Source organism: Rhododendron vialii, chromosome 6a (assembly GCF_030253575.1).
Source record: "Rhododendron vialii isolate Sample 1 chromosome 6a, ASM3025357v1".
Classification (NCBI taxonomy): Eukaryota; Viridiplantae; Streptophyta; class Magnoliopsida; order Ericales; family Ericaceae; genus Rhododendron; species Rhododendron vialii.
This window is the reverse complement of record NC_080562.1, coordinates 32,598,983-32,728,872: the sequence shown is the minus strand read 5'-3', so window position 1 is coordinate 32,728,872 and position 129,890 is coordinate 32,598,983. Positions and strand designations below refer to the sequence as shown.

General features: G+C 37.5%; 11 protein-coding genes and 1 long non-coding RNA gene across 18 annotated transcripts; 7 read left to right on the top strand and 5 right to left on the bottom strand.

Moving 5' to 3' along the window:
- Positions 1–20,551: 20,551 nt before the first annotated feature.
- LOC131330627 (UPF0481 protein At3g47200-like) lies at positions 20,552–24,743 on the top strand. Its single transcript, XM_058364263.1, has 2 exons — positions 20,552–20,703; positions 23,035–24,743. Exon 2 carries the CDS (start codon positions 23,035–23,037, stop codon positions 24,415–24,417), a length of 1,383 nt encoding a protein of 460 aa, XP_058220246.1. The 5' UTR covers positions 20,552–20,703; the 3' UTR covers positions 24,418–24,743.
- A 4,567-nt stretch (positions 24,744–29,310) lies between these two features.
- On the top strand, positions 29,311–30,703 carry LOC131330625 (uclacyanin 1-like). The gene is made up of 2 exons (XM_058364262.1): positions 29,311–29,741; positions 30,115–30,703. The coding sequence occupies exons 1-2, from the start codon at positions 29,576–29,578 to the stop codon at positions 30,525–30,527; spliced, it is 579 nt and encodes a 192-aa protein (XP_058220245.1). The 5' UTR covers positions 29,311–29,575; the 3' UTR covers positions 30,528–30,703.
- Positions 30,704–30,931: 228 nt separating this feature from the next.
- On the bottom strand, positions 30,932–35,468 carry LOC131330624 (transcription factor ILR3-like). The gene is made up of 5 exons (XM_058364261.1): positions 35,153–35,468; positions 33,321–33,383; positions 32,320–32,397; positions 32,071–32,233; positions 30,932–31,422 (listed from the first exon to the last, which is right to left on the bottom strand). Exons 1-5 carry the CDS (start codon positions 35,326–35,328, stop codon positions 31,156–31,158), a joined length of 747 nt encoding a protein of 248 aa, XP_058220244.1. The 5' UTR covers positions 35,329–35,468; the 3' UTR covers positions 30,932–31,155.
- Positions 35,469–42,467: 6,999 nt separating this feature from the next.
- LOC131328641 (uncharacterized protein Os04g0629400-like) lies at positions 42,468–44,196 on the bottom strand. Its single transcript, XM_058361557.1, has 3 exons — positions 43,495–44,196; positions 42,606–42,695; positions 42,468–42,502 (listed from the first exon to the last, which is right to left on the bottom strand). The coding sequence occupies exons 1-3, from the start codon at positions 43,907–43,909 to the stop codon at positions 42,468–42,470; spliced, it is 540 nt and encodes a 179-aa protein (XP_058217540.1). The 5' UTR covers positions 43,910–44,196.
- Positions 44,197–49,278: 5,082 nt separating this feature from the next.
- Positions 49,279–50,614, bottom strand: LOC131330623 (probable WRKY transcription factor 27). Its single transcript, XM_058364260.1, has one exon. It carries the CDS (start codon positions 50,062–50,064, stop codon positions 49,474–49,476), a length of 591 nt encoding a protein of 196 aa, XP_058220243.1. The 5' UTR covers positions 50,065–50,614; the 3' UTR covers positions 49,279–49,473.
- A 2,857-nt stretch (positions 50,615–53,471) lies between these two features.
- Positions 53,472–57,164, bottom strand: LOC131330622 (pentatricopeptide repeat-containing protein At3g26782, mitochondrial-like). The gene has a single exon (XM_058364259.1). The coding sequence runs from the start codon at positions 57,031–57,033 to the stop codon at positions 54,853–54,855; it is 2,181 nt and encodes a 726-aa protein (XP_058220242.1). The 5' UTR covers positions 57,034–57,164; the 3' UTR covers positions 53,472–54,852.
- Positions 57,165–58,229: 1,065 nt separating this feature from the next.
- LOC131330621 (agamous-like MADS-box protein AGL104) lies at positions 58,230–61,612 on the top strand. 5 transcript variants are annotated; one of them, XR_009201157.1, is made up of 4 exons: positions 58,230–60,903; positions 61,001–61,054; positions 61,386–61,411; positions 61,500–61,612. XR_009201157.1 is itself a non-coding variant. In XM_058364255.1 (3 exons), exons 1-3 carry the CDS (start codon positions 60,719–60,721, stop codon positions 61,472–61,474), a joined length of 321 nt encoding a protein of 106 aa, XP_058220238.1. In that variant the 5' UTR covers positions 58,238–60,718; the 3' UTR covers positions 61,475–61,612. The 5 variants fall into 5 exon arrangements, 3 of the variants coding, with proteins under 3 accessions (XP_058220238.1, XP_058220239.1, XP_058220240.1); XR_009201158.1 differs by having other exon boundaries at positions 58,230–61,054; positions 61,393–61,411; XM_058364255.1 differs by having other exon boundaries at positions 58,238–60,903; positions 61,393–61,612.
- Positions 61,613–67,333: 5,721 nt separating this feature from the next.
- On the top strand, positions 67,334–77,759 carry LOC131330619 (STOREKEEPER protein-like). 2 transcript variants are annotated; one of them, XM_058364254.1, is made up of 2 exons: positions 67,334–67,748; positions 76,619–77,759. In XM_058364254.1, exons 1-2 carry the CDS (start codon positions 67,435–67,437, stop codon positions 77,523–77,525), a joined length of 1,221 nt encoding a protein of 406 aa, XP_058220237.1. In that variant the 5' UTR covers positions 67,334–67,434; the 3' UTR covers positions 77,526–77,759. The 2 variants fall into 2 exon arrangements, with proteins under 2 accessions (XP_058220237.1, XP_058220236.1); XM_058364253.1 differs by lacking the exon at positions 76,619–77,759 and having other exon boundaries at positions 67,334–69,811.
- On the top strand, positions 72,196–74,845 carry LOC131330620 (uncharacterized). The gene is made up of 5 exons (XR_009201156.1): positions 72,196–72,383; positions 72,908–72,969; positions 73,120–73,233; positions 74,023–74,090; positions 74,311–74,845. It is a non-coding gene; the product is annotated as an uncharacterized LOC131330620 (long non-coding RNA).
- A 9,172-nt stretch (positions 77,760–86,931) lies between the features above and the next one.
- On the top strand, positions 86,932–125,937 carry LOC131330617 (probable terpene synthase 9). Of its 2 annotated transcripts, XM_058364250.1 has the most exons (8): positions 86,932–87,118; positions 89,082–89,496; positions 120,108–120,366; positions 122,811–123,183; positions 123,923–124,141; positions 124,228–124,366; positions 124,846–125,094; positions 125,380–125,937. In XM_058364250.1, exons 2-8 carry the CDS (start codon positions 89,260–89,262, stop codon positions 125,743–125,745), a joined length of 1,842 nt encoding a protein of 613 aa, XP_058220233.1. In that variant the 5' UTR covers positions 86,932–87,118; positions 89,082–89,259; the 3' UTR covers positions 125,746–125,937. The 2 variants fall into 2 exon arrangements, with proteins under 2 accessions (XP_058220233.1, XP_058220234.1); XM_058364251.1 differs by lacking the exons at positions 86,932–87,118; positions 89,082–89,496 and adding an exon at positions 119,727–120,001.
- Positions 89,717–109,940, top strand: LOC131330618 (probable terpene synthase 9). The gene is made up of 6 exons (XM_058364252.1): positions 89,717–89,969; positions 91,724–92,099; positions 107,865–108,083; positions 108,169–108,307; positions 108,665–108,913; positions 109,202–109,940. Exons 1-6 carry the CDS (start codon positions 89,822–89,824, stop codon positions 109,313–109,315), a joined length of 1,245 nt encoding a protein of 414 aa, XP_058220235.1. The 5' UTR covers positions 89,717–89,821; the 3' UTR covers positions 109,316–109,940.
- Positions 125,938–126,613: 676 nt separating the features above from the next.
- LOC131330616 (protein VASCULATURE COMPLEXITY AND CONNECTIVITY-like) lies at positions 126,614–129,147 on the bottom strand. The gene is made up of 3 exons (XM_058364249.1): positions 128,925–129,147; positions 128,434–128,636; positions 126,614–127,200 (listed from the first exon to the last, which is right to left on the bottom strand). The coding sequence occupies exons 1-3, from the start codon at positions 129,021–129,023 to the stop codon at positions 127,032–127,034; spliced, it is 471 nt and encodes a 156-aa protein (XP_058220232.1). The 5' UTR covers positions 129,024–129,147; the 3' UTR covers positions 126,614–127,031.
- Between the last annotated feature and the right edge of the window lie 743 nt (positions 129,148–129,890).

Genomic DNA, 129,890 nt, shown 5'->3' with positions numbered 1-129,890 from the left:
GTGGTGGCCCAATTAAACCAAAATTAATTCCACTATATAATTATGGCTGAACTCTAGGCCTCAAGAATATTAATATATTGTTCCCGATAAATGCCAATACCGTAATGTCGAACCCCTTCACTATGTAATGTCCATAAGTAGCAATTGGTCATAATAAACAACTGTCACACCAAAGCATACTTATATTTTAATTCCATTGAATACTAGTTCACTCACTTTTAGTCTAGAAAAACATTTTAATGAACACTTCATTAAAATGACTAGTACTAGGTTTAAAGACTAATCCAGTGAACTAACTCAAGGGGACATTATACTCTATAATTAAATAGAGAGTGAATTCCATCTTGAAAATAATGTTCTCACAGTCCTAACATAAATCACCCAACCCACCGAGGTGTTGATCGAGTTAGACCTCACTCATTGGTGACTCAAAGTGACATAGGCTAGAACCTTAAGTTCATTAACTTTCTCAGGATTAAGAGTGAATTACAATTAGCATTATAAGATTCACACTTAAGTGGACAGTGGTTAAAATAGTGTGAGTCTTATGATGGTCCTTCAGTGTATACCAAATACACCAACATATTAACTTGAAGTCTTTCACTTCAATAATTGAGATGGATCATTCTATCTAATAGAAGTTAATCATGTTGCAATCGACCTGATAGATAGTCCATTCTTATCAGCAATTGTGAATAGTCAAATTACAAACATTGGTGATTTATATCTCCCGTAAGTAAATCACATTTACATGCATAAATCATATTCAATGTAATTTGGGACTTTTATATTCATCTCATGAACATTCATCTCATGAATTATATCCAATGTATGAAACAAAGCATTTCAGAATAATAAAACAAAACTCTAATTGATAATGTAAATAAATAAATATTGGTTCTGAGGGCATAAACCAACAATCTCCCACTTGCACTCATAACCAATCCGGTCTACTTTTGACTCCCATGTTATCAACATGACGGTCAAACAGATTAGAAGGTAAAGCCTTTGTAAAAGGATCTGCCAGGTTTTCTGCAGATGCAATCTTGTTTACTATGATATCTCCTCGCTGAACAATATCTCTGATGAGGTGATATTTTCTCTCAATGTGTTTCCCACTTTTGTGATTTCTAGGCTCCTTGGATTGCGCAACAGCCCCACTATTATCACAATAAAGAATCATGGGCTGTTTTGCCAATGGTACCACTCCAAGCTCCAATAGAAACTTTTTGAGCCATACACCCTCCTTAGCTGCTTCAGAAGCGGCAACATATTCAGCTTCAGTGGTGGAGTCTGCAACACATTGCTGTTTAATACTCCTCCAACTTATGGCTCCTCCTCCAAGTGTGAACACATAACCAGAAGTTGATTTGCGCGAATCTTTATCTGACATGAAGTCAGAGTCTGTATATCCAATTGGCACCAAATCCTCTCCACCATAGACTAGCACATAATCTCGAGTTCTTCTCAAGTACTTGAGAATATGCTTTACAGCTATCCAATGTTCAGGTCCAGGATTTGATTGATATCTGCTGACTAGTCCTACTGCATAACAAATGTCTGGTCTAGTACATAACATAGCATACATAAGACTACCCACAGCAGAAGCATAAGGTACTGTCTTCATTTTCTCTTTCTCATCCAATGTATTGGGACATTGATCCTTAGAAAGAGCGATTCCATGCCTGAAAGGTAGGAGACCTTTCTTGGAATTATGCATGCTAAACCTTACCAGAATTTTATCTATATATGCAGCTTGGGATAAACCTATCATCCTATTTTTACGATCTCGTAAAAGCTTAATCCCAAGGATGTAATTTGCTTCTCCCAAGTCCTTCATATCAAATGTATTTGCCAACCAAACTTTGACAGAAGACAATGCTCCTACATCATTCCCAATGAGTAGTATGTCATCCACATATAGTACCAGAAACACTGCTATTCTACCTTCACCCCTTTTATACACACAAGGCTCATCCGGATTTTGATCAAAACCAAGAGATTTAATTGCTTGATCAAATCGGATATTCCAACTTCGGGACGCTTGCTTAAGTCCATAAATAGACCTAAGCAACTTGCAAACCTTTTGCTCTTGACCATTAGCTACAAAACCGTCTGGCTGGACCATGTAAATGTCCTCTTCAAGATGGCCATTCAAAAATGCCGTCTTGACGTCCATTTGCCAAATTTCATAATCATAAAACGCAGCAATGGACAAGAGAATTCGAATGGATTTAAGCATAGCAACAGGCGAGAAGGTTTCCTCATAATCGATACCCTCTTTTTGAGTAAACCCTTTCGCCACTAACCTTGCTTTATAAGTCTCAACTTTTCCATCGGCTCCTCTTTTTCTCTTGTAAATCCACTTGCACCCAATTGGTTTAATATTGAGTGGAGGATCCACTAGCTCCCAGACATGATTGGAGTACATAGACTCCATTTCACTTTTCATAGCTTGTTGCCAAAGTCCCGAATCTATATCACATATAGCTTCATCATAGTTGGAAGGATCAGACTCATGTGGAGAAGGTTCAGAACCTTCTTCAATAAGTAAGAATTTACTAGGCATCCTAGTCATCCTCCCACTACGACGAGGTGGCGATGTGCTATTAGGCAAAGTATCATCAGAAATATTAGGTGGTTCTTCTATAGTGGTAGGAATTTGTTGAGGAATTACAACTTCATTTGTTAGTTCTTGAAAAACAAATTTTTCTTTGGGTTTCCGGTCCATCATATAATCATCCTCTAGAAAAACAGCATTTGTACTTACAAATACTTTCTGTTCTGTAGGATTATAGAAAAGCCAACCCTTAGTCCCTTTAGGATACCCCACAAAGTAACATTTTTCTGATCTAGATTCCAGTTTACTCATCTTTCCTTTAAGCACGTATGCAGGGCACCCCCAAATATGAAAATGTTGCAGACTAGGCTTTCGCTTGGACCACAACTCCCGAGGTGTCTTAGGAACAGATTTAGTTGGAACATGATTTAATATGTACAAGGCAGTATCTAAAGCATAGCCCCAAAAAGAAATAGGCAAGTCCGAATAGCTCATCATAGATCGAACCATGTCAAGCAAAGTCCTGTTCCTTCTCTCAGCAACACCATTTTGTTGAGGAGTTCCTGGTGCAGTCAACTGAGAAATAATTCCATGCTTAACTAAGTGACCTAAGAAGTCACCAGAGAGATACTCACCACCTCGATCTGATCGAAGGGTTTTAAGGTTCTTACCCAGTTGTTTCTCAACTTCTGCTTGAAACTCTTTGAACTTTTCAAAAGCTTCAGACTTATGATGCAACAAATAGGTATAACCATATCTCGAGTAATCATCTGTGAAGGTAATGAAATACTCATATCCACCTCGAGCCTTGACATTCAACGGCCCACATACATCCGTATGTACAAGTTCCAATGGCTCTTCAACTCTATTGCCCTTTGCTGAAAAGGACCTCTTAGTCATTTTCCCTTCCAAGCAAGATTCACAAGTTGGTATTGGTTCAACAACCAAAGAAGATAAAATACCATCTTTTACCAACCTATTTATCCTGTTTAAATTAATATGACCCAACCTCAGATGCCATAGGAGCGTGGTGTTAGACATGGGGACTTTTCTTTTCAATGGTAAAGATTGTGAGCTAGTAGCTTCTGTATCATGTATCTCATACATGTGAGGAGTAACAAGGTAAAGACCATTAACCATTTTACCAGAGCATATAAAAGAACCATTCTTCTTAATAATAACTTCTGAATTAAAATTCATAGAATAACCATGTCTTGCTAAAGAAGAAACAGAAATCAAATTTCGTCTAACAGAAGGAACATAAAGACACTCTGATAAAACTAACTCTCTACCACTCTCAAAAGAAAGTTTTATTACTCCTACTGCTACGGCTGCAACACTTGCATCCGATCCCATGCATAGCTTGATCTCTCCATCACTTAGCTTCCTGGTTACTTGAAACCCCTGCAACGAATTACAAACGTGATCAGTTGCTCCGGAGTCAACACACCAAGTATTAGAAGTACTATCAGTATAGTAAACTTCCATGACAAGAGATTCAATCATACCTGCACTTTTCTTACTTGCCAAAAAATCTGGGCAGTTCCTCTTCCAGTGACCAACTACACCACAATGGAAACATTTTCCTTTGGGTTTTGCATTTGCCCCTTTATTTTTCCCTTTCTTGATCCCTTTATTAGGACCAATCTTATTCCCATTATTGTTCGGAGCATTGGCAGGTTGCTTATTTTTCTTTTGCCATTTACCCTTAGGCTTATTAGCCATCTCATGAATCAGCACACTATGATTAGGCTTGATAATACCTTCAGCTGCTTGGAGAGAGTTCATTAACTCTGAAAGTGATAAATCCATTTTATTCATATTATAATTCAATTTGAACTCTTTGAATGACCCATGCAGCGACTCAAGGATAATATCAACTTGAGATTGACCATCAATCTCGGCTCCAAGGACCTGAAGTACATTTAAAAAATCAATCATTTTTAAAACATGGTCCCTTACAGGAGTCCCCTCACCCATCTTAGTGTTCATGAGTTGTCTCATGGCGTGCTGCCTAGCAGCCCTACCTTGCTCACCAAACATCTCCTTGAGATTAAGCATAATGTCTGAAGCACTACCAAAAGATTGGTGCTGATGTTGCAGCACATTAGACATAGATGCCAAAATATAACATTTAGCCATCTCATCAGCCTTCTTCCAATCTTTAAACTTTTTCCTCTCCTCATCTGTACTCTCATCAGTGGGAAGTGGGGGGCAATTTTCAGTAAGTACATAAGTGTACCCCTCTGCAGTTAGCACTATATTCAAATTCCGTTTCCAGTCAACATAATTTGGTCCAACCAATTTGTTCTGGCTCAAAATGACGCTAAGTGGATTAAAAGAGCTTGACATCTGAAATAAAAACATTCATACATAAATAATGGATATATAAAAAAAATATTTGCATTCACTTATGATAAATAGTGTAATCCTCCCACCACTATTTAGTGACAGCATCGGAATCCTAATCCCATAATGACATCTCTCCTAGGGGAAAGGATGTTATTAATGATTAGCAGATCATACTTTTTATCTAGACATCTCATGGCAAATAAAATATGACTCCCGATTTTTGGTCTCTAAAATATGTCAATAAAATTTCTAGGGAAATCTCTTATCACTTATTTAGTCAAGTGTATACCATCGTCTAGGGCTAAGTGACAACCGTAATGAGCAGCCTCTCCGAGGGGAAATGACTTACATTACGTCTCACCCAATCCTATCCATGAGAAATCCAATCTTGTAGCCAGTTAGATGAGCACCCTCCGAAGGAATGACCGCACGTAGACGGTTCAAGATGCTCACTTTCACCTTACTATGGATCTAACAATGGAAAGACCGCGGGTTTTTCTCAAAAACCCTCTCCCACTTGAGTTTTAGAATTAGAGGATTATTTTTAGAACATACATACATTAACCAAGTATCTCATATTCTTAATGAATGCATGCAACTGTTGAAAATCTCCTACTTTAATAAAAGAATTTTAACATATCAAATGTTGCTATCCATGGTCATTTATGTCCTTACAATTTGATCATATCAATTTAAGAAAGAACAACAAATAAATGCCATACGAAAAAAAAACAGAACGAGCAACATGCGATTTAATCAAATTAAATAGGAGCAGTAGAAAAAACTAATAGGACTCTCCTATATACAAGTTTCTCCACAAAATGATAAACCTAATACGATCCAAATTTATCCATTAGTGATGGCCCTAAACATGTAACTTGCAACACTTATCAACTCTTGATATATATGAACATGTACTTGAAAATTATCTAAACACTTTAGATTACAATAGAGTAAAATAGATCACATGGTTTCAAGTTTCCAGTTTAATGATCGAACACTTTGACCATTTTAATTTTGATCATCCTGCACGATTGAACCATTCAAAAACATGATTAAACTCTTTAATCATAAAACTGTTGCTGTTTGATTTTAACAAATTAAAAAAAAAAAACGTTGCTGTGAATTTGTCCATGGCAGAAACATAATAAACTCCCACTGAGGCAAAATTGATGTCTCATATATAAAACAATAAAGAACCCGTGATTCCGGAGAAAAAACCGAAATCGGTTTCGATAAATATTCTGAAAACACTTTCATATAATATGAGAAAACTAAAACACGACTAATTTCCGCACCGAGGTTTACTAATTCACATGCAGGTTCAATCCAAGTCAGATTAGGAAATTATTGTTTTCTAATGGAAACTCTTTCCGAGGAAAAATTTCTGTTCCCAACCAAACTGTCGTGTATGATTGATGACCAAAAAAAAATAGATCTGGAAACAAGAAAACTTATGACAGAAACTCCATTGCCAACCTTTTGTTGAAATAAATAATAGATTAAGTATCATGTCCAATATTGCAACATACATACACATACATCAACATGTATCTCATATGTACAAACATATTCATCACATGAATAATATAACACAGTCGTATGGTTCGACCGAAACATGTACAGCATTAACATGGGCCGAACAAATCTGTGTATTAGGTTTCATCTTCAAAACACGAAACAATACGCATACGTAAGATGGCTCTGATACCACTTGTTAGGTTTTTCTCAAAAACCATTGCGGAAAATATATAGTTTCAAAAAAAAAATTGTTTCGGATCTACTTCTTACATGTGCGTAAAGTTTCATGAGGAAGGGTTAGGGTTTTACCTTTTCGGAGTTCAAAAACAAAACCCTACTTCTGGTTATGAAAAGATTGATTCCTTCTTGCTCCTTGCACCCCAAAAATCTTCAACCCTATGACCCAAGAGAAATCAGCCAATAGGGTTTGTGGGAACCCTAGAAAATTTCTCCCTTCTTTTAATCTCTCAATTCTCTCTCAATATCTTGTAGGAGGAAAAATTGCCGTATACTACATGAGAGAATTAGAGATATATTTATAGGGATAAATTTACTTGGCCAATAAGTCTAACTCTTGTTGGGCTAGGGTTGGGACCTATGGGCTTTTTAAGGCTTAGCTAAAATTGGACTCACGCTCTCTCATCTCCATGAGTGGTGGCCCAATTAAACCAAAATTAATTCCACTATATAATTATGGCTGAACTCTAGGCCTCAAGAATATTAATATATTGTTCCCGATAAATGCCAATACCGTAATGTCGAACCCCTTCACTATGTAATGTCCATAAGTAGCAATTGGTCATAATAAACAACTGTCACACCAAAGCATACTTATATTTTAATTCCATTGAATACTAGTTCACTCACTTTTAGTCTAGAAAAACATTTTAATGAACACTTCATTAAAATGACTAGTACTAGGTTTAAAGACTAATCCAGTGAACTAACTCAAGGGGACATTATACTCTATAATTAAATAGAGAGTGAATTCCATCTTGAAAATAATGTTCTCACAGTCCTAACATAAATCACCCAACCCACCGAGGTGTTGATCGAGTTAGACCTCACTCATTGGTGACTCAAAGTGACATAGGCTAGAACCTTAAGTTCATTAACTTTCTCAGGATTAAGAGTGAATTACAATTAGCATTATAAGATTCACACTTAAGTGGACAGTGGTTAAAATAGTGTGAGTCTTATGATGGTCCTTCAGTGTATACCAAATACACCAACATATTAACTTGAAGTCTTTCACTTCAATAATTGAGATGGATCATTCTATCTAATAGAAGTTAATCATGTTGCAATCGACCTGATAGATAGTCCATTCTTATCAGCAATTGTGAATAGTCAAATTACAAACATTGGTGATTTATATCTCCCGTAAGTAAATCACATTTACATGCATAAATCATATTCAATGTAATTTGGGACTTTTATATTCATCTCATGAACATTCATCTCATGAATTATATCCAATGTATGAAACAAAGCATTTCAGAATAATAAAACAAAACTCTAATTGATAATGTAAATAAATAAATATTGGTTCTGAGGGCATAAACCAACAGTTGTTTCCGAGCAAAGTTATCAAATATAACTGCTGAAGAAGTCCACGAAGTGCGGCACCAACTTCCCCGCATTATCTTAAAGAAGAAAAAGTCACCCTTTGACCTTTGCTTCTGACCTTTGCTTTTGACCTTTGCCTCTCATGATCGTCTCTCAACTCGTACCAATCTGTTTCTCCATCATATCACTCCAACTCCATCTGCGAATGGTCTCCCTCTATCCCGGAATCCGCTAGCCATGTTCTTCGTGATTGTGCTCGGGCCTCTGCCATTCGGAACTGCCTTCTTTTTCCATTTCGGTCCCAATCAAATGATCCTTTTGAATGGATTTTTTGCGAATTCCAAAATTACGGGCATGCACAGCTCGGGTGCCCCTTTAAAGGTTATCTTCCTTTTTTGCTATGTGGCACATTTGGCTTGATAGAAATCAACGTCTTTTTTAGCACAACCCGAACTCCAACTTGAGTATTACAGACCATGCTAGAACTGCTTCTACTCTTACAAGTAAAGCCGTGGAGTGGTTCTTCCTTGTTCAGCAAAGTCCACCCAACCAAGGAGCAACATTCTTGTGGGATGGGTTCCACCTAGGTTGGACTTTTTGAAATTGAATACCGATGGAGCTTTCAATCGTGATACGGGGAATGCTTCCACTGGTGGAATTATTAGGGATCACATTGTGGGAATTGGATAGCTGGTTTTCATAGGAAAATCACCGCTGATTCTAGTATTAAGGCTGAGATTTGGGTCTTAAAAGATGGTTTGGTTCTTGCTAAGGATCAGGATGTTCAGAGGTTGGAAGTTGAGGTGGATGCGTTGGGGGTTATTCAACTGATTAATGATGACAATTCATGTTAGCCCAAAGGTTTTTATGAATGCCTTGTTGATTTTGATGATAACAAATATGCTTTATTGAAGAAGAAATATAAATTAATATTGCGATATTTGGTACTCGTTTGAGTTAATGTTTATTTTGTAAGATTTGATTGAAGTACACATGGACACATTGCTACACCAAATCACTATCTCAATAGTCAAGATAAATTGAGAGGAAGATTAAGGATAAATCTTCGCCTAACTTAATTGGCTAGAGAATGATTCAAATGAAAGAAATTATTGATTGCATAATTTTTTGAGATTAAATTTCCGACGGCTAGTGGAAATTCCCATTCAAAGGGCTTGCACATGCATTTCAGTGGAAACATGGAAACTAGATAATTGATTGATTGGAGAATATTGAGGATGGGAAAAGTAGAAGATATATTTCTAGAAACAAGAAAGGAGCTGATTACTTGATTTGTGGAAGGAGCCTATTCTTTCCAACGGATACTAATCTTCAACAGTCAAATGGGGCTTCATTCTTGAAGGATATATATACACGTGTGTCGAAGGAAGAAATGTGAGATGATCTCTTGAAGAAAAACTGCAGTGAGCTACTCTTGAATATCCATTAAGAGAAGTGCTACAATACACCCCTTATTTGAGTGTGTATCATATGCACTCTCATTGATTACCATTGGATGTTTGAAAATGATCTGGACCCTTTAAAATGTTACGATAGGTTACTAACAAATAACCTGTTACCAGTGCAACAGGTAAACCCTATGAATTAACCAAAATGGAAAGAAAATCCCCTCAAGCCTCTCACTCTCTTCCCAACCATCGAATATCTTTCTTTTCCTTTGAAAAATTAGGCCCAATTTTATTTTTTGATAATTAATATATGTTAAAAATAATAATTTTATTTTTTAAAAACTTTGAAGCTAAAATTATTTCAAGTGAAAATAATTTACTTCTTTAAAATACATTGTTCTCGACAATTATTAAAGAAAAAAGATACTATCATTATCATAATGTAATAAAAAGTCTAGTTAAGGCATTTTTTTTACAGAATTTTTAAAGGCCAATGATTTTGGCACTCCCTATTTTGTTAATAACACTCTCAAGGGGAGTGCCAAAATCAATCCATATATGGCACTCCCCATTTTGTCAATTCCATTTTGTTAACAAAATAGGGAGTGCCAAAATCAGCACCATTTTTAAAGTGTTTCATATATGTAGCCAATTTTTTTTTTTGGAATTTTTTGAAATATTATGATGTTTAACATTTTTTACAATACCTTTAATTCCATTGTGAACTTTCACATGCAGATCAAAAAGAAAATATTTCACACAAATAATCCAATTAAAAGGAATAGCAAAGTCGATCATCCGTATTAATCAAGTAGGAAACACTAACAAAGTTAATGGGTGATCAAGAGAGTGATGGTGATGAGATAAATTTACCAATACATTTTAGAATTATGTGTAAAAGACAACAATATTTAGGATGTGCTATTTATTTTTTGGTCAATAGACATACTACTAGAGTTTTGTAAATTAGTGCTCGCATCCGAATTACAAATAACTAATACTCATATTTGATAATGTAATCGATTACAAGTGTTATCGATACCAATCAATTACGCAATTGAAACCGCAGAGAAATATAATCTATCATGTAATCAATTATTTGTGTTATTCTGAACAATTGATTTTGAAATCTATTGCAATGTTGTTTTTAACTTATTTTGCAATTGATTAGAGGACTTGCTGAGACCCATCAATTAGCAAATCGATTGAGTAATCAACTTCACATTGTTTCCCAATCGTACTCAATTCAATTACAAAATCGATTATATTGTCTAATCAATTACATAATTGAACATACAAAATTAATTACATATTCGATTATGATGTCTAATTTATTATAATTTCTATTTACAAAATTACAAAATCAATTATATATTTGATTATGATGTCTAATCAATTATAAAGTCTAATCGATAATGGAATTGAACATTGACATAATAGATTACATATTTGATTAACTACCGTTAAAAAAATTGATTAAGTAATTGATTGCACAATTGATTATACGTTATTAAAAAGTTATGAAATGGACTAAAATGTTACGAACTGAAAATGTTACGATTTTTTTTAAAAAAAGTTATGAAACACACAAAAATGTTATGATTCCAAAAATGTTATTAATCTGTTGCTATAAAGTTACGATTGATTAGTGTAAAAGTTATGATATGCACTAAAAAGTTATGATTTATAAGAAAAATATTATGAATGAAAAGTTACGAATTTTTAGTATAAAAGTTACAATAGACCTAAAATGTTATGAATGACCGGTTCAGCATATAATTTTTTATGAGGTGGCACAATATGGACCACAAAATAAGTGCATATGATACACACCTTAAAGGGGTGTATATTGAAGATTTTTCCATATGTTAATCATCTCTAAAGCCTTATCTTGAACATCTTATTACACTAGTTTGAGTGTTGTTCTTGAGCATCAATTGTAAAGGGGATTGTACACCTTTGTTCGTATTCTTGAGAGAATTATCTTTTTGTGAATGGTTTTGGAGAGAAAATCACTTGAGGGTTAGGTGTTACTAGCTAGCATCGGAATCAAAACTACTTAGGTTATGTGTGATTAGCACTGGAGTCAAAATTAGTCGGAGTAATTGGGGATAATTGCTCGTTGTAATGGTTGTCTAGCACCCGCGAAGCTAGAAGATTGTAACTACTGGAGATAGTGTAGCAAATTCCAAATTGGACACTTGGGGAGTGGATTAGGCCGTGAAGTTGCGGGCCGAACCACTATAAATTCTTGCATTCGATTCTCTCTTCCCTACTTTCTTTACTTTCCGTTTTGCATATCAATATTGCATGAGTAGAATAGTAAATCATTGAAATTTGAATTGTAGTTGAATAGATTGCAATTAGTTTTTAAAATTCCGCGTTATATTTGAGATATCCAATTCACCCCCTCTCTTGGGTTGCTATTTGGACCAACAATTCAGCAAATCATCCTATTGGTAACGTTATTCTTGACTGCAGGTGTCTGATGCAAGGCTTTGAGGCCATTTCCATCAAGCATATCTATCGCGAAGCAAATCGTTGTACAGATGCATTGGCAAATGATGCTCCGGTATTGGTGGTAGATCGATTTACATATCTACCCGTTTATTCCTAGTTGTATTACTAATGTTTTCTATGCGGATTTGAATGGGATGAAATATCCGAGGTTTGTAAGCACTTAATTATGTTTTTCTTCTAATGCATCGTTGGTTTACCAAAAAAATACGCCCAGGGATTTAATTACCCATCTCTCACATCATCGAACTCTTCCACATGCACCATGTCCTCCTCAAGACTTCAATGAAAAGACGAAAGAGTTATTGGGCAAGTTGGCTGAAGAAGTTTATGCTAGCTCAAAAATGTTTGCTACCAGAGAGATGGAGATAGAGGAATCAAAGAAGCTTTATGGGTTAGTTCAGTGTACCAGAGATCTTTCTAGCGTTGATTGTAAGAATTATATTGATGGGGCTATTAGTGAGCTTCCAAGCTATTGTGATGGGAAAGGAGGGAGGGTTGTGGGTGGGAGTTGTAACGTGCGTTACGAGATTTACCCTTTTTTCAATGCGTAGAGAAAATGTATCGTTGTTCTTAGATAGTATGTATGAATGAGTGTGTTATAGAACACCGAAAACTTGAGGTTGGGTATATCCCATCCTCTTTGTATGTTGGAATATTGCATTTTTTTTCTTTACATTTTGTGTTTGTTTTTAATAGCTAGGTAGAACTTAGCAAGAACCGAATAGGTAGAAGATTAGCACCTGAGCAGTTTGCATATGGTCCCAGAGTTGTGATCAGAGTACTGTTCATATATAAGTAGCGTGAATATTCTACATCACAATTCACTTCCCGGGAGTTTTTCCTAATTCCGTGACAATAGAAAATATTGACGCTGACATTTTTCTCATTGTCCCATGCACTGGATGCTGACATTGTGACAGTTCAATACACGGGACAATAGAAAAATATTAACTTCGACTTTTTTTCGTTGTCTTGTGCATCGGAAGCTAGCATTGTGTTCGTTTGATAAACGAGACAACAAAAAAAATGCCTTTTCGTTAAATACATTGACATATTTATGTTATCCTTTTTTTTTTCTTTTTTGTTTGATTTAACTCTGCTGAAGAAGAGTTGAAAACCTGGGCCTAGTGTGTAGATAATATAGTATTTAAAAATAGTAAAAATAGGAGTGGTGGAGAGAGAGATAGAGAGCCGGCACCAGAATTTCTCGGGAGGGTGTTCAAAAAAATACTTACAATATACTATCTACTCTCTCCGTCCCTTTTTAAATGTCCTGCTTCGTGACTCCAACTTATTAAAAAGACATCATCATTACACCTTTCACATCAACTTTTTCCTCCACTTTCTCTACTTACCCATCATCATTACACTTTTACTCACTAACTTTTCAAAATAAAATCTACTTTTAGGGACAAAATAGACAATACACCAACTTTTACCCCCCTAACTTTACAAAATGGACACTTATTAAGGAACAGCCCAAAATAGAATACTGGACACAAAAAAAAGGGACGGAGGGAGTAGTATTTTAAATGGCGCTTGCCATTAGTTGGGTGGCGACCTACCACCAAGCCCGCCTAGGCACCTCCAAGCAATTTGGCATTTTTTTTAAAAAAAATCAGGAGATTATGTTTAAGACAATATGGACCGGAGAGAGAGAGAGAGAGAGAGAGAGAGAGAGAGAGAGAGAGAGAGAGAGGGAGAGAGAGAGAGAGAGAGAGAGAGAGAGAGAGAGAGAGAGAGAGAGAGAGAGTGTTTATATATTAAAAACTATGGTTTAAAAATTATGTGTTCCAATTTTCAATTCGTTTCAACCAGTGCGAAGATCTTATTTGTAGGATCATTTTATCTTAATATGTCATAATTAATATTTGTCTCTAAGGCTCTCATAATTAAGTATCTACTTTTCATTTGGTTCTACGGCTCTCATATGAAAGCCCAAGAGCCAAAAATTAATTATGACCTTTTAGGATAAAATAATTAGAAAAATACTATCTTCGCACGGGTTCAAACGGATAAAAAATTGAAAAACTTAATTTTTTTAGGCTGTTTATATTTTAAGAAATATGATGGAAAAATATATAAACAATCTCAAATAAGGAGAATAAAGAGCCGTAATTTTACCACTGATCAATGGGTCATTGATGTATGGACTGGATGTTCAAAATTTTGTGAATTGGGTGTTCATTAATATATGGACTAAGTGTTCAAATTACTTCGAAGCTTGGGCTATCCTAAAATTTCTACATGTATTATAGCAAAATTTTTTTTTTAGGTGGTCATGTGACCATGGTGCTCTCTATGTGGAGCCGCCACCGGGCAATAGTTCTAAGCTGAAATAATTTCCTAACAGTCCAGGAGGCATTGCTAGGAATCTTTTTCCAGAGCAAGATTGATGGAGTACTCCATTGATCTCACGATTCTCACCGTTCTAAGCTTTGCAACCACACGTACTCCTAAAACCACGCATTACCTGCAGCTTCATTTGCTTTGATAGTTAAAACAGAGCTAGCTCCCCTTCACAGCTTTTCCACAAAAGATTTCTCTCCCCTTGACCCAATTGTACTGCTCCAATGTTTGCTAAAGTTATGCCCCATGCACCTTGAATGGAACTTGAACCTGATCATCTTTCCTCCTCTCATTCAGAAGACTTGTCCAACATACCTGGCATATTGCATCGACATCCTGTGACTTCTTATGGTTATTCCATGATCAAGTGATTGAATTGCCGTATCCGCTTCGCCTTTTGGAAAACACTTTCTTGCCTCAGAGAGAATTTAGAAAGGGGATGCTCAAAATCCAAAAGGCAGTATTTGAAGAATCAACTCCTCCTCTCTTCTCCAACCTCTTGGTTTGGAATTGCGTTCTAGAAATTCCTTAAAGGTCTCTTCACATCTTAATATCCTATCCTATGTCAAATTCATGGATAGTCCCATTAGTGGCCACAAGGAACTTGCAAACTTGGACTAGTGACGTCGGTGGAATATTAATGGAGTCCATCTCATTCAACAGCCTCTCAACGAATTTGATTACAAAGGGCCGTAGGGTCAAAAACAGAAACCAGTAACGGTATAGTGTCAAAAAGCAACTGCAGTAACAAGAATGTGATGCAGCGCAGTCTCCTTTTAGGAAATTAAGGGCAAGAAGAAAACACGAGCTAGCAATGTTTGAGCCAGCGGTACTTCCTCTTTGAACAAATGTATTTGAGAAAATAATCACGATTTTCTTTAATTCATAAACGACTTTCTTGCCCTAAGGCTTACAACTCAATTTAATAATATTGAAGAAATACTAAAAAGAAAAAAAATATTACCAAGCGATCTAATTCTTGAAGAATAATAAACTAATGAAAATAGGAAAAAGCAAATCAAGGAACTAATTATTCTTTGCTACCTATCCTAAATTATAAGATTCCTAACAAAACAATAAACTCAAAATAATGCGTAATTAATATATATTCTTCATATTCCGGCTGCGTCATTCTTGTCGGGCCGTTTTTTCATCATCTTTCCTAAAATCAATTGGTGTTACGTATACGAAGGGTTTCAATTAAATCATTTATGGCATTCGACATCGCACCCTCAAATATGTTTTTAGAGCGGTCGCAGGGAGTGACATTGTAAAACCAAATTCATGGAGGCATTCCGGGCCCAACAATTCTCCCCCGCTTGAGAAAACTCATTCTCAAGTTTATATAATTGAATTCGACGAAACAAATCAGCATCAATCTTGTACTTCAAATTAATTTTTTCGAACCCAAATTTTAAAAAAGAGTCTTGAAAAATAAAAATAACATTCCCAATTTTCTCTAAGTATGCAATCCAAATATTCTTCTTCATAGCAGCTTCAATTTGTTCTAAAAAAGGATCCACGAATTGATTACCCCAACCAATTTCACCACCTTCGGCCGTTTTACCATCTTGGAAAGAAAATTCACTTGTCAAAGTAAAATGGGTGCACCTTATGCAGGACCGGCCCAAGGGTTTTTAGTGTAATGCCTAATAAAAAAATGTGTCCTTAAAGAGTTAATACTTAACAATTTTTACAGTAACAATCACAATACGAGAAAACCAAACCAATATAAAGTTCTACTAATCATTACATATGAACAAAAAATACGAGATTGTCAAGTTTTTGAGGTGGGTTTGGGGGGAAACGATTTTTGAGAGGTATTATTAGCTGATTTGGGGGAAATGATTTTGGAGATTTTGTGGGTTGGGTATTTAGGCTTATGAGATGGTGGGTTGGACTAACTTATTACTTCTAATTGGGCATTTTTCATTCTATTGGGCCTAAAAAGAGTTCTACTCAAACTCAAATAGTAAAAATATTGGAGTGCCTCTAAAAATTGGACTTTTTTTCATGTCCAAGACCCAGACCTCTCGGGCCTTGGGATTGGGCCGACCTTGACCCTATGATAGATGAGATATCACTGCCAAGAATAGTACATGAGCCGTCGACAAGAATAGGGGTTATTATCTTTGGTGCCGATGATATATATGCCGTATGCCCATTGGGTTGCATTTAAATGCACAATTTCCATCCACTTGATCTTGATTCCATTTAATGTTGAAAATAATATCATCACAATTCGACAATGTTCCAGCCGACCCTATCTCTCTCTTTCCCTCTCTCTTAATTCTAGCCACCATAACTCATCTTCTCCCTTCCCCTCCTCCTGTGGGTTTCATACCCGTGTGTGACGGCGGGAGTAGAAGGTCATGGTACTATTCCGACTCTTTTTCTTTATTTTTTTCCTTTTTTTCTTCCGTCTCTCCAAATCAATGACTTGTCGTCTAATCTGGGAGAGTTTTGTCTCCCATTTTATGAGACTTGTTAGTTTCATCTTTGGACGAATTTTGTCTACAGATCGAGTTCTCTCAATCGAGGTTACTTCATAACGATATATGTGCTTCAACATTCTATCCCTACCCGATGTCTTTGGCGGAGAAACCTGAGGCAACTTGGCAGATCTGTTGTTCTTAGAAGTTCATTGGTGCGTTCATACTTGGTTGGAGTGCATCTGATCGTCTGTGTATTTGGCGTCTTTTGTTCTTAACTTTGCACTTTGTCTCGTTTGACACTCCTAATTAGATGTAGGCAATTTAAAAATATTATTGTTGCGTCATGTCATGCCTGGGTTAGAACGAAAGACATCAATTGTCTTGTAATTTACTTGTTTTGTATTTGTTGCAGGAGGAATTGTTGGTCACAGACAAAGGAATTAGATTAGAGCTGCCGACAGAAAATATAGTTGTGAAGGGTCGCGTATCGGAAGTCTACGTGGATGATCTTGGGCATATAACAAACCTTGTGAGCTACTACTAGTACCTTGGGCTTAAACTTTTGGTTCATATGGTGTGACTTGTGTTTGGAGCATTCATTTTCAATTAAAAAACAAAATTCGTAAGAAATTTTGGATAAATTTGGGATTCTGTTAATTCACCGATCATCATTATCATATCTGATGACGTGTCAATTTAAATAGCCATTACTCAAGGAAAGCGTGCAGGGCATGCGCTTTGGACCCCCAAAAATTTATTGAAAAGTATTCTAGGTATAAAAATTAGTCCATTACACCTAAGCGCAATTAATACTTCCGGCACTAAAAATGTAAGAAAAATGATATGTAGGTGATACGTTTGCTTTCTTGTAATGATCAGTACGTACTACTTTCGAAAACTTTATCTAACTCATGTTTTTCGAAGTTTACTTTAATCTTCAGTTTATTTTTCTTGTAAAAGCAACAAAAAAAATGAGCTATAGCGACAAAACAATTGTCACTGGGCTATCACTAAAAATGTGTTACTAAAAATTTATAGTGACAGCTTTTCACCTATAGCGACAGATAGCTATCACTACAGGTGAAAAACTGTCACTATAAATTTTTAGCAACGCATTTTTAGTGACAGCTCAGTGACAACTTTTTTGTCACTATCGCTCATTTTTTTTGTACTGACTGCGTATGAGATAATAACAGGCCGGTCCTATTTTTTAGTTTTATGGCCGACCAAGTTCTATATGCGTTTTGTGTGTTTCCATATAGATCCTGTTGGTGTAATTTTACAAATTTACCCCGATCCTCATCTCTATAAATACCAAAACCTAACCTAAATATTTTTCTCCCCTTTTCCCAAAGCTCCCCCCTCCCCCAGTCACCGCCGCCCTTCCCTCCTGCCCCTCCCACTTGCACCAACAATGGCAGCACCACCATCCTCGCCTCTTCCCCCGTTACCCCATTCTCCTCTCTCCCCCGCCGCCGGATCTCTCTCGCCGCTTGTCACCAATGACGGCCAAGATCTCATTCTCACCAATGACGAACGGTGAAAACGGCCCCGCCACCATTCGCCCAATCTCCTCCCTCCCGCCCTCCCTCCCCCCCCCCCCCCCCCCCACACCATCTTCGTCCGCTGCCGCTTGTCGGACTGTTTGATGGACAGTGAAAGCAGCTGCCTCCGCCGGATCTCTTATTCGTCGCGATGAGTTTGTTATGGTTTATTTCGAGTTTTGATGGCAAAGAACCGATTTAGATCTGTTTATTTTTTGTTTTGGTAGATCTAGGAGTCGGTGTAATATGTATGTTTTTTTGTATTGTTAGTTGTGTTTTTGGCATATGGAGCACTGAGTTTTTGTGTTTTGAGCATGTGAATTAACGGTTAATTGTATTTTTTGTGTATTGAGCATGTGAATTAACATTGCTAATTAACAGTTAAAATTAGGGTTTGGGACTAAAAACACTTTTAATTAACTGTTAAAATTAGGGTTTGGGAATGAAAATACTGCTAATTAACAATTAAAAATTATCAGTGTTTTTAAAGAAGTAAATATATAAATTTTTCAAAAAAAATAAAAGGGAGGAAAAATGAGGAGAGAGAGGACAGAGATAGATGAAAGGGTATTCTCGAAAAAAATATATGGTCAGGACCTAGTAAGATATGCATACTAATTTGATTTGTGCGCTAAAATTTTGAGGGAAGAAATCTACTCCCATAGTACCAGCCGGAAAGAACCCTATTACGTAAAGGGCTCCATCCTTGAACTTTGCTTTGGGCCAAAGAAATGTCTAGAACGGCCCGAGTTGGAGATGTGGGAATCGGAGAAGCTACTACTCCTATTACTAGTATAGAAGGTTGGTTGGTCAGTGCGCCACAAATCTTTCTACTTTTCAAGTGCTCAGTGTAAGAAGTGTATTGATGAGGCCAGCTTTAACGTTGAATCTCATTTAGGACGACAAGATCGAATGTTTACTCTCTTGAGTCCTTTTTTCTAAAAAACTGCACTACCATAATAATCTTTAAAAAATAAATCCAAGGAATTTTACTCTCGCCTTCAAAAAATTTCAAAGTTTCAGCCAAAATTTACTTTGTCTCCAAATTTACTATTGGGTTTGCAAATATAGAGACTACACTTTCATTTTAGAGACTAAATATTTAAAAAGGACAACGGGTCACTCCAAGATTCTCTTAAAAAATTAAAAAAAATGGGATAAATATCAAATCTCCTCTCAAAAAGTCACATCCATTTTCTGTTTTGAAAAAATAGAGATGAGTTTGAAATGCTCACGTGCAGTAATTTTGGATATCTTGTACCCAAGGTACTCTTTTTAACTTTATAAATAAATAGAATTTCGTTATTTGCTTACAAGATAGGAATAAAGAACAAAAAATTATTATTAAGTTAAATAAGAAGCAATAAGGATTAAAAAAAATTCAAAAGAGAAACCTGAAAGTTTTGGCTTTCTCTTTTTAGTTATTTTATGTTTTATTCAACAAGTAAAATAACATAAAAATATATATGCAGCAGGGGAGCCTGGGAGGTAAAATCCTATTTTTACATTGAAATTTTTTTATCATTAAATTTTTTGTTCGATTGTGTATATTCGCCCGCCTTACACAAAAGTTCTGGCTCCGTCTCTGCTCATAGTTGACGACAAAAGGCTTCATGCATGTGACGTCGCTTCATTCACGTAGTAATTATTCGCATGAACCCTTTAACCACTTTGACAACAAGAAGTCCTTTACGTGTGGATCTCATTAAGAATTGGAGCCTTTCCTTCACATATAGATATTATATTTTTCGCTTTATTCGGTTCTTCCAACTTTTTTTTGTAATGAGGATGTTCCGAGTTACTTTTTTTTTCCAGCAAACGAAACTCTTTTATATAGCTCGAAATGGTACATCGAGAAAGGAGCATCAAGCATAAAGAGCATAAAAACTCCAGAAAAGAAAAGCATCGAACAAACAATTGGACAATCACACCTTAGATTACATTACAATTTTAATTTTCGGATACCGTCTAAAAAAACCTTAAAATCCTCCACGCACCTCGGACTAATTCTTACAGCCCCTTCCATGGTCAGTTCATACGTTTACCTGTAGAATGAGATGGTTCCAAGAAATATTGTTGACAATAAAAATTGAAACTGAGACCTTAAAATGTAGCAAACTCCTAAGTTCACAGGCCACCAACCGAACGCCTTAGAGTTTCCTTCTTCCAACTTTTTGTCACTACCTTTTTTTAATTTTTCATACTCCCTTGCTTGAGAGTTGAGACAAGTAGCTATGTTTTACTTTCAGTTTCTTCACGTCTATATATTGACAAGGAAATTGTCTCCAAGAGCTCACTCCAAAGTACAAACAATAGTTCAATATTTATCCCATTCGATGCACTTAAGCAGGCTGAGATGACTCACGTATGCAGTTGATTCCTTCTCTCTTCAATATTCTTCCTCAACAATAAACCATCCGTTAAACTTACACAAAATCTTTGAGGTATTTTCCCTTTCATTTTTCGAATTGATACGACAACGCATATATTTGGGTGTGTACAACATGTACCCATTTGAGACGGGGCACTTGGCCCAACGACGGTTGATTGTACAACTTGTACTTATGTATAAGAATAATTAAATGCTTCTTATACGTATTTCCGAAAAAAAAACAGGTACCGATTTGAATTCACTTGAAGTTCATATCATTTGTATAGAATCACATGCAAAATTAAAAATAAAAAAATTTTATCAGCAAACATTCACGTAAAAGTTCAAAGCGTTAAGATAAAACGCCATAACATACGAATGTTATGAATTCAAGATACTGTTTTTGTCATACTTTATAGATACGTTTATACTTTCCGAATACATTTTCGTAATCCATTAACAAGGGTGTCAACTTTTACCCCATTAGAGTGGAACCCACAACCTCACTTCACCTAAGTGCAGCTTAGCTACACAATCGTTACACCAATTGCCGTGTTATTATGACTTTATATGCAAATGTTATTAATTTCTGTGTAAATGTAATGCTAATAATATATACTCCGATAATTCAAGAATATCGTATACACACAAATATAGGGCATGCATTGTAGTGTTTTGAACCCTGCTACGCTGAATATTGTAGTGTTTTTCCCATTAAACATAGTAGAATTTTTTCTTACTCCCATGCATATATAGCATGGGTAGGACGATTGTAAGAGTATTGTTGGTGAAAATGGACCAATAAGGTCGTGGTAGTGTTCACCAACTTTTTACTGGGGCTAGCTCAATTTGCAGGACTCTTATCTCACTAAGAGATCAGGAGTACGAATACTCCATATGCGTGTGGCTATTCTACTACCCTTAGATGAACGTTTTCTTTCTTTCTTTATTTATTCACCATGATGGGGTTATTTCTTGTATTGATTAAATTATTGAGCTTGATTATCTCATGGACTCTCACAATTAATATAGTTTACTAGGTTTGTACTTTGTGACTCATACATGATGTAACTCTCATGTCGATTGATGAAAACAAAAAAAAAAAATGGGACTCGAATCTTGAGTGTTACTTAGGGTATATTCAATCCGAACCCTTGACAGTAGTAAAAATCAATGGTGGGCATTGATTTACATCTAAGGGCCCAAAATACAGGATATTCAAAAAACTGAGATGTATTATGTATATTGAAGAATACCGTATACATACTAAAAAGCAAAGGCTAGCTCGGTTTTTCCCTTTAATTTTTATTTTTGTTTCTGATATTTTTTGAAACAGACATTATAAACATATATGTGTTACTATTTCTGTTTACAAAATACATAATCAATTCCACTAGTTTATGAAAATTCTAGAAATACAAAAATTGTGTTTTTATTTGTTTTGAAAACACATTCGGCAAACCCAAAAAAAAAATAGAGAAGTAAAAATTATTTTGGTCACCAAACATGTTTTTTGTCTTTATTTTTTAATAAATAAATGAAAATGCATTTCTTATTTTTCATAATCAAAAAAAAAAAAAACTAGCAACTTTACCAAACAGAGCCTGAGCATTGCAACATTTTTCTTTCATGCCATGGCAATCAGAGGAGCATTGTTTCAAATTTTAGTTTCTATTTAAACATAGTCTCAAAATTTTATTACATGTGTTCATAACTATCACTACGTGAGTTTGGACTAGCTTTATATTTTTTTTTATTGTAAATCAATTGTACTTATTTTTAGTGACTTTTTCTTTAGCTTAGAACAAAATATTGACCTTTTTTCATTCCTCTTGAAAGTGAAACTAATGACGTAAGAAAACATGTACCAAACCTTTAAGAAAAAATAAAGTTCAGAAAAACTATAGTGAGCCGAAAATTAAGTCTTTTTTTTATTTTTCGTAACGATATTTTACTTTTTTATTTCTCGTAAAGATGAATCAGAGCAATAAAAGAATTTGGGCGACCACAAACAAAAGTAAAGGGGAAAATGCCAACAAGCCAAAGTCGTACAAAAATGTTTGCAAAACATTAGTAATCGAGTTTGGAAAAGAATGAATTGCTAGTTTAATTTCTTGATGAAGTAAGAAATAATTTCATAATTCACTGTTGGTGGCAATATTCTTGTGCTTTTTACGCAATTTAACGTATAATGAAAAGTTAATTTGTTCATAGTATGTTACTTGTAATAGACTATCATCAATTTTTGCTAATTATATCCCTTGTAAGGTTTTTTTTTTTTTAAATCAATAAAAGTAACATTTTATTAAGGGGAGGAAAAATGGATTCCAACCTCAGTTGTATAGTTAGAAATCCACTTGATCTGATATTAATTTACGTATGCATGTATATGATGGCTTCAAAGATGGCAAAGACTACTTCGGTGAAACCCGAAGGCAACCTACAACAGCTTATACGAGAAGCTGATGAATTGGCAGCTAAGCTGTATTCAAGGACATCTGATATCGCAATCTATAGATTTCCCCGAACTCTCCGCGAGGGCAACGAAAAGTACTCCAAACCAAGGACAATGGCTATAGGCCCCTTTCATGCTCATGCTCATGCTCATGCTACAGATCTGGATCGCGTACAAAGTAAAATGTTTAACTTCTCCCACGTTACGCGTGAAATTGGAGGTATGGGAGTTATGAAAACGCTTATCAATGAATTGGAGAAGTTAGAACTGACGGCTCGGGCGTGCTACGATTCAGATAAAGTGGTAACTGATATGAAACACTACGAGTTCTCGAAGATTATGATACTTGATGGCTGCTTTGTTTTTCGGGTAATTGTTCAATTAACCTACAAAAAACTTCCGCTAGTTACGCCCACATTAGGGAGCTCTCATGGGTCGATATATGATCTCCTTCTAGACTTTGTTAAACTTGAAAACCAGATTCCGTTCTTCATCCTGGAATCCATCTTTGAGAAATACAAGCAGCTCAATCCAGACGCGGCCTCTAGCTTATCCGAGTATGCTCTTAGTTTTCTTGGGATGACCATACTAAAAGAGCATAACCTTTGTACTCCGAAACCCGAGCAGAGAATCAATCATCTGCTTCACTTGGCGAAGATGGCGTTATTCCCTCTTCCTCGTCCAGATAGTGCTTCAACAATGACAACCGTAGTGAGCATGGGCCCCGACAAGCCATCATCATCGTCGTCGTCGTCATCCTTATTGACTGAAACAAGAACTGCATCAGAGCTGAAAGCATACGGAGTCAACTTCCGGACGCCAAAGGTCGGTAATAATGCTTACCTGCAAGATATACGCTTCAAGAATGGCGTCCTTGAAATCCCAAAACTCATGTACAACGAAATAACCGCTCCACTCTTCCTGAACTTCTTGGCTTACGAAGTTTCGTATCACAGGAACGACATGGAGGAACTTGCTGTAATGTCCTACATCTGGTTCATGGATAGCCTCATCAGGGACGTCGAGGACGTTGAGGTGCTTGTTCAATCCGGTGTCCTGCAAGCTCGGATCACCGACGCCAAGGATATAGTCTCTTTGTTTAACAGCCTCGCCGGGAGCCAGTTTATCGAGCCAGAGAGATACCACTTCGAGCATATACATCGACAGTTGAAGAGATACTGTGAGTCCGGCCTCCGCCCGCTTCGCGCGAAATTGGTTTATTTCTACAATCATGGGAGGTGGGATTTCCTTAATACCATCCTCCTCTCTTTCTTCACCGTCACCCAAACCCTGTTTTCCATCCTTGCCTACCTCATTCCCCTGAAAAATTGAAATAGCTACTGCTGTAGACCCTCTTCGCATTCCCTTCGATCCAAGGTGGTGCATGCATGTTTCGTTGCAAGGTTTTGTTTTGGATGCTTATTTTGGCGCTCCACTTTTATACGCAGATCCTTCACAATTTTCTTTTGCTTTTTGCTTGGTGAGTGAGTGATATGAAAGTTTTTTTTTGTTTTTTTTATTTTTATCATTAATGATATGAAAGTAGTTCTGATACACTAATAAACGTTGGTTTCGAGAGCTGTTTGAGTGAATAATCGTTGTTCTATTATAATGTAAAAGTTTATACCAATAATATTGTTGCTTGGACTTGCCTATGACAGTAATAAGCATGAATTATGTGTGTAGGGTGCAAGTGTTGGACAGTTGGACAGCGATTGAGAGGATACATATTAAAAATGGAAAAATCTTTATTTACGGAGGTTCGTAAATAAAGTTTACGGAGATCAATTTTGATCATCAAAAAGTGTTTTCGACGAAGGCATGCAAACTATTAACGGTAAGAGTATTTATTACTGGTCAAAGATTAAAAACATATCTTAACCGTTAATTGCCGAAACAAACGAGTGAGATTACGCATTTTCTGTGAACAACTTATTCACGGCTCTTCCGTGAATAATTTTCTCTCATTTAAAAGTGGTTGTGGGTTAATTGGGGATTGAAAAAATAAGCAACCGATTGTTATTGAGCAGGTGGAATTGTTGTTTAGTTGTGTGGTTATGATTTGTGTCTAACTGTACAAATCATAACCACACAACTAAACAAATCATAATCTTTAAATAAATATCCAGTGCGTAAACCTAGATCTTTAAAAGATGCATTTTTTTTATAAAAAGAATTAATTATTTTTCACAAATTAATAGATATCAATTTTGAAGTTGTAAAAAAAAATTGATGCTTTTAATAAAAACATGTATCTTTTTAAAGATATAAATTTGCACGCCGAGCATTTATTTAGAGACGAAGAGAGTATATGATTGTATCCATGTGTACTGCGTAATTAAAAGCACATAAATAACAGAGTTTAAATAAGGCTGTTTAAAGAGTTACGACGTGCCAAAAGCATCATTGTCTAGTCTTTTCTTTTCTTTTTCCATATTTTATAGTCAATAAGATTAGTGGAAAGTTAGTCAAAGCGGGACTTAAAAGTTATTCATAGTCTATAGTTTGATACCCTAAACTCCGCCCCTCATAGACAATATCATTTCTGTTTTTTTTGGTTGATCCGGTGGCGATGGGACTTGGGAGATAGAGATTAAATGATTGGATCTAATGGGATGATGAGAACCAAAGACTAAAATAATCTTTTTTAGGTCCCTAAGTTTGGAAAGGTGTTTAATTAGGTCTTCATAAGTTGTAGGTCTTTCATTTTAGGCACCAATAAGTTATGATGGAGACGAAGAGTTGTTCCAACTATATATTTTGATCATTCTGAACGCATCGGTGTGGTCAAAATTTGCAAAAGTGAGGATAAGCCACTACCAAAGTCTACCAAATTATATTTGGCTGAAAAAATTAAGTGCCTTCGAAATTCAATTTCGACTTGTTCATCACTGATCTCAAACTATGTTATTTTTTTCTTACTATAAAGCCCATCATAATTGAATCTCGAGCAGCTTGAATTTTTTAAATCATCACAAGCTGAACAAGCCAAGCACCACTCATCTTGTTTAAGCTTGATTTAAGAACTTAATTTGTATAATAGATATTCAACAGATCTTTAATTTATAATCAAGTTTTGCATTGATTGTTCATATGAGCTTTTACCATTTTAACAAGACAGACACAATTAAGTTCGAATACAATCTAGTAGTAATTATTTTCTTACATTTCATTTCAGATCTATTAATTACATGAAGGCAAACGCAATACTAGGACAGGGACTAATGAAGGAGCCTTGTGCCATCAATTTGCTCGTTGTCCATAGCTTTAAAATGTGATCCAAATCGTACACCGTTTAGAACTCGATGGGTACAATAGCCTTGTCAAAAATCAAGTCAATTGCATATCGGCAACCAAGTAAGCAAATCTCTTTTGATTAGTAAGCTACCGATTCCCGATCGACTTGATTTCCTGCTATACATTTCAAGCTCTAAACAGTGAACGATTTTGATCACATCTTAAAACTCAAGACGGTGAGAGAATCGATCCCGCAGCAGTCTACTGCGCCGGTGCCCCCGGGTTCAAGGGTTATACTACTTGTTTGGGAACACTGAATTGATACAATGAAAATATTACTAGTACCAAACATATATTGAAGTTCGTACTGCAGTTGATAGTACAAAGGGATACATACACAATGTACTTCCCCCATCGCTCATGGCAGCTGTGACTCCAGCTACAAAGGAAACTGCACCTCCTCTTCTCATAAGCTATAAATATGTGGCCAGCGATTCATCATTCTACAACATAATCCCGCATCCCCCGATTGTTCGTACTACTACTATAATGTCATCTATCTAGACCATCCCCTTTTTTTTTCCCTCGCCAATCCGGGTGTTCAAGTCGATCAGTTTACACGCACCTCGACTAATCATCTTCCCAATTTGGTCGAAGGCAGACTATCCACGCTGGGGCTAGGAAATTCTCAAAAAATTACTTTCTTGCGGCCCGACTTTCCGACTCGAACTCTGGTTAACTGTGTAGGTCTAAACCATCCTTTATGAATCATTTCTCATTCAACTTCTTCTTCTTTTTTTCTATTTAAATGTAATTAATTCAGGATGTCCAAATCAAATTATGCTCCCCGTTTTACTTTTAATTTATCAATACCTTGTAAAAATGTCTTGCTTAGTCTTTAGCCCCATCTACTTTTGTGGCAACAGAATTTCAATCAAACAAGTGATTTGCCACAGGATTCAGCAACATTATGTTGAGGGCGCATGAAAATATTCGCGGCCTTTCTACTAACGTGATAATCGATTTTTTTTTTTTTTACACAAAACGCGTTAATTGATTTGGCGTACTGATAATAAAGTAACTTTTCAGTACACTTGTTATATTTGTTGTTTTCCCTTTTTATCTTTCAAATATTTTAAGAACATTAATTATCATCGTCATGTTCTTGTTGCAAGTAAATAATTTTAAAAGAAATACTGATAAAAGAGTAAATTAAAAGTGCCAAAAAAGACATGACAAATGGGCAAGGAGGGAGTAGTTCAGATGCCTTTGAAGATATATTTGACTCGATCGGTTGTGGCCAAGGGAGTAAGTTAGATCTTTTCTTCCATCATATGGAGTCGCCAGGTTGGTTTCCCAACCACATCAATCTTCAAAATGTTTCCAATTTGTGCTGATTTTTTAGTACCAAATTGGCTACCGACTAGCCGATCTGACTGCTCATTTTAGTACAGTCGGCTTGAATTGAATCTGAGCACATACAAATCTGAATCGTCGTTTATCACTCAATTAAGATCAGAGTCATCGATTGCTGAGATAAACAGCCGATCGGCTGCTTTGCAGGATGCTACAGCATCTCCGATTCCATCCATTGCTCGGTTAACTCTCTCTCTCTCTCTCTCTCTCTCTCTCTCTCTCTCTTCGTCAAAATCTTTCTACTTGACACATTTAAATTAGGCTGTCACCAAAGATAAATAGGATATAGAAGTTGCTCAAATAATGAATCGCTCTCTCTCTCTCACACACACACAACACACGATAACGTCGGGTTCTCAGACCAGCTTCAGCAAGTCATCAACTAATTCGAAAGAGTCCAATCCTCATCGTCCATTAACAAAAGGCTATATTTCTATTACATTAAGAATGGGGCAAACTTCTATAGAATGCTTCCGCAAGAATTGGTAACACTTACAAATTTTGAATTTAAGACTTTGGAGGAAGCAAATCCGCAAGCTTGGAGGTCTCTCTTGGCCAATTAGCAGATTGAAGGTACAAACATGTGAAGTATTAATTAGGAAAATGGTACTTCATGATTTCCTGGCAGCTTGAGAGATACTACTTCATTTGGAGTTAGATCTTGGAGATGGTGAGTTGGGTGATCACTTGGATTAGTTGAACCCCTCTCATAGAAAAATGTCAGATAGTATCATTTTCCCCACATCACATGGATGCCACAACCACTCCATAAACTACTAGAAACTTTTTCTGACATTATATACTAGATAATATCTACACAATTATAGGGTGATTATTATTAATCGTGGGGAAAATAAAATCGAAAAATGAAAAGAGAAAAATAAAAAGGATGTGAAAGTCAGTTTTTCGTCAGAAAAAGTGAGTAATCTAACGTGTAGCAGGTCAAAGAACATAAACTACTCTCCATCAATCCAAGCCGGGGGTGTGTGCTGTGCACGATCCGAGCCGTCGGATCATGCATCCGACGGCTTGGATCTTATCTCAATAATGAATGGCTCTGAATTGTTCATTACCGAGATGAGATCGGAACCGTTGGATGCACAATCCGACGGCTCGAATCGTACGATCCCCCAATTCCAATCAATTAGTGATGGGGCAAGTGGGGCGCCGGTTTAATTGGCACAAGCTCTTTGTCCTGTGGATGAGGTGTGGAGTTCAAATCCCCCCTCCCCCTAATACTCTAACAACTTCTCCTAACGTATGGCTAAAGGAAAAAGAAAAATTAGCAAAGGGACAAACTGTCATGTTAGTACACAGCAATAAGTCACCAGAAAGTCCAACAAGTCTTTGATTTGGAATTTGACCTCCGCCCGCGTGCTATTCATTTTATTTTTTCAGTTAATTTTTATGGCATTTTGTCCAGTTTTTTTTTTTTTTTTTGTGAGTCAGTCTGTAAGGACTATTTTGCGGGTTTAATTGGTCCGCATTAGTGGATGGTGAGAATTTTGATTGGTCACCAAATTAATCCGTCTCGATACAAAGTCTTAAAAGAAATTAGAAATACACAAGAAAAAGTAGCGTAAAATCAGAGGCATAGATTTCCTTTTAAGGAAATCAAATTGCTGAAAAACAACCTGTCACAGTGACCAACGACATAAAGTAATACTAACCGCATTGAAAAAATATTCTGCCCTTTGCACCTTTCTGTCTATTTAAATGGATTGATTTCCGAACTTCTTCGTAAACCAAAACCACTACAGTTTCCTCTGGAATAAGCTTCTGCTTTCAGAATTTGAGCTCTTTCCGACCGCTGAATTCCACGTTAATTGTGACTAAAATGGCGATGCTGCGAATAGTAGCTAGTTTGGCTGTAATGGCCATGATCATCAATGTAGCCATGGCAGCAACTTACAATGTTGGCAGTCCCAGCGGCAGCTGGGATACCAGCACTGACCTCGCGTCATGGTCATCTTCGAAAACATTTTTGGTGGGAGACCGTTTGGGTAAGTAAACAAAATCTTTTCAAGAGGTCCGTCAGTTTGGTACTCTTTTCGTTTTCCTAGTTTTTGTCTTCCATTTTTTGTTTTCTTGTTTTTGGAAACAAAAAAACCAAAAAATTATTTTTTTTTGACAATGCTCATTGGTTTTATGTCACTTTCATATTTATGGGAAAGAGTTCCCAATTTATGAAAAAATGTTCTTTGGTGCTTCATGAGACCTGGGTTGTTTTAAGAAATTCCATGCTAAAGTTTTTCTGAGTTCCAGAACCTGAGAACAGAAAACAAAAATAGCAGACATCAAAACTTCATTAATTTCCTGCTGATATGCGATCATCTCAAGCTACCAAATTGCTAAAATAAAGTTCTTAAACTGCAGCTTTCACCTATCCGTCGAACCACGACGTGGTTGAAGTGCCTAAGACAGATTACGATTCCTGCCAGACCACTAACTCAATTCAGACTTACAACGGCGGCAACACCGTCATCCCTCTCTCTTCTCCGGGCAAGAGATACTTCATATGTGGAACATTTGGGCATTGTAGCCAAGGAATGAAGGTTGAAATCGACACACTTGCCACCTCAACATCACCAACAAGGGCACCAACGCCTGAAACTGGAATTGAATTACCTCACAGTCCTGCTCCATCCCATGTGGTTTCTCCGACCGAATCTCCTTCTCTAAGCCGCTCCGCCAACCCATCTTCCTCATCAGCAGCTACACTAGCTAATACTCTAATTGGGTCTATTGTAGGATTCGGCTTCGCCATGGTGATGCTACTGAGTCTCTGAGCATTTGATCATAACCTAAGAAGGGAGGAACAATCTCACAATATTTTAGTACTGCTGTTGATTTATTTCTTGGAGTTTTATTTTATTTTTCCCTTCTTGTTTCTTTCCGAGATAATTGCTTGTGTATCTCTCAATTTAAAGAAGATTATTTTTCCAGAACAGTGCGATTTAACCTATGTTGATTGACTCTATATTGTTAATTACTGCAATTTTTGCCCATGTTGATTGACTATATATTGTTTAGGACAGTGGAAAATAATAACTACAAACTAAGTTGTAGCTTTGATGAAATGTTTCGTATATTTGCTCATTAAAGGGAAAGGAATTAAATAGCATTTTACCTTTGTAGATTTCTCCAAGTTCTGAAATAATCAGACAGAAAAGATGAAAAAATAAACTACTGCTAGAAAGAGAAAAATATTGTACTACGTATTATGTATGTTACAGACAATCAGCATAGACATCTTAGAGTATTCAGTTCCTAAACATTATCATCCACCTAATAAGGTTCTAACATATCAAGAAACCAACATCAACATGGTTGATAACAACAATAGGATGTATAACTACAAATGAAAAATCTTTGGAAAGGAGGAAATGTACATAGACCGACCGTCAATCGACAAACTTAAGCAACCGGAGGATGGAGGACGTGGTCATGCGACGTGTCACGCACAGCGGGCGGTATTAATTGCCACATGGCAATGCTAGGAAAAGTGATGAAAGGCATTAACTTGTGATCAGGGGTTTGCCCATGAGCACCATATGCAACAGGCATTGCAAATGGATGAGGCAGGAAGCCTGGATGTGAAGTCAAGGCTTTGACTTGGTGCTCCAGCTTCTCCTTTTCTTCCTTCATAGTCTGCTTCTCAATGCGGAGCTCGTTCTTCTCAGCCTGCTCATATAGAGAAATTCAGCACACATTACCGAAATAAACTAATCAACCACATATTTCACCCCATGTCGTTAATTCTGAAACAAACATTTAAATCTATGAACATTTGAGTGACATGTTGAGTTTGGACACCCCAAACTATACATTTGTACTGAATATGCTCACTCTTATTCCATTTGAAATTATGCAAGTACACTCAAACACAAGACACGCTTACACTCACTCTTGAGTTTCCAGAATATGCTGAATATTCTATAGAAATCCGGAATATTCCGAAAATATAAAGAGATTTTCAGAGAGTCGGTGATGACTCAACATGACATGTTGATGTATGCGTGATCTCGAACTACACCCTCTGTCCCTATACACCTCTATTCCATGTCATGATGATATCCCAAATTATGAGTACGTTGAAAAGTTTAGAAAAAAAAAGTATTAAGATTTCTAAAGCTCACTGTCATTAGTGTTAAAAACATACTTTCAAATGGCACCTGGACTAATGCTTTGAAATTCAGTTCAATCATTTAAGAAAGCATGTTCCCTAAAAATCATGGAACACCCAAAAAGGACTAACAAAATGGGACAAAGGGGTGTCTTATCCTTTACCAGGCGCAGAAAGAGTAATGTTCGATTGAAACCCAAACTCACCTTCAGTTCTTTAATCTTCTCTTGCAAATCCTCATTTGACTCCCTTAGCTTCTGGGCTTTGCTTCGTAGCTGTCTCACCATGCGGACAGCATCACCTAAAATAGCAGCCTTGTCTGTATTGGGGGGCCTTCCAGGCTCCAGAACAGAACCCAATTCCACGAACCTTCAAATCACGCACAAATGAATTTGAACGGTTGAGAATTGATGAATAGAAAGCACTAATGAGTGAAAAAGAAACATAGAGCATGCCTCTCATTCAGCCTATCTCTTCGTGATTTCTCCCGACATGCTTTGGTGCCCAATGCATTGCATGATTCAGACTTCAACCTGCAAAAGCAATACTCATAATCGAAAGAGAAATTCTCGAAAAAATAGGTGCGACATAGCAGTAAGTGCTAAAATTACCTACTACCAACAGGATACAATAACATCTGCTAACTAGTGCTAAACGTCTGGAAGATGGATTGGACCAAATTCGATGGAGCAGTTTTTGTTTATGTCTTCCATCCCTTTTCATTTCATAAAATGTTTCAAAGGCTTGACGAGGCCAATGATGATACAGATAATTGGATAAACAGACCTGTCGTTTGGTTACACAAATTCCCTTTGAACCATTGAAATTGAACATAATTATATAATGGAGTTAAAAGGAATCTGCAGGAAATCCATGCAAGGATCCTGTTGCCAACAATAATGCTTATTGTTGTCAATCCTAGAAAATTCTGCAGCAGTGCTACAGTTTAGACAACCAATCCAATTACGTACACAACCATTGAGCAACACTTTGTAAAGTTCAGCCCGTTGGTGGTATGTCTAGAAGAAGATCTATGAGAAAAACTAAAGAAGTTCTGAAGAACCTCATAACAATCTTTAAATTCTCGCCTTTTCAGCACCCAGAGATTTCAATTCAAAGATAGATGCGTGAAAGTCCCACAGGTATACGCAAAGCATGTGGTTTATCAATGGAGTAAAGGAATAGTATTCATAAAATACTCAGAGTGTGGGTGGATATACATACATCGATCAACTTGGAGCTAAACAATGTAAACAAAAATAAGAAAGAGAGGATGGATATAAGTACATCTCCACGTCTGCATTTTAAGGCAGCTAACATTGTAATTAACCAAACTTACAGCTGTTCGTAAAACCCCATGCTAGCAAGTAGAGACATCCATGTGCATATACAGTATTTGAATGTTCAAATGGAGTGTCTTTTCCCAACGATATGAACCAACGGAACAAACTTTTACCTTTTCCGCAAGCCAGTTTCCTCAACGGCTTCTGAATCCCCAAATGAGCTGTCAATATCCACACTGGAAACAGAGAACCGTCAAGACACTACAAACGGAAATAAAAAGAAAAAAACCCTTAACTACAGATTCCTCATATATGAAGCCTGCCACAAGGCAGTTGATCAATTCCAACATTGAAACAATTAATGAGAGAGTACTCTTTTTTGTTGGCAGGATGGGGACTAATCTCTTGCACTAGATGTTTTGGCATTTTGAACAAAATGTTCACATCTCATCCTTAAAACAATACTCAATAGAAACAGATTCCGTGACAGGAAGACAGCTTGAATGCTAAAACAAATGACGATGTGATGCAGCCCAGGCAGCTAATAACTTGTCACAGTTGCTGGGGCAAATTAAACAGAATCAAGACCTACCAGCTGTGAGATTTCTAACTGAACTCTAGGTTTCATACCACTGATTTGAACCGTTCATCTGAGAATCTTCAGTTGGGGGAATGGAAATGAATCAACTCTAAAAATGCGAAAAAGTGAACCCGTTCGAAATTTTTCATAGCTAAGGGGAATGATTCTCCCAATACCTCCCCACCGTTTACAAGAATTACGAAAATTCTCATTTATCCATATACTCATAGAATATCAGTGATTGGTATAGGAGGAGAGATCCATTTATCTAGATTTGCAAAATAAGCGAATAAATATTGATTAATTTCTTAATATCCAAGAATGGGAAGAATCTAGAAAGATCCTTGCAATATTTATGCTCTAATAGAAGATATGGCCTATAAACATTCGAAACAAACTTATCTCAGTACTCGGATTAGGCATTAGTCAGGTGGGCTCGCACTTTGCTCAATAAGTGCTGGGGCATATGCTCCCACATCAAAAGGAGTTCAACCTCAAAATCAAGTGGTGTTTGTCCCGCATATCACTAGGAGGATCGGGATCTCTCTCTCTCTTTTTATAGGCAAAAGTAACATTTTATTAAGGGGGGGAAGGGAATCCAAACAAAAGTTGGAATACATCCAATGGGGACAAGCCCATATACCTTAAAGCCTAAAAGCCCAAATAATACAATGAAGCCCAAAAACACCTCAAAAGGGAACAAAGCCCTAGAAAAAGGCCAAAAAACCCAGATGTTACAAAAGGATCGGGATCTTTACAAAAGGCTTTCTAAAGCTTTCCTCTCAATTCATATTTGGACGCGAGCAATCTACGTGTGTGATCTCTTATACTATTTATCTTCTCCGACATCTTACTGAGTTTACCCCTGGCCCTCATCCTTTTGCAAAAAGCCGATCCACAGTGGTAAGGTGAGGCCATTACTAATATGATGTCTTGTCTATTATCTATTCTAATCTTCAGCACTTGCTCATCTTTGGATCTTGAGGCGACTAGGAACTGTCCAAATACACCAAGTCAAAGTAAAGTGATCAATAAGGGGAACAAAAAGCACCTCAAAATCTTCACCCCTCTACTCAAAGCCATGTCAAAATCGATATCACTCATTTTTTCAGCTCAATAGAGACTCTATTTTCTTACTCAAATCTTGCAAGACTACTTTGTTGTTTCCACCCATATTACTCAAATTTAAGCTTATATACGAGTTGTGTCATTAGAGTGGTTTTACTGATTTTCACCCCTTTTTTTATAAATCACTGTGCTTTCCAGCTTACGCGCTCAAGTATTCGGGGCCAACTTACGCCTACCATTTTTATCATCCACTAGCGGGCGGGCGCAATTGAAGTCAGAGCATACTGATTTTCACTACTTTATTTTTTTATCAAGCCAAATAGAGTATTAGAGCAAGAAGGGGAATTAGGGGCACACCTTACGTTAGAGCAATTATTGATCTCCTGCGACGGCCAGCTGAAGCAGGTGGTCACCGGTGGCGCAGCCGGTAAGTCTCCGTCTGGGATGGCGGAGATGTCTTCCATTAAGCCATAGTCGAATAGCCAAATCGAGTTCTCTGAAGTACTGTCAATTTCCATTGAATTCCCAAACATTTTTTGTGAAAATGTTTATGGTCAGAGAGTGGGTATTGATGATAATTGAGCAGAGAAGGGAATGGAAGAGACGAAAGCGTTGAGAGTGACAGCGTCCATATCATGCTGTCACAGTGTCAACTTGTCCGCAAAAGTAAACGCTATTGCGTCTAAATAAGCCCTGCTTCTATTAATTGAACAATGTCCGATCATTTTTTTAGACCCAGAATGAGTCCAAAAAGGAAGTTTGTACTTTTTGTTTCTGTTAATTGAACAACAATTATTCACTCTCAGTGGCAGAGCTATGTTGGGCTTGGGCCCAGGCCTCTCGGCCCTGGTTTCCGAGCTCTCAAGTTTAAAAATCTTATTTTGTATAACTTGATTTTAAGTACTATAATTATCGATAATTATTTGTGTATACCTACTTATAATCTTAATAATTTTGGTCTAGATTTATAAGAAACCTATTATTTTAAATTCTAATTTTCCAATTTCTTTTATAGATAAAAAATAAGCATGTGACAGGTATTTAAGCAGTAACTGAAGCTACTCAAGCAATATATGGCAGGTAATTCTCCATCAATCCCAGATTCAGAGGACTCTGGAAGTAAGGAATCGTGAACTTATGCCGGCCATCGATCATTGCAAAGGTAAAAGTTTTAGATCCTTCTTGTTAAAATTGGTCCTGGCAGCTGGGGTTTACCATCTCTGGTTGGAAAGGAATTCTCGAGTTTTTTGGAGGGAAACATAAAGGAGTTGACTCTGTGATGACAAGTATTGAAGATAGTGTGAGGCCTCGTTTTTGCACTTGGAAGCATTTTCCAACTCTCTTGAAAATCAAAGACTTTGCCAATGCTGGAATATTTCAGGAAGAGTTCTTGGGACGTCAAATTTGTAGATTTGGTAGAATGTTTGACAAAAAAACTAAGAGCAGAGACAATCCGCAGGGACAAACGCGTTTGGCCCCATTTGGATCCCGAAAAAATTTAAAAAGATATCCATAAATTTTTGAATATTATTTTATGGGGCCTTGTAAAAAATCAGCTCTAGTGGATATCGGTAAGTATTACTTTTGGATAAGTAGATATCCACTGGAGTTGATTTTTTACAGGGCCCCATAAAATAATATTCAAAAATTTATGGATATCTTTTTAAATTTTTTCGGGATCCAAATGGGGCCAAACGCGTTTGTCCCTACGGATTGTCCCTGCTCGTAGCAGGATTGTTTGTATATTTGAGGATTTCCTTTGTATAGGTTCTTGTATATGGGTTTAACTCCCCTTGGTTTTTGAGTTGGTTGGTTATAAAATGCGCAAGTTATCCAAAAAAAAAAAACACGTGACAGTTGGAGTAGCATAAAGAAAAAAACAAAATTATTGGTATACTTTAACTGCATTAGGCTAGAATTATTTCAATGTACAAATGTAATATATCGCAAAACAAAAAATTTATACTATACAATAAGCATACGTTCCGATAAAAAATATATCTACGAAACCAGTCCCCCAAAGTAAAAATCTTGGCTCTGCCACTGTTCTGCCCCTGGACCGCAATATTGTGGTGGGGTTCGAGACAAAATGCATAACTCCACCACTGTGGTTGGAAAGAGGCTGGGGCTCCTAGAGCATTGAATAATCGCTCGTTTCGACGTGAGTTTGGATTGTCTCCGTTTCCTATCTCCCTAATTAAAAGGGCACTGAACTGTCCAATTTAAGTGCTTTTGAAGCCTTATTTAAGTTTACTTCTATGATGAAAATTATTTATTCTTTGGAATTTACTGAGGAATTATTAAGAACATCAAACCGCCTCAAAAAGTATGTTTATCAAATATCTACAAATGTATATTTTTAAATACATTTATCTCATAAAAATAGATTGGCACAATGATTCAAAACTTATGACCTCCCGAGCTCAGATCAAACCAAGCAACCCAATACAGTCCAATGCACACAGACCAAGGACCCAATAAGTGTTAAATCTAGCCCATGAGGATTTTAGGCCCAACTAAATCTAGCCCATAACGGCAGGCCTCACCAGCCCAAGGGAGAAATCAGCTCTTAAGCGTAGCATATAGGAGTTCTGAGCTCAGCCCATGAGGTGAGCTCGGTAGACGTAACAATCAGCTCAGCTAAGAAGAACTTGGTAAGCCAAGCTAGCGATAAGATAATGGACAGGAACCAGCTGCGCAATGGAAAGAGTTTGTACGAACTAGAAGACTTCAAGAGCGGCTAAGGCCAAGGGATAGCCATGAAAGACCCATGCACAATGAGTACTCCTAAAAGCTCATAAGCAACCATAAAGTCCTAAGGTGAGGAGAACATTCTAATCCGTTCCAGAACACCTTTTTAAAAATAAGTACTTATTTTACATTTTCAAACTCAAAAATAATGTAAATGAAAAATAATTTTTCGATTTTTTTTTGCACCGTATAAAAGATCTCGATGAGATTTATCAAACAAGATCCATATTGGTAGGAAAATTATTTACGTAAACACATTATTTTTTAGCTTGAAATTGCCTTCTTAAAAAATAAGTACTTATATTGAGTACTGAAACGGAGCCTTAACACCTATCTATTCCCGTCACGAGCGGATGAGACCCAAGAGTTCTGGTCGCCTCACCAGCTTGGAGGGGACGCGGAGGGGCTGCTGCCCCAATTTTGGGGCCCACCCCGGTCTCGCTCCGATGATCTGAATCGTTCACTTTGTAGAGCTCGTCGAGTAGAACAACTATGCAAAAAATCAGCTTAATTGGATATCATTAAGTACCTGATCGGAACCCATATAACTCTTAGTCCATGGGTTACAGTGGATTTGATCCAGTATTTCGGATCCATTCTTTTTAAAATAAAAAGGTTCCGATCAAGTACTTAATGATATCCAATTAAGCTAATTTTTTGCATAGTTGTTCTACTCGACGAGCTCTACGAAGTGAACGTTTCCGATCATCGGATCGAAACCGGAGTGGGCCCCGAATTCGGGGACAGCAGCGCGCTGCTGCCCCTAAGAGGACAGCAGCCCCCCTCCCTCCGCTTGGAGGGCCTGGTGGACGGACGGAAAACCTCATCTGGTGCCCGAAACCGCTTCATAACTTATTATCTCCACATATATGCGGTCACAGCATGTGTGGATTCATATTGATCGACATGATCTTTAACAAAAGTGATGTTAAGGAGCTCTAAAAATTCAACGATATATTCGGCTTCTAAAAGATATCCTTTAAATGGTCCACAAAACCCTCAATTGGATCGTCTATTCGGTACGTAAAAGAAACTTAAGAATCATCTTTTGAAAATATTTCTTCCTTTGTCCCAAATTATTGGTTTTGTTTCACTTTTTGTGTCACTCAAACAATTTTTTTTGATCGGCGTGTCACTCAACCAATTGTCTATATATCACAACCAATAATGTTTTTTTATGATTTCAAAACTTTGTTTGATAAAATTATTTGAAATCTATCAAATAAGATCTATAGTTGATATAAAATAAATTATAAATTAAAAGATGTAGCCATTTTTTTGAGAGATCTGATAAGCCCTCGATAGTGTATATAAATGGGCTTATCGATACCAATTTTGTCCCTCTTTCGTGCATAATTTACTTTAATTAGTTGATATTGCGCGGAGTTGGTGTTTTTGGCCTTTACAGGTTAAAGTAGAAAATAAGGCGTTTTGAACGCCAAGGAAATCAACCCGGGATCATCCAAAGAGCCGAGACCATGTGCACCCCGCTACCAAGTCCCAAGAATTGTTTAAAGAAGTGTCGAAGAGTGTTCGGGATGTCAAAGAGGCTGTTGGAGGCAAGAAACCAATTCGGAAGCTTTCTGCCAGCGATGTACCTGTACCGATAAAAGCTGTACCTGTACATCGCGGACAGATTTGGTTCAAAATGCTGTGAAACAAGCGATGTACCGGTACTAGGTTTGCACGATACCGGTACATCCTGGAAAAAAATCTACTTTTTGTGCCCGACTTTTGTAACTTTTTAGGGGCATTTAGGACCTTTGTAGCTCGTTTTTAAGGGGCTTTAAATACCCCCAGACCTGGGGGGAGTAGGTAATCTTTCATTTTTGGACTTTCTCTCTCTACCTCCATTAATGGAGCTCCAACCTCTCTCCTCATTCAAGTCTTGAGCAAGGTTTTTAGGTGCGATCCATTTACTTTCGGAGCTTTTGGTCTTCATTAAAGTTGTAAGAAATTTCATTCTCTTCGAGGATCTTGTATTTATTTCGAATTTACTCAATGTTTGGTATTTTCCTTATGTTTCCCCTTGCTCAATTCGTTGCCCCTTTCAATATGAGTGAGTAGTGTAGTAAGGTTAGGTTGTGGGATGGTTAACATCCCGTAACCAAGGATGTAGCTTGTTCTTCTCTTGTAAAATCTCATTTTCTAGCTTAAACATGGCTTAGGACTAATTTTATGTACCAAAACTTAGAGGTGTTAATCTTTTTGATCAAATGTAGGCAAGGGCTAAGCTATTTGCCACATTTGATGCTTGGAGCTATGTCCCTCTTTGTGTTTGTTAAAATGAATCAAAAGAGCCCTAGTTATGTTTAACACCGTTGTTAAGAAGAGAAGAATCGAGTTTATCCTTACGTTATGGGTGTTAATTATCCCTAAACCTAGCCTTTAGTTTAATCTCCAATCAAAAAGCCGTAGTTAGGTTAAGTAGCCACTTTCTAAATCGCTCAGTTGGCCGTCTCAACGCCGAACTTTGGTTGGCGGTCCTAACGCTAAAATCTCTACGCAAGCTAATCTCCGAACCGAGTTATGGATGCGCTCCCTGTGGATTCGACCCCGGACTTCCGGGTTTTATTATGCTTTCAACCGACCTAGCCCTACGCTTGAGGCATTCTTATTACAACACACTCTAAGGTCGCAAGCAAGATCTCAAATAATAAATACTAATGTTTTAAAAACCGAACTGGCCGGTTCAGCCGGTTCAACCGTGGACTGGCCTAGACTCCGGTCCGGGCCAACCCTAAAACCGCCATTATTTCAAAACGGGTCTAAATTTTGAAAACAAGTAAAACCAAACGGTTGAACAGGAGACCCGTTTGAACGAGTCTGGGTTGGAGCGAACCGGCCCGTCCAGAGTGAGACTTTAACTGCGTTTTACAGCCGCATTAAATGCTCCGTTTAATGCAGGCCAGCCTCCCCCGTTGCCATTGGCTCGAGCAGCTCACCCCTAACGGAAAAATTGTGTAGCTTCGGAAATTATTTATAAGGGCAATGGTTGCTTCGAATTTTTCTCCAATGCCCCAGTGTGATATTGGGGTATTCAGCTAATTTTTTTTTTTTTCTGAGCTTTAAAGGTCTTCTAGGTGTTGGATTTGTTCCTTTGTTGGCAAGTAGCCAAATTAGGGATTGAATCTCGGGCTGGGCACTTTGTTGGCTTGCTCCTGTTAGTCCTTGTGTCTTTCTCAAAGATTAATAAAAAAAATTCACCATTCAAAAAAATGAATGATAAAAACAAATTTTATTTTTTCAAAATCATATATTAGCTACGCACTTTTGTTCATTGGCAGACACACATAGAAGCAAGCGGGGTCACCTCCTTACCCCACTCGATAGTCGATTGACATTATAGCATCTCTATATCTTATCCCAAATAGTATTGAAAAATTATAACCTTGCTTAACTTGTTTCACCTATTGTTTGATATTTTTTATTGTTCTTTTGGTCCCATCTACTTTTTAACTCAAGTAACTCTCTCTCTATCTCAAATATAGAAAAAAAAAATAGAGAACAAAGACTTCATTATATGCATGAAGTGTTGATCCATCTAATACCCCCTCCATCTTTTTATAAGTGTCAACTATTCTATTTTGGTTTGTCCCAAAAAAAAAGTGCCCATATTAAAATGTCAATGAGTAAATAGCATATTAGTTTAAAGTCCAAATGAAACAACTCCATAGGAGCTTTAATTCAGCCTAAGTTTCTGTAATGTGTAGAATTCATTAATAAACATATTTTAGAGTCTAGAGTTTGTAAAGAAAAAATTGCTTTTAATGAGACAAGGGTTTTGTTTGGCTAACACAAAAAATATCTTTTTTCATTTAAATTGTCTTAAATGAGACAAGGGCTTGTTTTGGCTAACACAAAATGTCTTTTTTCTTTTTTTTCATCTTGTTGTACTTTTATAAGGTACCCTAAGTTTTAGGCACTTTCATAGAGTTTTATGGTGCACTTTCTTATTATAGAGTTTAGCGGTTTAGGCACTTTCATAGGGTACCCTAAGGTTTTAGGCACTTTCAACACCAATCAACCTTAGTCAACGCTGGTTAACATTGGTCAATGCAGGTCAACCTTGGGAGGGTTTTTTTTTTGTAAATACTGGATAGAATGTCCTTTAGACTTTAGGGAAAAATATTTATGTCCTTATTATAGCAAAAACCCTTATAGTATGTCATCTTACTCAATTTGCCCATGAGTAAATAGAAAGAGAGATTTTTTTTTTTTTTATCACAAATGAGGTTATTGTGCATCGGTTAAAAATATGAAAAATTGTTGTCATGAGTTGTAAATTAAATGTTATCAATGGATATCTCTTTTTTGTTTATGTATTACTCCCTCCGTCCCTATTTAATTGTCCATTATGGTTTTGAGTGCATTTTCAACGACTTATATCTCTCGACATATATTATGTTTAATGTTTTTGAAATCATTGTCTTATAGAAAAAATTGAAATCTATCAAACAAGATCTATATTGCATATTTTTAGCAATATATGTCAAGAAATATAAACTGTTGAAAATGTACGTAAAACCGTAGTGGATAATTAAATAGGGACGGAGGGAGTATGAATATTTGTTTCCGTTCATCATCAACTCTGAATACAAAATTATTTTCTTTAACAGCAAAAGAGAGTTTATTAATTTTTGAATAAAAGTACAAAGATTAAAAGGATTAAGACATGACAATATCACAACGAGAAACACATCTTCCAATGAATTCCAACTAAGTTGGCATCCATTATTACCTACAATCATATACCACTAAGACCCAAACAAGTTGGCAAGAAACTAACCGTAATTTTCCGAATACAAAATTATATTTGTTATGAATATTTGACCCCAGTGCTAAAAAAATCTTAGGTCGGCCCATACCAAAAAAAATCTTAGGTCCGCCCACACCCAAAAAACTTTTCATTTTATGTTTTTCAAACGTAAGCTATGTGAAGAGAAAATGCACATTCTGTGACCAAGTATGGCAACCAACAAAATTAGCTAATTTTCCGCGGATCCATTCAGTTTTGTTTTTTAAAATTATTAAATAGCTCAAATTATCCGTGCAAAACCTATAGTGGGCCACACAATGCCGTCGATACCCATCGGTATTATAGCTGTCGGTACCCGTAGGATTATCGGCCCCTCAAAAGTGTCCTCGCCTACAGTTTTATGCTTTTTCCGTTTGATTCCTCCAACGTATGAGTGATTTTTAAATTTTTAAGTATTGCGCGGATATATCTTACGTGATATCTACTTTGTGCATCAGAGCCGTTTGATACACTTTTGAACAACTCGGATTAAAACTCTCTCTATCCTCTCACCCCAACACTTTCTCTTTCTTTTTTTTCTCTCCAAAATCTGAGCCGTTCAAACACGTAATGGACAGCTCGGATGCGCAAAACAGGTACCACGTGATACTTGGCACTGAAAAATTTTCCCCAATGCATCACAGCTGTCAGACTTGTTTGTTTCGAAGAAAAAAATACGTGGGAAATGCACTGCTATTTTAACCAAAAAAAAAAAATTTATCACAGGCAAACCCATCATCCTCCTCTGCTGCATAAAAAGAGAGAATATTAACTCGATGGCACATTCACCGGGAATCGCTCTGTTCTTTTCAGGAGACAATTTGGTCAAATAAATTGACTCTTTGGTCCGACATAAAAAGTAACGAAAACACTTTTAGGGTCAATTTTGGATTACAAAATCCCCAATCGATGAACATGAACAACCGCATCCAAACTGATTATTCACAATCCATCAAAGAATTTATTCCAAAGTTTCAAAGAGACGGAGTAAAAAATAAAAGATTACAAAAGAACTACAAAAAATTCAGACTTCAGAGGGGCCGGAAAGATTAGTTATAGGTGCGCACAAAGTGATCCGATGCATCCTATCAAGATTTTAAATAAAGAGCCACAAAAAATTGGAAGAACATTTGAGTAGCACGCTAGCTACCTGTCAAAGCAACTGAGCTTTGCACTGGACCTGGAGTCACCACTGGGCTTGGAGGACCGAAATTGGGCGGCGGAGCTGCCGCGACAACCACCGGCTGCGGAGGCGGAGGCATAACTTCAGGCGGAGGAGGCGGCGGAGTCGGGGTTGAGCCGGGATTTGGGGCTGGCGGAGGTGGGTAGGGGTTGGAACTGGGATTTGGGGTGGGGGTAAGAGTACTGGCGGAGGTAGGGGTAGAAGGGGTGGTGGGATTTGGGAAAACCGCCGGTGATGCCTGGTCGTTGCAGGAGTCGCCGGAGCATTTGTGAGACTTGTGAAGGGCGGACCGAAAGAGCCCGAATCCCAAGACGAGCCCAGTAACCACCAGTGCCGCCACTATGAAGATGAAGATCTTGGTGGCTTTGCCCACATAGCACATTGTTTTTGTTTTTCCTTTTTGTTGTTTTTGTTTTGTTTGTGGGTTTTGACGCTTAGGACGAGGTGGGGGTAATGGGGAAGTAAAGAGGGTACTCTGGAATGAGGGATACGAGGTGGGTTTGTTTGTTTGGTTTTGGTAGTTGGATGATTTTAAGGAGAGGGGGGTACTGCCAGTAGTGGGATCAACTTCTTCTTCCTCTTTCCTGTTTTTCTCATCCTTTTCTGAGGGAGGGAGGAGCAACTTGAAGTGGGGGTGACTACCCTGGGCGCTAGTGGGTAGTTAATAGTTTTTGGACCACAAAGTTATTTCCAAGAAATTTATCAAGATGCGTGAGTTAACCCCAATCTGAGAATTATCCAAAAAAAAAAGTGGTCTGACTCTACTACACATCTTTTGGAGTTGAGCAAGTGTTTGTCCCCACCTCCGACCTATCTGTTCCGGTCCGAGCGGGTATTCCTAGGTCAGATAAGGAAACGGGAGTGGGGATGATATTCCATATTTATGTTATCCGCCATGTTTTACCCAAAATTGTCCCGATTATAGTAATAAATAATTTTGTACTCGTATATCAATTCTCCCTACCTCAATCCAAGCGGGTATTCCCGATCCCATAGGAAATGAACTCGGGATGATATTTGTGCTCCCCGCCCCGTTTTACCCGAATCTGCCCCGATCATAGCAATAAATACTACAGTAATTGGTTATTTAAACAATGGTCCTCAGCTCCCCCTAGTCTAACTTAAGCTTCCATCCAAATCACTTTTTATGGTTATGTGTTTTCATCCTAACTAATTTTGAATAAACTTGATATTGCCCTTATTTCATGTTCAACTAATATCCCAAAATTTTTGGTACCACACGATATTTGGGGATTCCAAATATCAAGTTCCAAGATGCGGTATCCCGAAGAGTCTGCTCTGTGTCCATATCTTACCACTCCAACTCCTCTTCACAAGTATGATTGACGAATCCGACTCCGGCGTCTTGGTTTTAGGTGACTTTTGGTTTGGTTTGTTTTTGTTTGGTTTTTTGTTTTCTCTATAATTTTGGACCGGTAGTATCCCCTTTTGTTATAATGTTTTCATATATATATTATCTGCATTTTCTGGTTGATAAAAAAAAATTCTTTTTTCCGGCTCCATTCCTAGCCAGAACCCTAACGAAGCAGGGAGATTCGGGAGGCGATGACGGGAGCATATTTTTCAAACAAAGATGGTGGTGTTTTAGTATGGCGATCTCTGACCAAATTTTTTTTTTGCTGAACCCGTAATCCATCTCAATCCTCATCGCCGAACATCGTTAGTTCTCAACATTTCGCCCACCACAACATTAGTCAGAGATCCTAGCATGCAATATTTGATTCCGGAGGAAATCATCTCTCGTCTTTGAAATTGTAACCCATTGCATTCATCTTTTGTTGCTGAAACCTTAACAAAGTAGGCGGGTTTTTTTTTTGTCAAACGATAAAAGAGATCATTTACATCTAAAGTACGAACCAGGAACACTATATCAATTGTGAGAGTTCACGAGATAACTAAGCCAAACAACTCAATCAATACAAGAAATTATAATCCTATTTGATAGGATAGAGACAAAGAAATAAAAAGTCCCTCACATGTCAATTGTGAGAGAATGACATGTCTCGTAAAACGAAAAATAAGTACTTACAGTAAAAAATAAAAATCTTAGCAGAACGGGCTATAACATAACTATTCGGTTTGTGGGGGTTTATACTTGAGACTTGAAAGTCTTACTCCGTATCTCTTTTCCTTTTTCTTTTGCTATTCTACTAGTCTAATGCCGAACACAACATTTGACAGTTAAAGAAAGGAAACTGATCGTGTCAAAAAAAAAAAAAAAGAAAGGAAACTGATTTTTACTCTTCACTTTTTACTGATGGCGCTCCACTTTTAACGTGAAGTTACTAGTAACTTCATGAACAAAGTGGAACACCATCAATAAAAAGTGAAGCGTGAAAATCAAAATCTTAAAGAAAATGAGGCTATTGTTTTTATTTGGTTGAAGAGTTAGTATAATTTGGTTGAAAAGAGCCCTGAAATTAAATAAGGAGTCTTCGGGTGCTCGTTGAAAAGCATTAGAGCCAAAAATTCATTATGACCATCTAGGATAAAATGATCAAAAAAATAAGATCTTTGCACCGGTTCAACCGGATTAAAAATTGGAGCACTTAATTTTTTAATCATATTTTTCCGTTAGTTTCATTAACGGTGTTAACGATTTTACCAATTTGGAATGTAAAACAAACTATGGGGACGAAATTGAGACAATTGAAACTAGAGGGACGAAATTGAGACAACCGTAAAACTAGAGGGACGACTACGAAAATTTACCCTATTATTTTATGCCTTTGTTCTTATTTTCTTTTGTTAAGTTTGTTTTATGTAATATACTCTTTTTCAGGGCTGCCAATGGCGATATTTTTGTGTATTTACCTCTATTAAAAGTATTAATCACTGATTTTGGTAAAAAAAATCGAATCAAACCGAACTGATAACTGTGATTTTGATTATTTTTTTGATTTTTGATATATATTTTATTTTTAAGATTTTATCAATAACTGAACCGAATCGCACCGTTGTGATATCTACTTTATACTGACTGTAGTGATCCAATTTTGAAATGAGAAACATACATGGGATGTGATAATTAATTAGGAAAATTCTAAAATCAGCTCAATGAGCTGACAATAATAAATGTGTGAATGTGTATTAAATAGTATAAAAAATATACAAAAATATGTATTTTTTTTGTCTTCTAGTGTACTTATCGTCAATTCACTGAGCTGACAATAGCAATACCGAATTAATTAACGCCAAGGAGGCCTACTACCAAGCCGGGGTAAATTTGGAAAAGCATAGGAAGGTCAGAGTTAATGGTCAAATCTGGGTAGTTAACTGGCGCAGGAGTAAAAAGGCGAAGGTATAAATGGGGAGTCGAGCCCGACAGGTAATTCAGCTTGCAATCTGGCACTTTGTTAGGATGTGGCCGCCTCGTGCTCTTTCGTCCTCAATCAATTATTGGGTCCCGCTTTGGTCTCTTCACAATTTTAAAAATATTTTTTAAAAAATTCCCTTAAATTCTTTTTACTTTCATCACTTCTCGTTCTATTCCTTTCCACTTATTATTTCTATTATTTTAAAAAAAAAATTTCAAATCTTAATCCAAACATAGCATTGAGTTGCTCAAGTTAATAAATCATTGTTTTATTAGTTATAAAAAAAAGTACACTAGACACAAAAATATAATTAAAACATACCGACTTTTTCATTTGTTTTTCTGTTGTTTAATTTTCAATTTGGTTCATACTTTTTTTTTATAATATTTTTTTGCTTCTTTTGCCGCCAAGATTAACACAAACCTGATAAATGCGGATAAAAATTTAAATATAAACAAAATAATAATCCGAATATAAACAAAATAATAATCCGAATAGATTGTTGTGCCAAAACACCCCTAAGAATATAATTAACAATAATTACATTACGGGCAATTTAATACATTGAAGTAATGGCTTTGGATTATTGATTGAATAGATTTGTCCACGAAACATTTATGGAGTAGTATAAAAATTTGTTGGCGTCAGAATTTCATTTTCTTATCGAAAAGTCAATAAGTACATACACATAGATATCTATATACATTGCGTACATATGAGTTTTGGACTCATATCGTGTCCTAAAAAAATGATCCAAATTGTTCATTTTATTCAAAATGGTTTATTTAGAGTCCCAATAAAAAATAAACTCAATCTAATAATAGTAAAAAAGTTTACAAAACATGTAACTTTGTTCTATAATCCAGACCTAGTTTATGAAGAAACGTTGGATGCTTTGTATATGCCTTTTTATTTTTAATAGGGGCCCTAAACAATTCATTTTGAACAAAATGAGTAGCTTGGTTCAATTTTCTGGGACCCAAGATGGGTCAAAAACATGTATGTACACAATGTATGTACCTATGTGAATGTACCTCCTGCAAAGTTGTTTTCTTATAAATTGAGACAAGAATTCAAGTTTATCATTAGGTAAGGGAGATATATATCATATGTCTACTTGGTCTGGGTATGTGATTCCAGATTAGATATGTCGTTATAAATTACATTCCTATTTTTGTAAATTTCAAACGTACTAATCATGGACATATGGCGTCACATTTATATTTCTCCTCAAAATTCTCACCATCAGAACTCAGCCCGCAGAATTATATAAAACTAAAACATAAATTTAATTAGCCAGTTGTGTAGCTGTTAAAATCATGAGGTACCATATAGTCAGGCTCCATGATCACCCAATAATTTTCATTTATCTTTCCAACTAGCTCTCCATTAGTTTTCATTGGCATCAATCTATACTATTTACAAATGTGAATGTGTTTGTGCCTCTCAAACTTTCAAATGTCTAATCCTAAGTTCTCACAATTTTGATTCTTTTATTTTATTTTTAATTGAGAGAGAGAGAGAGAGAGAGAGAGAGAGAGAGAGAGAGAGAGAGAGTGGTGAGGGGTGAGAGATTTGTGGGAAGTCGCTGGGAATTAGCTTTGGCGACCGACTGTACTAAGGGCAAAAACAAGGCCAGGTCAGGCCTACAAGGCACCCAGTATAGCGCAGAGGGGTCATCGATCTTAAGAATGAATGGTTGAGATATGATTTTTAATTATGACCGGTAAGAATCATTTATTATCGGTCATAATTGATTTTTGATCTGGATCGTTGATTGATGAGATCAACAGTTGTGCGCTGCACTACAACTCCTGTAGGGTGCCCTACAGGATCCCGGGTCCCCAGCCCAATGACTCCGTTGTTAGGAGTAATTTTCTACTAGTATAAAAATCAAAAATTTAGTTTTGGCTTATTTTCTTTGTGTATCCTATATTTTTCACAATTTTGAACTAGTGTTGTACCCATTTAATGTATGGGACGATAAAAAAAAATTCTCACTGATTTTTATTTTGTCCCCGTGCATCGAACGGGCACAAATGCTAGTATAAAGAATAAAAATGCTTACTCTCCATTGGGATGATGGTTAAGATGGTAAAAGATACTCCATATGTCAAAGAACGAAAATAAGTATGTACAAGGATTAGAAAAAAATGTGAGACATTTTTTGACACCGACACTATTCATAGTTCCCACAGAAATACGAGACTTTAAAAGATGTTGGGGGCACCACGTATATGAATCTCATAGAAATGTTCAGTGTAGCAAAAATGTTGGGACACCAAAACCTCACACTAAGTTTTCAAATAAGGCTAACAAAATTGCGGAACCACATAGGGACATTTGCATATTATATTATCTAACGGTACGGAAATAAATCGCAAATAAATCGCACATGAGTAAAACCACAAGGGGATAATCGGATTTTTTTCCTATACAAAATCCCAAACCAAAACAGGAAGAAGGAAACTAATTAAAGAATGAAATTTACTTCACTTTTCCGGTCCATCAAAAAGTGCTACCGGTGAAAGGCAGAGTAAAATGTAGACGGTGACCGTGGGAAAGTGATTAGTTTTTTTTTTTAATAACTCAGTGTGTTCGGACGAGCTTACTTACGAGGAGGAGAGTGATTATGCTCGCCACTGTAAGATACGATGACCTTCTCCGGATCAACCTTACTCTTCTCCACATATTTCTTCGCCGGACATTTGCTTCCCTCACTACTACACTTGTAGTAGTTTCTCGGATACGGCGATGTCTTGATTGGCTTCCTACCATATTTACGCCAGTTCCAAGGATCCACCTCCACGAGATTTTCCGCCTCCACTTCCACCACCGCTGTCCGGTGACTCCTCTTCCTCTCATACCCATATGAGTCTATGGGATTGCTAATATGTTTGACATGTGGCTGCAACGATGGTGGTGGTTGTTTCTGGTGATTGGATCCATCAGATAGAGAAACAGAAGAAGTGGGACTACTGGTATTTGGGTCGATGGTGGCTTGGGAGTTTGTAATGAAAGTTTTGTAAACTTCTTGTAATTCCTCAAAGCCATCGTATGATCTTCTCCCAAAAGTGTTATCATTTTGTTCGAAAGCAACTGTAACGGGTTCTTCTTGTGCGGTAATAGGCTTCGCCGCGGCAGCAGGACTGTTGCAACTTCTCACCACAGCCCACAAATCCCAATCTAGCTCCGCCATTTTGCAATGATGAAAACTGAATGTGGGGATTTTGTTGGACTTCACCAAGCATATTTAATTACCCAGTTAATTACTTGCTGTAATATCTATTCAAATTTATAAAATCTCTCAAGGGCATTGGAATCTAATAAGATCGCTTGTGTATTAATTGACCACAATTAACTCACCTAATTCATTCAGTGGATAGTTACAGTAAGAAATCTATATGGATCGCAGCAAAGAAAAGAAGAAAATCTTCATAAAAACACACTTGCCAAAGAGAGAAAAGAGGACAACAAGGCTCCAGCCATACTTTCTCTTTATAGAAAATAAGTTTAAATAACTATTGCTCTCTCATTGAGTGCGCATATGAGCTGCTTGCGTGCAATATTGCTTTAAATACATTGACATGTGTAACAAGATTTTCATTCCGTTCGAGCTCAAAGTTCGCTAAGAACTAAGTAACAAACAAATCTGAACATTCTAAAATTCGGTTTAAATTAGCTCGTTTGTAGCCTTAATCATGACAAATTATGTATTGTGAATCATAAATTGTTCCCATATGGCTTCTTTCTTTCTTTTTTATAACTTAGACTTTTGGACTAGCTTACACACACCTCAACAAATCCTGTGGGACCTATTCTATTGTCCACTAGCGGGAGCTCCAATTAAATCCAAATATGGACCGGCCCCTAAGGAGTAGTTGATAGCATCTGAGAAGTTCCAAACTTGATACCTAAAGAGGAAACAAACCTCTAAGTCACATGCCTGACAACCAAGTCAACCCCTTGAGATCTTTTTTTCTTTTATCCAAGAAAATCCTAATCTATACTATACTAGGGGAAAGGGGAGGGTGGGCTTTAAACCTTTACCAAACGAAGAGCCCTTTGAGGGTTCCTTCCCATACTCTTGACGCTGGCCAAGCTCAAGAGGGTGCCCTGGTTTTTTTATCTTATTGAGCATGACCAGGAACTTCAAAGTTTGACAAGATCCTATAGAAGTGGAGATTGGGGTTTCAGACTGTATTTTCTCTGAATCAATTGATGCTTGCTCTGTCCATCCTCCACAAATTGCTCGGACAGAACCTCTCCCTAGTGTAAGGGCCCGAGAACAAGTATCACTTGGAACAGATTTTGTTATTGTTGAGTTCTCTCCTGATGATGCTAAACACTTGCAAGAGGCTTATAGCACTCAATAAAGGTCTCTTTGCAACAAAATCAGGAGAACGATGTTAAACGTATCAGTCTCGGAGCCAACAGCAAGTTTTGCAGCCACTACCACTTCTGGCCTCACTCCAGTCCAGAAGAAACAGTAGATCCAGTGGTAGTTATTGCTACTCATATAGGCTATGGCCATTGGCGGTATGGATGCACCTGCTCCAACCTTCGCCCTCTATCTTCTTGCCATACACAAATTGATTCTAGCTAGCCAAGTTGGTTCCTCTTCTCAGGAGTTGAACATTCTGTAAATGCTCGCAAAAGGAAATCTTCAAGTGGGTTCTGCCTGGCACATCTTCTCAAGGATTTGAGCATCCTTTAGATACTCTTAAAACCAGTCAATGATGATGATATGCTGGAGAGAACTCCTAACTAAGCCCAGTATGCAATAAAGCCATTGAAATTGACAAAGGTTCAGAGGAGGAAACAATTCGTATTTCTTCAATACCTTTTACTTCCGACTCTGGTCATGATACAATAGCCTTTTCTGAGGAGGAATTGAATACTTTCAAAGCTCAATTAGAATATGTAATCCAATATGCATCACAGGCCAGAGCTTTATCTCTTGCCCCAAGTGACGATATCTTGACAGAGATCAACAAGCTTATGAGTGTGATTGAGCATCTTTCTTCTGTCCCAAACCTTCCTAACATTGACATCCAAACCGTGGGAGAGTTAATTAGGGGTTTGACAAGTTTGTGGTTGTTCAGTCTGGATGTGCCAACTTAGTTGAGATATACTTCTTTGATAATAATGCTATTTTCCATCACATTAGCTAGTTGTAATATCTACTCAAGTTAATAAAATCATTTTTCTTGTTACAAAAAAAAAAGAAGGGGTTAGCCATGGATGATCCCTCTGATGAGCTGTTGGTTTCAAGACTTGCTGCACTGTTCTTGCAAATCGAGACGTTCTAAAAACTCAATGGGAAGAAAGACTAGTTGTCTTCCGAGCAGGGACGGAACTAGAATTTTATCCCAGCAGTGGCGAAATGTATACTAAAAACATAAAAAGATACACTACAATATTAATAGTGATCGGCACCGGAAAAAATTAAAATAACATAACAAAAACATAGTAAATGATGTTTGTCATTTGCACATGGAGTACGAAAAAAGACTAACTTTAATTTTGGGCATCGATAATGCCACTCCTCAAATTTATAATGTCACTGTCCAAATCCCTATATGAATTTCCCAAATTGATAACCGCACTCCTTTTTTGGTTGGGAGTGACATTATAATTTTGGAGAGTGACACTATAATTAAATTCCCTTAATTTTTTAGGTTAAGTTGTTTTAGGGTTAGAGTGTGGAATTTTTTTTCTTAATTACACATCATCATTTATTTTATTTCACTTTGGCCATTTGAATTAAGTTTTGGAATACTTTTTTGGATCTCCTTTCTTGAAAAAAAAATTATAAGATTTATGATTAATATATAATAAAAAAAATAAGGAAAAAAACCTTGCAGTAGCGAGACTTTATAAATTGAGAATAATTTTTTTTCACATATAATAATTGCATTTCCTAAATTTTTTGTCGTGACGGCTGCCGCTACTAGACCCCTCTGGTTCCATCATTGGTTCCGAGCTTGCGATTCCAACTACATCTTCACCCATCAGCAATCAATGAAAGGGCAAAGATTTCAGTTCACAACCTCTGATTATAGAGTGTAGGTTTGGTCAAAATAATAGATTGTTGACTAAAAGAAAGACTTTGACCAACCACTCACAGAGTGACACGTGGAGATGACAATAAAAGGACTTACACGTAGTCGATGCTATGATGAGAACCTCAGCGCCAGATGGCGTGAGGAGAGTCCCGCGCGCAGACATAGCGCACGGGGGTGGACTTCAAGGAAACCAAGTAAAAGATTAGGACGATTAAAATAGCAAAAGATAGTCAGAGTCATCTCATAGAAGAGATCAGTCCGCGCAGGCCCCAGGGAGCCAAAGAGCGCGAAAGGGACTGATGCCTAAAAATCAATTAAGATAAGTAGAGTGCGCCCTGGTCAAAGGCAGGACCAAAGATATAGCGAAGATGCGATTGTCGCGGGTCGCGACCCTACTCTAGCGGGAATTGAGGTAAATCTAGTGGTTTGGTGGCCAAGGAAAGGGGGGTCCGTCGCAGGGTGGCGCGCGGTCACCCGCACTCCAAGCGCGCGCATGATGACTTCAGCTACCTAGCGCAAAACACGAACCTACACAGAGCTTAGAGCAGCAGAGTTGATCAGGTTATGCTGAACATCTAGCGGGGAATCGCAGAATCCACACACCCACAGCAGTAGGAATGGACCGCACAGGAGTTTGTTCCAACTTACCCAACATTGTACACTAAATATTCAAGCAATAATGTAAGTTCCATAGTGGTGGCAATGTAGGGTATGCTCGAAATTGGATGTTCCAGCTGGCAAAGTGGAACAAGGAGTACCTCACAAATGGTGTCAGACAACTTGCCTCTTTGCCGGGCGAACAGCAGTTGAGGTAGAATTATTATATCAAACAAATGCTTTCTTAAATGACCTGCTTCCTGCAATCATTATGTTACCAATATATCAAAAGCAGAGCATGTCGATAACACAACAGATAACTATTTTGGGGGAACGGGGAGGGATTCAGGAATTTACTATAGTGGATTTTTCAAAGAAACCGAGCAATTCTGTCATTTCAATTACAGAATTACTCACTATTACTATCATTCGTCAATGGCGGACTACCCGCTACACCAACACCTAACCCGTCCGCACCACCCCACAATTATATGTGCATGGGACAGTAAACATCTACACATGATAATGCCATTGAATGAAGTATACAAAGAGAAGGAAACCATTACTTCTATATTCTTTCGTCTGCGCAACCATAAGGCAAAAGTAAACCAATGATGCATGATAGCGAACAACTGAGTGTTTGATGTGTCACATCTCTAGGTCTTAAGTGGAGGCTGGAGGAAGAACATTTTGAAGTTGCTGGTCAAAATCCACTTTCAGGATATGATCCTCCAGCTTATAACCAAGTCATTTAAATGAAAGGCCACACGGGGTCAAAGAGAGATCCTGTCAAAATTGAGGATGTATCAGATGATCCATTGGAATGGATATTTAAGATATTCATGAAGAAAGTCCATGCTGATCAGGCAAGTGACCTTCTATAAATTCTCAAAATGGTAAATGCTGACATCCCCCCTCAGAATAATTACTCTCCAAATCCAAGAAAGTACATCACTCCTGCAGATCCCTTGGACCGACCAAAACCCAAAATTCCAATTGAGGATCTTTTTAAAGCAACTGAACAAACAGAACCTTTCCCATGCGACAAAGAAACAGACGTGAATGTTGGTGGTGCACTTGCTGATTCGTTGATAGTTTTATAGGCCAGATCACCAGCATAAATAAGCAAGACCACGTCCAGATGAGAAAGAAATGCAAGTTTCATACAGTCAAATAAAGTTGCTGAATTTATGATGCTAATGAATGACCTTCTGCAGCTTTGCCTAACCGAATTAAGGTATATGCTTCATGAGTAAAATAATCTGTCTTTCCACTTGTAGCTCATACTTACATGCAACTTCATCCAAGTCTTGACTCACCAGTCACCAATAATCACCACAAGAACATAGCCCATCTTTAAAATGGTGGAACCTACGGATATCACGCATAACAATCTCACGGCACATGAGCTTAGAAATGAGTTTCGACACAGTGTGGCAATCTGCACATATTCGAAGGTTTTTGGTGATCCTAATTACTGCCCCTGGACCCGTATTAATTAGAGCAAATGCAATGGCCAATCTCTCGCTATGATCCCAAAGCATCTTTTCCTTCACTTCCTCTTCAACATCATAGAACACTGAACTTGTGTCAGGCTTATATCCAACCTCTTTGAGCCGCTGACTCAACTCATTTAACTTGTCATAGATGGCATCTTTCTGTTCGTGTGACTTATCACCAACTAAGAACCTATGAACCACCTTATCCAACTCTGTAAAGCTGAAGCCTGGTGGTTTCCGTAGTCCCTTCCGTCTAACCAAGGCTCTCACCTTTTCCACATCATCCCATCTGTTCTCGGAAGCATATAAATTGGAAAGACATACATAGCTACCCACTCCTTTTGGGTTCATTTCAAAAACTCTCTGGGCTGAAAGCTCAGCTAGCTCGACATTTTTATGGAGCCGACATGCAGAAAGGAGAGAAGCCCACATATCACTTGTGGGTTTAATTTCCATTGCTTTGATAAACTCATAGGCTTCATCTAGATATCCTGCTCGGCCAAGAAGGTCTATTAAACAGGAAAAATGAGCAAGTCTAGGCTGCACGTTATACTTTTTCTCCATACTATGAAATATTTCTTTACCTTCATTAACTAATCCTGCATGGCTACATGCTGTCAAAACAGAGGTAAAAACACCCTCATCTGGAGTGATACCGATATCCATCATATCATGAAAAATGGAGAGGGCCTCTCTTCCCATCCCGTGGAGTCCGTATCCTGAAACCATAGCACTCCAAGAAACCAAAGTTTTTTCAGCCATCTCATCAAAAACACGACGTGAACATGCTAAATCTCCGCACTTTGAATATGAGTCTATAAGGGAAGTTCCCACCATAGAATGTGACCTAAACCCTTGCTTGATAATATACGAGTGAACAGACATGCTGAACTGCAAGGCTGTGATTTTATAACAAGCTCCAAGCACAGACACGAGAGTTACTTGATCAAGGTTCACTCCCTTCAAAACCATTTGACAAAAAAGTCTCAGGCTTTCCAAAGCATCAGCATTCTTTGAATAACCAGAAATCAGCAAATTCCACGACACTGTATCTTTCCACGTCACCTCCTTGAAACATTGCCTTGCAGACACCATAGAATTACAACTACAATACAGTTCAATCAGAGAGTTGATCAGAAAGCCGTTAACGCGTGCTAAATCATTACGTACAACATAAGCATGGATTGCTTTGCCCAGTTTCAATGATGACATATCAACGCAGGCAGAGAGTAAACCAAGCAAAGTAGCACAATCTGCAACTAACCCAGTTCTCCCCATCATTTGAAACACCAAAAATGACTCTTTCGGCTCCCCATTCCTCACGTAACCCGAAATCATCGTGTTCCAAGAAGTCAAATCTCTGTCAGGCATTCTATCAAACACCATCTTCACCATGTCCATTTCCCCGAACTTTGAGTACATAGCTAAAAGACAATTACCCACGTAAACATCTGTCTCAAACCCACAAACAACCACCTCACAGTGAACTCTCCTCCCAATTTCAACAACACCCAAATCACCACAAGCCTTCAGAACAAAGGGGTACGTAAAATTATCTGGCTTTTGCCCAAAACTCATCATTTCGCGGTACAAAACAAGGGACTTCGTACACTGGCCATTGCAAGCGTAGCCCCTAATCATGGAGTTCCACAAGAACACATTTTTCAACACAATTCGGTCGAATATCACCCGGGCTTCGCCCAGGCGGCCACAATTCGCATAGAAGGCAGCGAGTTTGGTGTAGAGATAGGTGTTGTTTTGGAGGGTGTTGGAAGAGATCGTGTGGGCGTGGAGTTGTTGGCCGAGCTGGAGGGATTTTTTGTTGGTGAGGGATTGTAATAGGGTTCCACATTGTAGGGAGGTGAGAGGTTGGTTGATGGTGGTGAGTGTGACCTGGGTGGGGGAGGGAGTGGTGGTGTATGAAGGTGATAGTAGAATTGGGAGTTTGTTGAGGTGGTTTATGGTGGGGTGTTTGAGGAAATTGGGAGAGAGAATGGCATTCATGAAGGGGAGAGTCAAAGAATGGGTTGTTGAGAAGTTGGACCGTAGCAGAGGATTGAGAGCTTGGCAGTTTAGGAAATGGTGGGAGGTTCAGAGGTTTACCTGCCGCCACTCCAACAAATTTAAGATTAAGGTTGTGTTACACATCAGAAAGTTAAGGCTGTGTTTAAAAAATAAAAAAGTTTGGTATTATCATTTTCCTTTACTTTGGTTTCTCGCCCAAAAAAAATTAGTTTACTTTTTCAATAATTTTAAGGCTTATTTCACTAAATAAAAAATAAAAATTTTAAGGCTTTTTCAGTCTAGACAAACCTAGCTTGAGATTGTGAGAAACCTCCGATGGAGCTAGGAGCACGAGTAACAGAGTAGGAAGGCGGCGTCAGGGGAGGGGTGGCTGGGCTGCCTTTTCGATATATCTCTGGCCGTTCAGTGCCGCTATTAATTGGTGCGAGTTGTGAGGAGTCTTGGTCTCTAATCTGGCTAGGGCATCAATTTCATTCTCGTAACGGAAATGAGTGCACCGTAAGGCCAGACAAGTCGCTCCCCACAGTGGCGGCATCTGTCTTTTAAGTGCTGTCATTTCCTAAGACGGCTCCTCTTATTCTACAATAATCCAAGCTGTAACACCATGAGTCTGCTCGAAATTGGTTGATCCCTGAGCCATTCGTTCTTCCCTCTTGGTTGGCATTTGCTAGCTGCGGGAACAAGTAAGAAAATCTACAGTAAATGAATAGAATCATAGATTTTGACTGGATTGTACAAACTAGCAATGACAGTTTCTTCCTCTCCATCCATGCCTCTGACCTCTCTGTCTCGATTCATACGGATATTTCACGATTCAAAGAGAAAATGGGGTGGGATAGAATTTGCTTCCGCCGTCCTATTTTAACTTTCAACTTAATCTGACCCGGTTATAGGAATATTTTTATATTAATATATCTACCTAGATTTCGTCTATTTATGCATAAATAAGGGTAAAAAACCAATTACAAATAAATTAATATTTCATTTATTTGTTTTTATTTTTTCAATCTCATCACTCATTAATATTTTATTTTCTTATCAAAACCCTCTCAAGAATTAGTGGAGATAATTAAGGGTGGATGAGGATCCGATTATTTTCAACCCCGACAACCCGATTTTCTTGCTGTGCTTGTAACTTATCGCCCTTGTTTATTCATATGCTGCGATATGCTCCCGAGATGAATCAAGTTTTAAGATAAAACCCCCGTAACTTGTGAAAGTCTATTTATCTGTTTAATAGTACGTAGTAAGGAATATTTGTTGTGGTGCACACCATCTTCTCTCTTCTTCCACAAGAACAGAAAAAATGATGACCTTACCACAGCCTTAGCGCATCAGTTGTTCACCTCTAAATGGAATTTTCTGAATGCCCCCCTACTTCAGTTCAAAGCCAAAATTACTTCATCTGATTGTTTGGTGGTATATCTTCTATCTTTGATGGATCATGAACTTATTCAAATAAAGTAAGATTTTCTGCCGGAAAGAAGCACCTTTCTCTCTTTTTTCTGCTTTTGATAGTGAGATAAGTGATAAATTTAAGGGACGCTTTTAACCCCGTTTTTAGTGTCTTCTTATTGCAATAAAAATCCAAGATAACCATGTAACAGTCGTCAAGCAAATTCAGCCGAGGAGCCACTTGAATCCATACTTAAGTGACCTTCTGTGATGCTGAACTGTCCATTCTAACAACTGCAAGGAAATTCCTTCATATGGCTGTATAGAGAACAATCTCCTGGCTCCCTTTTCATTCCCAGTGTTCAAACAGGAGAAGCATGCTAAAAGGCAACTTGGTGATTAAGTTGTATTGAAACGGTTGCTTCCTGCTGTTGTGTAGATAAAACAGGAAGAAAAGGAATGGCCTTAGTTTTTGAGAGTTTCCGGAAAATGCTCTTGGCTACTGGATTGGAAAATCTGGACACGTTTGCTGGTAAATTTTGTCAATTCATGGATGCGATTTCTTCTTGGACATGTTAGATTCTGGTAGCTTTGAGTAATAGTTATTGGCAAATACTAGCCATGCATTGTTGTATTGCTTGTATACTAGTGGATTTTGTTAGATTCAGGTATTTTGGAAATTTGTTCATGGAATTACTTGCTCTACGACTGTTGTCTGACCGTTATTGAGGTAACATTTTGATCTTAGGAGGACGACCGTTATTCGAGTCTGTTGGAAAACTTCCACTGTGTTACAATCTGCATGTCATCTCTTACCGAAGAAAAAGATTAAGAAAGCAAAAACTTTCACAATATTTCAAACAAAGAACTAGTAATTGCTTATTTCCACGAGGTCTTTAACTTTTAAAATTTGTCTTTCACTTAATTTCAAATCATGCCTGAATTAGCAGAACTTAGGTTCTCAAAGCAACGATATTGGTTCATGCAGGACATACTTGCAGCTGCTGTCCTCTAACTGCAGTGTAGGAGGGAAAACATTTACACAAGGGAGCTATCAGCGACTTGCGTGTTGCCCCAAAAAGTCATCCAGTGTCGTACACAGCCTGAAAATAGAAGCCTAAGACAAGAAGAACGGATTTTAGTCTTACAGCTTTTGCTTAAAGAGTTCGGTAATGACCACTGATCCCATGGGCCATAGATTGTAAGAGCATCCAGGGGCGGACATACGTTGGGGCACACACTCAAATTCAAACAATTCTAATAATGATCTTAAATGTTTTTCATAGAGATACAAGTGTCCTACTATATTTTAGCATACCGCACTTGTATACATCTCGAAAACTCGCATACCTCTGATTCTATATCTCAACTTTCATCCTAGAGTTGATTTACAGGTATTAGTTTGTATTATATCTCTCTATTTTGGGCATCAAATTCTTGGTACTATTTGTTTCTAACAGTCTTAGAGAAACATATTAGCAGGCATTCAGTGATAGAACCATCTCAATCTCGATTACAATTAACAAGGAGCCACCACAAAGTTAGATTTTTAGGTTCGCCACTGCAAGCGTCTGAACTTAGATTTCAGATGAATTCGTCCTAGTTGTTAGAAAGACATCTATGCATGTTTCTCATAAGCTAGATAGTCTTAATCTAATATCCCAACAGTGGTGAAAGGGGGGATATTTTCCAAAATATTTGGGTAAAAGTAAAAAAAAAAATTACTCTTCCGAGACGAATCCATAATCCACAAAAGTTCGGCGTAAAACCAACAAATGCAGAAAAAATTGAACAAGGACAAAAAGTGCTTTGCTTAGCGGAACACCATCTAAGTCTTTGTTACAGTAGTTTCTTTGTTTGTGGAATTAATGCAGCTGTTAATATACACCTGCCAGGAACTCCATAATCCCATGTCAGGATGTAAAAAGTGTATTAAATGAGTACTCTCCACAATCAGAAAAAGCTGGACTGAGATCTTATCATAACTTTTACGTATCTGCTCTAGGATTATGCACTAATTCTCCTGAAGATTGAGCAGATTTTCTGACAAGATCTTATACTAACTGGCCTAAGCAAATCTTTCATAATTATGCCCTTTAGGAATGTTGGACAAGTGGTGATTAGAGATAAGGATGTTCCCTTAATGTGTGGTCAGAGCAGATAATAATGCATTGACTTTTCCTGCTAACTTGAGATATGTTCTCTTCCTAGTCACGGGCCAGAAGTCTTCTTTATAACCTTCCTCCTCGATTTCCCATTTACCACATCCATGGGTTGGAACAAGCTCTCCGCGAGGAAAATCGATAATCAAACCTCTCGACAAGTAATGTATTCGAAGCGCAAAGATGCCATTGTCAAAAAAGCAAGTGAACTGTCAGTTTTATGCGATACAGATGTTGGTCTTCTAATGTTTTCTCCTACTGGTCGATTTACTAGCTTCGCAAGCAATGGAAGGTTGATTTGGAAGGGACACTTATTTTACGTTTCTTTTTCATACTCGCTTTTGTTTTTCTTTCGTATATGTTCTCACCATTTTTCTATCTTTTGGCAGGGTCGAGGATATCTTCTTGCGATTTATTAGCCGGCCTGACGAGCTGAAAGGGGGGTATGTTTTGTTGCGACATCTCACTTTTCTGTTTATATAGATACTCCCTCCATCCCATAATCTTTGTCCGGTCTGCAAAACGAGGACGTAAAAATGATACAATTTTTGTAAGAAAAAATCAAAATTTTTTCAACAATTCACTAGATATCGATGAGTTCTTTTAATTTATGAAAAAAGTTTGAATTTTTTCTTGAAAGAAGTGTATTATTTTTGAGTCCTTGTTTTGCGGACTAGACAAACAATTTGGGATGGAGAGAGTATATCTTAAGTTGTGTGCTCACCTAAGTCATATTTGACTCTCTCTTTTTCCCAACCCTGATACCACTCCAAGGATGCAGGCCTATAGCGGATGAAGAGGTAATCTTAACACACTTTCCCTGGGAGTATGTGCATGAGGTTCATGGAGGTGTATGTAGGTAACCATATATCAATTTTGTAATTGCAGTATTTATCCGGAAGGCTCAAGCAGTTGAAGCAAGAAGGAGAAATGCTGGAAAAGATAGCCAAGTCTCTCTCTCTCTCTCTCTCTCTCTCTCTCTCTCTCTCTCTCTCTCTCTCTCTCTCTCTCAATACATCAATGAATAAGCGGGGAAATGAATGGGCACAAAAACTTGTTTTTACATATCTATGTATCTTTCTGCTGATGAAAATTTTGCTTTTCCTCCTGTCAACGATTCTGTTGCTCGTGATTGGATGACAAGGACAGAATAGAGGTAAGATAAGATCTGTTTGTTTAGAAAGCCTTTTTTGAGCATGTTTTTGTTTTACTGGACTGGAGCTCAGATCAGAAAGGTGGCCGTTTCAACTACTAAACTTGATCAGATTTCTTGTATCGCACAAGGGGTTAAAATGAACTACGATGATAAAGACATTATTTAGTATTTTGTAAAACAAAAATCAGAAATTGGAGACAAGTTTCATGAATAGATATCATAAAACCAGGTCAGACTTTCTCAAAAGTGGCACTGCCAAACCTCATGAGAAGTCTTACCTTGTGGTCGAAACCATTCCATTATCTGATTCAGTTAGGTCCAGGTTTGAAAACGCTGCTACTACTCCCGCGATGGAGAAAACAAAACCCAAGGCAGCCTTTGAAGTTAGCTCATTACTTACCACCTATTTCATCTATGTATGACACCACCTAGGCTTTGGAGAAAACACTTTACAAACTCAATAGGCAGCAACGGGAGACGCAGGAAAAGATGAGGTAATTGTTGTCCTGGGTATTTATTTCCTTTTAACCTGTTACAAACTTGTATGTGCAACGTGATAATGTCTCTGAAGTTCCGAATTCCTGACAATATAGTGGTAGATGTGTTTTAATCTATTGTCCTTCTTCTTGTTTTTCTTATGACAGATATTACAATCCAAATGTGGAGAATATTGACTCTCTCTTTGAAGCTGGAGTGTACCAACAGTTCCTTGAGAATGCAATAGAATGCGTTGAACAGTCGAAAGTGAGTGCAAAATAGTCCTCCCCCCTCCCTCTATGAAAAGAAACTCCTCACTGATCAAGAGGGTGTAGTAGGCATGCCCACCGAATCTTGTGCTTTTCCTTGTCAAAAAATTATTACCTTTCTTTTATGTACCAAATCTTGCGATTTTTATTGTAAGAGATTAATCTTTTGCTTAGCAGGCCAAATTGGTAGGTAGGTAACCAGATTGTGCAGATACAAACTGAAGATATGGAGGGAACATGAGGGTATTGGAGAAAAAATTTGGGATTATTCAACTGAACCAAGTATAAAATTTTTTACCCATTTTCCACAAACCATCTGAGACTAGAATATTTGCCAGGAAATCAGTACATGACAATATTGAAAAAGGAAAATCTAATGTTTTTACTAGAAAAAAGTTGGAAGTTGAAAGTTACTTAAAACATACCAAGATGAACCAATGGAAGCCGAAACGTTATAAGTCTAATCTTATTCAGCAAACTTGAATAAAAGTTTTAACAACTCTTATCAGGGTATTGCGGTTTTAGACTTTTGAAGTTAACCAAAACGTATGCTAGACTTTAAGTTTCGAAGCTAACCAAAATGAGGCACCGATATGAGCTTTGATCATAGTACTCAGCAAAGATCTGCATTCCTTTTAGTCGGTTTTAGCTAGGGAAAGGAAATCAAATCGAGGAACAATTAAGCAGTTTGCCTCTTATCTCTTTTTTTCGTGGCTTTCCAGTATTTGTTTTGTACTTTTTGTGGACTTATTATATTTCTTAAGATTACCGTCCATCCTTTTGCCTTAAAATACTTCTATTGCTTGGTAATATCTTGCAGATAGCTTCATTTAATGTGCGGGAAGAAGATCCAAACACCGATGAGTCTGCAAATTTGAACATAAAAAGGTATTGAATCAGTATACTTGTAGGAAAAACTTTCAACTTCCAAATCGATTACGTTACTTTAATTGGATTGTACTCTGTGCAAGCTCCATTTGATGTTTTTCCAACCTCAAGCAGTCAAAAGTCATGACATCGCTTGAGGTCTATCACTTGCTTCCTTTTGCAGAAAGAAGGATTTTCTCAAACATTTCAGTTCATGTGATCAAGTTCGATTGTTCTATGTTTTACAGGAATCTATCAAGTAATGAACAATATCCTGAGGAAGGATACTCCCCGGGACCTCACCTAAGCCTTCAGTTCCTGAAAGCACAGAAGAACTGGAACTTGGCATGAGGTGCCCATGCTCCAAAGTTGGGCATCAAGTGACTTTTTAAAGAAGCTTGAAGTTTGGGTCACTGGAACTAGAATTAAACCTCATTAAAGCTTAGAAGTTTGTAGTTGTAATCAGTAATGCCTACTTTTCCTGGGGCCATCTGTCGATCATGGTTTTGATTTAGCTGCTCTGTTTAACTCCAAGAATACTGTTTGCTGAAAGAAGTTGGAAACATGGTTCGCTGAATTTTTCCAAGATTGGCAGTTCTAATTGTTGATCAGTTGGATGGATTACACCAGTTCCCCCACATATATGCTTGCACATTGGAATTTTGTAAGCCTTGAGAATGAAGCATGAAGGCGGACGCCAAAGGATATCCAACATCCATATCATGGTTTCCTCCCACCCCCTTACAAGTTGTATGCCTGCAGATCGAGTTTTGATAACCTAAAATCTATGGTTCTTAAACTAGGTTATTCTTGTTTCATGACATATCAAAAACACCAGAAGAGATAATTAAGTGATCATGATGACACATCCCTCTCTCTTTCTCCTCTAGCTAAGATACCAAAAATGAAGGAGCTGAGAAACCTAAAGATCAAAAAGGCTGTGTTTCTTTTATCATTTCAAGCACCACCTTAAAGCTTCTAAACACAACTTAGCTTCCAGCATGGCTGCTACTCATGCCATCCAAGTGAGCTGCCCTTCTGAAATTAGTTTTGCTTCAATCATCAAAGGGGATGAGGATCCCCTCCAGTTCCATTAAGGGATTGGACCGTCCGGTCTGGCCCTGATCAGAGCTTAACAAGAAACTCCAGTCCTTTTTAGGGACTAGAGTGAAGTCGAACCTCATCAAATTAAAGCCATCCATGCCCAACCAGCCGACTTGGAAACTTGATCCCAGCTTCCAAGATCCTAAATACTGGTACATAATTTTGTCATTAGTACGTAGTTGCATAAGAACTCAAATCCTTATATCAGTTATATGCATCTCCACAGAATTGCCAATGTTCCCAATCTTGTTGATGGTGAGCTAGTCTGCCTCAAAATTAGCTTTAAAACTGCACGAGGCAGGAACTCCACCAACAGGAACCCTTTCATCAACCAAGATCGATGCGAGCTTTAATCGGTTCGACTTTATAACGAACTCCGGTGGCCAATTTGGTGTTTTTATTAGTTAACACAAGTTTATCGAGTGGAATTCGCTGACTCCTCTCTTTTACTGGCAAACAGTCTAATTTGCAAATCGTACTTAAGTAACAGTGTCGCTCGCATATCACCTCATGGTTTATAGTTTATATACTTTATAGTACTTATTTATTATATAGTTTCTATAAGTATCTGTTGATAATTGTTTCATTTTGTTTTTGTTGGGCTCTAAACGTATTTTTTCAATCAATAAAAACAAAAGTTTATTCGGAGATAGAATCAAAGTTTATTGAAGGTTTTTTTTTAAAAAAAAAGTTAAACCAAAGGAATGGATTCATATTACGCCTTTCGTCAACCTTTTTTGAACCCATTTCAATCGGGATGTTTAATTTGTTAGAGCTCAATGACAATGAAAATATCAACTATATCAAAAACTATAGAGATCGAATATAGGTCATATTATGAAATAAGTATATATATTTTGAAAAGAAATAGAAACACTCGATGGAAACTCATTCTCCTCAAATATATGTAACCATAAGTTCGAGGGAAACGAGTTCCACCACTGCGTCCTAATGTGTCCCGCCCCCATAGCATCAGCTATAACAAATTCCCGACCAACCAATGGAATGCTACTGGTAACTATTAGCTCCTCATCCTGCTGAGAACCAAGCCGAGCCAAACAATCCGCGGTTTGATTTGCTTGGAGAAAGATATATATATATATATATATATATATATATATATATATATATATATATATATATGTATATATATTTTGGAGTTGGTTCTTGAAGCAATTCTTTTCGCCTCCTCAACAATGTGGCTTTGAACTAATATTTTGATCCAATAAAGAAAAGAACATTCGGAGTTATTGACGTGTGCTCTGAAAGGACTCAGGGACTCTGTAGTCTGTACTGTAGTGTAGAGGTGTACTAGAGGAGTGTAGTGTGCAATTCAAGTTGTCGAAAATTGCTCGGATTGTACTACACCTAGAGGTGTTAAACAAGCCGGGCTTGCACAACACGTTTTAATGTGGGCACGACACTATGCAGACACGGTTTTAGATGGGTCAGGCATCTCACGGTTCTAGCTATACGGGCTCAAAAGGGCACAGGGCACGACACAACAAATATCAAGTTAGTTGTTACACTAAATTTTTGTTTGACGAAACTTGATTGGAGGTGGGCTGACATGGGCACGGTATGACACAACACACGATTAAAAAACAACATGACATGAATAAAAAATAACACTACACGATTAAGTTAACCGGTCGGCAGGGCACAACCTATTTTTTTATAATTCAGGTGTCTGGTCCAGCTTGCGCGCGCCTTGACTAATCTTGGAAGACTGACTCCAAAAAAGTTGATAGAACCTACAAAGTTATGAAACTAAAATCTTAGGAAAAAGCAAATTCATAAATCTCAAACCTGATGAAGCAAATTCCGGAGGCTCGGCCTGTTTAACACCTCTAACTACACCCATGCCTTTGGGCTCATTTGGCTTTAAAACTGAAATAGTAACTTTTTTTTTCGTCTTTATTTAAAAAAAATTGTATTTGATAATTTTGTGTCAAATTTTTATGACTTATTGATTCGTCTTAGCGAGAAGAATTAGAAGAGTAAATTTTTTTTGATCAAAACTCATAATTTTTTTTCAAAAGACAAGAATAAGCAAAATAGGTTGACTTATTGACTTATTTTTGTTTTTATTCAAAAAATTATGAGTTTCGATCAAAATTTTTTATTTTTCCGATTTTTTTTGTCAAAACGAATCAATAAGTCACAAAAGTTTGACGCAAAATAAACAAAAGCAAAAAAAATTTAAATAAAGGTAAAAAAATAAGTTAGTACTTAACTTTTCAATCCAAACCCATCTAAAAGAGAATAAATTCTTTACACCGCCGGTGTAAACATTTATTTCATCTAAATCAATTGTATTGCGACACGTGTCAAACAGTGGTCCCAATTAATAAAATATGGCAACGTGGCGTAATGTAATTGATTTAGAGGACATAAATGTTTATACCGGCGATGTAAAGAATACACTGCTAAAGAATTTATACTCCACCTAAAATCCAATGAGGAGACCCGTTTCTGAACCGAACGACACCTTAGTTTAATCCAAACGACGGCAACGTGCACACTAGCCGATCAAAAAAAAAGAAAACGTGCACACTAGCCTATGTTTCAGTTTCATAAAAAAAGAATTTTTAGATAAGGAAGGTAATTTCAAATTCAAAATTATGTGTTTACACAAATAATTTTTCTATTAATATAGATCTTATTTAATAGATTTCATTGAGATATTTTTAACTGTGAAAAAAATTTTAAAAATTATTTTTTATTTTTATTATATTTAAGTTTGAAATTACTTTTTTTTTTTTTAAAAAGAATGTTTAATGAAAAAAACTGAACGGCGCCTAAACACACAACGTATCTATCGGTATGACATCGTGAGTCGAGTCGAATGGGCCATCCGCGGCAACATCTCTCGAAAACCTTCGAAACCCTCCTACTACACTGCTCTCACTCCTCAAAACACACTCTCTCTCTCTCTCTCCCCTATTCGATGGCTCCGAGGCGAGCTCCCCTGGAAGAAGATCCTCCTTCCGCTTCATCATCATCATCAACATCAACATCAACATCAGAAGATGACCAACCCACCGACAACGAACAAGAAGAAAACCATAATCAAGAACTACCCAAAGAAACAGCAGAATCTGAATCGTCTGAAGACGAAGATGAAGAAGAAGAAGAGGTAAAGAACAACAAACCCTATGTCCAAAAACCCACTCCAACAACCACCGCCACAAAAACCCCACAACCCAACTCGCCGTCGGACTCCGACTCCGAAACCCGCTCGGCCCAACCCTCTCCCACCGCCTCCGATTTCACCATCAAGCCCATCGCTTCCAAGCCCATGGAAAACCCCAAGAAACCCACCTCTAATCCCTCTGCCAAACGCCCCGTTACAGAGACTGATGAAAAGAATCCCAAGAAAAAGGCCAAGGTTGAGGAGGAGGAGGAGGAGGTGGAGGAGAAGAAGAAGTCCGGTGGCTCGGTTAATCGGTTGTGGAGCGAGGATGATGAGACTGTATTACTTAAGGGGATGGCTGGCTTCCAGTCGAAGAAAGGGGCGGACCCATATTTGCTCACGGGTGAGTTTGACGAGTTTATTAAGAAATCGCTTAGTGTCGAAGTTTCGAGGAGTCAGTTGATGGATAAGGTTAGGAGGCTGAAGAAGAAGAAGGAGATCAATGCTGGGCAGGGGGAGAAGGGGGCGGACCCGGTTTTTTCGAAGCCCCATGAGCACAAGTGCTTTGAGCTTTCGAAGAAGGTATGGGGTGGTGGAAAGGACAGTAGTAATGGAGTTGATGAGAATGGGAAGAGTTGGAATGAGAGAGCGAGGAAGACGGTTAAGCTGGAAGATTCTGTAGCTTTGCAGCCTAAAGAGAATGGGAAAGGGGTTGGTGGGTTGAAAGAGGGATTCAAAGGAGAGATGAAGGGCGTGAAGGTTGATGAGATCTTTGTACAATCGGATCTTCATCCGGGTCGACCGGAAAAACCCAAGAGAAGGACTAGAGAGGAAATGGCGGCTGATTTGAAAACCAATTGGGAAGCGAAGATGGCGGCGAGGGGCTTCAAGAGTGAGAGGCGAGTCCACGCGATGAGTTTGGGCAAGGACAGTGCTAGCATTCAGCAAATCACCAAACGAGGTTTGAATTTCTGGACTCGTTCTCTTGACGGTTATAATGCTAAGGGGGTTATTGAATTTTATCAGAAAATGAATATTGAGAATGTGTTGGCCACCGGTAAAATTACTTCGAAAGTAGCCAACAAGGTTATTGAGGTGGATGCCTGTACAATAGCTAAATATTTGAAGTATATCAGGCCCGCTCCGGAAGTCACCAACTATCCTCAACCCGAGCCGATTGACCCAGATGACATAAACCAAGCCCTTTACACTAATCCCAACGATGCAAGTCTTCCGCACAAACCGGGGAAGTTTAGAGATGTTTACCGTGTGTTGAACCAAGCTTTGCATTACAATCTCTATCCCCGTGGGACAGAGAGTAAGCCTTCGAAGAAAAGCGCGGAGTTGTTGTATGTGTTTATGCATGACAACTATGTGATGGATTGGGCGAAGTGCATTTTTGAACAATTGGTGGATTTTAAAGGCAATACTATCGGCTCGGCCCGTATGCCATTCCCGTGCATGATCACTGGAATTTTGAAAGACCAAGGAGTGCGCGGGTCACAATATGCTAAATTGGACCAACCTTCCCCGGGGGACATTACTCTTTCTGTTTTGGAGAAGAGCAAGTCCCAATCCAAAGCTTCTGGGGCAGGCCCGTCGGTTCCCGCTCCCCCCAAAGGATCCTTGTATACGATGCCCAGACCTAGAGCTCCGCTGGAAAGTTGGTTGAGGAAGATCTTTTGCCAAAATGTGGCCATCTTGAAAATGCAAAAGAGGGATTGGAAGGAGAGGAAGAAGATGATGAAGGAGATTGGGAAACTCCAAGGCGAGTTGAGCTGGCACACGTGCTACATTGCAAGCACTACGGATGAGAGGTACGAGGCACCTCCGGAAGTTGAGGTGGCCAATAGCAGTGAGGAGGGAGAAGGGAATGAGGAGGAGGAGAATGAGTGAGGAGGCCTCATGGTAGTGAAGTTAGAAAATCCTCAAACTTGGTCGGGGTATTGGGTGGTTGACATTCCACCCCCTTTCTTTCCGTTTGTCTAGTCTAACTTTAATTAGTAGTTGTTTATTGGTAGTCGTATTATGTTTTTGCTATGGCCGGCATGTGCCTTTGACTTGGTAGCTTTTGTGTCGGTGGCGGTCAAGGGGTAGTTATCCGAGCAAGTATATGGCCGTCACCCTTTTTGTTAACTTTCTTTTGAAACCATGGTCATTATATGCTTATTAAGTCCTTAGTTGATCCTTAGTGCGCGTTGATTCCGTTTTGATTCGTAGTTTGATAGTTTGCATACTTAGTTTGTGGCATGCTTTACTTTCGGTAAATAAGTTTTGAATTGTTTAGTTATAATTTCCAGTTAATGGCGCTTTCCACATATGAGGCGAGGCATTTTTTGTTCACCAGGCCTATTTTCGAGCACTTTTTGTGGGATATGGTTGCTTTTGCGTACATATTAGTTGGAAAATCCGAAGCCTCGTTTGAATGCGAATACTTGTTTTGGATGCTTGCTTAGATCATGCTTAGTACTTAGTTGTTCAAATAGTTTTCAGCTACGAGTTGTGGTTTAGAATAAAAGTTGTGGTTTTGAACTCTTGCTAGTTGGATATGGTGTCAGCATGTGCCTAAGTTGTTTTGTCGGAAGGATTGTGTAGTTTCGTTGTTTCTATGTTTTGTTTGCTAGGGACTAGCAAAGTTCAAGTTGGGGGTGTGATAAGCACCCAATAATGAATAATGTATATTATTGGTGCTTAAGCCCTCTAGTGTGTTGTGTTTGTAAATATATGTTGCCATTTTTATGCGATATTGCACGTAAGGTAGTTTTGTAAGTGTTTCAGGTAAACCGCGAGAATAAGGCGGGTTTTGATGCCGAGGATAACCCTCGAGGGTGAGTACCCAAGGCCATGTGGCATAGTGCCACCGAGTCCCAAGAACTGAGAAATGAAGCACCAGAGGGTGGTGCCCGGGATATTTGGAGGCCAAGGGAGGAAGACCAAGGGAGGAAGACCAAGTCTAGAATCTGTCACTAGCCATTTGGTATTGATACCATGTCAATGAGATATCGATACCAATTGGTCCCAATTTTGGACAGAACTAGGGGTATTAATACTATGTCAAAAGGTATCGATACCCATTGTCTATTGGGAAAATCACTAACAGCATTGGTATCGATACCATGGCAAAAATGTATCGATACCAGTGGTTTACTGAGGGTATCTATGCCTTTTTGCTTTGGTATCGATCCATGGCGTCTGCATCAATACCAATGCGTTTCGACCAAGATATTTGTTTCTTTATCAGCTTTCTATTTATGAAAAATTTTCTTTAAAAGTCTAATTTTTTTGGGTATATTTGTAGAGAGAAATGCTGATTGTATAAATAGCACACCATCTCCCTCCTTAGACATTATCTAGCTTTTTGTATCTCTCCATTCTCTCTAGGATTTTTACTCCATTGTTGCTCTAGCTTAATTTCTTCAAGAACTCAAGTAAGTTTAGTTAGTTGGTCAATTTTTTTTCTCAAGCATTAATGTTGTAGCTATGCTTTGGATCTTCTTTAATATCAAGTTTATTTTCGTTTTCATCGGTTAAATATGTTTGTCATTTTTGGCTTTATCCTTAATCTTTCAAGTATGTGTGAGCAGTCTTCTGGCTAAGGCTTGGGGTGACTCTTTCCTGATGATTTAGGTTGTTATTCGTTCTCGTAAACTCGGGCTTAAAGAATGGGTTCCAGAATATACTAAACTTGTGTTTTTTCGGTCTAAACTAGAGTTGTTAACTTCTTTGATGCCATTTAGACAATGAACCTTGGCACACGACATGCTTGAAACTCTGTCACTCATAGGTTTCAATAAATGTGCTAAAAATGAGTTTATCTCTATTCCGGAAAACTATATCATTTGATTTAAACAATATTCAACGTTAAATCTTCCAGGTGAGAGCGCATGGTCGTGACTCTCACTTGAGTTATCTTCAAGAATCGATAGCGGCCTAAGTCACGGGAAGGGTGATCTCTAGACTTGCTTCTTTTAGTTAATCAAATCCGTTTTTAGTCTTTTCAAGAGAGAGATCTCCACCTTTCAAAGCAAAACCGAAAGTTGGCCGTCTAAACGCCGCAAACCTTGAAATTTATAATCTGAACTAGCTATATTCGAAGCTCCCTAGGTACGATCCCGGTCTTTCTGGATATTATGCTGACAATGACCTAGCTCTATACTTGGGGTTTTCAACCTAGTCAACGTTTAGGTTCGAGGCTAAGCATTGAGGATATCTTCTTCTAATTATTAGCCGGGCTGACGAACTGAAAGGGGGTATGTTTGGTTACAACATCTTACTTTTCTGATTATATTGATATATCTTAAGTTGTGTGCTCGCCTAAGTAATCATATTTGATTCTTTCTTTTTCCCAACCTTGATACTTCTCCGAGGATGCAGGCATATACCGGAAGTAATCTTTAACTCTCTTTCCCTTGGAGTATGTGCATGAGGTTCATGCAGGTGTATTTAGGTAACCAGATATCAATTTTCTAATTGCAGTATTTGTCCGGAAGGCTCAAGCAGTTGAATCAGGAAGGAGAAATGCCGGAAAAGATGGCCATCTCTCTCTCTCTCTCTCTCTCTCTCTCTCTCTCTCTCTCTCTCTCTCTCTCTCTCTCTCTCTCTCTCTCTCTCTCTCTCAATACATCAATGAATAAGCGGGGAAATGAATGGGCACAAAAACTTGTTTTTACATAACTCTCTATCTTTCTGCTGATGAAAATTTTGCTTTTTCCTCCTATCAACGATTCTCTTGCTCTTGATTGGATGACAAGGACAGAATAGAGGTAAGATAAGATCTGTTTGTTTAGAAAGCCTTTTTTTAGCACGTTTGCTGTACTGGACCAGACTTCCTGTATCGCACAATGGGGTTAAAAAACTAGGGAAATGACAGCCAATGACATGTTTTGATAATTAATACCTACCAAGGACATTTTTAGCATTAACAAATGTTCTCAGTATGTCCTTGGCGGGTATTAATTATCAAAACACATCCTGGGCCGTCATTTTCCCTTAAAACTATGATGATAAAAGACATTATTTATTTGATAAAACAAAAATCAGGAATTGGAGACAAGTTTCATGAATAGATATCGTAAAACCAGGTCGAACTTTCTCAAAAGTGGCACTGCCAAACCTCATGAGAAGTTTTACCTTGTGGTTGAAACCATTCCATTATCTGATTCAGTTAGGTCCAGGCTTTGAAAACGCTGTTACTTCTCCCCCGACGGAGAAAACAAAACCCAAGGCAGCCTTCGAAGTTATAAACTCATTACTTACCACCTATTTCATCTATGATTACTTCAACTAGGCTTTGGAGACTACACTTTACAAGCTCAATAGGCAGCAACGGGAGACAGAGGAAAAGATGAGGTAATTGTTGTCCTGGGTATTTATTTCCTTTTAACCTGTTACAAACTTGTATGTGCAAAGTGATAATGCCTGTGAAGTTCTGAATTCCTGACAATATAGTGGTAGATGGGCTTTAATCTACTGTCTGTATTCTTGTTTTTCTTATGACAGATATTACAATCCAAATGTGGAGAATATTGAGTCATTGACTCTCTCTCTCTCTTTGAAGCTGGAGTGTACCAACAATTCATTGAGAATGCAATAGAACATGTAGAACAGTCAAAAGTGAGTGCAAAATAATCCTCCCCCCTCCCCTCTATGAAAAGAAAATCCTCACCGAGAGGGTGTAGTAGGCATGCCCACCAAATCTTGTGTTTTCCTTGTCAAAAAAATTATTTTGTTCCTTTTATGTACCAAATCTTGTGATTTTTCTTGTAAGAGATTAATGTTTTGCATAGCAGGCCAAAATTGTTGGTAGGTAACCAGATTGTGCAGATAGAAACTGAAGATATGACGGCAACATGAGGATATTGGAGAAAAAATTTGGGATTATTCAACTGAATTGTATCAAAAGTTTTACCCACTTTCCTAGAACCATCCGAGACTAGAATATTTGCCAGGAAATCAGTAATGTTTTTACTAGAAAAAGGATGGAAGTTGGAAGTTAAAGCGTACCAAAATGAACCAATGGAAGCCGAAACGTTTAGTTATGTCTACTCTTATTCAGCAAACTTGCATAAAAGTTTTAACAACTCTTATCAGGACATTGCGGTTTTAGACTTTTGAAGTTAACCAAAATGTATGCTAGACTTTAAGTTTCGAAGCTAACCAAAATGGGGCACTGATACGAGCTTTGATCATAGTACTCAGCAAAGATTTGCATTCCTTTTAGTCAGTTTTAGCTATGGAAAGGAAATCCAATCGAGGAACAATTAAGCAGTTTGCCTCTAATCTCCTTTTTTTCGTGGCTTTCCAGTACTTGTTTTGTACTTTTTGTGGACTTATTATCTGTCTTAAGATTACTGTCCATCTTTTTGCCTTAAAAAACTTCTATTGCTTGGTACTATCTTGCAGATAGCTTCATTTAATGTGCGGGAAGAAGATCCAAACACCAATGAGTCTGCAAATTCGAACATAAAAAGGTATTGAATCAGTATACTTGTAGGAAAAACTTTCAACTTCCAAATCGATTACGTTACTTTGGTTGGATTGTACTTTGTGCAAGCTCCTTTTGATGTTTTTTCAACCTCAAGCAGTCAAAAGTCATGACATCGCTTGAGGTCTATTCCTTTTTCAGAAAAAAGGGATTTTCTCAAACATTTCAGTTCATGTGATCAAGTTCGATTGTTCTATGTTTTACAGAAATCTATCAAGTGATGAACAATATCCTGAGGAAGCATGCTCCCCGGGACCTCACCTAAGCCTTCAGTTCCTGAAAGCACAGAAGAACTGGAACTTGGCATGATGTGGATGTGCTCCGAAGTTGGGCATCTAGTGACTTACAGATACGGGTGCACTTAAAGAAGCTTGAAGTTTAGGTCACTGGAACTAGAATTAAACCTCATTAAAGCTTAGAAGTTTGTAGTTGGGCTGTCTGTGGATCATGGTTTTTATTTAGCTGCTCTGTACAACTCCAAGAATACTGTTTGCCGAAAGTTGTTGCCAACATGGTTCGCTGAATTTTTCAAAGATTGGCAGTTCTAATTGTTGTTCAGTTGGATGGATTACACCGGTTCCCCCACATATTTGCTTGCACACTGGAATTTTAGTTAGCCTTGAGAATGAAGCATGAAGGCAGAAGCCAAAGGATATCCAACATCAATTATGGTTTCCTCCCACCCCCTTTCAAGTTGTATGCCTGCTGATCGAGCTTTGAGAACCTAAAATCTATGGTTCTTAAATTAGGTTATTCTTGTTTCGTTAACTCACAAAGGTTATTCTTGTTTCATGATATATCAAAATCTCCAGAAGAGATAAGTGATGATGATGACACATCCCTCTCTCTTTCTCCTCTAGCTAAGATACCCAAAATGAAGGAGCTGAGAAACCTAAAGATCAAAAAGGCTGTTCTTTTATCATTTCAAGCACCACCTTAAAGCTTCTAAACACAACTTAGCTTCCAACATGGCTGCTAATCATGCCATCCAAGCGAGCTGCCCTTCTTCAATTAGGTTGCTTCAATCATCAAAGGGGATGAGGATCACCTCCAGTTCCATTAAGGGATTGGACGGTCCAGTCCAGCCCTGTTCAAAGCCCAAGAGCATCTCTAGTGGGAGAATTAAAATTTGTTTCTTAGAGTGTACATCTAACCACGTATGAGACCCTATTTCACGTGTTAAAAACTTAGTTAGCTAGCAAAGAAGAATGCATTTTTAATGAGCTATATCTATGTTGGTTAACTTGAAGAGATAGAGTAGTTTTTTAAAGGAATGGAACCCACTAATTTTGTACCCGGATTTGAAATACAACGGGAATATATTTAAAATATACAACGGCTAAATGAAAGTGACATTTGAGCCTCTTGTACCTTCCTTCACTCCTCCTTTGTACTAAATTTCATTAATGACACATGCACAAATTACGGAATACTCCCTCCGTCCCATAATGTTTGTCCGGTCCGCAAAACGATGATGTAAAAATAATACAATTTTTTTAAGAAAAAATCAAATTTTTTTCAACATTTCACTAGATATCGATGAGTTCTTTTAATTTATGAAAAAAGTTTGAATTTTTTCTTGAAATAAGTGCATTATTTTTGAGTCTTCGTTTTGCGGACCGGACAAACAATTTGGGACGGAGGGAGTAGTTAGTTTTGTCTAGCAGCACGGTTTTTAGACGGGTCGGACACAACACGGTTCTAAACGGGCACGAAAAGACACGGCACAACAAATACTACATTGTTAGTTGTTACACATATTTTTTTCTCGACGAAACTCGGTTGAAGGTGGGCCGGCACGGCATGGCATGACACAACACAAATAAAAAATGACATGAAGTTAATAGGCCAGCACAACTTTTTTTTAAAAACCTAATAAGTAGCATCTAAGAAATTTTGAGCCTGAAACCTTAGTGAGCAAATCCTTAAGCTCTTGTTTGGTTGTGGGTTAGTCCAAACGACACCAACGTGCACGCTACACACAATCGTATGGTATGACCTCGTGAGTCGAATGGGCCATTCCCATCGCGGCGGCTACATCTCGCGAAACGAAAACCTTTAAAACCCTCCTGGCTCCTACTACACAAGTACTCCACTATATATACTCCCTTCTATTCTGCTCTTCTCCTCTCACTCAAAACCCTACCTTCGCAGCCCCCATATCTCTCTCTCTCCCTCCGATTCGATGGCTCCGAAGCTGGCTCAGAAGCGAGCTTCCCTGGAAGAAGATCCTCCTTCCGCTTCATCATCAACATCGGAAGATGACCAACCCACCGACAACGAACAAGAAGAAAACCATAATCAAGAACTACCCAAAGAAACAGCAGAATCTGAATCATCTGAAGATGACGAAGATGAAGATGATGATGAAGTAGAACAACAGGTACAGAACAACATACTCTCTGTCCAAAAACCCACTCCAACAACCGCCGCCGCCGCTACAAAAACCCCAGAACCCAACTCGCCGTCGGACTCCGACTCGGGATCTGACTCCGAAACCCGCTCGGCCCAAACCTCTCCCAACGCCTCCGATTTCACCATCAAGCCCATCGCTTCCAAGCCCATGGAAAACCCCAAGAAACCCACCTCTAAACCATCCGCCAAACGCCCCGTTACAGAGACCGATGAAAAGAATCCCAAGAAAAAGGCCAAGGTTGAGGAGGAGGAGAAGAAGTCCGGTGGCTCGGTTAATAGGTTGTGGAGCGAGGATGATGAGACTGTGATACTAAAGGGGATGGCTGACTTCCAGTCGAAGAAAGGGGCGGACCCTTCTTCGCTCACGGGTGAGTTTCATGAGTTTATTAGGAAATCGCTTAGTGTCGAAGTTTCGAGGAGTCAGTTGATGGATAAGGTTAGGAGGCTGAAGAAGAAGTACGAGATCAATGCTGGGAAGGGGGAGAAGGGGGCGGACCCGGTTTTTTCGAAGCCCCATGAGCACAAGTGCTTTGAGCTTTCGAAGAAAGTGTGGGGAGTTGGAAAGGATAGTATTAATGGAGTTGATGAGAATGGGAACATTGGGAAGAGTGGGAATAAGAGAGCGAGGAAGATGGTTAAGCTCGAAGATTCTGTAGCTTTGCAGCCTAAAGAGAATGGGAAAGGAGTTGTTGGGTTGAAAGAGGGATTGAAAGGAGAGATGAAGGATGTGAAGGTTGAGGATAAGGTGGGGGTTTTTTGGTCTGCTTACCCGTGCCTGAAACAGTCGATTGAGACGGAGGGGCCTTCAGATGTGTCAATGAAGGAGCCTGTGAAGAGTTTTATGGTGGAGAGTATGAGTATGATTGGGAAGGCAAAGGCGAAGGAGCTGGAGAAGAAGTGGAAGGGTTTGCGCGAGGAAGAAGTCGTGTTATATCTGAAGCGGGTGGAGTTGATGAAGGAGCAGACAAAGCTGGTGTTGGATGCAATGAAGGCTCCGAAGGATTAGGGTTTTGTAGGAGGTAAATCACTGGTGCAGTATTATGCTTTTGATAAAAATGGTTTGAGTCGTCGATTTGCAGATGGGGTTTTTTTTTGTTGGGTTAAATCCACAGGGCTTTTGCAATTTTGGTTAAAGTTGCTATTTGTGGTTCTGTGTAGCAACTGTTATATCAATAGCCTTGAAATTGTTTTGGTTGAACTTGTTTCATTTGGTTTTATCTTAATATTGCTGGTTTTGTTATGGCTCTGTTTTCCGTCTTTGGTCTATGGATGTGATGTTTGTAATTCTTGTTATCTAGATTTGTGCTTGTTACTGGAAATCACCATAGAGTTCCTCAACAGTCTTCAATACGTGCTTTGGTTGGGGAACTAAATAACTATGTTGACTTGATTTTATTTCGAATGTGATAGTGTGGCGACTGTAATGTTGCCACAATGCCTTTTTTTCGTTATTGATTCTTCCTGCCACACAAGGTGCGGTGTTACCCTCGACTATTGATGCCCGCTTGCTCTTTTACATTTGATTGAAGGGGTGATTTAAACAAAATCTAAGATGCATTGTTGCTTTGAGCTTCAGTATAATGAGCATCAAGCAGAGTTGGCTGTGTGTAAAAGTTGAAAACTGCTATTTTCCTGAAAATGGTTATCTTAATAACATGTTGTCTCAAGTGATGGTGTTATTATATTACTATATTTGATTCTGAACTACGTATTGCCTGAAATTATACTGAAATACTAGCAGTGGAAACTGATATTCCTCAGACCTTAATGTAATTGCCTCCAACATTATTTCCTATGTGTATGAAACTGCCATTTTGCTCGGGGTATGGTTTCGATGCGGTGTTGCCTTTGCCTTTGCTCTTTGTTGCTTCTATTGTAGGCAGTACAGTGTTTCCTTGAGACATATTTTGGTTAGATCCGAAACTACAAGGGCGACTTAGAACAATTTGCATTAAGTTGCTGCTCACATTATGCTGGGAGTCTTGGGAGTGGGACCTAAACGCGTCCCTTTTTCTAGATACAACCTTAGTCTTTGGGAAGATTTACTTGATGTTGATTCTGTGTTATCTTTCTTTTTGTTTTTCTTCTGGCACATCTCATCTCTATTAGTCTCACGACTTCATGGTTTACGGGGAAATAAGGAGCGCTGCTGTTTTGCTTTTAGGCTTTGTTATCTGCACCCTGTTTCTTTTGTTGAAGTTGTATTCCTACAGTTGTTGGAGCTAATCCTTATTGGTTATTGCTATTTAATCTTGACATTTACATTTCATACGAAAGCTTTGAAATTTTATGTCCAGTTCTTTCTTTACACCTCCTAGTTGCATACAGAGTTACTCACACATCCTCGTAGTCCATTGAGTGGTGCTGATGACTAGAAGGGTGTAGGGCATTAGTAGTTTCACGGGATTCGGTGTACAGATATCTGTTCCATCTTTCCGGGTCTTTTTCTTGCTTGTTTTCAAGTATCACTATGGGACATACTCATTCCCCTCAATATGGCCAAACAACTTTAGAATCTAAAACTTCAACTTTATGTGTCCAGGTCGATCAGAGGTTCGGCTTCCTCGTGTCGACCCTTTCTTGACTCAAACTTTGTTGTTCAGCGAAGTCCATCCAGTTTGTTAGTCTGCCAAATTCTCACTTGTTCTACAAAGCCTACGTTTATAGTGGGAAAAATCATGCCACAGCTGTTGTATGTTTGCCAAAAAAAAAAATCCCTCTAGCTCATAGATCTAGTGTCTTGAAGCTACTTGACTTGGGAATATAATTCTAGTAGTTTTTTTTCTGGTACCAATAACGCCATACACGGTCTACCCATTTGTCAAGCTCTGCACTCAATCTAGTTGCACAACTTGTGAAATCTTCTTGTGAAGGACGATAGCAAAACTGCTCTGGCAATGTATTCATATGAAGAACTTACTGAATTGCTGAGAGTGGTACCTCCCCTCACGAGACGGCAGCTATGATCCAGCTCAATTTGAGAATACACAGTGGCTAAACCATGACGAATATCCACTTACTGCAAAGCCATGAACTTGGAGCTTGTCCCCAAATTGCGACGCTATGGACTAGGAATGATTATTTCTCTTTTCTATCATGACAACTCTTGTTCCACACCTTTTTAACATCCCCGGCCCCTACTAATACCAGGTTTGGTTTCTTTACCTTAGCCGCACCACAAGATAGTTGCAATACACAAACATGTGTGGTCCGTACTGCTATGTTTTGGTTCAGTGACCTGATCAACGTGAGATACTTTGGTGATTAAGGGCTAGATATATACATAACGATAGCTTACTCTTGAGTGGGGTGTGAGTTTTTAAAGAAGAAAGACAGCGATTTTATGCGATAGATGAAGATAATTGTAATAAGCGTGGAATATTCTCTGGGATGCTACCGCTGATGTTGAGCCTTTTTCTTTCAGTTCTGGCAAAAAGATAAAGAAGCAAAATCCACCCGATCGAAAAGTTAACCCGAATCCCTACGTTGTGTCCTTATTAATTACGTGCCTTGTCTACTAGAAAGAAATTGGAGGGAAAAGAAAAGCATGATTTCCCTTTTTTTGCAATGGGTTGAAACAAGCTCCTCATCTATAACTCCACTTCATCCCCCAATTGCGCGAAGTCTGGGAACACAAATATGAAAACAGGGGCACAAAGGAAGATGTAGAAGTGCTAGTGTTGGACTTACATACAATAAGCTTGTAGAGGATGGATATACACCTGCTTAAAAATGGATGCATTATACCAAGAGAGTAGCGTAGAAAGAAAGCTAGAGAGAGAGAGTCTCTGGGTGAGGGCTCCCTCCCCTCGCCCCTGTCGCCCCCCATTCCCTTTCTTCTCTTCCTTCTTCCTCCCCCTCAATCTCCGTCTGCCCAGATTCCCTCTCTTCTCTCCTTTCCTTTCCTCTGCTCTACTCTCCTACCTCCATGGTTATATGATGGTTGAGACTCTCTCCTTAGGGAGTTGAGACCTCCCACTCTCCCCATCATTTTTTGGAGTCAAGAGCCAGATCTGGTTTCTTGGAACTAGTTCAACGGCGACGGTGGTGGCGTCTGCAGCGGCTTCAGCCTTTAGTCTGCAGCGGGAACGAGCTCAAGTTGGTGCAGCGGGTCCATCCAGGAGAGTTTGCTCTGTGTCCATACCTGACCACTCCAGTCTTGGCCACTCCAACCCTCCTTCACGAGTGTGATTGACGGATCCGACTTCGGCGTCTTGGCTCCAGATGGCTTTTGGTTGGTTATGTTTTGTTTTGTTTTTGTTTTTTGTTGTATTTCGTTTTTTTGTTTTCGCTATAATTTCGGACCGATAGTGTCTCATTTTGTTGCAATGTTTTCTTATATATATTATCTGTATTTTATGGTTGGTCAAAAAAATTTTAAAATGGATGCATTTACCAACACATATAGACTCTTGAAGAACAACCATCAACCTTGCATCCAAACCGCAGATGATGTTCAGACACCAACTAAATGGCGTGCCAAGGCAATGGGCACTATCTATACCTAAAGCAACCAAGGAAGCAGGCAAAATCTCGTTAAACAGAACACCAATTGAGGTGAAATGAGGCAATAACATAGTGGAGACGAATTCTTAATTACCGGAAAGGTCTTGTACACGACACAATGCAGGTAGCTAGTGACAAGCGAAGACGGTGCCGACACTTTCGTATTGAGGAAGTAGATACTAGTTAAGAGAGAACTTCCGAAAACCAGAAACCATAAACCAGGAAAAGGTTAATGTTTTTCAACTTTCCACCCAGTCATCCATCAACCATGCTTGGTGTAAGACCTATATCAAGCTTGAAAGCAACAAATCTCAAGCTTGTATGGAAAGCACTCTTCAGCTAAAGCAGAGCTGCAAAAAGAGTAATCTGGCTATACTTGTTTTTGTTTTTGGTGAAACCGAAACTAGAAAAACGAAAGGCAACAAAACAAACTAAGGTCTCTCGTAGGAAACACCGGCCAAATCAGCCGCCAGGAGATCCTTCACATCATCCGAAGGAATAGTGTAACGACTTGAATTTTTGATGAATAAAATTTTCGTTTTATATTGGAATTTCTTTTTAATTAATTAGTATTGCTTTTAAAATTTCTTTTAAAATTTCTATAATCCGTCATAATTAAAATTTAGTCTTTAAAATTTATATTTCTTGACTAAAAAGCCTACGTGACAAGTAGAATTTGATTCCAACTAAATTGGTTAACCAAACCAATTGGATTCCAAGTCTAGTTAGACTTCCCAAGCCATTTTTTTTTGAACCTGATGACCTTTGTGAATCCTCCTAATTCCTAAGTGAACCATTTCACCACCCTTGAACATTGTGAACCTTTCCAACCCTAGACTAGAAAATCATTATATCTTCCAAATGTTTTTTTTTTCCTTTTCCTTTTCCTTTACCCTTAGGTCAATAAATGTTCGGGAAAATTTTATCCCTTGGGTAATAGAAGTAAGTCACCCACCAAAGTCACTTCCATAGATTTTTCTAAGTACTTATATATAGGTATATGTATCTCATAGATTATTTTAAGCATGCCATCTTAGATTTCTTCTACCAACTCAAGTTATATATATAGGTACTTTGTACTAGTGAGAGATGGAGAGATATGGGAGAGATTTGGAGAGTACCTTGACATGATCTTCTTACATCCTTACAACCCATTCCTATGTACTTCTCCAAGTCAAATCTACCCACCATTGTCCTTATATATATACTTATTAAACCAAATCTTGAACCATCTCTTCTTTCTTCCATCAAATCTTCATAAAATCTAACCCAAAGTACAAAATCTAGTCTTTCATGCCAAGATATTAATAGTTACTTGCACTTTACCCTTCTACTTACTACCATGCCATGCCTTGAAGTGACAAAGCAAGAAAAAAATCAAAGATAGGAGAGAGAGAGAGAGAGATTTTGGGTGAGGGAGGGAGAGAGAAAACCCTTGGCCTATAAATAGCAAGCTCATCTCAAGCCATTCTCACATCTTCACTCTTTGCTCTCACTTCTCTCTAGGAATTATAAGCTTTCATAGTTCAAAAGTTCAAGTTTCTTTAAGTTTCTTGAAGTTCTTGAGAGCTACCGCCAAACCACCTCCAAAAACCACCCCTAGATCTTTAAAATAGCCTAATTTAGTTAACAAAGTTGTTTCTAGGAAGAGAAAATCCATTTCTCTTCCTTTCGAAGCAATTCGGAGCCGTTACGCCGTCGATTCACAAAACCGACAACCGATTCTCAAAACTGACCAACCGCCAAGAAGAACGGTAGAATCTTCTTATTCCCTACCTCTAGGAATGAGTAGAATGTCCTTACTCTCTAGTTCTAAGTATAATTTAGAATATCCTTAATCGCTTTCTCTAAGTATATAAGGTTATCTATTACTTATAATATTTGGAATGCATTATAGTTAACAAACTTATTTTCGCTAATGGAAGTATGAGCATGTCAGAATAATTGACTTATACTCTAATAAACATATGTTGTTATAAACTTCTCACAAAGAACGATTTTCGAAAGATAAGACTTTATTGTTTGGTAAAAGTATTCATATTTTGATTTTTAAGATGGTTATGAGCATGTATACATGAATTGCTTGCATTACTTGTCTTATTGTAAAGCATAAGTGATTTTTACTCAAAAGACGTTCATACATGTGGCGTTATGCTTTAAGTGGTTATTTGAGCATGATTACTAATATAGAGTTAGATGATTTTGCTAAGTTTAGTTTCAAGATTACAATGAATGATTTATGTTCACATTTGTGAAAAGTCCTACCGCGGAGTTTATGCATAAAAACATGACACGAAAATCGAGAAAGTAGAAACATGACACCTAGGGTGTGGTTAATGAAAAGACGTATTTTGAAAAGGTAAAATGTTTTGAAAACCGTAATGTGGCCGGACGTGGTAGCCTATTATATGGTGTATGTTTTGTGTGTCAATGGGAACCCGGTGCGACGGAACCATTGTGAGGATATTCGGGAGACCGGAACGGCGGAACCGAAGTTGGGTGTGTTGCTTGGTTATCCACGGAGATGAGCCAATACAAAGTGTGCCAATGGGAACCCGGTGCGGTGGAACCATTGTGAGGATACTCGGGAGACCGGAATGGCGGAACCAAGGTTGAGTGTGTAAAATGACGATTTTGAAAATGTTGATTGGTTAATGAAAGGTGAAACCAGTGACACGGTCTACGAAATGACGCGTAGGAGAAACTCAGAAATCATGGACATCAACAATAGTGAATAGTGAATGTGGATTGTTAATTGTTAATTGTTTGATAGATATACTATGTGGTAATCGTTAGTATTATGATCTAATGTTTGTAAGATAAGGTTAGTGAGTATGGGTTATTCTGTTGAGCTTTTGTAGCTCATGGTGTTATCTTTGGTGACCCTGACATATTATATTGGTGGTGACGCTAGTATAATGTGTCAGATCTTATAGATAAACAGAGTGAACTCTACACCTTGGAAGCTTTTGGAGCCGAGGAGCTGGCCAGGATGGAGAAACAAGCGGAACAGTAGATATAAACTCTAATTCCCCCTTCTTTGTTGAATAAAAGTACTTTTGTTAAGATTATGATGTAATACTGAGCCAAACTCAATTTAGTTTTTCAATAAGAATGTCTATTTAACGTTCTCAAAATTTGGAGCGTTACAAATAGGAAAAGGCACCATTAATTTGATCATCTCTGTGTGCACCCATTTTAGCCATCTTGTCCACAAGCTTGTTGGCCGTTGCCTGCGTGTAAGAAGATACTCCAAGACTATAAAAAGCATGAACATGGCGATTACGTACATCTAATAGCCATGAATAAACAACCCTTCCTCTTTCTTTATGTTAAGGAGAACTATACATTTTCAGAGCTATTTAATATTTACGCAATTACAATAACGGAGCACTACATCAAAGATGTGAGGTTCACAATAATTAAAACAAATCGAGAACAACAAAACCCAAGAAATAGCCTCCTATGGAAAGTAGCTAACAACAATTTTATGCAAAAGAAATAATATTGTAGCAATTATTGCGTTTAAGCCCATACAAGAGTAGTCAACTACACGCTAAACAAAATACTCCATCCGCCCCGGTTTGTTTGTTCAATTTCGACATACGTGTCTTTTAAAAAATTGTCTATATCTCACAATTTATAATATTTTACATAATTTCAAAAATATCATATTTTAGATCTAATTAAAATCTATCAAACAAGATCCATATTGCATATAAAAAACATTATAAATTGAAACATATAGACAATTTTGTAAGAGGTCCCAAATAGTGAAAATGTACAAACAAATTGGGACAGAGGGAGTATAACACAAACTACAAATAATTAGATAGCACTATTACACTCACTATGATATCATATAGTATATATTTTTACATATGTGTTTGTGGAATTTTATACCTATACCTATATTTATTTTGGAAATAATGTGGTTAGATTATATAGTAGATCAGTGGTTGAAGACAATTGGCAATTCGGAGCTACACCTAACACAACATATAATGTATGCTCTAGCTGTTTCCATCAAATGTGATTAATGGCAAGGCTCCGTTTGTTTCGATGTAAATGTAATATTCTAAAAATTTTAATAAATAAAAATTTCGTGATATTATTTTAAAAATCATTTTCTTTGTTAATAATATGTTTTATTGATTAATTAGTTAATAAGTTAATTAGTCTGATTAGATTCGAATCAGGTGTATTAATATTCACATAAAAATTAATTTTTGACCAACGAGATTTTTTTTTCGTAAACTGAGACCGCAGTTAGTCACAAAATATTTTGTTTAGTTTACGGTAACATTTTCAAAATTTTCTTAAACCGAAAACCAGACCGATCATACACCGCGAGGCACATTTTTACGACGGCGAGAAATAATTCTCTCTCTTAGTTCCTACCTGCACCAGCACATTTCCATCATCCGCCCGCCCCCCCCCCCCCCCCCCCCCCCCCCGGTTTAAAAAGAAAATGAAAAGAAAACAAACCCTTGTACACACCCAATGAAAAGAAAACAAACCCTTGTACACACCCCAATAATGTCACCTTCCCCCCCCCCCCCCCCCGGTTTAAAAAGAAAATGAAAAGAAAACAAACCCTTGTACACACCCCAATAATGTCACCTTCCCCCCCCCCCCCCCCCCCCTCCCGGTTTAAAAAGAAAATGAAAAGAAAACAAACCCTAGCACACACCCAAATACTGTCACCTTCCCCACCCCCCCCCCTCCCGGTTTAAAAAGAAAATGAAAAGAAAACAAACCCTTGTACACACCCCAATAATGTCACCTGCCCCTGTACTGTAAGTCTGTACACCATTAATTCCACCCCCACCTTCCCACTGCTCCCCATATCATTTCCAGCCAACTCTCACCCCCACCACATTATCTCTCCCTCCCTATTATATACACACACACAACGTTATACTGACACACACACAACATTATACTGACACACACACGCGGCACAGAGAGAGAGAGAGAGCATCTCTCGGCCTCCATAACCACCGAGCCCCACCTCTCAGCACCACCACCAAGACCGCCCGCCACCTCCGGCCCATAGTTTTAAATCGCGGTATCGGTCGCCGTCGCGGTATCGGTCGCGGTATATCGGTATCGGGACATATCGGTAATACGTCGCAGGAATCGGGTGTCGCGGTCGTGAATTTTTAAAAATCATCAGCAACATGTATAAAACTTGAAAAATATACTTTTGCCCTAAACATTGGCTTAAATTATCACATTTTAATTAATTTAAGACATGTAATAGTCCATTCTCTTCATGTGAAATATCCAATAATTTATCAAAACTCGCAAGTCAATAAGATTTTACAAATATGAGAAAAATGCAACATTATAAATTTCGATATAATTGACATAAATAGCAAAAATAAGATGAAGACATTAAAATAAACACACCATAGAGGTTTTACATTACATAATCGCTAGGCACAACTAGTTTCAAGCTCATAACTTTTAAGTCAAATATAATTTTGATAATACAACTTCAATGCCAGAATGAATGACGTGGGGGTACCAATACGTACATGAATGATGTGGAAGCAAATATATACATATGTGTAGAAGGAGCTCTGTTTTTTGATTTTTTCTGTTTTTTTTTTTTAGCTCTGTTTTTTGGTTTTTTCTGTTTTTTTTTTTTTTTTCCAGAACCGATACGTACCGGCCGTACCGGTCCAAAAATCGGTTACAGACCGATACGTATCGGGAACCGGCCGATACGCCTGTGAATTTCAATCTCACCGATATATCGGCCTATATCCGAACCGGGAGTCGAAAATTCCGGTACGAACCGGCCGATACGTACCGTATCGGCCGATATTTAAAACTATGCTCCGGCCCGTACCTGTACCCGTCACCTCCTTCCGCCATACTCACACCTCCCCCGCGTCGCCATCGCCACCCGTGAGCCACTTCATCCCCGGTCGTGTGTACAGTGTGTGCACAGTGGGTTTCAGTGCGCGCCACCGCCGCCGGTCCCGACGGAGTGCCGCCGGACTCCGCCTTGAATTTTCGAAGCCACCACAGTGTTCCCCGGCCCTCGTGCAACACTTCCCTGAGCCTTAATTCGCGTTTGAGGTAGTTTTCCGAAACCCGTAACTCAATCTGCGTTTTAATGGAGTTGGGACTAAAACTTAAATTCTGCTGAAGATGGTGATCTGTTTTTAATTTCTTAATTACTGTTTATTCCTGTTTTCATTAATATTTAGTCCTGCCTGTGATAGAAATTAGTGGTATGCCTGAAAATGATGTTGTTCGAAAATTGTTTGATTATTGTGAGAAATTGATGGATTAATATTATGATGTGTTGGGGGATATTAAAATTCGAGATTGGGAATTAAGGAAATTTGTTAAAAGAAAATATATTATTAACTACTTGTTTTATTTGGAAAAAGAACCCAAAGAAGGTGAATTAGTGGATAAGAAATATGTGTGTGTGTGTGTATATGTGTGTGTGTGCATATTTTAAATTACTATGTTTTTAAAATTCCGTATTTAAACTGATGTACTTTTATCACAGGAAATATTATGTACGAGAATTATATAAAATTAAAGGAAATAACATTTTTTTAAAGATATTCAATAATAGTTAGTAAAAAAAAAAAGTATAAGTTGATACTATGAGTTTTGTAAAAAAAAAAGAAAAAAGAGAAACTTTATCTTTTAAGATAATGATTTTATTCAAATCACCATATACTTATTTTGACTTATTCGTCAATTGATATGTAATAAAATTTAGAAAATTATTATTTCATGTGTTGCACATATTATGTCAGACTTAATGCATGCGATGTTCTATTTTGTGAGTTTTGTTGGATTTCTGATGCTACATGGATTATGGTGATTTGTATTGCTACGTGAATGTAGAAATTGGACAATATGTACCCTGGGATATTCATGGCCGAATTGGAATTTAATAGATGCTAATAAGGCAATTGTCACTAAAGTGATTGGGGATTATGCGCCGAGGATTGGAATGTATAACCTAAATGGAGTCCTTGTATGATGGGCAGTCGGTAGGTGTGGCCTAAACGGAGTCCTTGTATGATGGGCGGCCGACAGGTCTAGCCTAAACAGAGTCCCTAAAGGGCAGCCGGAAGGTAGAGGAAGATATTGGATGAGTAGACTATACAGAGTCCCTGATTGGAGGGCGGCCGGAAGGATTCTGGTGATTTGTACGAGGGTTTGAAAATTCTGGTAATGACAGCCATGATTAACTTCGATGGAATCTTTACCTCTTGCCAAGGTATTAAGTGAGTCCGCTAGATAAATAACTTAAATGCACTCACTTAGGACCTCGTTGCAGGACAACAAAAGGGAATTTAATTATGGGACGGTCATGGTTGGAAATATTGGGAGGAAAAGATTCTCGATGGAGAAGAATCGTAGAAACTGTTTAAATACAAGATAAATTCATAAAAGGCTACTTGTGACTGCGTATTGTAATCGCCGTGTAATTTTGTGTTATTTCATTGAAACTGCATATTGTGGTATTGGGTTTTAGGATTTCTACTTGGTGAATTATCATTCAAGATATGTTTGTATCTTGGCAAATCATTTGCTTCGGTGATCAATTTGTTAGAGCGTGCAAAATTCTACTGTGGAGCAGTTAATACAGGTGGGACCCCTGGAACGGAGACTGGGCCAATGTTGCTTGGAATCCGTGTCAAAACTAGAGTCGCTCTGGAGATGTTTTTGAATAAAATGTTGGTCTTGTTTACTATTAAAGACATCTAAACAAATTGGCTATATCTTTTAATTCATAATGTTTTTTATATCAAATATGGATCTTTTTTAATAAATCTCAATTAATTTTATTTAAAAAATTCAAAAATTATAAAAAAAAAAAATTTTGTGACATATAGACAATTATTTTAATGGCACAAAAGGTCAAATAGGACGAACAATTTGGGACGGATGGATCAATATTATCTTACTCATTATTCACCTGTTTTGTACCCCAAAACCACCTACCGTGTGGTGTATATATTTCAGCTTTTGAGTAATAATTACTATCGATTGTTTTTTCTTTTATAACCAGATGTTCGGACCAGTTTGCGCACACTTTACTCAATTTTTGGCTTTCTCATGCCTACTGGGACGAAGCCATGGGGTTCACTGCTCCACTACCGGTCGTTGATCCATAAATAAGGGCTTGTGGAGCAAGACATTATTCAACTTGTTTCATGAGCTAGATTGTAGAGCTAGCTAGCTCTTCAATGGATTTAGTTCTTTCATATCCCTACCGTTCATCATACGTACGTGTTGGCTTCATGTTTTCCCACAAAACTATTTTCGCACCAAAAATCAAACTGTTCCAATCAGTCCAAAGATTCACCACCGCAAGTACTAGTGCAAAAATCAATGAGTTCCAAGTGAAGGAACGAAGATCGGCTAATTACCATCCTAGCGTTTGGGACCCCAAGTTCATTGAATCAGTGACCACATCTTACTCGGTAAATTCTCTCTCTCCCTCTCTCTAGAACGCACGCCCACACCTAGACTTGAGTAATTATTCAGTAATTCTGATCCCGTGGACCCCATAAAAATGTGTGGCATTAGCCTATTCCGGAGAACCACGTGGCCCTGCCCTGGTAGCAATGAATGTACTAGACCCTTCACAAAACAATATCCAGTTTGAGTGATTATTGTGGCATTTGCATTTCGCATTATGAGCTCCATGGCGGCGAGTTAGGCAATTTGAAGCAAGAAGTAAGGAAGTTGGTTAAAACAACTCCTCAAGAGTACCCTTCAGTACTCTTGTTAAAGCTTATTGATTCAATGCAACGGTTTGGAGTGGCTTACCATTTTGAGGAAGAGATTAAGGACGCTCTTAATCTTGTTCAATTTCATGACTTCACTGCCGATCTTTACACAACTTCACTGCAATTTCGACTTCGAAGAGACCATGGTTATACGATCGGCTCAGGTTCAGTTATCCAGTTCAAGACATGACTATTCACCTGAATTCATTGCATTCCGTAGAGTGATTTTTAACGGATAACAAATCGAACAGTTCTGATAATTTGTCTGGGACTCCAAAACGGGTTTTAGTGTTTCACACAATTTCAGTGTCCCGGTTTCCCCCACACAAAAAAAGTTCACACATTTTGACACAAGTTTTTTCTGGGATCAATTTTGGAATTCCACGCAAATTATCGGAGTCGTTCAATTTGTTTAAAACGTATTTTTAAGGTTTCCCATAAAAAATCAACTCATTCGGATATTGGTAAGTGCCTGATCGATTCATTCAGTTGGTTCTTGTCAAAAGATAAAATTGAAGGAACTGATCAAGCCCTTACCGATATCGGAATGAGTTTATTTTTTTATGGGGACTCTTAAAAACCTATTAAAACAAATTGAACTACTCTGATCATTTGCGTGAAACTCCAATTGGTGTTGTGTATTTTTTGTGTCAACTTTTGAGTGAGGAAAACCATGTATGAAATTTTGAAAAACATTATAGAATACATATATATAATAATGTTAAATTCTCCTTGCCAGCAATTTTTGAAGCCATCTCACCACATATCTATTGGGATTAGTCTGAGGTATACGTAAGCTGGTCTGGGACACCCTCCGTTACCAAAAAAAAAATACATATATGTAATGTATTCTGGTACACTCTGTATGCATAATTAACCTTTTGTTTCGACTAAAAATGATTCTATTACGAAGAAAAGGATCATATCTCGTGTTTGGTTGCGACAATGAATTATGGGATGATGTCGGAGTTCACATCCTTCAAAAAAAAAAAAAAAATTTTTTTGTCTATTTCCTTCTAAAGTAGGAAAAGAAGAAAGTGATAGTAGTTGTCTTGAGTCCTTAAAATCTGAAAAATATCTTTCGATGGAAAACTTTTTTTTCACTGACTTTTGGCTTTTTATGCCCAATTAGTGGCGGAACCAAGATTTATAGTCGGGATGCCGTTTAACAGGAGTCTACTGCAGGTGTTGTATTTTTTTTAGTAAACATATGATGAGAAAGGTTACTCGTAAAGTCAGGCTTCTGTCGGGGCTATGTTTTTTTGTTAAAACAAAAATAAAGGCTTGATTTGTATAAGCAAACCTCACTGACGTATTTTTCTGGTGATCCGGACCATCCGACTTTCAAATTGCTTTCTTTTCATCAACCGTGGGAAAAATCAGTTTGTTTGAATACCGATAGGACTGCAAGTAAACAGAATTAGCGAGCAGCTTGTGGCTCGGCTCGGCAACTAAACGAGCCGGGTTGGAGCTCGAGGTTTATGCTAGTTTACAAAGCAAGTCGAGCTCAATACTCAAAAGCTCGGCTTGGCTTGCAAAAACTCGAGCTTGTTTTATAGGCTCAACCAATTTAAAGAGGTTCATTTAAGTAAATTAGCAGGGCTCGACTCGTTTGCAACCGAGCTCGAGTTTTGGGTTTGTTTAGTAAACGAGCTGAGCTCGAATACTATAAAGCCCGACTCCTTTGCACCCCTAAATACCTGTAAGTACCTAATCCAATAGAGTAAAGTAACACTTCGATCAAAACCGGGGATGGCACGTGCCACACCGCCCCACCAACTAGCACCGCCCCATACAGCAACACTATAATATATCTTCAACATTGTTAAAAAAATCACTTTCGCCAAAACAAAAATTGATTGAAATTTGTGATTTCCAAATGCATTTTAAGTTATCTAATGGTAGTGGAAAAATGCAGAGGTGTTCAACAAATTCAAAGACGGAGATGGGAGTTTCAAAGAGGCCTTGAGCAGAGATGTAGAAGGTCTTTTGAGTTTGTATGAAGCTTCGCACTACGGAATGCACTGCGAAATTGACTTAGAAGCCGCCAGAACTTTCAGTGTCAAGCATTTGAACAACTCATTAGCTGGGAAAATGGAGATCGAATTAGCAGAGCAAGTTCAACAGTCACTGGAATGTCCCGTTCGTTGGAGAATGCCGAGGTTAGAAGCACGAAACTTCATCGATCTCTACGAATCGGACTGCGCAAGAAACTCGCTGTTGCTGGAATTCGCTAAGTTGGATTACAACCTGGTGCAGTCTGTACACCAGCAAGAAGTACAAGAACTAGCCAAGTAAGTAATCGTATACTTAAAAGACCCGTTCCCGAAAGGGAAATAAGTACTTATTTTTTAAGAAGATAATTTTAACACTATTACAATAATAGATATGCGTCACACTAAAGAGATTCACAAAGATCACGATTTTCAGTGAAAGCGTAATAAAAAGTAGTGCTTAAATTTTTTTATCTCAGTTTAAGTCCAAAACTGAGATAAAAAGTGGGTTTTAGTGCGAAATTAAAGACCTCACTCTTGCGGTGAGATAAAAGAAAAACAATCTCACCCTTGTGGCGTGATAAAAGATTTTAGGGCGAAAAAAATGAGATAAAAGATCACGCTCTTATGGCGAGATAAAAGAGAAAAGACCTCACCTTTGTGGCGTGATAAAAAAGAGAAAAGACATCACCTTTGTGGCGTGATAAAAGATTTTAGGGCGGAAAAGAATGAGATAAAAGATCTCGGTCTTGTGGCGAGATAAAAAAGAAATGACCTCACTCTTGTAGCGTGATAAGAAACTTTAGCACGGAAAAAAGTGAGATAAATGATCTCACTCTTGCGGCGAGATAAAAAGCCTACCTATTTAGGCGCGCAATCTGAATTTTCACGTGGACGGGCTGGTACTCATTTAGGCAAACTTTGAAAAGTTTTGTAAAAAAAGCGATGTCGTTTACGAACTTTGAAAAGTTTTTTTTTTCTTTTTTACAAAAGGTAAGAAGATAAACTCTAATTACACTCATCCCAAAAAATCTTTATGTTTCATCTTCATCTTCACACCCAAAAAGATTGAGAGAGAGAGAGAGAAGGCAAATCCCACAACTGGGTTCCATCAGTGTCCAGTTGTTTCTTTGATGACGGGCAGACTGTTCCACTAGTGTTCGATTTTCACGTGGGCGAGTCGTGATCTTTATGGTTTATTGTAGTAGTGAAATTTAATTATTTCGGATGCATTCCAAGTATATGTTTGACACACTAGGTAAAAAAATAATTATATTATTACGGCTTAGCTTTATTTGAAAAAAATTAAAATCCAATTGAGAAACCACCATTGAAATTGAAATTCAATATAAACACAAAATCTATGTGAAATGGTTAGTTTATAAAAAAATTAAAAATCTAAAGTTTGCCTATAATGTTACAATTTATAGGTTGTGATAATTTTCATAAAAATATAAAGTACACACTACAATAAAAAAATATTATTGTCTACTAAATTTACTAGCTAAAACTAAATTTTTCGCCCCAATAAAATCTTTTGGTGATCAACAACTAATTTTAATTGGCAAAAGATCTATTGTCATATTTTTTAAATTTTTTAAACAATGTTTATATATGAATTTTTATATATTTTAATATCATATTAATTGCATTTCAAAAAATTCAGCAAATTTTAAGAAAAAAAAAAGTTTTCTCAATTTAGGAAGTAAGTATAAATATTTTTATTTTCCTAATATAATAGAAGTTCTTGGCTACTTTAGTAGTAAGAGCATGAGAAATCAACTAAGGGTGCATGAGTTCGAAACTTGACAATGATAAGAAAAGATGGTCTAGTGATATAAAGAAAAGATCACGCGCAATGATTTTTCATCTCAGTTTATGGTGGTGTGATCATTTCGAACTTTCAATCACGGTTATAAACCGTGATCTAAAGTGACATACAATCACACCCAGAAAAAATAAATGATCACGCCCAAGAGAAACAATCACGGTTTATAACTGTGATAAAAGAGAAACGATCACACCTTTTGGCCGTGATTGTTTATCTCTTTCAATCACGGTTTATAACCGTGATAAAAGAGAGTGACTTACAATCACACCCAAATCCATCACAGTAGCAGGAGTGTGATGGAAAACTTACAATCACGACTAATAGCTGTGATCTTTATGATTTATTGTAGTAGTGTAAGCTCAAAAATCATGTGCTTACGTAAATAATTTTTGGATAAATTGAGTAGGAGGACATACTATAAGGTTTTTTACTGTAATAAGGACATAAATATTTTCTCTTAAAGTATAAAGGACATTATGTCCAGAATTTACAAAAAAAAACCCCTACATCACGCGAGCCCTCACGCGAGCCCAAAAATTACAAAAACAAACACGTGAGCTCACTGTACTCCAAACTTCACCGTACGCCAAACGTCTGTGGAAACGAGAAGGGAGAGAGAGAATCGACAAAGAATCAGCAGATCGTTTTCATTTCGATCGATCGATCACTAATGGAACGTTCGGTGAGTTAATCGACCTTGTTTTTACTTCTCATCCTCTTGATCGAGTTCATCATTGTCTTCTTCATCTTAGGGTTTCATGTCTGTATCTGAATGCATATTGGTAAATCTGTTCGATTTGGTACATCTGTTTGTTGAGTTCATCATCGTTATTATTGAGTTCATTATGAACGAGTTGGTACATCTGTTTGTTTTGTGCTGGTATCTGTTTGCTTTTTGACATTATTTTGGTACATCTATTTTGTAGTTTGGAACAATGTAGGTCTGTTTGTAAGTCTGTATCTGTTAGTACACTTGGTACATCTGCTGTTATTGTTTGGTATACTAACTGTCTTCTATGTATATCGTTGTGCCTGTATTAGCGTATTTTGTAAGTTTTTAATTTCTTTTGAGAACCTTCTTTCAGAGTTTATGTTCACCAAGTCATGGATACTAAAGAACGAAGTGCAAACTAATATGTCTTCGATATCCTACTTATTACCCTTTTGGTAATCATTACTGCCTGTAGTTTGGAACAATGTAGGTCTGTTTGTAGGTCTGTATCTGTTTGTACACTTGGTATATTTGTGTTAAGCATGTTTTGTACATCTGTTCTGTAGTTTTTGTAGTTTGGAACAATGTAGGTCTGTTTTAGGTCTATATCTGTTAGTACAGTTGGTATATCTCTTTTTAAGCATATTTGGTATATCTGTTTGGTAGTTTGGATCCATGTAGGTCTGTTGGTATCTCTGTATCTGTTAGTATACTTTCTATATCTGTTGTTTTGTGTTGGTATATTTGTTTGGTTTTTGCAAGCAAGTTCGTACATCTAGTTGGTCTATTGGAATTATATACCAATGTTGGTATCTGTGTATATATTAATATAGATCGTATATCTGTTTTTATATTCATTTTGAATTTGTGTTTTTTATTCTGAACAGGAAGATGTAGTAGAACAGATTAGACTGTTAGAGGTAAAAAAAGGTAAGATTTAAGATGCGAGCAAGAAAGAACTCACCTTCAATTGCTGTAAAGAAAACAACAGATCAAAAGGAAGATGATGATGATGATGAAACACAGATAAAGGAAATTGAACAGAAGAAGAATGACATTGAATCGCCACAAAAAAGAAGGGCTTCACAGAAATCACTTGTTAAAGGTACTCAATCGAGGAGAATAACAAGATCTCTTACCAAAAGAGAAATAAGAACGACAAGGATGTCAAAAAAAATTGAAACGACGATTGAAATAAAAAAGAAGCATGTTCGAAAATCAAACAGAAACAAGAAGACTAGAAACGAGGAAGAAGATGATGTGGTAGTCTTAGAGGAAGATGATGAAGAAGACGAGCAGGAAGATGTTGAGGAAGACAAGGAGGAAGATGAGAAAGAAAATGAGGAAGATGTTGAGGAAGGCGAGGAGGATGACAAGTTCGTCAAGGTCAAGGGAAAAAGGAAGAAGTCTAGCCCACGTCTTCCTAAAAAAAGGGTAAAAAAACAAGAAGGAAAAAAGGAGAAACAGGAGAACGAAGATGTTGTTGAGATCAAAAAAGAGAGCTGCCAATACAGGTATCTGTTTTTATATTGGTGCATCTGTTTTATGTTAGTTTATATGTATCTGTTACATTACTGGTGTATCTGTTTTTATATTGGTTTCTCTGTATCTATTCCATTATTGGTGTATCTGTTTTTATATTGATGCATCTGTTTTATGTTGGTTTCTCTGTTACATTACTGGTGTATCTGTATAACATTATCTCATCTGTACAAATCTCCTGCAGGTCTAATCTCGTCAGCCTTGTACGGCTTCTGAAACGCAGAAAATTCACTCATCTCCAAGTTCGTGAGATCAAAAAAACCCCTTTTGCAAATCTCTTGTTTGCAATGACCAAACTAGAAATTAATGAACTTTTTGTGAAGAAAAGCGATGAAATTACATTGAAGTTGGTCGAAATGTACAAAGGGGAGGAACACTTTGATCTTGATGGTAAATTAGTTAAGATAAGTGTCAAGGATTTGACACTTATCTTTGGAATCAAATCTGGACCAATCAAAATACACCTCCAGGGGAACCCGAGAAGGCCAAATTCAGATTTTCTCGACAAAGTCTTCAAAAACCAAAAGGAAATGTTAGTTTCAAGGATGAAGATATTCTTGAGAAAAGCTTTTACAAAAGATTCTACTCAAAGTGCGCAGGACATCGCACGTGTGCTAATGATGTTAGTTCTCGCGACAATCTTTGTCCCACTCTCACAACCAAAATTAAGCTGGGCTTACCATCCATTCATTGAGGATCTCAACACATTTACAACGTATGCATGGTCAACATTCATTATAGAACACTTGGTCAAAGAGCTTGATACAAAGCATACAAATCCAACAACTGTTGGTGGATGTGTACTAGGACTACTGGTGAATATCTCTTCTATTTGTAGTTTAATTTTATGTTTGTTGCTATATCTGTATCTATTTTATATTGGTATATTCGTATATGTGTATCCGTTTTATCTGTGTATCTGTATCTGTATCTGTTTTATATCGGTATCTGTATTTGTATCTGTTTTATATGTGTATCTGTTTTCTGTACTTGTATCTGCTTTATATTAAAATTCTACGGTGATAGCTACTTTGCTTGAATGCAGTATTGGCTCTGCGAGCATACAAGCATAATGAATATGCAACAATCAAAAGACAATTGTCCAAGGATTATGAAGTGGGATATGAGTGATTTACCAGAAGCGTTGGCACGAACACCATTGGAATCCCTTAATCCAGAAATGGTAAAGGATGCAGAATTGGAGCCCATCAACGAGATCGAAAGAGAAAAAGTTGTTGCATTTTCTTGAACAAATTGAAAATAAGAGTGATGTGAAGGATGATGATGCTCGGGAGTGCAGCTTGGACGACGATGGATGGAAATCTGAGAAAGACGAGGGGGTTGAGGAGACTAACAATGATACCAACAACCTAATTTCCGACCTACTCAAAGAAATTGACAGGTTGAAGGAAGAATCGAAGGAAAAGGACAGAGTAATTCAAACTTTGCAACAAAAAATAGCTGAACTTGAAAGGGACCATGTACCGTATGAAGACGCCGCTGAGCAAATGTTTGACTATGAAACAGAAGTCGGGACGGTACATGTTGAAAAGGGTATCCTGCAGGAAGAAATTGTGCAAAAGGAGGTTGAGATAGGAGGTCTGTACGTCAGCAACGACTTATTAGAGGAAAAATTTGAAAAATCTGAAAAAGACAAAGCAAGTTTCGAAGATGGCCTAGATGACATGGTAACCCATATGGTTACACAAGAATACCACGTAAGAAAAACATCTCTTCATAAGTATGTTGCTATATCTGTTTGTATATCTGTTGGTATTTGTTTAGTTTTTCTGTATCTGTTAGTGTTTTGGTATATCTGTATGCCTTGTCATATATGTATCTGTACATTAGTTACACACATAAATCATAATCATAATTGCCTAATTCACTTTGTCAGGACAAAGAACAAGACAAAGAGAAAATGCAAGAAGAGGAGCAGAGCAAGGAAGGTGAAATTGAACAAACTATCAGCGAAAGAGTTGAGATAGCAACTGGATTGCATGATGAAATTTTGTCTGACGAAGTCATTGACAAAACAATCTCCCAAATCTTCAAAGACACACAGGAAGGAGAAAGGAAAGAACAAAAGAAAAGGAAGAGAGAAGAAGATGATATTGACCCGTCGTCAATGGTAAAAGATCTGAAGGGCAAAGATGACAGAACAGTGAAGATGGAGGAAGGGTTCATCTACTATAATAGGAACCAGAAGGAAAAAAAGAAAAGCAATTCTGCATTTGAAATGACAAAGCTGTTCAATTACATTTCGGAGGAAGATATGGATCTACTAGATACGATTTATGAATTTGAGAAAGAAGACAAAAAGTAAGTGAAATTAGCAAAGCTACATTTGTATAGAGTAAAATTCACAAATTTCATTCCATTTAATACATTTTTTCTTCTGGCAATCGCAGAGCTTTCATCTGGCACAACCCAGTCAACAATGATACAGTTACAATCGAAGACGTCCTGAATCTATTGAACGAGGGTGATATTGAAAACACGGTAACACCAAAGAAACTATTTTTACTTGTATCTGATTTTATGTGAGTGTATCTGTTAATACGTTTGTATATCGGCTGGTTTCTAAGTTGATTTTGTATATCTATATGTTGGTAAATCAGTTCGATTGTTGTAATTTGAAGCAATGCTGATCTGTTAGTATATCTGTATCTTTTAGGACACTTGGTATATCTCTTTTAAGCATGTTTGGTACATCTATTTGGTAGTTTTTGTAGTTTGGAACAATACAGGTCTGTTTGGAACAACGTATCTGTTAGTACACTTGGTATATCTGTTTTAAGCATATTTGGTACATCTGTTTAGTACTTTGGAACCATGTAGGTCTATGGGTACATCTGTTTTTTATCAACTTCAATTATAACATCAAGACATAAGTATTGCAGTGCATTGATGGGCTCACTTACATTTTGGAAAGACAGGAAGAAAAGACAGCAAAAACACAAGGGAATTGCTTCTACATTACATCCACCTGTTGGGTATGCAAACTGTTCAGTATTCCATCTTTGTCAACTGAGAACAGATATATGTTATCCCAATATCTGATAATATGTGAAATACATTCTTTTTTTACAGACACTAATCAAAGAAAAAGCTGATGCAAGAACAAACTTAATCAACGAAAAGCTGAAAGAACTGGACAAAGTTATCGACATAAATGGTGTTGTATTCTACAAATATCTCATATTCCCGATGAATTTAATGGGAGGCAAAAAAGTGAAAGCTCCTGATCATTGGACTCTTCTGGTCTACGATACTTCCAAGCAACAATGGATGCACTACAATTCTTTGACGAAGCCCAAGAAAAAGAAGGATCCTTACTTGACAGATGCCTCCATTATGGTACATAACTTTACCTTTAATTTGGTAGTCCATCCCTCAATCATAACAGTTAAAAAAATTTGCTGTTTTTTACAAATTGTAGAAAGAGTACGTGAAAGAGCAAATGAGGAAGTTGACTCTTAGTAAACCACCAAGCTTTGAACTCATTTCTACACCTAAACCAACACTGTTTCCAACCAACACACTCAGTGCTCCAATAAGCTCCATTGATGATGCGCCTCAGCAACAACCTGGATCGTAAGCTTCTGTTATTTTTATGTTAGTGTATCTGTCCCTATATCTGTCACCGTCGTCGTGTTTCTAAACTCTTCTCTTCTTCGACCTGCTTTCTATGAATTCTACAGGGTTGATTGTGGAATAATTGTGTGCTATATCATTAAACAACTTGAAGAACAGAAGCTCGTCCCAACGTATCTCACTGTGAAAAATCTGAAAAAATTCAGAGCTGAATTGGTCCATATATTCTTGAATGACAAGCCCAGAACATGGTCAATAAAAGAATGGAAAAGCAACCAGCTAATGCAAGGAATGGCAGCTTAGGCATATACTTTTGCTCAAGAATTAAAGTTTTTTTGTCCATACCAAGGGTTGTACATATTTTTTTGGTGTCCGGTGGTAAACTGTTATCCTCAAACCGGACGACAAGGGTTATGAAGTAGAATTAGTCTGTACATGTAATGACAAGCCCAGAACATGGTCAACAGAAGAATGGAAAATCAAGCAGCTAATGCATGGATTGGCAATTTAGGCATATACTCGGCTCCAAACAATTGAAATTTTTCATATCAATGGTTGTACATATTTTTTGTTGTCCAAACAATTCGACCACAATGGTTATGATCTTTATTGAAGTAGAATTAATCTTTATATCTCTCATTTTTCATTTGTAAAATTATTCTCACTAGGCATCCACCTGACCATATCTGGAATGTCTTGCCCCTATACAAGACATACCACCAACAGATATACCCAAATGAAAGTCAATTACAAAGTGCATTCTGGACAATGATGAAAATCATATGTATGGTTTGAGGGAAATCTCTCAGATACACTAACGCAGCAACAGATACAGACATACCGCCAACAGATATACCGACATACACATATAGATACACCAATATACCAACATAAAGACAAACAGATACACCAACATAAAAAAGATACACATATACCAATATACCTTTTTAAAACAGATACGGTTATACCAACATTCAATTAGATACACAAAATGACTGCAGTAAATGAACCACCTCGATTTATATCCAAATGAAAGTCAATTACGAAGTATATCTAGAAAACGTAAGAATAGCAATTAAAGAATCATCAATCAACGGCCTCTTTGCAAGTCCTTCTGTTGTGTTTGCCTAACTTCCCACACCTCCCGTACAACATTTGCCTTACTTTCTCACCCCTTGATCGGATTCTCCCAACTTTTAGCCTCCCACATGGCTTTCTCGTTTTAGGAGGAAGAATGATGGCAAATTCTTTCGTGATCACCGGAGCTCCAAGAGTGGGGACCGGGTTTATAGTACCTTCATACGACAATTGAAAAGCCTCGATGGTATAATAGGGATCAATATAATCGTACATTTGCTTTTCTGTCTTTTGAATAACTGTAACAGCATGCACACATGGAAAAAGATGAAGTTGCCAACGACAGCACGTGCATGTCCTCTTCTTAAGATCAACCACAACAGTTGGCTGAGAAAAAACCTCAAAAATATCATCGTTTGTTGCTGCCACATGCCAAGTTCGACCTTTATTAAAACGGTCAATCAACTTTTTCTCCATTACAGGACAAACATAGTTGCTCCACTTGTTTGATAGTAGTCTCCTGTTACACATCTGCTCCATGATTAGCACCCTTACCTTATCAACCAACTCACATATTGGCAAATGACGGAATTTAAGAATCTGGTTGTTAAATGACTCAGTTGCATTTGAAGTCATTTCACCATATCGTCTACCTTCAAAGTACACGTTTGCCCATCTCTCAAGCGGAAATGACTCAACAAAATTCTTTGCACTCGCTCCACCAACAGTACATAGCTCTTCAAGAGCCTTGGCAAAAGTTATCACAGTAGGAGCATGTGCGCAATCATTGAAAAGATTGACTACTTTCTCCTTAAACCCATTTGAGAGTCTACCTGAAAGCTTATCCCTAAGGTTTCCCTTCAAATGCTGCAAGCAGTAAGAGTGATAACCAGTTGGAAAAACTGTAGGCACATACTTTACAAGATCAGAGTGACGATCCGTAAAGAACGTAAGAGGCCGAGAACACGTAATAACTGTCGACAGCTTCTCCAAAAACCATTGCCAATTTGCCTCTGTCTCAGAGTCAACAACACCGATAGCAAGAGGAAATAATCCTACTCCAACAAAAGGCAACAACAAAAAATAATATCAACTGTATCAATAACAGATATACCAAACAAAAAGACAGATACACAGATATATCAACAAAACCAATATGTCAAAAGACTAAGAGATACAAAAAAATTAACAAAAGATACACGAACATGCTGATACAGAGATACCAAGAGACTAAGAGATAAACCAAGCAACAAAAAAAAAAGATTATCAACTGTTTGAACAACAGATATACCAAAACAAAGAGACAGATATACCAACAAAACCTAATCCTTCAACAAAAGCAAACAACAAAATACATTATCAACTGCATCAACAACAGATATACCAAAATAAAGAGACAGATACACAGATATACCAATAAAACCAACATATCAACAGATACACGAACATGCTGACAGAGATACCAAGAGACTAACAGATACAACAAGCAACAAAAAATAGTAACTAACCTTGATCGGCATCCTTTCTTATAGCTGAGAGAAGCGTTCCTTTGTATCTCCCCTTCAAAAAGGTACCATCAACAGCCAAATAGGACGACAATAGTTGAAGCCTTTAATGCATGCATCAAACGCCAGGAAAAACCTTATAAACCGATTAGTTTCATTGCAATATTCCACATCCATAACAGTCCCCGGGTTTTTCTCCTTTAATTCCTCAGCATACCAGCGGAATTTGTCAAAAGATAATTGAAAATCACCAAATAGCTCCTTATTTGCTTTCTCAACTGCTAACCATGCATGGTAATAACCAATCAAACAACCATATCGTCCCTCAAAATGTTTCAAACACTCTATCGATGTATAAGATGGCTTCGAACGAACCTCCTCAACAATTTCTTTGGCAATAATTTTTGAGGTCATCCGAGGATTTTTTGAACTAAAAAACGTACCAAGACAATTGTGCTCTTTGTGAAACTCCCTAATAACAAAAAAATTATTCGATCTTTCTAAAGTTGCGTGAATAAACCATGTACAACCATCCAGCTTCTTACAGCACTCGGCTGTTACTCTTGATCTGTCATTTTTCAGATATTTATACTTGAAACCAACTTCAACGGCATATTTAGACAAACAAACCTTAAAATCATCTACACCATCTCTGAACTCTTGACCAACACACTTAAGCAAATTAACCCAATCGGCTGAAAGACGCACTGTCTCATGATGAGGACAAAATTTATCAAGCGGATCTTCTTCCTCTCCTTGAAAAGTACTACACTCACCATATTCAAAACTCCTAACACATTCACCCAAACTTTTACCGCATTCAATGGTAGAAGAAGAAATAACCCCAACAGAAACATCAACACAAGTTACACCAAACGCAGCAGCTAATGCAATCATGTTACAAAAGTCTTCATCATTGTCCAGAATGCAATTATGATGGTCAGCGACAGCATAAAAAAGCTCAAAACTACCCAAATTCTGCCACTTTTTATGAATGCTTTCCACCAGATCATTGAAACCAAAACTTCTTGTAGCCATGACAACTAGAATAACTTCACCATATTTGCACATTAATATAACCGAAGAAGCCATTGAAATAGAGTAATCCTACTCTGCAAAAACAAATAGAAAACAAAAGTATAACAGGACAAATATAAATACATATACCAAACAAAACAGAGAGACAAAGGGACACAGATACACGAACATGCTGACAGATACAGAACAAAAACATGCAGAAACACAGAGAGACTAACAGATACAAACATGTCAACAAAATCACGCTGATAGATACAGATACAAATACAGCATACGAACAAAAACAACATGACAGATACACAGAAAGACTAACAGATACAAATATGCCAATACACAAATGATCATTGTGCCAGTAAATTAACAAACAGCATTACCGAACAATGACAGCTTGCAAAACTCCAAAAAATAGTACAATTACAAATCGCACAAACTCAAAACAGAGTCAAAATCGCACAAACTCGAAACTAAACCATAACTTGCAAAAAAATCAACAACGAGAGAGAGAGAGAGAGAGAGAGAGAGAGAGAGAGATCCAGAAAGAGATCCAGAGAGAGAGAGAGAGAGAGAGAGAGAGAGAGAGATACAGAGAGAGAGAGAGAGACGATCGCCAGCCCTAGCGTTCAACGCGCCATTTGAAAAACAGCGCGCGATTGGAATGTAAATTGGCCCCAGTTTTAAATACAAAAGGCTAAAATAGTAAATTCAAGGACCTTAGACTTCAAATTAAACAATATAATGGACCAAGTCCAGCACAGTAAAAGAAGCTGGGCTAGAATCCAAATGGGCTGGTCCAAAATGGACTGTAGTCCAATTTGCTGATAATTTTTCTATCAATATGAATCTTGTTTGATAAATTTCATTGAGATCTTTTATACGGTGCAAAAAAATTAAAAAATTATTTTTTATTTACATTATTTTTAAATTTAAAAATATAAAATAACTACTTATTTTTTAAAAAGGTGTTCTGGAACAAGATTTATCAACGAAACTACTTATTTCTGGAACGGAGAAATAATCAATAAAAGTACTAACTTTTGGCAGCTGGGTCGATGTTATCAACGAGATTTAAAATGCACATTGCCTATCAATTTAGAGTGGGGTCGAAAAAGGTCCACAATTTTTCCCTAGCTGCAGGATCCCCCGTCCCTTGGAGCGAGTGGATACCGTCTCTTGCATAAATATTGCATAACCCACAAGAGAAAATCACTCACGGCCATAAAATTTTAGATTCTACCACCATTCTTCCTGATGGAAACATGAGGAATATCCAGAGGAGTGTGATGAGCACCCAATATTGTTGATATTTGGTGCGACTAGTCCCGTTCTCTGTTGTTTTAACTTGCGTTTATTTAGCTTTTATAGCGATATAGTGCGTAAGGTAGGTTTTTGTGTGTTTCAGGTAATTCGTATAAATAAGGCGCGTTTGAACGCCAAGAAATGCTCCGAATGCTTCCAAGTACCCGAAGACTCTGTCGGCCCCTTAAAAATCTGTCTAAGTATGGAAAAATGACTTTCTGAAAAAGTATCGATTTTCGAGATAAAAAATGGAGGTAATTGATCCTTGAATTTTTCTAAGAGTAACTACAAAGTTGCAAGATTTTATTTGAAGAGCAATGTCATGTTTTGAGCCATTTTCTCTTGAGAAAAATATGCAGTTTTATGTTTTATACTAAAAGTGGGGGGTAAGTAGTTAGCTTAGGTTTTAAGTTCCATTGTTGTCTTGCTCCAAGTTTTTCAAGTTATTTGCTTAAGAACTCAAGTAAGTATTTGTCTATGTTAATTTCTCACTTATTAATGTTGTAGCTACTAGTTGGATCTTCATATAAATCAAGTTTATTTCTGTTTCTATCGGTTAATCGTGTTTTCATTTTCTAGCATACTTTCTAGTCTTCTTAATATGCATGAGTAGTTGATTAGGCTTGGCCACGGAGTGATTAACGTCATGTGACTTAGGTTAATCTTACCTTTCTCAACTAATTGCTTGAGGTTCGGTATGGAAAATGAGCGTGGTTCGCTTTTTAAGTAACAAAACTTGTCGATGTTAACCTCCGGTGACCATATGCTTGCACATATGGTTCCGTGAGCTATGTGTCGCCTCGTGTTTGCCAAGAGAATAAAAGAGCTCACTTGTTCTCCATACTTAATTTCTGGTCTTTAATGGTTTCATAGCAAAATCTTCCGGTTGATAGCCTATGCCGTGCGATTCAACCGTGTTTTCGTTGAGAATGGTTAGTTGGCCTAAGTTACGGGCGTTATGAACTTCTACGCCTTGCCGCTTGTTAAATTAAGTTTAACTCATTCTCTAGTCGCTTTCATAAGTGTTTATCACCATTCAAAGCAAAATCAAAAGTTGGCCGTCTAAACGCCGCAAACCCTTACATCTAAAAATCCTAGCAAGCTATAAAGACCATCTCTGTGGGAACGATTCCGGACTTCCGCATATTATGCTGACAATGACCTAGCCCTACGCTTGGGGTAATTCAACCTATTTCGACGGTTAGGTTGGACCGAAGCAGAGTGGAGCCAGAACATTCAATATCTTTTGAATGAGCATCATGAGCATTGTGGTCTATGGATGACAGAAACAGAAACCACCCAACCTACCGAGTTTTGCTCTGCCAGTATGACTCGAATGATTCTCAAAACTACTCAGATTAGTGCCAGCTGTTGCTCTACTGTTTGGAGTAGAAGTGGCAATCACACCTATATTTTAAATCCGTCCACTTACAACTCAACCCAACCCAACCCAACCCACCCATATTATATAATGGGTTGTTATTGGTTGAACCCATGTATACCCATATTTACATGTGTATATATAGATTGAAAATGAGTTCAATATAACTTGAAATTAAAAGACCCATTCCTTATACAAAAGTTACCAGAAAGTCTACACACACATACAATTTGTGCACAGATTATGTGCACACAACGAAATCTGTGCACAATTCGGTCTTAATTCATTCTGTCTAACACACACAATTCGGTCTACACACACAGCAATTTGTGCACAGATTACTGTGTGTGTAGCACAGTTCAAAAGTTAATTCCTATTGAACAAAAATCCTCGCCGTACCAGACCGAATTCGGTCTTAATTCATTCTGAACGATCAAAATATAAAAGTTGATTTTCACTATTCAATCCAATCAAATTCATCCCCTCGCTCGCTCTCTCTCTCTCTCTCTCTCTCTCTCTCTCTCTCTCTCTCTCTCTCTCTCTCCGGGGTCCCTTGAGCTCCTCTTGACTGTGATAACTCTCTCTCTTTCTCTCTCTCTGGTCCCTTGAGCTCCTCTTGACTGTGACAACTCTCTCCTCTTGACTGTGATAACTCTCTCTCTCTCTCTCTCTCTCTGGTCCCTTGAGCTCCTTTTGACTGTGACAACTCTCTCGTCTTGACTGTGACAACTCTCTCTCTCTCTCTCTGGTCCCTTGAGCTCCTCTTGACTGTGACAACTCTCTCTCTCTTTGGTCCCTTGAGCTCCTCTTGACTGTGACAACTCTCTCTCTCTCTCTCTCTCTCTCTCTCTCTCTGGTCCCTTGAGCTCCTCTTGACTGTGACAACTCTCTCTCTCTTTGGTCCTTTGAGCTCCTCTTGACTGTGACAACTCTCTCTCTCTCTCTCTCTCTCTCTCTCTCTCTCTGGTCCCTTGAGCTCCTCTTGACTGTGATAAGATAATTACAAGACCAATCCCTTAAGCTCCTCTCTCTCTTTTGGACTTTTTTTCGTTTTGTCTTTATTCAACTTTTTTCGCGTTTGTCGTTTTGTGACAAGTAATTTACGTTTTTTGATTCGCTTCAATCGGAAAAGTAAAAGATTATGACTTTTACTCAAGTAATTTTGAAAACATCCAAGATAAAGCCCAAAAAGCTGATTTTTGAAAATTGTCTTGAATATTGCAAAAAAAATATTAGGGTAAAAGTAAAGAAAAATTACTTTTTCATTCTCTCGTCGAGATGAGCTAGTAGAGGTAAAAAGTTTGTCGCAAAACAAACAAAGACAAAAAATTTGAATAGAGACAAAAAAAAAAGTCACTTGACTTTTTAATCCAAACCTAAACGGTGGCTTCGGCGTACGCAACGAAGACTAAAGTTATACAATTGGTGCAATCATCGCCTTCCAAACGATTCTCCAACGCGGCCTCTGACTTCTCGTCGAAGTTATGTTACTATTTGGAAATGGGAAAAAAAAAAGTAAAACCTGATTTGTTAAGTTTTTTTAGCCTCTAATTGCTTCATTTTTATTCAAAAAAAAATTGAGTTTCAATCATAATTTTTTGTTTTTCCGAATCTCCTTATTGAGACAAGTCAGGGGGGGGGGGGGGGGGGGGGGGGCGGCGAGGACGGGCAGATTTGAGTTTGGCTTGACCCATATTCAACCTGACCCGTTTCAACCCGTTTACATTTGATCTATATTCGACCCACGACCCATTTCAACTCACCCAGACCTACCCGTTTGCCACCTCTAGTTTGGAGTATTGTGTGCAATAAGTGTGAAGTAAAATAAAGTGGTAGAAATAATTGTTGTTTTACTTTCAGTCATTTCTCTTCTGCAAAGAATGGTAAAGATATTTGTCTATTGTAATATAGAAAATCCAGGAAAGTGTGTCCATTGTAATAATGTAATATAGTAGAGTATGGAATGCCATCATTATATGCTTTTACTTTCCAATGGGGAATATTGTACTGTTTTGAGTTAGCCCAAAGTAGTGTAGTTGGTGTGGTAATTAATTTTCTACTAGTGATTTATATGATAATTTGTTAGGTGGTGGATGGACCTGGGCTTGAAAGAAAAGCTTAGCTTTTCTAGGGACCGATTAATGGAGAATTACTTGTGGGCAATGGGAATGGTTTCCGAGTCCCATTTCTCTAATTGCTGGAAAGGCCTAACTAAGTTTGTGTGCATACTATCAGCAATAGATGATACGTACGACATCTATGGATCTATCGACGAGCTTGAACGTTTTACTGATGCAGTGAACCGGTACATGACTTTTTACAAGGGTCTTTTTTGTTCGTCAATGAACTTTCAACAATTGATTCGTGTCTTGTTTCTTGAACCATGCTAGGTGGGACGTCAGGGCCACAGATGATCTACCGGAGTACATGAAAATATGTTATTTGGCCATGTTCAACTTTGGAAATGAAATTGCTTACAATGTTCTGAGAGACCATGGCTTCAATGTGGTATCCTACATCAAGGAAGAGGTAAGAACAACAACTTAAATACTTCAGCACAATTAACCCCCAATGGATTGAGGCATCGAAAATCACTCAGCAATCAGATATCTCTGAAATTCTTCTGAGACAACGTAGTTTTAGCATCGCCAAACTTAACCCACTTAATTGAGATCCTAACACTAGTACACTGTGTCCTTGAATTACGAGACATTCGATTTCTTCCAAGTCCAAGACTGCTCGATTCCAAGCATTTTCATAGTTCAACCACCAGCGTAGCTTGGTCGCACGTATCAATTAAAAAGAGGAGAATCGTGTGCGTCGTACTTTCCAGACCATCCATTCAACTGACTAATAGAAGCTGTAAGCTGTTTGTGTGTATTGCAGTGGGCAAATCTTTGCGGAGCATATTTGGTGGAAGCGCGGAGGTTTTACAGTGGGTTTACACCGACGTTGGAAGAGTACTTGAAAAATGCATGGAAATCAGTGGGCGGTCCTGCCGCCATAGCCCATGCTTACCTCTTGCTAGGGTCTCCGATAACTAAAACTTCTCTCGATAGCTTCAAAGCCAGCTCTGAGCTAATTTATTGGTCATCTATTATAACCCGACTTAGGGATGATTTGGGCACATCCAAGGTAATTTCAACACATAAGCATAGCAAATTATTTCTTAGTTTCAAACGGGTGGCGGTCTGGCGGTCCGAAACATTAGAATCATCTGTTTAGAGTAGTCAACTCTACCTAATCTAGGCCAAATCTGGCATGGAACTTAAAATTAGGTACTCTACTATATACATTCCCACGAATGCCTGTTTTCTTGGTTACTCATTCATGAAATGCCTAGATAGAGCACTCTAGTAACTCGACATTAGAATCAATTCTTTGACAATACTGCTTTTTTCTTCTAAATTGTGTGTATTGAAGGACGAGATTACGAGAGGGGACGTGGCGAAATCAATTCAATGTTACATGAACGAGCGGAGCGTGACAGAAGAACAAGCACAAGATCACATCAAAGGTCTCGTGCGTGAATCATAGAGGAAAATTAATGAGACGATTGCACAAAATTCTCACCCTTCACCAATGATTTCGATGTCATTAAACATGGCAAGGACTGCTCAATGCATCTATCAACATGGAGATGGTATCGGTACGTCGTTCGGCATGACCAAAGATCGTTTGACCTCATGAATCGTCGATCCCATTCCAATCGAGCGGCTTACTCATGGAGAAGTACGAGGGAGAACCCATTACCCATAGGCCATAGGTATGCAGTGAAAAACACATGCTCCATTAGCAAGTGAAGAAAAGAGAGCTATGTAAGATCTCTTTCTTTCTTTTTCTAAATGATCAAAAAATAAGTTGTTTTCTTTTTTGGATAAGTACATTGTCGATGTTTGTTGCAACTGTAAAAGATGATTGTGATACTAGTCAAGTCACAAGCATCAAAATTAAGTCGAGCCAATCATCAACGTCTGATGTCAATTAATTTCGTGATAATATCGTCAATGATTGCGGGGAATAGAACATGGCCCGAAAATCTCGTGGTAAAATGTTTTGTCTTTTCATGGTCCATGTTACAAAATCTCTTGTTGAATATTATGATGAGACACTGTAAACTAATAAGTGAGTTTGTAAATTTTATGCATTTTTTTATGGTAAATGTTATATGTTAATTTATGGTATTAATGTTGCTGCACCGTTTGTGATTTCTGCTACGCCAATATTTTTTATTTTTTGTTGGGTAGACCTATGGTACACATCCTTTAATAGGACGCAGGGGGCTGCTGCCCGTGAAAGACAGCAGCTTGCTGCTGTGATTGAAACTATACCGTTTCATACAAACTTTTATTCCCCAATTGGAACCCACCCTTAGGGTGCGTTTGGTTGGATGGAATGGAATGTGAATAGGAATAGAATTAAGAATGGAATAGAATTAGAGGAATTGAGAATGAAATAATCATTCACATTCTCATGTTTGGTTGTACTTAGGAATAGTCATTCTCATCTTCAATGGAATAGTGTGACAATAGCAATTTTTTGAGTGACAATAGTAATTTTTTTGAGTGGCAATAGTAATTTTTGGTATGACAATAGCGAATGTTGGAGTGGCACTAGTAATTTTGGTGTGACAAATAAATGAAATAACAATTCCTTAGTTTTTTGGATGGAATGACAATTCCTTTACTATGGTGAATAGTGTTTCCATTTGGAATTATCATTTCATTATTCAATGGTTAACCAAACATTGGAATGACTATTTCATTTCAACCATGATTCCTTTACTAAGGTGAATAGTGATTCCATTTGGAATTGTAGAGTGTCTCAGAATTCGTAGGGCATCCTACGAATTATGAAACACCCCTTATCAATATCGTATTGAGCTAGTTTTTTTCAGGAACAACATAAATATAAATATATAAAGAATAACAAAAATGATACACACACAATAATTCAAATACAATCTCTCACATACATGTGGGACCCACAAACAGTAGTGTGTGTGAATCCCACAAGTATGTGAGACGTTGTGAAACAGTAGTGTGTGTGGGTCCCACATGTATATGAGAGGTTGTGTTTTGGATTGTTGTGTGTGTAGTATTATTGAAAGAATAACTTGCGGTTTGAATTATTTTTTCAGGACCGTAATGGACCCCACAATTAGAACACAAGTTATTTGTCTTTTTATTTTTGCGGGACGTAGAATTCGATATCGGTTGGGCACCTTACAAATTCTAAAATACTCTACAATTTTAAAACAGCTCCTACCGACATCAGATTGTGCTAATTTTTTTCACGTACCCATAAAAAATATTTTAAGAATAACTTGCGGTTTGAATCATCTGTATAGGACCCATAACAAGCCCCATAAAAATCAAAACTAAATATTTAACATAGATTTGTTTGGAATGGCAAAACAGAGGCTTAAGGGTGGGTTCAAATTGGGAAATAAGTTCTTGGCATGAAAATGGTGTAGTTTCAATCACAGCAGCTTGCTGCTGTCTTTCACGGGCAGCAAGCCCCCCGCCTCCCCCTTAATAAGTGTGTACCGTACGCACCCTCTATATATTCCCTTGGATTTGAGATAATCTAATTTTAACCGTTAATTTTTTAATTAAAAAATAGGCAACATGTCTAACCAGTCATCACCTACTCTATTGTTGAGTTTCTCTCTCTTCTATCTTTAATGGGCTTTCAAATGCAGTCAAATATCAATTTGGATAGACTAGAAATTGGGGTTTTTAGGAATATTTTTTTCTACTTTCTAAACTATTAAATTTAAAATTATAAAAATAATAAAATAATATTAAACTAATTTAATAAACCAACAAAGTTAGATTGTTTGATATGATCAATTTTTTAGTCCAATTTGATCAACATGACATTATTAAATTTTAATGTCTTCTAATACGTACTTGTCAATATCCGATAATCTTTGATTTTAGTAACAATGTTGAATATCGTAAGATTTGATATCCTGACGGTTTAGATCGATCATCCTAACAAAAAATTAAAAAATAAAACTTAAGTTAAAATTGGTCATACTTTTGACAATCATACTCAACCCATTTCACCTGAAAGGTCGAACCCAAATCATTGTCTTGAGACAGTTGAATAATTAATTTTTTTAGTGAACTCTCATTTATCCACGAAAAATTGAAGGGATTTTAATTTTTTGGATTAAATTTTTTAGAGAGAGAATTTGATTTGGAGAAATATTTTGAGAGGAAATTGCAGTTGTATTAAAAAATTTGGGTATAGTACTTACTTTTTGGTGAATTTCTTGGATGAAAATTATGAGCGAGAATTTCATTTTTAGTTTAAATTTTTGAGGTATTATATAGGGAAAAATTAAATTTTCAAAAACGTAATATGGATGGAATTGAAAATTAAGATAATATGGCGGAAATTTTAAAAAATAATGTGGCGGAAATTAAAAATAATTTTAGTTTAAATTTCATACAACACATTGTGCTAAGGTAACAACTATGTATGGTATTGCACTGAATTTGTGGTTTTTAGACATGTATTTTGCTTGGGTATAATTATTATTGATTGTGGTACGACATATTTTAGTCTTATTACCGAATATTTTAATCGATTTCCTTTGGTACGACACGTTGTGGTAAGAAACGTCAATTTATGGTATTGTCATGACAATTGTGGTTTGTTATATAACTTGCAAAATCTTGTTTTGAAGAGGATAGCAAAACTGCTCTGGCAATGTTTTCATCATACGCTCGATTTCTTGAACAAGTTTTTTCAGTTCTCATGCAAGGGACTCAATCCCCTTCTATATGGTTTAAAAAACGAGACCTCAAGTGCTATTCTGAGTGTGTCTAAGTTCTATCTTCACTATGTTTTTTGTTTCCTGTTTAATGCTATGATATTTATCAAGAGTGGTTTGTTTGTCTTCGGCTTAATTTCTTTACCTTCTCATTTACTTTTCTAATGGTGTAGCCACTAAACACGTTATGGCTGCATAAATTTGTGGTCTACTTTTTTTAATTACTATTTGGAGCATTATACCATCGGTCTTGCTATTGTCAGTCTAGTATAAACACACTAAAAGACAAAGAAAATACGTATTTATGTGTACTTTATACACCCTTTAATACACATTCACACATTCACTATTGTCAGCACAATGGGCTGATTTTAGAATTTTCCTTATAACATTATTGGCAGTGCATGTGACGTAACAACAAAATTCCCACAAATTGTGCTTGATTTGTGGCAAATGCTAACATCTGGCATCTTTTGTTCATTCCTATGGCTCCATCTTTTGCTTCTGAAATACAGTATTTATCTACATTGCATTCATATACTGTACATGAGTATATGAATCTCATAATTTGCTCTCAAATCTTAACAAACGGGCATGGCGGAGGCGGGGGGCTGCTGGGCCCATTTTTTGGGCCCACTCCGGTCTCGCTCTAATGATCGGAATCGTTCATTTTGTAGAACTTGTCGAGTAGAACAACCCTGCATAAAATCAACTTAATTGGACATCGTTAAGTGCCTGATCGGAACCTTTTTATCTTGAAAAGAATGGATCCGAAACACTGGATCAAATCCATTGTAACCCATGGACCGAGAGTTATATGGGCTCTGATCAGGTACTTAACGATATCCAATTAAGCTGATTTTTTTGCATGGTTGTTCTACTCGACGAGCTCTACAAAGTGAACGATTCCGATCATTGAAGTGAGACCGGAGTGGGCCCAGTATCAAGCCCAGCAGCACGCTGCTGTCCCCTTGCGGACAGAAGCCCCCCTGCTCCGCGGGCACACATTGGCTGATAGGACGTCTAAAATTTCTTCTAATCTGCTCTCAAAATTCAAGTAGTATGAATTTTACATTAAAAAATTGGTCTTAGGTCCACTATAGAGAACTTGTAACCCAGTTAGTCCACTTCTAATGTTTGTAACCCCTCTAATCCACTAATATAGTTTGGTAAGGCTTTAAGTCCACTTTTTTTTAAAAAGAAATTATCCCAAGACAAAATTACCCTCCTATATAACTAGTCATAAAAGAGAAACCCTAGAGGGTTACAAACAGATCTGGAGCACGCCTCTTTCTCTCCCTCTCTCTCTCAATTTTGCAGAACCAAGCCGCCCAACCCGTCGGCTTCGACTCCCAGCGCTCCAACAAGACCAACTCCTTCTACGCCCCCGTCGTCGATCCACCACCCCCGTTCAACGGTGCCGAGTTTTCCCCCGAGTACGAGGAGGTCGCCGTTCAACCGTGCCGAGTTTTCCCCCGAGTACAGTGCCGAGTTTTCATTCAGATTTTCTCGAGAAAATGAATCAGCAAATCCTAGAGAAGCTACTCTCAGAACGACGACGGTTGACTCTGTCAAGGTCTAAGCTCTTCTAAATTCAAACCTCCGTATACTTTATGTCTCTGATTTTTTTCCTTTGAAGTAGTATGTCGTAGTCCTAGATGTGTAATCGTCCTTAGGGCTGCTACCAAACTGGGTCGGTTGCGAGCAGCTCGAGGCTTGGCTCGATTGTAGATGCTTTGCAATAACATCTCGTTTCAGTAATTGAACCGAGTTATGAGGATAGTTTTTGAACGAGCCGAACACTTTAAAGCTCGGCTTTATTGATTTTGGTTTTAACAGACACTTCGTATTGTGGTACATATCCAATTCGAGGAAGTCTGAATTTGAAGCACATTATTGTACAGAGATAATGTTGGCGACTAAGGAGGTGTTTGGGAGCCAAGTATTGTTAAGATTTTGAATTTGTATTGTACGTTATAGAGTTTTTGGATTATAATCAGAATCTTTAAAGGTGTTAGGATAATAACGTGCAGAGCAGATCTTTTGTCTGTTTAACTTTTAGTTCCAAGTCATGAACTATTGAGTTTTTAACTACAGGGTCTCATATCATGCATCATTTTGTCTGCTGATTCATTTTGCAGTTACCCTTCTTCCATCAGCAATCTTTCTTCTCTTTCCATCAGCAATCTTTCTTCTCCGACTTGCTTCTGAAATATTTGGAGTTTTTTGAATAAATATATAAGATTATGTGTGTTTTTTCTAGAGCTAGACATATAAGATTAGAACAGGTTGTGTTTTTTGAAAAAAAATATAAGGTTATATGTGTGTTTTTCATGTAACAAAAAAAATATATTTTTGTGTGTTTTTATTATTTAATGTCATTTTTTTAAAACATTCTTAGTTAGAGAGAGATATAATAATATATAACGTTATATTATTATATATAATATTCTAGATTAGAAATATTTTATGTTATTTAATAAAGAGAACATATAACATTATATATTACTTTCTGTACCGTGTAACATTATTTATGACCTTTTGTCATATATAACAGTATATACTCTGTTGTTGATCACTTATTGAATTGGTCCACGTAGCGGCCTCTCCAACTTATACGAGAAAATATGTGATTTGAAGCTCGGTTCGCGATGTAGTTTGGTTATAGATGATCTTCTCTACTAAGACATATATATGTTATATGTGATAATTTGCCTTTGGTACCTAATTTTGTCCTGTAAAATTCCAAAACAAAGGAAGTAATAACGTTATATGTTCTCTCATTGAATTGGTCCGCGCAGCGACCTCTCAAAAACACATATGGATATATCCATATATGATTATATATGGTTATATGAGAATATTTCTGACCATATGTACATATATATATATATATATGAGCTTGTATTGACATAAAAAAAATATTTCAATTTGCATAGAGAATATATAACGTTGTATATGAGATTTTGTCCTGTAAAATTAAAAAAAAAAAAGAGGAACTAATAACGTTATATGTTTTCTTATTGAATAGGTCTGTGCAATGGCCTCTCAAAAGCACATATGGATATATCCATATATTATCAGAAGCAAGTCGAAGAGGCTGCTGCGCGGATCAATTCAATAAGTGATGAACAACGGAGCATATAACGTTATATGTGAAATTCTGTCATGTGTAATATGTGTTTTTCCTAGGGTTAGATATATAATATTATATCTCATTTTTGAGATATATTAATGTTGTTTATGTTGTTTTGAATATGTATATATGTAGATATAGAGATTATGGGAATGCTATTCGGAGGTAGAAAATCACAAATTTTGAAGGATTTGATGAGGATTTTGATGAAGAAACGGTGAAAAAATGAAGCTTAACTCTCTGTGGCCTCATCAACATTCAACTTGGGATTCAAGGCGCAACTGAAAACAAGGATAATGGTGGCATGATATGTAAACATATAATGTTATTTTTTGAGATATATAATATTGTTGGAAAGATATGATGTTGTTTTGAGAACTTATAATTTTATATGTCATGTTTTGTGAGACTTAGAGCTACAGAAACTCATATATAATGTTATATATTTTGTTTTTTGTGAGATTTAGAATTACAGAAGCTCACATATAATGTTATATGTTCTGTACTATTTTTTTGTGAGATTCAGAGTTGCAGAAGCTCAAATATAATATTATATGTTCTATTTTTTTTGGGCGATATTTAAATATTCAAAAACTCACATATAATGTTATATGTTTTATATGGACCAACATATAACATTAAAAACCAAAAACAAGAAAAACCAAAAGGAAATTTTGCATGTTAGAAATTTTTTGCCACATATAATGTTGTATGTTAAGAAATTTTTATCACTCATATAACGTTAAAAAATCAATACAAGAAAAATAGGAAAAACAAAAAAAGAAATTTGTCACGTATATAACGTTAAATGTTTACACATATAACGTTATATGTGGTGTGATGGCAGTGGCGGCGGCTGTGGCGGCTTGCTTGCAACAAAAACGAAAAAAAATGGAAAAAATATATTTTCGTATTAGCCAAACAAGGCCCTTGTTTCTTAGGTGGGGTATTTTTGTCATTAAAATTATTAGTGGACTTAGTGGGTTATGAAACTTAGAAGTGGACTAGATGGGTTTGGAAAGTGCTATAATGGACTTATGAAAAATTCTCCCATTTTACATTGCCGTCGTAAAATTCAAGTAGTGTCATTGATTCTCAGTCAATGTATTTTTTGTTTTTTCCCCTACTGTAATTTTTCCTACATGTTTTTTCCTTAATCTATTCTAATTCCTTAATTATTTTCGAAAGTTGATTTAGGAAATGAGATAATAAAAGTCTGCAACATCGGCTCCATCTGTAGAAATCCTTTCGTTCAAGTTTGATCAAGACATTAATTGAGAGAGGAAAGACTTATTTTCTAATTGGGATTAATTAGAGTTTCCCTTAGCCGTGTAGAATCTGTAGATGCCTTGATTTTGGTAAAGTTAAATCATGGGTTATTGAGAAACATTTTTATTTTAGCCTATATTTTGAAAACATTTTCTTTTAATTAGTTGGAGCGCGCCTTAGGATATAAATTGCTGAAAAAATCTTTCCACTAAATAAGCCAATTGACTTTTTTTTTTTGTCCTTATTCAATTTTTTTTCGCATTTCTTAGTTTTTCATCAATTTTTTGGGGATTATTACATCGTCATAACGAGAGGAATCTAAAAAGTAAAAAATTATGATCGAAATCTAATTTTTTTGAATAAAGACTAAAAAATTGGCTTATTGGCTTATTTTTTTCTTTATTCAAAAAAATTAGATTTCGATCGTAACTTTTTACTTTTTAGATTTATCTTGTCATGATGATGCAATAATTCCCAAAAAATTGACGAACAATTAACAAATATGAAAAAAAATTAAATAAGGACAAAGAAATAAGCCAATTAACTTATTTAGCCGGCGGGGCCTAAGTTTTTCTTCAAGGTAAGAAGCCCTTAGACAAGTATTTAAGTCTTATGATTTGTGAGCCTTAGAAATAAAGCAGGAGATCGATGCTTTCCACGTACATCATTGCCACCAACTTCGACTACTTTTTCAAAATGGAGCCAAAATGCTACAGATTCTCGCCATGTTTTACATAATGGTCGGTTTCATGAGTACTTCATCTTTTGGTACGTATTTCTTGATCGCAAATTCCCTGTTTGCTTTTGTTTGGGATTCGGGGTGATTTTACCCTGCCCCATTACCTGCCTCGAACTCATCCGGGTATGTATTTACTCATAAAATTGAATTTTCATCCTTGTATATTCAAGTTTATACTGAAAAACTATGGCTATGTTCGTTTGCTGATTTTGGCCAAAAATTTTGAAATGTTTTTAGAAACTTGGCTTTGAACTTCTCTCAAAAAATCTGTTCGTTTCAAAATTCTGAAGCAATTATAAAACTAAATTTCTGAGATGCTGTTCAGTTGATTTTTTTTAATTTTTCAAAAGTTGTTTATATTTTTTATTTGTTGTAAAAATTTCGGCTACAAGCTATGTGCGTGGGTATAATTGCCATTCCTACAAGTACCACATCATAATTACTCGTTTCATTGCTTGAGTAAGACGTTCGCACATCGTATCTTCTTGTGAAATGTTCTCGTTTGTACCTAGCAGCAGTTAAAATATATGCTCTTGATCGGATTTAGGGATGAGACATCAACTTTAATGGGGAATTGAATTCGTTTTATAAATTTTGTAAACCAAGAGCCCAAAACTGAACCATTCGTAGGGGGAGAAGCCAGACTTATTAATTCTCTGTGATCTGCTCAATTTAAAAACATTGAGCAGATGGATTTTACAGCAGTAGCATCTGGACAAAACAACATAACCAAACGACCAGCCGTAAGCAATGGCAAGAATGCCAGCAAAATAGCAAAAAGTCAGCGACACAGCTGATATAAGCTTCTTTCCCGCGACACAGCTGCATAATTCGCCATCTCCTAGATGTTCAGTCTGTCCAAATTGGGATACAAAGCTTGCCAGAATACCATTTTGACAGAAAACAGCAGCAAGAACAGTAGCAGCATCTGCATAAAAGTTAGCAAAAACAGTAGCAAAGCAGTAGCAATTTCGAAGTAGCAGCAGAAAATTGCATAATAAGGCAGCTAAACAGAAGCAAAACATCTTGATATAATCTGCTAGACAGCAGCAACAAAACATCATAACCAATCCGCTATATTTTCACCATTTATACGAAAAATATATAGTTTACCTTCATATTTCTCCGTTATACAAAAAGTAATTATGTTACCCTTGTGTTTTCGCCCTTACACTAAAAAAAGAACTTACTGAATTAGACATCTTTAGTTTCACTGGTTTCGTAAAATGTAGTATTTTTTTAAACTCGTTTATTGAAATTGCTTGAATGGGTCATGTTTGAAATTTATTCGAAAAAGTAATTTCTCAGAGAAGTCTGGTTTATTGGTGGGTTAATCAATATTAGTAGGCAATGGTAGTTCACGTGGTTGTATAGGGAAAGTGTTGCCTCATATGGAAAGTAGCTAACAACAATTTTATGCAAAAGAAATAATAGCAATTAATGCGTTTAAGGCCATTAAAGAAAACTATTCCACTCACTACGATTATATATGTGTGTGTGTTTTGGAAAAAAATGTGTGAGATAATACGGTAGATCAGTGGTTGAAGACAATTGGCAATTTGGAGCTACGAGAATTTTTTGGGTGCCGGCAGAGTTCCACACAAGTAGTACCCTGTCGGATATGGTGGAGAGAGAGAATAAATCTGGACCATTAAATCACTACTTGAACGGTCTGGATTGTAGACAAGTACAGCCACGTGATACTCGCTCGGCACCCAAAAACTTCTCCGGAGCTACACCTAACACAACATGTAATGCATGCTCGAACTGTTTCCATCCATTGTAATTAATTAATTGCAATTAATCACATCCAAAAAAAAAATTTTAAATACTATTGTGTTCTTTTGGTCAAAATACTATTGTCTTCAACCACTAATCTACAGTATTATCTTACACATTATTCACATGTTTCGTCACCCCAAATCCATTGATATCACATGGGCAAAACCCAACAGTTCGGACTTGGACGAAAGCCTTGGGGTGTTTATAAGGGCTTGCGGAGATAGCTAGACATTATTCAACTTAATTGTTTCATGATCAGATTGTAGACCCAGCTTCTCTTCAATGGATTTACATCTTTCATATCCCTGCTGTTCATCACACGTTGGCTTCAAATTTTCCCGCAAAACTACTTTTTTCGCACCAAAAATCAAACTGTTCCAATCAGTCCAAAGATTCACTGTAAGTACTGCCAAAAGCAATGATTTCCAACTGAATGAACGAAGATCGGCTAATTACCATCCTAGCGTTTGGGACCCCAAGTTCATTGAATCCTGGACCACACCCTATTCGGTAAACTAACTCTCTCTCTCTCTCTCTCTCTCTCTCTCTCTCTCTCTCTCTCTCTCTCTGTGTTGGAGTATCCAGTTTCAGTGATTGTGGCATTTGCATTTTGCAGTATGAGTTCCAAGGCGGCGAGTTAGACAATTTGAAGCAAGAAGTAAGGAAGTTGCTTAAAACAACTCCTCAAGAGTACCCTTCAGTCATGTTAAAGCTTATTGATTCGATGCAACGGTTGGGAGTGGCTTACCATTTTGAGGAAGAGATTAAGGACGCTCTTAATCTTGCTCAATTTCATGACTTCAGTACTGCCGATCTTTACACAACTTCACTGCAATTTCGACTTCGAAGAGACCATGGTTGTACCATCGGCTCAGGTTCAGTTATCCAGTTCAAGACATTATTCACCTAAAATCGTGCTGTGCGCACATATATATATATATATATATATATATATATATATATATATATATATATATATATATATATATATATATATATATAGTCCGGTTCCCTTGAGGGATCCCGCACGGGCTTACCGTGCGGGTTTTCCATTTCCTGATCGAATTGGGACGATCCGAGCTGCTCAAAGTGATCAGAACGTGATTTTAAGGGTACCCGTGAGAAATCAACAAAAAAAATGACCGGAAAGGGCTTGATTCAAACAGTTTCGAACAGTTTTTTATTGAACGGTTCAAATAAAACTGCTCAAATCAAGCCTTTTCCGATCATTTTTTTTGTTAATTTCTCCCGAGCACCCTTAAAATCACATTCTGCACACATTGAACGGTTCGGATCATAAAAATTTGATCGGGAACTATGAGTTTGAGATTTTGAGTGTTTTTTTAGATATTTTTTTGAGTGTCCCTTAAACCGTCTCATATTCTCATATATATATATATATATATGAGAATATCTGTTTAATGGCGCTTTCTGTGAATAGTTGTTTATGTAGGTGAATCGCGCGCGTCCATTTTGGCTTCGGACGGTCCGGATTTAAATGAAACTTAAATCCGGACGCCCGAGATCGCGTGGCTCCGTGAATAACGGAATCACGGCCCCTCCGTGAACAAGTCAATCTATATATATATACACACCAAGGCATTTCTAACTGAACCATGCATGAAATCTGAAAAATATTATACAATACATATATAATGTTAAATTTTCTTTACCAGCAACTCATGAAGTCATCTCACTCCATATCTGTTGGGATTAGTCTGATGTGAGCATAAACTGGTCCGAAACACCCTCTATTACCAAGAAAAACACAAATACATGTAATATAATAACTAAACCTTTTGTTTCAACTAAAAATGATTTTACGATGAAAAGGATGCCTCGTGTTTGGTTGCGACATTGAATTATGGAATGATCTGCTGTGTGTGTGTGTGTGTGTGTATATATATATATATATATATATATATATATATATATATATATATATATATATATATTCGGGACTGTTCAAGGGACACCCAAAAAAATACCTCAAATCCCAAATTCATAGTTTCCGATCAAATTTTTATGATCCGAACTGTTCAATGTATGCAGAATGTGATTTTAAAGGTGCTCGCGAGAAATTAACAAAAAAAATGATGGGGAAAGTCTTGATTTGAGCAGCTTTTATTTGAACTGTTCAATAAAAAACTGTTCGAAACTGTTCGGATCAAGTTATTCCCGATCATTTTTTTTGCTGATTTCTTACGGGTATCCTTAAAATCACGTTCTGATCACATTGAGCGGCTCGGATCATCAAAATTTGATCGAAAACTATGAGGTGTTTTTTTAGGTGTTTTTTTGGGTGTCTTCGAAACTGTCCCGTATATATATAAATATATTTATATTTGTCTGATCAAAGTTTCTTCATCTGTTAAAATGCATTGGTGTTAAAGAAGAAAGCAAGTGTAAAACAATACTCCAAAAATGTCTCTTTCCTTCTAAAGTAGCAAAAGAAGAAAGAAAGTGATACTACAGTTGTCTGTGTCCTTGAAATCTGGAAAATATCTTTCGATGGACATTTTTTTCACTTACTTTTGGCTTTTAATGCCCAACCAATTGTTGCACAGTATATTTTTTGTCAAAATATGAAGAGAAATGTTAATTGTAAAGTCAGGCTTTTACTGGGGCTTTGTTTTTTTTGTTTGGCTGGACTCAAATCATGTGTATATAGTGCGCTTCACTGACGTATTTTTCTAGTGATCCGGACCATCCAACTTTTAGATCGCTTTCTTTTCATCAATCGTGTGAAAAATCAAGTTGTTTGATTACCGATAGGTCTGCAAATAAACAGATATTATAGTAAACAAGTTTGTGGCTCGGCTCGGCTTATTTCATAAACGAACTAAACGAGCCGAGTTGGAGCTCGAGGTTTAGGCTAGTTTACTAAACGAGTTGAGCTCAACACTCAAAAGCTCAGCTCGGCTTGCAAAAACTCAGCTCGTTTTGTAAGCTCAACTCGTTTAAGGATGTTCATTAAGTAAATTAGCAGGGCACGGCTTGTTTGCAACCAAGCCGAGCTCGAGTTTTGGGTTAGTTTAGCAAACAAGCTCAGCTTGAGCACTATAAAAATCGACTCCTTTGCACCCCTAAATACCAGTAAGTACCTAATCCAATAGAGTAAAATAACACTTTGCTCAAGACCGGGGGTGGCACGTGTCATACCGCCCCACCAACTAGCTCCACCCCTGTACCCAGCACTATAATTATCTGCGACATTGTCGGAAAATTCATTTTCGCCAAAACCTAACAGAGCAATTTATTGAAATTTTGTGATTTCCAAATGCATTTTAAGTTATCTAATGGTAGTGGAAAAAAGCAGAGGTGTTCAACAAATTCAAAGACAGAGATGGGAACTTCAAGGAGGGCTTAAGCAAAGATGCAGAAGGTCTTATGAGTTTGTATGAAGCTTCACACTACGGAATGCAATGCGAAATTGACTTGGAAGCCGCCAGAACTTTCAGTGTCAAGCATTTGAACTCGTTAACTGGGAAAATGGAGATCGAATTAGCAGAGCAAATTCAACAGTCACTGGAATGTCCCGTTCGTTGGAGAATGCCGAGGTTAGAAGCACGAAACTTCATCGATCTCTACGAATCGGACAGCTCAAGAAACCCGCTGTTGCTGGAATTCGCTAAGTTGGATTACAACCTGGTGCAGTCAGTACACCAGCAAGAAGTACAAGAACTAGCTAAGTAAGTAATCGTATAGTAAGTAATCAATAAAAGTATTGATTTTTGGCAGGGTCGATGTTATCAACGAGATTTAAGATGCACAAATGCCTATCAATTTAGAGTGGGGTCGAAAAGGGTCCACGATTTTTCCTTAGCAGGATCCCCCAGTCCCTTGGAGAGAGTGGATGCTGTCTCGAATAAATATTGCATAACCCACGAGAGAAAACCACTCACCGCCATAAAATCTCAGATTCTATTACCGTTCTTCCTGATGGAAGCATGAGGAATATCCAAAGGAGTGGCGCCAGAATAATCGATATATTCTGAACGAGCGTCATGAGTAGTGTGGTCTATGGATGACAAAAACAGAGACCACCCAACCTAAGTATAACTCGGATGATTCCCACTACTACTCAGATAAGTGTCAGTTGTTGCTCTACTATTTGGAGTGTTGTGGGCAATAAGTGTGAAGGTGAAATAAAGTGGTAGAAATAATTGTTGCTTTACTTTCAGTCATTTCTCTTCTGCAGGAAGTGGTAAAGATGTTTGTCCATTGTAATATAGAGAATCCAGAAAACTGTGTCCATTGTAATAATGTAATATAGTGGAGTAGGAAATCCCATCATTATATGCTTTTACTTTCCGGTAGGGAATGTTTTACTGTTTTGAGTTAACCCAAAGTAGTGTATTTGGTGTGGTAAATTTTCTCCTAGTGATTTATATGATCAGACAATGAGGTTATGTTTTTACATTTTGTTAGGTGGTGGAAGGACCTGGGCTTGAAAGAAAAGCTTAGCTTTTCTAGGGACCGATTAATGGAGAATTACTTGTGGGCAATGGGAATGGTTTCCGAGTCCCATTTCTCCAATTGCAGGAAAGGCCTTACTAAATTTGTGTGCATACTATCAGCAATAGATGATATGTACGACATCTATGGATCTATCGACGAGCTTGAACGCTTTACTGATGCAGTGAACCGGTATGTGCCATTTTACAAGAGTCTTTTTTTGTCGTTAGTGAACTTTCAACAATTGATACGTGTCTTTGTTTCCTAAACCATGCTAGGTGGGACGTCAGGGCCGTAGATGATCTACCGGATTACATGAAAATATGTTATTTGGCTATGTTCAACTTTGGAAATGAAATTGCTTACAATGTTTTGAGAGACCATGGCTTGAATGCGGTATCATGCGTTAAGGAAGAGGTAAGAACAAGAAGTTAAATACTTGAGCACAATTAACCCCCATCGATTGGGGCAGGGAAAATCACTCGGCAATCAGATATCTTAGAAAGTCTTCTGAGACAACGTAGTTTTAGCATCACCAAACTTAACCCACTTAAGTTTAGTGCGTTCCGCCCAATGAGTGTATTCCCTAAACAATACGATGTTCAAGAATCGTAATCAATTGAGATTCTAATTGTCGCAAATATAGAGTAGGATTCTGTGCGAGACTAAGTTGTACGTGTTTTAACTTTTAATCGGGATCCAACACTAGTCAACTTTGCCCTTGAATTACCAAACATTTGTTTCTTCCAACTCTAAGACTGCTCGACTCGAAACATTTTCACAGTTCAACGCCAGTGTTGCTTGGTCGGGCGTAAGGGGAGAATCGTGTGTCTTACTTTCCAGGCCATCTATTCAACTGACTAATAGAAGCTGTAAGCTGTTTGTGTGTTTTGCAGTGGGCAAATCTTTGCGGAGCATATTTGGTGGAAGCGCGGTGGTTTTACAGTGGGTTTATACCGACGTTGGAAGAGTACTTGAAAAATGCATGGAAATCAGTGGGCGGTCCTGCAGCCATAGCTCATGCTTACCTCTTGCTAGGGTCTCCGATAACCAAAACTTCTCTCGATAGCTTCAAAGCCAGCTCTGAGCTGATTTATTGGTCATCTATTATAACCCGACTTAGCGATGATTTGGGCACATACAAGGTAATCTCAACACCTGAGCATAGCAAATTATTTCTTAGTTTCAAACGGGTGGGATCCGAAACATTAGAATCATCTGTTTAGAGTAGTCAACTCTACCTAATCTAGGCCAAATCTGGCATGGAACTTAAAATTAGGTACTATACTATATACATTCCCACGAATGCCTGTTTTCTTGGTTACTCATTCAAGAAATGCCTAGATAGAGCACTATAGTACTCAACATTTCAAATCATTTTTCTGACGATACTGCTTCTTCTTCTTCTTTCAAAATTGTGTGTATTGAAGGACGAGATTATGAGAGGGGACGTAGCAAAATCAATTCAATGTTATATGAACGAGCGGAGTGTGACAGAAGAACAAGCGCGAGATCACATCAAAGGTCTCGTGCTTGAATCATGGAGGAAACTTAATGAGACAATTGCACAAAATTCTCACCCTACACCAATGATTTCTATGTCATTAAACATGGCGAGGACTGCTCACTGCATCTATCAACATGGAGATGGTATTGGTACGTCGTTCGGCGTGACCAAAGATCGTTTGACCTCATTAATCGTCGATCCCATTCCAATCGAGCGGCTTACTCATGGAGAAGTACGAGGGAGAACCCATAGTTATGCAGTGGAAAACACATACTCCATTAGCAAGTGAAGAAAAGAGAGCTATGTAAGATCTCTTTATTTCTTTTTCTAAATGATCAAAAAATAAATTGTTTTCTTTTTTGGATAAGTACATTGTCGATGTTTGTTGCAATTCTTAACTGTAAAATATGATTGTGATACTAGTCAAGTCACAAGCATCAAAATTAAGTCGAGCCAATCATCAACGTCTGATGTCAACTAATTTCGTGATAATATTTGCGGGGAGTAGAACATGGCGCGAAAATATCGTGGTAAAATGTTTTATGATTTCTGCTACGCCAATATTTTTGATTTTTTGTTATGCCTCCTCGGACAGGATGGGGCATCATATCTATTTTCAAAGATGATTATGACACTAGTGATGTCAAAAGAACTAAAAATAAGTTTCACAGTTGAGAAAAAACTTTTTTTACGGGTGTGCCATAAAAAAAAGTTTGTGGCGCTCAATCGCGCACGTTCCAGGTTAAAAATGAATTTTCACCAGTAAGAATTAAAAAGCGTGTCTCAATCGTTGATTGTCGAAATGGATAACTGGGACTGCGCGGCTCCGCCGTAAATAAGTTTCTCTCTTCACAGTTACAGGAGTAGCTTCTTTTTTAAAAGTAGAAGCATATATATACTCCCTCCGTCCCAATTTAAGTGTTTACTACGGTTTTGGGTGTCATTTTCAATAGCTTATATCTCTCAACATATATTATGTTTTATGTTTTTAAAATTATTATCTTATATAAATAATTAAGATCTACCAAACAAGATTCATATTGCATATTTTTAACAATATACATTGAGAGATATAAACCATTGAAAATGACATGTAAAACTGTAGTGGACACTTAAATTGGGCCGAAGGGAGTAATAAACAAGTTGACACATATCTCTAAAAGAAAAACAAGCATAAAGCTGACTTTAATTACTAACTAGTAGACCTAACACCCCAAGGCCATTACTTCATAAAGGGCACTTTTGTCAATTTTCTAGAGGCTACAAAAACTAACTCAAATCACTCTGCGTGAAAGTGATGGGGATAGCTAATGCGCTTGCAACATCTCTACAAAGCATTAAGAAAGGAAAAGATAAGTAATGAAAGAGCACAGGAAAAGGAAGGGGAGCAGATCCGGTCTAAGTTCCCTAATCTATCGTCCAGTCCGGTTAAGTTTTGGGCCATTTGTTAGTTCTTTTCGGGCCCACAACAAAGATCGAAACTGTTTACCTTTTAGAGGTTGTTAAGGACATTAATCACGTCGAAAATCACGTTGATGACCTAAATTCCTTGTCTTGGTTCATTTATCCGGCGAGTCAAGCAGTGGCAGTTAGGTAATATCCGGTAGAAAACCCAGCATGAACAAAGCACAAAATGCCTCCGACGAACAGATAGTGACGGTCAGTGAACCCACATGTAGCTCTTGCCTTGTGGTTTGAAATGGTCCCGATAACCAACAAGGCCAATCCAACGGCCAATGCAGCCCTAAACAATGACAATTATTAAAACAAAATACTATATAGTATGAGATCCAAGTAATGCTATACAAGTATACATAGCAAGTGGAGTGAGTGGTAGCTAAATGGTAGGTACCTTGTACTCTCATGTTTAGTCATATGATAATCTTATAAAATGGCGTTTGTTTCCGCACTCAATTCTTGCTCCGCGCTCGCACTCTCATTTCTCGCACTCACGAATTTTAGTTGTTTCGAAGGTTTTTGAAAGACGCTTTCATGTTCCCACTCGTGATCCCGCACCCACACTCACCTGCGCATTACATGACTTAGTCTCATGCATTTAGAGAAGGTTCAAACCTCACCTGCCCCCATACCGAATCCCTTACGAAAAAGTAGAATAGATTTCTTACCTTGTACACACCCAAAAAAAAAAAAAATTTGCTATACAAGCAGAATATGCTCGTATGATCTCCTTCGTGATTGAATAAGAATCAATTATTTTCATGCTCAATCGGTGAATCTTGTAGTAGTAACTTTGATAAATGCAAAATTATTTAAAGAACTCTACTACAAAATGAAGAGGCACATTTTTTGTTTATTAAAATAGTATAATGCTAACGACAATGACAAAACCTACACATATCACACACAGATTTTTTGTAGGGCCTACTAAGGGTCCCACAAAAATGATCCGAGCCATTCATTAAATGTAAAATATTTTTTCAAGGGCCTCCGCAAAAAAATCAGCTCAATCCGATACCTATAGGTGCTCGATCCAATCATCTACTTTTTCATTATCCTAAAATCCGAATGAAAAGTTAGATGATTGGATCGAGTTTCTATAGATATTGGATTGAGCTGATTTTTTGCGAAAACCCTTGAAAAAATATTTTACATTTAATGAACAACTTGAATTATTTGTGTGGGACCCATAATGGGCCCCACAAAAAATCTGTGCGTGATCTGTGTGGATTTTCTCTGTGTGAACAGCACTGTTCATTAAAATAAATTTTTTTTTTTTTTTGGGTGGGTGGGTGTGGGGTTGGGTACTGATCAATTGAAACTTACATATTGCTTTTGAACTGACATTCGCCCTTTTCAAAAAGTGGGGAAAATTTGCCGAAATGGGTTAGATCTCAAAACTGCTACTATCACATCTCGATAGTATAATACTACTCTACATTAAGGGACAATCCGTAATGAAATATATTGAACTCTGATAAAGAGACGGAGGGAATAAATTAGAAAAAATTTCACATACCACGTAAGGAGGAGGCAAGCCAGTGAACAGTGCCTACTAGGAGATGCTTTTTGAGTCCCTTGTTGACTACAAATGGTGCAGGTACCAAGCATGTTTGCAACAACATGAGCCAGGCCAAGAAGGGTGGCTGCAGCTGCCCCTAAGGTGAAGGCTTCATGGCTTGGCTCTTTGCATTCAAATAGCCACAGCTTCACATGCTTCATCTGTTTGAAATCAAAACCATCAAGCATGCAACTCTTTTCAGAAAACTCGGTTGGTTGATGGGTTTAATGTACTTGTTTCATGTGATTTTCTTGAAAATTAAGGAAAGCATTTCAAGAAACACCAAATATGTTTTACTTTTGTACAAAATTAATTCTTGGAATACACCAAGAAGTTACTATAATTGCTTGTGGTTTCAGAACAATTTTGTCAACAAAATCATGAAAATCGACTCTGAAATAGCTAGCAACGGAAGACAAAATTGTGTAAAGAAAGATTAGTGTAAAAACCTGGTCTTGAGCGGCTTCGGCTTTGATTCCAAGTACTCCTGCTGTTATGTCCATTGCAACAACAGAGAGACATACTAGAAGACCAATGGTTCTACTCATTTTTTAGGCCTAGGTGCCAAGACTAACAATGGCTCAGCTCTCTCTCTCTCTCTTCTGTGCAAAGATTCAGATGGAAGGGCAATTGGGGAACGAAGTTAGGGAGCATATATAGGAGAGAGAGTATGTGCGCCCGCGCAACCTATGTACATATTTATATAAGATACTGCATGTGAAAGTAGGTGGGGATATCCGGATATGTAGACCCAACTTTATTTTGCTTTTGGATCTTTTGTCTAATTTTTTCTTCTGTTTAGATTCTTTGGGATTCCGTTCAGTTGCACGGAAAGTATAAAAAAATTAATTTTTCTGTAACTTTCTGTGTTGAGTTACCGAAAAAGTTGTAGGACTCATAGCTTCAACTTTTTCAATGACAAATACTTTCCTGTAAAATAGATCTCGCTAAAAAAAAAAAAAGAATTCTTGTTTTTCTGCAAAACTTCTTGTCAAGAATACACATACAGGAAGATCAATTTCATTCCTGTACTTCTCTTCACTTCACTTTTTCTAGCAATAAATTTCCCACAAGATTCCCCATAATCGAACGGAGCCTTGAATGGGTAACAAGGAAAGTAGTGCATAGAAGAGTTAAAAGGAGAGCACGCGTAGGCACACTTACAGTGGACAAAATGACAAACAAAGGCCTTTATTTTTCAAAAAATACTAGTATGGTTTTGCAAGTTATTTAATACTTCCATTATCTCAATAATCACCAAGTTTAGAGGGTAAGATTTTGGCCCCCTCAAGTCGTGCGGTCATACATCTCAATGACATATCCTGGACTTCTGGAATTTCATTTCAAGTTTTTAATACTACCATAGCCCAACTCAATATAATCGTTTCAGATACAAAAATAAGATTGCACGAGTG

What these genes read in the sequence shown, in the direction of transcription:
- LOC131330627 (XM_058364263.1), top strand. Translation starts at nt 23,035, where the DNA reads ATGGCAAAGACTACTTCGGTGAAACCCGAAGGCAACCTACAACAGCTT.
- LOC131330623 (XM_058364260.1), bottom strand. Translation starts at nt 50,064, where the DNA reads ATGGCGGAGCTAGATTGGGATTTGTGGGCTGTGGTGAGAAGTTGCAAC.
- LOC131328641 (XM_058361557.1), bottom strand. Translation starts at nt 43,909, where the DNA reads ATGTGCTATGTGGGCAAAGCCACCAAGATCTTCATCTTCATAGTGGCG. An exon ending in AAGCTCAGTTGCTTTGACAG is followed by an intron (nt 42,696 to 43,494) that starts GTAGCTAGCGTG and finishes ATAAAACTGTAG; the next exon opens with GCGAGGACACTTTTGAGGGG. An exon ending in CATTGTGTGGCCCACTATAG is followed by an intron (nt 42,503 to 42,605) that starts GTTTTGCACGGA and finishes ACTTGGTCACAG; the next exon opens with AATGTGCATTTTCTCTTCAC.
- LOC131330616 (XM_058364249.1), bottom strand. Translation starts at nt 129,023, where the DNA reads ATGAGTAGAACCATTGGTCTTCTAGTATGTCTCTCTGTTGTTGCAATG. An exon ending in CCGAAGCCGCTCAAGACCAG is followed by an intron (nt 128,637 to 128,924) that starts GTTTTTACACTA and finishes GATTTCAAACAG; the next exon opens with ATGAAGCATGTGAAGCTGTG. An exon ending in GCTTGCCTCCTCCTTACGTG is followed by an intron (nt 127,201 to 128,433) that starts GTATGTGAAATT and finishes GTCATTGTTTAG; the next exon opens with GGCTGCATTGGCCGTTGGAT.
- LOC131330618 (XM_058364252.1), top strand. Translation starts at nt 89,822, where the DNA reads ATGCAACGGTTTGGAGTGGCTTACCATTTTGAGGAAGAGATTAAGGAC. An exon ending in TTTACTGATGCAGTGAACCG is followed by an intron (nt 108,084 to 108,168) that starts GTACATGACTTT and finishes GAACCATGCTAG; the next exon opens with GTGGGACGTCAGGGCCACAG. An exon ending in TATCCTACATCAAGGAAGAG is followed by an intron (nt 108,308 to 108,664) that starts GTAAGAACAACA and finishes TGTGTATTGCAG; the next exon opens with TGGGCAAATCTTTGCGGAGC.
- LOC131330617 (XM_058364250.1), top strand. Translation starts at nt 89,260, where the DNA reads ATGGATTTAGTTCTTTCATATCCCTACCGTTCATCATACGTACGTGTT. An exon ending in TTTACTGATGCAGTGAACCG is followed by an intron (nt 124,142 to 124,227) that starts GTATGTGCCATT and finishes AAACCATGCTAG; the next exon opens with GTGGGACGTCAGGGCCGTAG. An exon ending in ATGATTTGGGCACATACAAG is followed by an intron (nt 125,095 to 125,379) that starts GTAATCTCAACA and finishes TGTGTATTGAAG; the next exon opens with GACGAGATTATGAGAGGGGA.
- LOC131330625 (XM_058364262.1), top strand. Translation starts at nt 29,576, where the DNA reads ATGGCGATGCTGCGAATAGTAGCTAGTTTGGCTGTAATGGCCATGATC. An exon ending in TTTGGTGGGAGACCGTTTGG is followed by an intron (nt 29,742 to 30,114) that starts GTAAGTAAACAA and finishes CTTAAACTGCAG; the next exon opens with CTTTCACCTATCCGTCGAAC.
- LOC131330624 (XM_058364261.1), bottom strand. Translation starts at nt 35,328, where the DNA reads ATGTTTGGGAATTCAATGGAAATTGACAGTACTTCAGAGAACTCGATT. An exon ending in GAAACTGGCTTGCGGAAAAG is followed by an intron (nt 32,398 to 33,320) that starts GTAAAAGTTTGT and finishes TTGCTTTTGCAG; the next exon opens with GTTGAAGTCTGAATCATGCA. An exon ending in AGAGATAGGCTGAATGAGAG is followed by an intron (nt 32,234 to 32,319) that starts GCATGCTCTATG and finishes CGTGATTTGAAG; the next exon opens with GTTCGTGGAATTGGGTTCTG.
- LOC131330621 (XM_058364255.1), top strand. Translation starts at nt 60,719, where the DNA reads ATGGGTTGGAACAAGCTCTCCGCGAGGAAAATCGATAATCAAACCTCT. An exon ending in AGCTTCGCAAGCAATGGAAG is followed by an intron (nt 60,904 to 61,000) that starts GTTGATTTGGAA and finishes ATCTTTTGGCAG; the next exon opens with GGTCGAGGATATCTTCTTGC. An exon ending in CCTGACGAGCTGAAAGGGGG is followed by an intron (nt 61,055 to 61,392) that starts GTATGTTTTGTT and finishes CCAAGGATGCAG; the next exon opens with GCCTATAGCGGATGAAGAGG.
- LOC131330622 (XM_058364259.1), bottom strand. Translation starts at nt 57,033, where the DNA reads ATGAATGCCATTCTCTCTCCCAATTTCCTCAAACACCCCACCATAAAC.
- LOC131330619 (XM_058364253.1), top strand. Translation starts at nt 67,435, where the DNA reads ATGGCTCCGAGGCGAGCTCCCCTGGAAGAAGATCCTCCTTCCGCTTCA.